This window comes from Capra hircus, chromosome 21, assembly GCF_001704415.2.
Source record: "Capra hircus breed San Clemente chromosome 21, ASM170441v1, whole genome shotgun sequence".
NCBI lineage: Eukaryota > Metazoa > Chordata > Mammalia > Artiodactyla > Bovidae > Capra > Capra hircus.
The window spans coordinates 33,087,530-33,216,422 of record NC_030828.1 but is presented as its reverse complement, the minus strand read 5'-3'; the positions used below and the strand labels follow the sequence as shown (position 1 = coordinate 33,216,422).

The following is a 128,893-nucleotide window of genomic DNA, read 5'->3' as shown; positions in this document are numbered from 1 at the left end:
AGCAGAAGTTAACACAACATTGTAAATCAACTATACTCCAATTAAAATTTAAAAAAAAAAGATAAAAACTTGAGGAAGAAAGCAATGCATTGGGAGTTCCCTGGCAGTCCAGTGGTTAAGATTCACCGCTTTCACTGCTGTGGCCTGGGTTCAGTCCCTGGTCAGGGAATTAAGATCCCTCAAGCCTTGCTCGGCTAAAAAGAAAAAAAAAAAACAAAAAGTGCTGGCTATATGGCACTTCAATCCCAGTCCCAAATTGTAAGGTACTGTACTTGTCTTTGCCTGCAGTACCTTAGATTGGCTACTGCAATATTGTATGTTTTCGCTGTTGTTTTCAAAAGCAATTATGATCATAATTTTGTGCCACTGCAAGCTACAAACTATTTATTATCCCATCTAAGCCTCATAACAGTGTTGTGAGGTGAGTATTTACCCCTATTTTATGGATGACGGAATAGACTCAAAGGACACTTGCCCAAGAATCACACAACTGATAAATATTAAGAATAGTGCTTAGATTTGAGCTCAGGTTTGTCTGACTGCAGAAATTTTCTTTCCCCACTCCCGGTAAAGGTAGACTTTGCCGGCTTCTCAGCAAATTCTGAACCGCCTGCTACCTTGAGGGCAGTTCTAAGTCCTTATTACTTGTATTAGCCGTTGTTTTGGTTGCGCTGGATCTTCATTGCTGTGTGTGGGCTTTCTCTAGTTGCGGTGAGCAGGGCCTATTCTGTATTGTGGTGCACAGGTTTCTCATTGTGGTGGGTTCTCTCGTGGAGCACAGGCTCTAGGGCACATGGGCTTCAGTAGTTGTGGCACCAGGGCTCAATGGGCTTTAGTTACCCAAGGTATGTGAAATCTTCCCAGACCAGGGATCGAACCTTTGTCCCCTGCACTGGCAGGCGGATTCCCATCCACTGTATCACCAGGGAAGTCCCTGTATTAGCTTTATTATTGCTGAATGATAATTTACCACAAACTAAGTTTAAAACAATACCCATTTATTATTTCTCATTTCTGTAGGTCAGTTATGCATTCATAGCATAACTGATTTTTCTTCTCAGGATCTTACAAGACTGAAATCAAGATGTCAGCCAGGTCTGCGGTCTCGCTTGAAGCTCAGAGTCCTCTTCCAGGCTTGTTTAGGTTGTTGGCAGAATTCAGTTTCTTGCAGTTGTAGGACCAAGTCCCTGTTTTTTTCTTGCTGTCAGCCAAGGATCACCCTCAGCTCCTAGAGGCCACCCTCAGGGCCTTACCACTTGGATCCTCTATAGGTCCCCTCACAGTACCACCATTTATTTCTTCAAACCAACAGGAAAGTGTCTCTGGCAGTTCAGTTCAGTTCAGTTCAGTTGCTCAGTCATGTCCGACTCTTTGCGACCCCATGAATCACAGCACGCCAGGCCTCCCTGTCCATCACCAACTCTCAGAGTTCACTCAGACTCACGTCCATCGAGTCCGTGATGCCATCCAGCCATCTCATCCTCGGTCGTCCCCTTCTCCTCCTGCCCCCAATCCCTCCCAGCATCAGAGTCTTTTCCAATGAGTCAACTCTTCGCATGAGGTGGCCAAAGGACTGGAGTTTCAGCTTTAGCATCATTCCCACAGCTGATCTCCTTCAGAATGGACTGGTTGGATCTCCTTGCAGTCCAAGGGACTCTCAAGAGTCTTCTCCAACACCACAGTTCAAAAGCATCAATTCTTCGGTGCTCAGCCTTCCTCACAGTCCAACTCTCACACCCATACATGACTACTGGAAAAACCATAGCCTTGACTAGACGGACCTTAGTTGGCAAAGTAATGTCTCTGCTTTTGAATATGCTATCTAGGTTGGTCATAACTTTTCTTCCAAGGAGTAGGCATCTTTTAATTTCATGGCTGCAATCACCATCTGCAGTGATTTTGGAGCCCCCCAAAAATAAAGTCTGACACGGTTTCCACTGTTTCCCCATCTATTTCCCATGAAGTGATGGGACCGGATGCCATGATCTTCATTTTCTGAATGTTGAGCTTTAAGCCAACTTTTCACTCTCCTCTCTCACTTTCATCAAGAGGCTTTTTAGTTCCTCTTCACTCTCTGCCATAAGGGTGGTGTCATCTGCATATCTGAGGTTATTGATATTTCTCCTGGCAATCTTGATTCCAGCTTGTGTTTCTTCCAGTCCAGCATTTCTCATGATGTACTCTGCATAGAAGTTAAATAAGCAGGGTGACAATATACAGCCTTGACGCACTCCTTTTCCTATTTGGAACCAGTCTGTTGTTCCATGTCCAGTTCTAACTGTTGCTTCCTGACCTGCATACAGATTTCTCAAGAGGCAGGTCAGGTGGTCTGGTATTCCCATCTCTTTCAGAATTTTCCACAGTTTATTGTGATCCATACAGTCTAAGGCTTTAGCATAGTCAATAAAGCAGAAATAGATGTTTTTCTGGAACTCTCTTGCTTTTTCAATGATCCAGCATATGTTGGCAATTTGATCTCTGGTTCCTCTGCCTTTTCTAAAACCAGCTTGAACATCTGGAAGTTCACAGTTCACGTATTGCTGAAGCCTGGCTTGGAGAATTTTGAACATTACTAGTGTGTGAGATGGGTACAATTGTGTGGTAGTTTGAGCTTTCTTTGGCATTGCCTTTCTTTGGGATTGGAATGAAAACTGACCTTTTCCAGTCCTGTGGCCACTGCTGAGTTTTCCAAATTTGCTGGCATATTGAATACAGCACTTTCACAGCATCATCCTTCAGGATTTGAAATAGCTCAACTGGAATTCCATCACCTCCACTAACTTTGTTCGTAGTGATGCTTTCTAAGGCCCACTTGGCTTCACATTCCAGGATGTCTGGCTCTAGATGAGTGATCACACCATCGTGATTATCTGGGTCATGAAGATCTTTTTTATACAGTTCTTCTGTGTATTCCTGCCACCTCTTCTTAATATCTTCTGCTTCTGTTAGGTCCATACCGTTTCTGTCCTTTATTGAGCCAATCTTTGCATGAAATGTTCCCTTGGTATCTCTAATTTTCTTGAAGAGATCTCTAGTCTTTCCCATTCTGTTGTTTTAGGCCTCATCTGATTAGGCTCCAGGCACATCCGGCATAATCTCTCTTTTGATTAACTCAAAGTAAATGGATTAGTACTAACCTTGGGAATGATATCCCATCACTTTCACAAATTCAGCTCTGTTTATACAAGGCATGTACACTAGGGGACATGAACCCTGGGGGCCATCTTTGAATTCAGCCTATTACCTCACTTAGGTCAGGAAGCCTCTGCTTATTCCCAAGTTCTTCTCCAGTTGTGCCCCTGCAGCCCATTCTGTCTACTTCCTCTGGGAAAGGTTTAGACCAGACATCTTGGTTCCTGCCCAGGGCTGTTAGGGTCTTTTGACTTTATCTTCAGCCCCGAAATCCTTTGCTATCCCAGTGGAGAAGCAGCAGTTGGACTTTGATGCCTCAGGGATGTCATCATTATCAGTTGATCAGCCTATCAGCTTCCTGCTGCAGCAGAGTCTTCCTCCTGAAAGAGTTGTGATGAGGCATTTCCTCTGATGTGTGCAGAGGGGAGGGATTATTGAGGAGCTTGTACGGACACAGACATTGTTCCATCATGTGACTTTCTCGTAAAGTGAAGTTCACATGCAAGAAAAGTTCTTATCTTCTCTGGTGGGAATTAAGCATGCTTTGGGGGAAAAAATGAATCCTGTCATTTCAAGGCTGGAAGTAGCTTGTGGCTCTTAGTCTGACTGATCCTATGTTGCTTCCATTTCCAAGTCCCCACTTGGGGACTTATAGTGATGGGAATCCCAACACTAGCCTGCTTCAGAAAAGGAGATGAATGTGAGAGGGCACCTGAGAGAATGACATTCTTGCTACTGTTAAATTACAGCTCTGCTGCAGGGCCTTAGGCAAGGTATTCCAATTTCCTGAACCACAGTTAACTCATCTATAGAATGATAATAATGATGGAACCTACTACTTTGTTATTGAGAAAATTATATAACATAGTACATGTAAAATACTATGTCCTGCCTGGACATACTTCAATAAATAGAACTCAATAAATGGTGAGCATTGCATTTTTCTGTTGTAAATTGTAGAAAGTTCTTTTTCCAGGGCATGGCAGGTTGTGCAACTAGGGACAAGGCATGGAGGTGGAGGGGATAAACACACCACATGGATCACCTGGGAATCAGGGAGAAAAGGTGGCAGGAGGAGGTAGCCTTCAAAGGTGATCCTGCTGGGGGCCACCATCCAATACAAGTGCGTGCATGCATGCTCAGTCACTTCAGTAGTGTCCAACTCTTGGCAACCCCATGGACTGCAGCCTTCCAGGCTCCTCTGTCCAAGGGATTCTCTGGAAAAGAACACTGGAGTGGATTGCATGCCCTTCTCCAGAGGTATCCTCCCAATCCAGGGATCGAACCCATGTCTCTTATGTCTCCTGGATTGGCAGGTGGGTTCTTTACCACTAGTGCCACCTAGGAAGCCCATTGAATATAGGTAGGAGAGCTCCAATAGTACTTTTTCATAATTAATTAATACTTATTATGCAATTTCCTAAGTTATTACTTTTATGATCATAACATCATTAAAGGATATAATTTTTGATTGAAATAAAATTTACAAACCAGAAAATTCATCCTTTTAAAGTCTATAATTCAGCATTCTTTTATTTGCTATGTTGTATAAACATTATCACTATCTAGTTCCAGAACATTTTCATCATCCCAAAGAGAAACTCCATACCCAATGGCAGTCACTCTTCATCCCCTGAACCCCACCAGCCCTAGGCAACTACAAATCTACTTTCTGTATTTATGGATTTGCTTCACTAGAAATTTCACATAAATATGAATATCCTTTGGGGTCTGGTTTCTTTCGCAGGACTTCCCTGGTAGCTCAGCTGGTGAAGAATCCGCCTGCAATGCAGGAGACCCCGGTTCAATTCCTGGATTAGGAAGATCCGCTGGAGAAGGGATAGGGTACCCGCTTCAGTATCCTAGGGCCTCGCTGGTGGCTCAGATGGTAAAGAATCTGCCTGCAATGCAGGAGACCTGGATTTGATCTCTGGATTGTGAAGATCCCCTGATACAGGAACAGCTACCCACTCCAGCATTCTTGCCTGGAGAATCACATGGACAGAGAGAGGAGCCTGGAGGGCTACAGTCCATGGGGTTGCAAAGAGCCAGGCAACTTTCTTGCACTTAGTATAATGTTTACAAGATTCATCCATGTTGTAATCAGTTCTTCATTTCTTTTTGCGGCAGTTATACTCCATTATATGGATATTCCACATTTTGTTTACTCATTCATCAGTTAATGGACATTTGAGTTTTTCCCACTTTTTTGCTATTATGAACAAGGCTTCTGTGAACATCTGCGGGCATGTTTTCATGTGGACACATGTGTTCCATTATTTCCATTATTATATCTAGTGATAATAAATGGGTCATAAGGTAAGTGTATGTTTAACTTTTTGAGGAACTGCCAAGCTGTCCCAGGGTAGCCTGCATCAACATTCCCATCAGCAATGTATGCAGGTTCCATGTTTTCTGCATCCTTATAATTTTTTTAAACAAAGAAAGCTGGGTTTTTGTAGTTGTCTGAACTGGACCTTACACCCGCAGTTTCCTGTCAAGAAACAGGGCCCAGGGCTGGGGTGCTTTGTGTTCTGAGTCCACTAGCTGCTCTCCTAAAGGTTTTTTCCTGTGATGGGGATTTAACTTTGGGTCTCTCTTAAGAATGAGTGTGCTGCTCCTTCTAAAAATTATCTCACTGACTAGTCAACCTTGATTAACCATCAAAATCACTCAAGGATCTTATTGAAATACCCATTTCCAGGTCTTTCCTGGGAGATTCTGACCCTCTTGTTTTGAAGTTCAACCCCAGCAATCTGTATTTTTAAAAAATTGTGGGGTAATTAACATATAACATGTAATCTACACATTTTTTTCAGTTGTAATGCAAGGTCTATTTTATTTAGAAATCAATCAGTTTATACCAATTAATTTATAACAGCAATCTATATTTTTGACAAGTGCCCTAGGTGATTCCGATGAGTAAAGATTGGGAAGGCTGGTATTATCCCCACAGCAATCTGGCCCATTTTGCAGATGAGAGAGCTGAGGCTCAGAGAAGAATAACTTGCTCTAGATCAGAATCAGCCTCATTTCCTGCAAAGCCTATCATCTGTTCGATATGACACTGTTCAATATGATCTGTTCACATTTGCTAGCAGAACTCTGAAAAGAGCCTCTCACCATGCAAGACTAGACCTTAGCAAACACCCCATATTCCTTTTCCCTATTCCTACTGAAGGTGGTAAGAATATTGTATTAGTTTCTTATGGCTGCTTTCATAAAGTACCACAGGCTGGATGATTTAAGACAGCAGAAATTTATTTTCTCACGGTTCTGGAAGCTAGGTTTCCAAAATCAGGATGTCTGCAGGACCATGCTGTCTCTGATGGCTCCAGGGAGGACCCCGTTCTATACCTTTTTCTTAGCTTCTGTTGTTCACTGGCAACCTTTGGCATTACTTGGCTTGCAGCTGCGTAACTCCAGTCTTTGCCTCCATCTTCACATGCTGTTCTTCCCTCTATGTGTCAGTCTGTATCTTCTCCTCTTCCTATAAGGACATATTGGATTAAGGACTCTTCCTATTTCAGTATGACCTCATCTTACATATTAATTACACCTGCAAAGATCCTGTTTCCAAATAAGGTCACATTTACAGGTACCAGGGGTTAAGGCTTCAAAATACCTTTTGGAGGGACACAATTCAACTCACAGCGTCTATGATAATCAACAGGAGTCAAAAACACCACCAGAATCCTCCAGTTAGGCATAAACATGGTGACCCTTAGCTTTTTCAAAAAGAAGATAGAACCCAAGGGTCCATATGGTGGGGATGGGGGAAGCTTTGGCCACTTTCTGGGGATGGACAGTTAAGGGCTTTGATGTGGTGTCAGAACAGTTCAGAAATCTCATTCAGCCAGTCCTTATTCACTCAACAGCTTATCAACTGCTCTCAGTGGGATTCCTGCATTCCAAGAGCTAGGCAGGGAGCAAGGCGGGCAGGATCCATTTAATCACAGCTTCTGGTTTGCTGGGGTGACTGACAACCAGAGGTTCACACTAATGAGGGCACAACTACAAACTAAGATAAACTCTGACAGGAAGAAACCCGATGTCACCAAGGAGACCTTCCTGTGACTGTATTTCGTCCTTCCCTTTCTTCAATTACCCTTTTCCCTGGGAAACCTGTAGGTATTTCAACATCTCAGTGAAACGGAGGGGACTAGAGCGTCCCTAGTGGCCAATATGGGCATAGCAGTGATCCAAACTAGAACAAATCGAGTGGGGGCTGGGAGATGAAGGGCGCTAGTAGGGGAGATGCACTGGCCAGGTGGGAGTGTGTCTCACCCAGGTCTTCCTTTAACTGTGCAGTGAACATGCTCTGGGAGATTCATGGGCAGTGGACAAGAGCTTTACAGCTTTTACCAATCTGAAGCTGTGGATCCCTCTAACTCACCCCTCTTTCCTCCCAAAATCCATCTATTGTTTTGTCCGTCCTGTGATGCCAGGAAGGCAGGGTAAGTTCTGGCCAAGCTAGGGTTAAGCCACAAAGAGCAACCCTCCTCTATCCTGGCTGTAATGGCAATGAAATCCTGCCTAGCCTGGGTAGCTCTCAAATCTGTCTCCATCTCTGGCCCCACTACCAGGGCTCCATCTCCTACCTCCCTGCAGTATAGCAAATGCAGTCAGGCCCCTTCCAATTCACCTTCCACCTACACTGGTGCCAGAAGGATCCTTCTCACACATCAATCAGACCAAGGTGAGACTTGCTTGGTGGTCCAGTGGCCAAGACTTCCACTCCCAATCAGGGGCCCCAAGTTCCAGCCCTGGTCAGGGAACTGGCTCCTACACACCACAACTAAAGATCTCACTCAAGTGCTGCAACTAAGGCCCAGTGCAGCCTAAATAAGTAAATGCTTTCTGCTGTGCTAAGTCGAATCAGTCGTGTCTGACTCTGCAACTCCATGGACTGTAGCCCATCAGGTTCCTCTGTCTATGGGATTCTCCAGGCAAGAATACCGGAGTGGGTTGCTGTGCCCTCCTCCAGGGGATCTTCCCAACCCAGGGACCAAACCAGAGTCTCTTATGCCTCCTGCACTGGCAGGCGGGTTCTTTACCACTAGTGCCACCTGGGAAGCCAAATAAGTAAAAAATATTTTTAAAAATAACAATGGAATATAATGAAAAGAAAACAGACCAATACCAAAAAAGACCAATGGAATATAATGAAAAGAAAAAAGACCAATACCAAAAAAGACCAATGGAATATAATGAAAAGAAAAGAGACCATTGCCTCCCCCGCTTTCTTCAGGGAGGCTCCTTGTGACCTGGCTCCCAGCTCCCACCTGGTATTCCAGTCCCACCTGCTTTGGCCGAGCTTTGTTCAGACACTTGTGGCTGCCTCAACACCAGATGCACCATCACCTCTCTGCCTGGAATTCCTTGTCTAGTCCCGTCCACTGGCTAACTCTGTCTGGTCACCGCTGAGCCAGCTCCATCAGTACCTCTGAGTGAATTAAGTGCCTCTTCTCAGAACTCCCTTCTCCCACTATTACTGCATTGTGCCATGACTTTCTTTTCCCTCTCCCCTAGACCGGGATATCCTTGCAGCAGAAACTGTGTCTGATAATACTGTGATTCTCCCCCCGACTTCCCACCCAACTCTGTGCTTAGACTGGAACCTGGCACAACAGTGAAGTCCCAGTTGGTGGTCCACTGCCCATTTAACCACATGCTCTGGCCTTAGATTATATATATTTATGTTCCCAAGTGGATTCTGACTGTGTGACCAGATAGTTTTGGGGGTGTGAGTCTTCACTGCCACCCCTAGCTGGAAGTGTCCCCAAAGGAGGGCCCAGAAAGCTCTTGGATAGAGGTCCTACTGGAAAGATGGTGTCTCACAGTGGGGCAGGGCACTCCCCACTCCCTCCCATTCTGCCACGAGTCAGTTCTTGAAGTGAGCTGTCTCTGAGGTGCTCCCGTGGCCACTCCCTGCCTTATTTCAGCGCTTCTCAGGTTCCCACCTCAGCCTTGGAGTTGAGGGTGGATAGGGGTATCTGTCACCTTTTGGGTCAACAGGGCGAGAAGATCTAGTAAAGCAGGGGTGGGGAGCTCATTCATGGATGCTGGGTTCCACTGGCACCCGTGAGCACCTATCAAAATCCTGGGAACTGAAGCTGCTGGGATGGAGTAAAGGTGCAGAAAAGACAGCCAGTTTCATAACCCACTTTCTAGCATGGGAGGCAGAAACGCAGTCCACCATGTGAGCAGGGTAACACTCTGAAGGTGGGGAAGGAACATGCCCCTCTCCTCTCCACACCACAGGGTGAGTTTCTAGGCTGAAAGGTGACTCACCTGACCCAAGACATCTTCAGTGAGAAAGCTTGCATTATCCTGGTGACCCAGCAATCAGGACTTTAGACACTAGTGATCTTGGAAAATTGACCCTCTTCCAGAACCAAGAGCAGTCTCTCCTAAGACTCTACCATGCAGGACCTCTTCTGTGTTGGATCATTTAGATTCAGATGCGGATGCCCAGTGCCAGCCCAGGGCAACCTTGTTGTCAGGACAGTTTACATTCTCTCCACACTTCCTGGGCTGCTCCTGAGTCAGACTCACACACCCCAATCCCTTGGCTCTCCCTAGGGACTCATCAAGAACAAGACATTAGGGAGAGCAGCCAGTGCCAGAGTCTCTTTGACAAGGCCCACCTATCCAAAGCTCAAGCAGAGCTGGGGGTGAGGGTGAACTCCCTGAAGAGCCCCTTCTATCAACTGCAGAAACCTACCTCTTGTTACCAGCAAAAGGATTTATTTCAGCTTTTAGCCTACAAAGTGACTTACATATTTCCCCATCTCCTCCTTTCCAAGGATGCTGTTAAGTTGCAAGGGGACAGGGTCTGCTGCTATGATCTTGGAGCTACATGCCCCTCCCCCTCATGTTTGCTAGAGTGCTTCCAGTACACAGCACTCCTTCCACCCTCCCACCTGACTTGGAGTTGGGCAGAAAGGCTTATAAGGCTGTTATCTCTCAACAAACAGCTGTGCAGGGCCAGAGGCAGCAGCTTATCAGGGAGCCTGCAGTGATTCACAGCCCAAGTCCCAGCTTCTCTGCTGAATAGTAATTTCCAGCAGTGGATTTGTGCTCAGTCTCTCCTCCCCCTCTCCCAAGGGTGTGCTGTCCTTTCTCAGAGAGAGCGAGCGAGCAGTGAAGGGTAGATTCTATCCATGGGGCTGGGGGGCTCTGGGCCAGCCGTCTGCTGTTTATTGGAAGGAGGCTGCAGGCTTAGGGAGCCCAGTTGGATCTGCCACCCTTGGCAGTGACCCCCAGGATAGTTCACTGATGCTTCCCTTCCTCCCCCTTCCAGAAAAGCAGTATGCTGCTCCCTTTCCCTTAGTGGTAACACATAAGGTGACCAAGGTCCCCTTCTGGCCACAAGCCCTGAAGCTACTGGAGCTAGCCAGGGAGGGCTGAGAAAGAGGGAGGAACCAGGCACTGGGTAAGGTGCTCCCAGCACCATTTCAAAGCTGTCCAGTTTCTGTGCCTGACCCATAAGACTCCAAAAGCTAAGGATTCCAGGCTGGAGGGGACTGAGACACAAGGGGGCAGACCAGAGCAGTCTCTACACAGGCAAGTGGTTAGGAAAAAACCCAGGGACAGAGCCATTTTTGTGTTTGTTTTATTGGAAGCAAGACTCCAGCTGTGGGGCTCAGGGGAGGCGGCATGGAGAGTTCTGTCCTGGGTCTCTCCCTCTGGGCCAGCATGGGGAAAGTGGGATGTTAAAAGAGCCTATGGAGATGCCCCTGCCACCATGATCTCAGGATGCTCCTTAAAAGCAGGGAAAGGAAAACTAGAAACTGTCCTGGGGTGAGGAGCAGAATAGCCCCTTACCCCTTGATACTCAAAATCCCCCGCCCTCAAGCAGTGGTTTCCAACCCTTTGCCCTCTGCTGACAATGGTGGGGTGGTTTCAAGAGCTCTCCTCAGCTTCCACCTTCCTAGCCCACTTCAAGAATCCTACATGAACCTTTAACCCTTGGGGTTAAAGGCTCAAGAATCCCATTGCCCACCATTCCCTCCCTGAAGAAGGTCCCCGTATGGTTCAGAAAAGCTGAAAGTGTCGTCAGGCAACACAGCTGGAGGAGCAACCCCACCACGAAGCTTCCCTGGGGTCCCCCCTTGCCGCCTTGGGGTCTATGCTGCCACGTTGTAGGTTCCAGAGTACCAAGGCGTGAAAGGCTAGAGATGCCTCTCAAGGTCGAAGCTCGGGGGTAGGATCCAGCTCGTCCAGGTGGCCCAGAGGCCGGAGTTCTCAGGCGGTCTGGTCCTCTTCAGCAGCACCTGGCTCGGGTTGTGACCTCTTCGCGGAGCTCTCTCCAGCAGCAGGTTCCCCTAGACTCCTCTTGGACGTCGGAGCAGTTGGCTGGGACGAGGGGCCGGGATGGGGGTTCGGCGGCTGGTACCCGGGTTGGCGCGGATCCAGGGCATCCTTGGAAAGTAGGATGGCGAGGCTGGGCACGTTCTTAAGTACACTGAGACTGGCGGCTGGCTCGCCAGGCTTCTGCCCGGGTGTGGGCTCCGGAGGGAGGCTCTGCCACAGCTCGCGCACGCTCTGGTAGCGCAGCCGCGTGACCTGATGCAGACCCGCCAGGCGGCGCTTAAGGATCTCGGCACACGTGACGGTTTTGGTGGTGGCTCGACCGCAGCCGCTGAAGACGATGGCGCGCGTGGCTGGCTGCGCCATGCTGGCAGTTGCGAAGGCCAGCAGGTTCCGGATCTTGCTGCCCTCCTTGACCCGCATATGCACGGCGCCCGGCGCCAGGTCGGCGAAGGGGCCTGAGCCCGGGCCGCCCTCCTTATCCCCGCTCCCCACCGGCGCCTCCTCGGAGCGCACCTTACGGAAGTTCTCCATGCGCCGTCGTTGCGGGGACGCGGGCTTCGCCATCGGGCCGCCTCAGCCCCGGGACTGCATGTCGGTGGGTCGCGTCCCGCAAGGGCCGGCAGGGGTAAGGGTGCGGGAGCGGCGTGGACGCTGGCTGGCCGATTGGGACGGTGCGATCCTAGCCTTCCACTTCTCTCCACTGGGCGCTGCTCTACTCGGCGATCTCGGCGCCCTGTGCTACGCGCCTTTAGCCGAGGCCCCGCCTCAGAGCCTGGGAGCCCCGCCCCTGCCGCCGGGCCCCGCCCCTTACCCAGCCCTGCCAGCTCGCGCCCCAGCCTCACCAGCAATTCGCCCGCATCCACTCTGGTCCTCTGATATCCGGGTTTGGGAGGTGCGCGCATCGCGGGATGCCATGGCAGTGCCAGGAGTGACCTGCCAGCTGAAGTTTCCCTATAATCACCATCAGCCCTCCCTGAGCCTAACTTCATAAACCTGCAACCTAAATAAAAACTGCGTTTGCTGGGCAAACTCAGCTTCAAGCCGGGTCCCCGAGCCCTTCCGCGGTTCAGCTGAAGGCCACCCACCCCTTGCCCGCTCCCAATGAGAGATTTCAAAGCGGCCTTCTGGGGACTGGGACCTCTTTCTCCCACTCCTAGAGGAAGGACACCCCCACCCCCACCCCGTCCCTTCCCTCCCGAGCCGCTCTTCTCGCCTGAAGGACAGCCTGCACGCTGTCAGCGGAGTGTAGTAGGCGCCATCTCCGCTCCGCGTCTGCCCTCGACGACTATGTCTCGGCATGGTCCTCGCAGGACAACCGGAGAACTGAGGTCTCAGCCTTGCCGCGCCTGACCGGAGCTGAAGGCTCCCAGACACCCCTGCTCTGCGAACTGAAGCTCTGGGCCAGGCTGTGCCCTGGGATGAATGGGACGAGAACAATGAGACCCCCTTCTCAAGAGTAGTTAAGCTCCCTCCATCCATGCCTGAAAGTCGAGTATTAGAACTGCATGCCCTAGAGTAAGCCAGATATTGTCCTCTGCTCACGTGGATCCCCTTTCTTCTCAGGTGGAATTTGTTGTTAGTCAACCGGGCCCCCTGGGACCCAGTGGGGTCCTTTTCAGAAAAGAGGCTGGGTAAAAGCAGGTTTTGAGGGAGAAGGGAGGTAGCTGGGAAACGGAAATCTCGGGGACAGTTACTGGGTGCCCCTCCCCTGGAACTCCGCGAGACTGAGGGAGTGGCCCGGGATCTCTTTCCAGGAGAGATGGACAGTGAAGGGAGAGATGAGATTGGGCTTTAAAGGATTGCTGATGAGAGAGAGCGGGTTTGTGAAGAAGCTGTATTCTTCCTAGAACTGCCCCAGGGCCTCGTCCTTCATCCTTCCACCCCTCGCGCGACACACAGAACTGAAGGTGGGCCAGACCTGATCCGGGTAGGGGTGACTACGATGGGGCGTGGCGGGGTGGAGCCCTGATAGCTGCGGCGGACAGGAAGCCCTTGAAGTGCTGGGATCATCCCAGTGCCTGGGAGAGCTGGTGCCGAGTCTTGAGACGGGGTTGCTGGGGTCCCCCTCCTCTCCTCCAGGCTGCTTTCGCCTTCTCAGTATCTCGTATCTCCTAGCGCTCGGCCCTGCTGTTTGGAACCCGGGACTGACTCCAATACGGCCCTTTGGGAGTGACTGGAGAGCAGGTGGACTTTTGAGCCCCAGTACATGAATGACCATCCTCTTCTAGGGATCTCCTGCTCGCACGCTGGGGAGAGAGGCTCTGGAGGGCGCTTTCGGCTCGGAATCTGTGTTTCTGGCCTGTCGCAGCTCCCGCGGCCCCATCCCCTGCCCCTCGAGGAACAGCCGTAGGAGTCGAAGGGCAGCAGTCTGGTGAAGACACAAGAATTTGCAGCACTTGGCGAGGCTCAGGGGTACTCAGGTTCTGTAAAATTGGGGCAGTTGTGGGCCTTAACGGGCATCAGTTTCGTTAGGCCTAAGAAGTCCCCAAACCGCTGGAATCTAAGTCCGAACCGGTTGGTTACGGAAGAAGAGAGCTCTCCATCCACGGGGGTATGTAAGCCTAGGCTGAAGGTTCACTTGGAGGGGATTAATCGGGGGTCTGCAGTTTGGAGGAAAGGGTCTGGGAGCTCCGCGTTTACGTCTGTTGAGGATGAGGCAGTTCTGCATTCGCGCGGGTTGGCCCTGGAAAGCCTCGCACCGCCATCCCCCTCCACTGCCGCCAGCTGGAGAAGACTCGGTTCACTTCGCTCCCCAATCGGTGAAGGGAGGCTGCGGAAACGGCCCGCGTCCCCTCCCGTCGCTCCCCTCCCCTTCTCCAGCTCCCTCTGCAGCACTTAAAATGTAAATGTACATCATGATTAGCCGCCGGGTCGCTAATTACCGCTGAAGCCATTCATTACCCTGTCAGCGCGCGTCGCAGCCCGCCGGCTGTGCTCTCCTGCCGGGCCGCGGAGTGGCAGGGCTTAGCGGGGAACGAGGACAGGGAGGGGAGCGGAAAGATTGAAAGCGGGGCGGGGAGGCGGGGGCACTGTAAACGAGGGTAGCGAGGTTGGCAGAGGGCAGCCAAGGGCGGGAGAGGGGCCTGTGCACTGGATGGCCAAGCGCGGGGGTGGGGCAGGGAGAGGCAGAGATGCATTAGACAGTTAGCAAGAGAGACGAAGGGGAAGGAGCAAGGATAGCAGAGGAGGGGCGCGCTGTGGGAGAGGAAACGCGGTGAGAAGCGAGGCCCAGGAAGGACACGCCGGGGGAGGCAGGGAGGAACGGGGGAGGGGGACAGGGGGACCCGGCAGACGCAGTTGGGAGGAGAGTAGAGGGCTCAACTCTTGGGAAGGTGCCTAAGTTGAGCATTTGTGGCGCACACTCCACGACAGAAACGTGGAAAAAGAGTCAAGACTTTCTGTTAAAAAAGCCTCACAGTAGGACCACAAGTGTTTTTTTTCAAGTGTGTGCATGTTTATAGATGTAAATGCATTTTAAAATTATTTTTATTTTTTTGTAGTGTGTGGTGTTTTCTAGTACACACACTCTGAAGCCTCCGTTTGTGCCTTCAGAATACAAAGTTTAAGCCTGGAGGCTTGGCACAGACTGTGTAATGAGGTCCTGACCTTGAAGTCTGAGCTTCATTAGCTTCTTTTTGCCTCTGTGTGACTTTGGGCCGTTAGACCCTGTGCCTTGGTTTTCTCAGCTGTAAAGTGGAACTAATACAGGAACCTGCCTCACAAAGCAGTTGTGAGGCACCTAACAGTCTTAGAACCTCGGCTGGTAAGTTCTCAGGAAATGTTGGCTGATGTTATTTTTCACATATTATTTGTGATTAAAATAAATTTAAAAAATTTATAAAGGGAGAGGGGAGGAAGAAAGGGAAAGAAATGGGCAAAGCCTTGGAAATAGCAGTTTTCCTAATATGTAGAGGATTAGTGAGTGGCAAAGCAGACTCTTTTCACCTTCCAAGGAGTTGGAGGGGTGACCAGGCTGGAGGCCAAGCCTTGCCAGTGCAGCTTCAGTCCCTCATCTGCAAGACCATTGTAGCAGTACACCTGCCTCTCATGGACAAGTTACTTCTTACCCAACCGTGGGAGGAAGAAAACCCCTGCTGCAGGGCAGATCTCTTCCTCCTCTGTCTCCAGTGGCAGAAAGAGGATGAGGTGCCCCTAAAACCCCTGGTCCTAGTCCCAGTCTGTTCAGGCAGGGGCTTGGGAGACGGGAACTAGAAAGTCAGAGCCAGAAGGAGGTCACATTTATCAGGCATCCACCACAGTGCCCAGCATTGGGCCAGGCACTCACATCTATTCCCTGATTTAATCTTTAAAATCTTCCTTTTTATCATTGTTTAACCGATGTGAAAACTGAGGCACAGAGAGATTAAGTATCCAGCCCAGTATATTTAATACCACAGCTAGAAAGCAGCAACCACAGGTATTTCAACACAGGTGTTCGATCTCACCTGTGCGCTGTGAGCATTAATCCCTCAGTCTTGTCTAACTCTTTGTGACCCCATGGACTGTAGTCCACCACATTTCTCTGTCCATGGGATTCTCCAGGCTAGAATACTGGAGTGAGTAGCCATTGACTTCTCCAGAGGATTTTCCCACCCAGGGATCAAACCCATGTCTCTTGCATTGCAGGCAGATTTTTTACTGTTTGAGCCAACTTCACCCGAGTATAAGAGAAAAGGAAACTTCCCAATGATTTGAGATCTCCAGCAAAGGTGTGAGTTGGTTTTGGACAAGAGAGGCAATTCCTACAATGGGGAAGAGGTGTCGATTATTTATTGCTGCATAAAAAGTCACCCCAAAACTCAGTAACTTAAAAACATTCATTATCTTACCCAGTTTCTTAGGGTTAGAAATCCAAGAGCAGCTTATAGGGGTGGTTCTAGCTCAGTGCCTCTCACGGGTCTAGAGCATCTGCTCTCAAACTTATTCACATTTTGGTCAGAGGCTTCAGTGATCTCACGACAAGCAGCTGGCTTCTCCTGAAGCTGAGCAAGGGAGGGGAAGATGGGACGGGGGCGGGAGCAGGGAGAGAAACGAGATAGACAGAGAAAGAGAGAGGGACAGAGAGAGACAGAGAGAGAGAGAGAGAGAGAGAGAGAAGACAAGCCGGAAGCCACAATGTCTTTTATGGCTCCACCTGTTCAGAAGGGGAATTTGGTTTAATTTCTTGAAGTGAGTAGTATCAAAGAATGTGTAGGCATTTCAAAACCACAGCAGAAGGGGTGTGTTTGGGAGGCAAATTCAAGAGAAGGAATCAGGACTCAATATATTGAAGACTTAGGTCGAAAGACTTTGGATCACAAGAGCTGGATTTATTTGTTTGTTGTTAAGTTGATGCATCATCCTAAAAGATGAGGCTATGGAAGTGCTGCACTCAATATGCCAGCAAATTTGGAAAACTCAGCAGTGGCCACAGGACTGGAAAAGGTCAGTTTTCATTCCAATCCCAAAGAAAGGCAATGCCAAAGAATGATCTAACTACCACACAGTTGCACTCATCTCACATGCTAGCAAAGTAATGCTCAAAATTCTCCAAGCCAGGTTTCAACAGTATGTGAACCGAGAACTTCCAGATGTTCAAGCTGGATTTAGAAAAGGCAGAGGAACCAAAGATCAAATTGCCAACATCTGATGGATCATAGAGAAAGTAAGAGAGTTCCAGAAAAACATCTACTTCTGCTTCATTGACTACACCAAAGCCGTTGATTGTGTGGATCACAACAAACTGTGGAAAATTCTTCAAGAGGTGGAAATACCAGACCACCTTCCCTGCCTCCAGAGAAATCTATATGCAGGTCAGGAAGCAACAGTTAGAACCAGACATGTAACAATGGACTGGTTCCAAATTGGGAAAGGAGTATGTCAAGGCTGTATATTGTTACCCTACTTGTTTAACTTACATGCAGAGTACATCATGAGAAATGCCAGGCTGGATGAAGCACAAGCTGGAATCAAGATTGGAGGGAGAAATATCAATAACCCCAGATATGCAGATGACACCACCCTTATGCCAGAAAGTGAAGAAGAACCTCTTGATGAAAGCGAAAGAGGAGAGTGAAAAAGTTGGCTTAAAGCTCAACATTCAGAAAACTAAGATCATGGCATCTGGTCCCATCAGTTCAGTTCAGTTCAGTTGCTGAGTCGTGTCCGACTCTCTGTGGCCCCATGAACTGCAGCACGCCAGGCCTCCCTGTCCATCACCAATTCCCAGAGTTCACTCAAACTCATGTCCATCGAGTCGGTGATGCCATTCAGCCATCTCATCCTCGGTCGTCCCCTTCTCCTCCTGCCCCTAATCCCTCCCAGCATCAGAGTCTTTTCCAATGAGTCAACTCTTTGCATGAGGTGCACAAGTGCTAGAGTTTCAGCTTTCCCATCAGTTCTTCCAAAGAACACCCAGGGCTGATCTCCTTTAGAATGGACTGGTTGGATCTCCTTGCAGTCCAAGGGACTCTCAAGATTCTTCTCCAACACCACAGTTCAAAAGCATCAGTTCTTCGGCACTCAGCCTTCTTCACAGTCCAACTCTCACATCCATACGTGACCACTGGAAAAACCATAGCCTTGACTAGACGGACCTTTGTTGGCAAAGCAATGTCTCTGCTTTTGAATATACTATTTAGGTTGGTCATAACTTTCCTTTCAAGGAGTAAGCGTCTTTTAATTTCATGGCTGCAATCACCATCTGCAGTGATTTTGGAGCCCACAAAAATAAAGTCTGACACTGTTTCCCCATCTATTTCCCATGAAGTGATGTGACCAGATGCCATGATCTTCGTTTTCTGAATGTTGAGCTTCAAGCCAACTTTTTCACTCTCCACTTTCACTTTCATCAAGAGGCTTTTTAGTTCCTCTTCACTTTCTGCCATAAGGGTGGTGTCATCTGCATATCTGAGGTTATTGATATTTCTCCCAGCAGTCTTCTTCCAGGCCAGTGTTTCTCATGATGTACTCTGCATGTAAGTTAAATAAGCAGGGAGACAATATACAGCCTTGATGTATTCCTTTTCCTATTTGGAACCAGTCTGTTGTTCCATGTCCAGTTCTAACTGTTGCTTCCTGACCTGCACACAGATTTCTCAAGAGGCAGGTCAGGAGGTCTGGTATTCCCACCTCTTGAAGAATTTTCCACAGTTTCTTGTGATCCACACAGTCAAAGGCTTTGGCATAGTCAATAAAGCAGAAATAGATGTTTTTCTGGAACTCTCTTGCTTTTTTGATGATCCAGTGGATGTTGGCAATTTGATCTCTGGTTCCTTTGCCTTTTCTAAAACCAGCTTGAACATCTGGAAGTTCACAGTTCATGTATTGCTGAAGCCTGGCTTGGAGAATTTTGAGCATTACTTTACTAGCATGTGAGATGAGTGCAATTGTGCAGTAGTTAGATCATTCTTTGGCATTGCCTTTCTTTAGGATTGAAATGAAAACTGACCTTTTCCAGTCCTGTGGCCACTGCTGAGTTTTCCAAATTTGCTGGCATATTGAGTGCAGGACTTCCACAGCATCATCTTCCAGGATTTGAAATAGCTCCATTGGCCCCATCACTTCGTGGGAAATAGATGGGGAAACAGACCATCTGTAAATATTTTCCTTATTTTCTTGGGCTCCAAAATCACTGCAGATGGTGACTGCATACATGAAATTAAAAGATGCTTGCTCCTTGAAAGAAAAGGTATGACCAACCTAGACAGTATATTAAAAAGCAGAGACATTACTTTGCCAACAAAGGTCTGTCTAGTCAAGGCTATGATTTTTCCAATAGTCATGTATGGATGTGAGAGCTGGACTATAAAGAAAGCTGAGCACCAAAGAATTGATGCTTTTGAACTGTGGTGTTGGAGAAGACTCTTGAGAGTCCCTTGGTCTGTAAGGAGATCCAACCAGGCCTTCCTAAAGGAAATCAGTCCTGAATTATTCATTGGAAGGACTGATGCTGAAGCTGAAACTCCATACTTTGGCCACCTGATGTGAAGAACTGACTCATTGGAAAACACCCTGATGCTGGGAAAAATTGAAGGCAGGAGATGGAGACAACAGAGGATGAGATGGTTAGATGGCATCACTGACTTGATGGACACGAGTTTGAGCAAGCTCCGGGAGTTGGTGATGGACAGGGAGGTCTGCCGTGCTGCAGTCCATGGGGTCGCAAAGAGTCAGACAGGACTGAGCAACTGAACTGAACTGAAATGGATGCAAGAGGGGCAACTTTTCTAAGTCTGTTTTCAAGTCTTTGGTCATGGATGTAAGAGCAGTCACCACTTTACAGTGCTCTCCTGGAGGCTGAGTAAGATTATGGCTGTCAGAGCTCTTTGTAAATTTAACACTGCTAGGCAATGATGCCTGGAGGTGAATGTAGCCTGGGAGAGAGCTCTGCTATATCAGAGTCCCTACCCAGGCCAGGTACCCTTCCCTTAGACTGCGTCCTAGGGCCTGGGGCAGTGCTCTGATTCTAGCTCCCATCTCTCTTTCCATCCTAGTCCAGCCTCCTTACCATGTTTCACCTTCATCATTGCTTTTTCCCTTGGGCCAGCCAGGATAAGACCCAGGAGTCCCAACACTGCAAAGTGTCCGCCTGCAGCTCACTCCTGCTGTGTTGGCTCTGATCCCATGGATAGGGAATAAAGGGTTTGCCTTGCAGATCCAGTGAGGGATTCCCTTGGAGACGAGAGCCATTAACCTTGCATGCAATTCACCTGCTTTTCTAGCCGAGAGGCTGAGTCATCTGAGTCCTGGGAGGGAGAGGCGAAAGGGGATATGTGGGACTTAGAATTATTGAAACCACTGGAGTTTCTTCTTTCTCTCTCCAGGAGTGGGTGCTACCACTAGTCGGTCCTCCACCTTCATTCCAGATTCCGTATAGCAAAAGCCACCTATCTGGGCAAAGTGAGGTTCCCAGGAGTTCTTGTCCCCAAAAGTCTTCCTAAGAGCCTGCTGGGATGCCTGAAACCCCCCATGACTGCTTCCACCTTTAGCTTAGTTTTGCCTTCTGAAAATAAGATTATACTCCTAATTTCAAAGTGGGGATTGATTAAAAAAAAATGAGTCAGGATATTTGAGAACCTTGGCATAGGAGGAAGGTATAGAGCTGATAAGGTTTGGCAATAGTTAGCAATTATAGCTGATGTTTACTTAGCCACTTACTAGGTGCCAGACACATATATTAACTCATTTCATACAACAGTGAAGCCACTAACCACTTCATAAGTGAGGTAGAGCCAGGTCAATCCTCAGTCTGGTTCTAGAGTCTGCTTTTTAAAAATAATTTAATTAATTAATTTTGGTTGCGCTGGGTCTTCATTGCAGCACGGGCTTTTCTCTAATTGTGGCGAGTGAGGACTCCTCTCTAGATGCAGTGTGAAGGCTTATCATGGTGGCATCTCTTGTCTCAGAGCACAGGCTCCAGGGCCTGGAGTCTTCAGTAGCTGCAGCGGGTGGGCTCAGGAGTTGCAGTTCCAGGCTCCAGAGCACAGATTCGATAGATGCTCCACAGCAGGCGGGATCTTCCTGGATCAGGGATCAAACCTGTGTCTCCTGCATTGGCAGGTGGTTTCCTTCCTACTGAGCCACCAGGAAAGCCCCCAGAGTCTGTTCTTAATCATGGAACTAGACCATCGGCAGGAGGAAGAGGAAGCAGGATGGAAAGGCCCCAGCTGTAGGCCTCCTCAGGCACCACAGTGAAGGTTCTGAAACTCCAGGGTAGAATTCTGCTCTGTCAGGTGCTTGCCTGGGATAGGGGTGAGAGTGGGGGCACCGGGGCCACTCTTTCTCCTCCCACTCAGACCTGGGGCACAGCTAGGGTGCTTGGTTTATGCTATCCCAGAATTTTAACTATCCTTCAGGGATGCACTGAGTTTCTCTATAGCTTACAAAATGCTTTTCTATCTAATAGCCAGGAGCAGCCAGTGGAGTGGTTAAGAGCATGGACTCTGGAGCCCAGCTCCCTGGGTTTGAATCTCAGCTCTGCGACTTGTGAGCTGTGCCCTTGGTCAAGCTATGGGAATCTCTTTGAGCCTCAGTTTCCTCTACTGTAAAATGGAATCTGTGAGAATGGTAATAGGACTTTTTGGAATTGTCTCTTCTTATCTCCCCTAGTACTTCCATGGGATCATCATCTCTCACTTTGCAGATATAGGCTAACTCTCTTCCCCAGAGACTCAGCTACTGAGCACTGAGGCTTGTAGGCAAACCTGGAGGGTGGGGTAAAAAAAAAAAAGAGAGAGAGAGAGGAAGGGCAGGATCAGCCCTCATGGGGTGGCCAGAGCTGCTGGGCCCCAGCTGTTTGTTGACAAGCAGGAATGCAGAGCCAGTGGTTTTGTTTTGCTTTTGTGTGATTGAACATTTTCTGCTTCATTTCAATGAAGAGTGTCTGTATCAGCTTTTCTGAATGTTGCATACATAGATTCCTTCCTCCATCACATCCTGTCGGAGTCAGGCTTATAATAAACAGTGTAATTTTGTTGCTGTAGAGGCCCCTAGGATTGGAACACAGGGGAGAAGCCAGAAAATAGTTTCTTCTTCCCTGGACTCTCTTCCTGGCAATTGTTTCTTCTCCACCTCCTGGTGGTGGAGAGAGTAGAAATAGCTTTTTCATATAATGCCCCTGTCTCCCCCAACCCCTAGCCTACTGGTCCAGAACAGAGCCCCAAATCAAGCTGGGTGAATTGGGGCTCATCCCAGTGCAGGAAACTGCTTGGTCAAATCCTGTTTATGTCCACAGGCTCTCCTGTCACCACCAGGTAATTAATTGTCTTCCTTTCTCTTGAGTAAAAGAGGCAGTTAGCCAAGTGTGCTTGCCCTCTATTGCTCTGAAGTAAATCACAGGGCGCCCTGTGCATACTGTCCCAGAAGATAAATTTTACATATTTCAACAAGGGTTAAGAGTATATTTTGTTTGCTGAATTCCTGGGAGAACTGTGTCTCTGCCCAGAAATCATGCATGCTGCTGCTACTGCTGCTAAGTCGCTTCAGTCATGTCTGACTCTGTGCAACCCCATAGACAGCAGCCCACCAGGCTCCCCTGTCCCTGGGATTCTCCAGGCAAAAACACTGGAGTGGGTTGCATGCTTGCTGATTAATGACCTGACCAGTGTACCTGCTTGGGGAAAGATAATAGTTGTGATTGGGTGTCACTGTCTCCCATCATTTCTGCCTCCAGGGAAGCCATGGTAACAGGCAGAGCTCCTCTCCTCCCTGAAGCAGTTGTCTTGTTGTACACACAGATCTTCACTCTGAAATATGGGCACCCCTTTCAGATTCTGCCCTAAAGTTCAAGTGAGCAACACAGGTCCAGTGTTTTCCAAAAACAGGCCCCAAATTTCATATTTTTATATGATAATCGGTATTTATTTATTTTCATTTTTTAAAAATTCTCTGGCTGTGCTGTGTGGCATGTGGTCTCTTAGTTCCCCGACCAGGGATTGGATGTGTGTCTCTTGTTTTGGAGGTGCAGAGTCTTAACCAATGGACCACCAGGGAAGGCCAGTTTAGGTTTTTAAATGCTGCCAAATGTTTCAGTTAACAGTTCACTTCAGTTGCTCAGTTCTGTCAGACTCTTTGTGACCGCATGGATTGCAGGCAGCACACCAGGCTTCCCTGTCTATCACCAACTCCTGGAGCTTGCTCAAACTCGTGTCCATCAAGTTAGTGATGCCATCTAACCATCTCATCCTCTGTTGTCTCCATCTCCTTCTGCCTTCAATTTTTCCCAGCATCAGGGTGTTTTCCAATGAGTCAGTTCTTCACATCAGGTGGCCAAAGTATGGAGTTTCAGCTTCAGCATCAGTCCTTCCAATGAATAATTCAGGACTGATTTCCTTTAGGGAGGCCTGGTTGGATCTCCTTACAGACCAAGGGACTCTCAAGAGTCTTCTCCAACACCACAGTTCAAAAGCATCAATTCTTTGGTGCTCAGCTTTCTTTATAGTCCAACTCTCACATCCATACATGACTGCTAGAAAAACCATAGCTTTGACTAGATGGACCTTTGTTGGCAAAGTAATGTCTCTGTTTAGGTTGGTGATACCTTTTCTTTCAAGGAGCAAGCATCTTTTAATTTCATGGCTGCAGTCACCATCTGCAGTGATCTTGAAGCCCAAGAAAATAATGTCTGCCACTGTTTCCATTGTTTCCTCATTTATTTGCCATGAAGTGATGGGACCAGATGCCATGATCTTCGTTTTCTGAATGTTGAGTTTTAAGCCAACTTTTTCACTCTCCTCTTTCACGTTCATCAAGAGGTTCTTCTTCACTTTCTGGCATAAGGGTGGTGTCATCTGCATATCTGAGGTTATTGATATTTCTCCCTGCAATCTTGATTCCAGCTTGTGCTTCATCCAGCCTGGCATTTCTCATGATGTACTCTGTGTATAAGTTAAATAAGCCAGGTGACAATATACAGCCTTGACATACTCCTTCCCCAATTTGGAACCAGTCCGTTGTTGCATGTCTGGTTCTAACTGTTGCTTCTTGACCTGCATATAGATTTCTCTGGAGGCAGGGAAGGTGGTCTGGTATTTCCACCTCTTGAAGAATTTTCCACAGTTTGTTGTAATCCACACAATCAACGGCTTTGGTGTAGTCAATGAAGCAGAAGTAGATGTTTTTCTGGAACTCTCTTACTTTCTCTATGATCCATCAGATGTTGGCAATTTGATCTTTGGTTCCTCTGCCTTTTCTAAATCCAGCTTGAACATCTGGAAGTTCTCGGTTCACATACTGTTGAAACCTGGCTTGGAGAATTTTGAGCATTACTTTGCTAGCATGTGAGATGAGTGCAACTGTGTGGTAGTTAGATCATTCTTTGGCATTGCCTTTCTTTGGGATTGGAATGAAAACTGACCTTTTCCAGTCCTGTGGCCACTGCTGAGTTTTCCAAATTTGCTGGCATATTGAGTGCAGCACTTTCACAGCATCATCTTTTAGGATTTGAAATAGGTCAGCTGGAATTAGCAGTTAATAGTTGCTTGTTAACAAATCGCCTTGAAGTTTAGTGGTTAAATTTAGCAGTGATTTATTGTTTCTAATACTTCTGTGTTTTGGCTGGGTGCAGCTGGCAGTTCTGCTCCATATGGCGTCAGCTGGGGTCACTCACTTGAAGGCATTCAGCGGGGCTGGATGCTTTCGCTCGCACGTCTGGTGCCTCAGATGGAATGGCTGGAATGGCTGGCGATGCTGGCTGGGTCTTTCCACATGGTCTCTACCCCAAGCTTATTTTTTGAGTGGCTTGATCCTAAAAAGGTGAAAATGGGGTCTTCAAAGACTCTTAGGGTATAGGCCCAGAAATTATACATTATTACTTCTTCTGAATTCAACTGGTCAAACCAAGAGGCATATCTAGCCCAGATTCAAGGTGCAGGAAAAGAAACTGGTGGAAAGTCTAGCATGTGTATACAGGCATGGGAGCCATCTCTCTGGCTGTGTACACATATCTGTATGCGTACATATAACTGATTCACTTTACAGCAGAAACCAATACAACCTTGTAAGCTTACTATACTCCATTAAAAACTAATTTCACACACACGTATCTGCAGGTCATAGTGGCCTGTAGATGTAACTTCTACTTGAAACTTTTAAGAAATTCACCTGGAAATCCTCCATGACCATGGGTCTTTTTATACTTGCTACTCCCAGCAAGGGGTGTATGAAGAGAAGGAGACTCGGGCTTTTTCTGGTGTTCCTGAGACCTTTGTTCATTGGAGGAAAAGAAGTCAGAAGCTAGGTACTGCCCATGTCTATAATTACTTCTTTCATATTAACCTCCTTTGGTACTACTTCCATCCATGAGCTTGAATCCCAAAGCTGCCCATTTATAACCTGGATGGAAGAAGACCAGATGATTGATGAGATTTCTTTTAATACTCTAGTGGGTGCATCAGCTTTAGCCTAAGAAATCATTGTAGGGTTTTAATCAGGCCTGTTCTGATTAGGCTGGGGGTTCCCAGGTGGTGCTAGTGGTAAAGAACCCGCCTGCCAGACAGGAGATGTAAGAGGCATGGGTTCGATCCCTGGGTGGGGAAGATCTCCTGAAGGAGGGCATGGCAACCCACTTCAGTATTCTGGCCTGGAGAATCCCATGGACAGAGGAGCCTGGTGGACTACAGTCCATAGTGTCACAGAGTTGGACATGACTGAAGCGACTTAGCATGCATGGACACACGCACATTTTGATTAGATTAGGACTTGGAAATGCTCACTTAGGATGCTAAGAGCCTTCTGTTCCAGTTACCAACTGACAAATTATCCACAATTGAGTTCTGTAAAGCAACAATTTATTATGCTCACAGATTCAGTAGGACAGGAATTTAGGCAGGGCACAGTGAGGATGGTTTGTCTCTTATTTACCATGTCTGTGGTTTCAGCTAGAAGACTTATATGAATGCTCGGGCTGGAATAATCTGAAAGCTTGTTTACTTGCATGTCTATTGGTTCTTTTGGTTGTTGTTGGTTCTTGCAGGCTGTCAAATGAAAGCTTCAGATTTCTATGTGGTCTTTCTGCCTGGGTTTGTTTGAGCTTCCTCACAGCATGAGGGCTGGATTCTAAGCTTAGCATCCAATGACAGAGAGAGCAATATGCTTTTTATGAACTTGGGTGTCATACAGGGTCACTTTTGCCACATTCTGTTTATCAAGGAAGTCACTAAGCCTTTTCCCAGGCTTGTGGGCAAAGGAAGTAGACTCCATTTCTACATGGGGAACAGCAAAGTTCTGGAAGAGTATGTTGGACTGGAAGTATCACTGTGGCTGTTTTTAGAGAATATAATCTTCTGTGGCCTTGAAGAGACATTAATTTGGTGAAATCACCATTACACCCAAAATCTGCTCTTCTGCCTCCTCTGACTTGTCTCTCCCTCTCACTCATTCCATTCAAGCCTCACCAGCTTCCTTGTGTGTGTGTGTTAGTCACTTAGTCGTGTCTGACTCCTTGTGACCCCATGGACTGTAGCCCACCAGGTTCCTCTGTCCATGGGATTCACCAGGCATGAACACTGGAGTGGATTGCCATTTTCTTCTCCAGGGCATCTTCCTAACCCAGGGATCAAACCCTGATCTCCTGCACTGCAGGCAGATTCTTTACCATCTGAGCTATAGGGAAGTTCACCAGCTTCCTTGCTTTCCCTCAGACACAATGAACACACTTCCATGTCAGGGCCTTTGTGCTTGCTGCTCCTTCTGCACGGAACTCTGTCCCTCTGATATCCCCTAGGTCTCTCCCTCTTATCCTTCAGTCCCTGCTCAAATGTCACCTCTGAGAGGCTTCCCTGACCATCCTAATAAAACAAACAAACAAGCCAACAAACACTAGTCCCCCTATTTCAATCTCTATTCCATTGTTTGGCTTTAATTTTTTTTTGATGGCATTTATTGCCTAACATAATTATATTTTTAGAATTGTCTATTACCTGTCTCCTCCCACTAGAATGCAGACTCTGAGAGGATAGGGACATTGTTTTATTCTCATCTGCATCTCTAGTACCCAGAACAGTATTTGATACTCAGATGGTGGTCAGTATTTGTAGAGTGATAGAGTTCTTTGGACATGAAAAAAGCAGCTCACTCCCAGGATATGGTCTAAAACAGTGGTTCCTATACTGTGATCCAGGCATCTTTGGAGGTCCTTGGATCTTGGTGGGAGATTGCCGGGAGGGAGGATCTGTGAGGTGGAACATGTTTGTAACACTACTGAGACATTATTTGCCTTTTTCATTCTTATTCTCTCATGAATATACAGTGGAATTTTCCAAAGATTGAATGGCATGATATTGCTGCAATTAAATGCAGAAGCAGACATGGGACTCCAGCTGCCTTCTATTTAGCCAGACACTAAAGAGGCCTGCAGAATTGCCAAACAATGCCCTCTGCTCTTCACCAAGTGGGGACTCAGTGAGAAAGCTGCTGTCTACAACGAGGAAGTGGGTCCGCACCAGAACGTGACCGTACTGGCACCCTGATCTCAGACTTCCCAGTCTCCAGAACTGTGAGAAGTAAATCTGTTGTTTAAGCCAAAACAAAACAAGTAATACACAATACCACCCTTCTCACTATTTTTTTAATGTGTGTTTTGGAAAATATAATTAACTTAAATAAAATTGTGTTTTTTTATGTTAACATGCAATTTATTTGCATTATCTTGAATGGATGAACACATAAATATTTTTAAATGTTTACGTTATAACAGTAAATATTGATAAATGATCCACATTTTCAAAGTTCTATGAGATTAATAATTTATAAGAATGTAAAGTGGTTCTGAGACTAAAATGTTCAAGAGGGTAGGAAGCAGAGAAGCGAAATTGTTTTCTGTATTGCAGAACTAGAGATTGTGGAGCTGATCAGCAGCAGTTCTACAGAGAAAGGAGGGTTGGGAGGAGGTAAGGGGTTTGGATTCAGGCAAGAGTTAATGTATGCAAAAGAGCTGAGCATCACAGTGACCCATGTACCCACGGAGTTTGAACAAGGCCAAGGCAACAGGGTCTGAGTTCAGGAATGACCAAAAGTATTCCGTGTACTATGTGCTTAGCTGTGTCCAACTCTTGCGACCCCATAGACTGTAGCCCACCAGGCTCCTCTGTCCATGGGATTCTCCAGGCAAGAATACTGGAGTGAGTTGCCATTTCCTTCTCCAAAAGTATTCTAGGGATAGTCACATATGATATTGACTGTTTATTGTTGGTCCAAAAGGTTTAATTTGTTTGGAGAAATACACATAAAATATTTTTGTTTTCATAGTCATTTACATACATAACAAAAGAATAAAGCAGCCAGATCTTTGAAATCAAAGAGTAAAACACTGGTTCAAATTAGCTTCAGTTTCTAAAATTAAAAACCAAGCAAGGAAAGTAATAATATATGTCTGATTATATAATGAGCAGCCATAAAATGGTCAGTTCACGAAAGGAAGGCTGACTTGATAACAAACTAGCTCACAAGAGACAGATGAATAAATCAGACACAAATTGTTGAGGATCTGGCAGTCACATCCTCTAATAATCACACTCATTGAAAATGCCCACGGGAGGCCGGGTAATGACCGCTGTTATAGTTGATGGGTCTTGAGTCAGAGAAAGGAGTTTGTCTTATGACTTATCTGATACATTTCCAACGAATACCTTTTCTGCTCACATTAGCCAGAGTTGGCTTCTTCAGTTGACAGCCAAGAGCCCTTGGTTGTCTTGCAATCTTCAAGATTGATCAAGGAATCAATGTTGACTGTTTGATCAAGGAATCTTCAACACGCAGGAGATATTTACTGCCTTGGGAGTGGCTAAATCACCCAGGAATACGAGTTTAACAATAGTTTAAGTGGACTATAGACAGAGGAGTAACAGTTTTGCTTTCTCTTTAGGGAGATGTTTGAAGGATAAATATAAGAAAGAAGTTGAGAGCACTGAAGAAAGAGGACAATTGATGGATTAAAATCCCTGAGGAGGGACTTCCTGGTGGTCCAGTGGTTTAAGACTCCAAGCTTCTATGGCAGGGCGCACCAGTTCGATTCTTGGCTGGGGAAAAGATCCTGCAAGCTGTGTAGAGTGGCAAAAAAAAAAAAAAAAAATCCCTGAGGCAATAAAAAGGGTGGAAATCAGAGTAAAGTTGGGGAGAGGGGTTGGCCTTAGCCCAGAGAGGATGGGGAGACATCTGTCTCAGTCCCTTAGTTTTGCTATAACAAAATACCACAGACTCAGAAGCTTATAAACAACAAAAATTTATTTCTCACTTTTCTGGAAGCTGGAGGTCCAAGGTCACACACAGTTGGGTGTGTGTGTGGGTCTTCTTCTGGGAGGCAGATGTTTATTGTATCCTTACAATGGTGGAAGGGACTAGGGAGCTCTTTGGGGGTCTCTTTCATAAGATCACTAATCCCTGGTTTCTTCCCCCAAACCTCACCTCCTAATAATATCACATCACGGATCAGGATTCAACATATCGATTTGAAGGGGGCCCCAATATTCAGCCTATAGCAGCATCTCTTCCTCTGGGAACAAGTAGGAAAGAGAAAAGGATAGAGGGGCATCTTAGTTAACTTATCCCCCTGAAAGAGTAGAGGTTAACTGCTGGGACTAAACAGAGTGGGCACTATTGGGAGGAATTATCCCCAGTAGTGGAGGAGGGCATGGCAACCCACTCGAGTATTCTTGCCTGGAGAATCCCCATGGACTGAGGAGCCTGGCAGGCTACAGTCCATAGGGATGCAAAGAGTCAGATGCCACTTAGCACTTAGCGACTTAGCATGCACATCCCCAACGGGCTTTGGCAGGTTCCACTTTCGAGGATATCAGCTGATAGGAGTTAATTGAGAGGAGACCTAGGAAAGAAAGAAACACTATTATTGATCATTCATTAATTCCAAATATGTATGGAGTTTCTGCTATGTGACAGACACTGATGCTGGTGCTGGGTATATGGCAATGAACAACACAAGAACTGTCTTGCTCAGTGGAGCTAGCATTCTAGTGAAATAAAAATAGCCCAGTAAATGTGGTCATCACCACCTCCATGGCACTGAGTCAGCAAATGAGCCAAACCCCATTGCGTCAGCACACAGAATGAAGCGCATGGCCCCCTGAGGCGCCTAGTTGACAGCAGGCCACTCTCTAGTGGGGAAGACAGTGCTGGTACCCTCCTCAGTATCCGTTCTCCCAGTCTTCCTTACTAATACAACCTTGGTTTTACTGGCAGATACAAGGTGACCAGTTAAAAAGCCAAAATGTGTCACATAGCCACTTCTGTGTGAAATAGGAGTGATTATGTGACAGATAGTGACTGCAGCCATGAAATTAAAAGATGCTTACTCCTTGCAAGAAAAGTTATGAGCCACCTAGATAGCATACTCAAAAGCAGAGACATTACTTTGCCGACTAAGGTCAAGGCTATGGTTTTTCCAGTAGTCATGTATGGATGCGAGTGTTGGACTGTGAAGAAGGCTGAGCACCGAAGAATTGATGCTTTTGAACTGCGGTGTTGGAGAAGACTCTTGAGAGTCCCTTGGACTGCAAGGAGATCCAACCAGTCCATTCTGAAGGAGATCAGCCGTGGGATTTCTTTGGAAGGAATGATGCTGAAGCTGAAACTCCAATACTTTGGCCACCTCATGCAAAGAGTTGGCTCATTGGAAAAGACTCTGATGCTGGGAGGGATTGGGGGCAGGAGGAGAAGGGGACGACCGAGGATGAGATGGCTGAATGGCATCACCGACTCGATGGACGTGGGTTTGAGTGAACTCTGGGAGATGGTGATGGACAGGGAAGCCTGGCGTGCTGTGATTTAGGGGGTCGCAAAGAGTCAGACACGACTGAGTGACTGAACTGAACTGAACTGAATGTGACAGTTTAGGACAAAGAGAGATAAATGGAAATTGTTGGGTACGGCTTTCTGGAAAGCTCATTAAATGGGCGTGCAGACTCAGCTGGCATGCCCTTTGCCCCGTGCCCTTCTACCTTTCAGCTGTCTGCAGTGCAACCATGATGGCTGAGGTTGGGGAGACATTGCAAAAGTCTGAAGAAATGGCCAAGAGATTTGCAGAGATTTCTACCCTGAATCTTTTTATTTTTATTTTTCCAAATTGAAGTATAGTTGATTTACAATACTGTGTTAATTTCTACTGTACAATCAAGTGACTCAGTTATACATATATGGGGCTTCCCTGTTGTCTCAGGTGGTAAAGAATCCACCTGCAATGCAGAAAACCTGGGTTTGATCTCTGGGTTGGGAAGATCCCCTGAAGAAGGGAATGGCTACCTAATCCAGTATACTTTGCTGGAAAATTCCACGAACAGAGGATCCTGGTGGCTATAATCCACGGGGTCACAAAAAATCAGACATGACTGAACAACTAACACTTACTTATACACATATACATTCTTTTTTTTTTTTTGGCCTTGCCGCTAGGTTTGTGGGATCTCAGTTATCTGATCAAGGATTGAACCTGGGCCATGGCAGTGAAAGCCTAGAATCCTAACCACTAGGCAACAGGGGAACTCCCTACACATTCTTTTTCAGGTTCTTCTTCATTATGGTTTGTTATGGGATATTGAATATAGTTCCCTGTGCTATACAGTAGGACCTTGTTACTTATCCATTCCATATATACTGGTTTGCAGCTGCTCATTCAAATTCCTAATCCATCCCTCATTCACCCCCTTGGCAACCACATGTCTGTTTTCTTTGTCTGTTGAGTCTGTTTCCGTTTCACAAATAAGTTCATCTGAGTCATATTTTGGATTCCACATATAAGTGATATCACATGATATTTGTCTTTCTCTTCCTCTTTTCTCTTTGGCTGTGCCCTGTGCTATGTGGGATCTTTGTTCCCTGACCAGGGATCGAGCCCATTCCCCCTGCAGTGAAAGCGTGGAGTTTTAACCACTGGACCGCCAGGGGAAGTCTCTGTCTTTCTCTTTCTGACTTACTTCACTTAGTATGATAGTCTCTAGGTGTCTCTGTGTTGCTGCAAATAGCATTCTTTTGTTCCTTTTTATGGCTGAGTAGTATTCCATTGTTTGGAGAAGGCAACGGCAACCCACTCCAGTACTCTTGCCTGGAAAATCCCAGGGACGGAGGAGCCTGGAAGGCTGCAGTCCATGGGGTCGCTGAAGGTCAGACACGACTGAGCGACTTCACTTTCACTTTTCACTTTCATGTGTTGAAGGAAATGGCAACCCACTGCAGTGTTCTTGCCTGGAGAATCCCAGGGACGGGGGAGCCTGGTGGGCTGCTGTCTCTGGGGTCGCACAGAGTCGGACACGACTGAAGCGACTTAGCAGCAGCAGCAGCATTCCATTGTATGTATGCACCACGTCTTCTTTATCCATTCATCTGTCTAGGGACATTTAGGTGGTTTTCATGTTTTAGCTATTGTGAATAGTGCTGCTGTGAACACAGGACAGCATGTATCTCTTTGAATTACAGTTTAGCTTATTTTGGATATGTCCCCAGGAGTGGGATTGCTGGATCACATGGCAACTCTATTTTTAGTTTTTTGAGGAACTTCCATACTGTTTTCCATAATGGCTGCACCAACTTACATTCCTACCACCAGACAGTGTGGGAGGATTCTCTTTTCTCCACACCTTCTCTAGCATTTGTTATTTGTAGACTTCTTAATGATGGTCATTCTGATCAGTGTGAAATGGTATCTCATTGTAGTTTTGATTTAAATTTCTCTAATAATTAATGATGTTGAGCAACTTTTCATTTGCCTATTGACCATCTCTGTTTTCATTGTTGTTGAGCCTAATGAGTTCTTTGCATATTTCGGAAATTAGGCCCTTGTCAGCCACTTTGTTGCAAATATTTCCCCCTATTCTATAGGTTGTTTTTCCTTTTTGTTTATGGTTTCCTTTGCTATACAAAAGCTAAGTTAGATTAGGTCCCATGTATTTATTTTTGGCTTTTATTTCTATTGCCTTGGAGGACTGATCTAAGAAAACATTGGTATGATTTATGTCAGAGAATACTTTGCTTGTGTTCTCTTCTAAGAATTTTATGGTGTCATGTCATATTTAAGTCTTTAAGCCATTTTCAGTTTATTTTTGTGTATGGTATGAAGGTGTGTTCTAACTTCATTGATATACATGCAGCTCTCCAGCTTTCCCAACACCATTTGATAAAGAGACTGTCTTTTCCCCAATGTATGTTCTTGTCTCTTTTATCTAAGATTAATTGACCATAGGTATGTGGGTTTATTTCTGGGTTCTCTATTCTGTTCCATTGATCCATATGTCTGTTTTTGTGCCAGTGCCATACAATTTCGATTATTGTAGCTTTGTAGTATTGTCTGAAATCTGGGAGGGTTATGCCTCCTACTTCATTTTTTTTTCACCCTCAGGATTGCTTTGGCAATTCTGGGCCTTTTATGGTTGGCCATAAATTTCAATATTTTTTGTCCTATTTCTGTGAAGAATATCATGGGTTATTTGATAGGGATCATATTAAATCTGTATATTGCTTTGAATAGTATGGCTGTTTTTAACAAAATTAACTCTTCCAATCCAAGAGCAATTAATTTCCTTTATTAATGTTTTGTAGTTCTCAGCCAAAATTCTTTTGCTTCCTTAGTCAGGTCTATTTCTAAGCACTTTTTTTTTTTTTGTGGGGGTGGGGTGTGGTTTTAAAAGGGATTGTCTTTTTGCATTCGTTTTCTGATATTTCATTATTAGTATAAAGAAATGCAACTGATTTCTATATGTTGATCTTGAATCCTGCTACCTTGCTAAATTCATTTATCAGTTCTAGTAGTTTTTCTGTGGAGTCGTTAGGGTTTTCTATACATATTATCATGTCATCTGCATATAAGGACAATTTTACCTCTTATCTTCCAATTTGGAATCACTTTATTTCTTTTTCTTGTCTGATAGCTATGACTAGACTCCCAATACAATGTTGAATAGAAGTGATGAGAGTAGGCATCCTTGTCTTATTTCAGATTTTAGTAGGAAGGCTTCTAGCTTTTCACCACTGAGTATTATATTGGCTATGGTTTTGTCACAAATAGCTTTTATTATGTTGAAATATGTTCCCTCTATACCCACTTTGTCTACCCTGAATCTTCAAGTCACTGAGCCAACTCAGTTGTTCCTAGATTTCTCATTCTGTAAGGAAAAGACCTATCTTGTTGCAATCCCTGTTATTTGAGTTTTCTGTTACATGCAGCCAAGCTAAGTCTATACATGATACACCAAGAATCATGTGCTTGTTACCTGTGGTGGCCGTGAGAATGACTTCTTACATCTTTGGTGACAGGGAGCACAATTGACCACGGGACCTAGCTGCTGCATTCTGAAACCCATCACTGCATTCGCGCCAGGGCCAAATTTCCCATGGGCTGCTCCTGGCTAATGAATGAGCACAGATGGGATATTAAGGCAGGCCCATTCCTTGAAGATAGATGGATAATGGGTGGTTTTGGCTGGAAAAATCTCCAGTAGTGTTGCTGAACTTTCCTTAGAACTGTACTGAAGTCTAGGATGCTTCCACCCAACTTCCTTCTTCCCTCTCTCTCTGCACTCCGGCTCAGACTTGTAGTGTGGTCTGATGTTTCTCCTAGACTCACCTGGCTCCCTCTTCATTTTCTCTAACAAATCACTCTGAAAGATTGTTATGTTGTAGCCACGTGTTCCGGGAAACAAACTCACTCAGAAGGATGATGCAGATAGTAGAGTGCCGTTTATTACACCAGCAGGCCCAAGGCAGAGTCTCCTCTTAGCCAAGGACCCCGACCAGCTTTTGTGAAAACCTTATATACCCTAAGTGTATGTGCCCAAACCCACCTCGCCAAATTCCCTGAAGCTAGTCTGAACAAAGGAAAAGAAAGATACAATCAAAGTTAACCTGTGATTCATATGCCTTAAGCCGAGGTAGTTAACAGTGGACAATTATGAATAGGCCTGTGGTCATACTCCAATAAGCATAATAGGATTTATGATTCTATTCAGTTACACATATAATTAGGGTATTCTTTTAGGCCATGGAGAGTCTAGGTATGAGCTCTGGGGCTCTTCCATCTGGAGGGTCTGATTTTCCAGGTGGTATGTTGTGTCCATAGATACTGGGCATAGAGCTCAAAGTCCACAGTCTGGCCCAAGATGGAGTCCTGCTTTCAAGATGGAGCCTGTTCTGTCTGTTTCCTCCTTCAGTTGCTGAACCATGAAAGACGGCAGGATTCTTGGCCTCTGGAGGAGAAGAATTCAATCAGGGGCCAGAGATGAGGCTCGATCGCTCAGAGCTTTTGTGTAATAAAGTTTTATCAAAGTATAAAAGAGATAGAGAAAGCTTCTGACAGAGACCTCAGAAGGGGGCAGAAAGAGTGCCCCCCTGCTAGTCTTTAGCCAGATAGTATATAGCTACCAGCAGTCTGCTAACTGGAGAAAGGAAATGTCTCAAACCTCAGAGAATAGCAGCAGGACCCTCACCCACAAAATGCATTGCGATAATAACATTGGCACAGGTGCGTCATCCCAGGCCATAAAACGATTGACATGAATCTTGACAAAAGGCATTTTATCTTACATTTCTTTTTTTTTTTTAACCGCAATGAAAAATAAAATTTAAAAAAAGCTTTCGATTTTGGCTCAGGGAAATCACTGTAAAAGATTTGCGAAACTATAAAAACTTGAGTCTTCACTCTCATTACTTTGCAAGTGTCCTAAAGCTCTTATCTGTGTTATAGAATGTGGAAGTCTAGACAATTTGTTATAGGTATGTTCTACAAGAAATGTAGAATTCCATTCAGCAGACTCATACTCAAAGAAAAAGCCTCAGCATTACATCAGAGGATTTTTTTTAGTGAACAACTTGACAAAATGATTGGGTGGGGCCTCCCAAGTGGCGCTAGTGGTAAGGAACCTGCTTGCCAGTGAAGGAGACATAAAAGACACAGGTTCAGTCCCTGGGTCAGGAAGATCTCCTGGAGAAGGGCACAGCAACCCACTTCAGTATTCTTGCCTGGAGAATCTCATGGACAGAGGAACCTGGCGGGCTACAGTCCATAGGGTCAGACATGACTGAAGCAACTTAGCTTGCTTTATATCAAAAGATTGGCAAGTTTAAGTTTTAACTTAAAACACATTTATACGTTTTAAGTTAAAACATGCATAAATACAAATCATTTTTTATGATACTTCTTTTAAACGGACTTTTTTTGTTGTTGTTGAACTGAGAAAGTCCTGGTTTCAGTTGCATCAGATAAGAGGGCTTCTACTGAAATAATGATAGTATATGTGAATTGCTTTATTGCGCAATAATTATATGCCCAGTGTAAAAGGCTTGAGTATAGCTTCAGCAGAATTATGAGCAGAGAGGAGGGAATATTTCAGGCATCATGAAGAGGCAGATAATCAAGGCTCTGGGAATAACGTCCTTCAAAATTGAAGGATCTGTTTGGTAGTGCTGAGAGGACTGGAAGAAGAGAAGGCTGTAGTTCAAGAGGCAAGAGGGGAGAATGAGATTCTTGGGCAAAATTGTTCCTGGTGATGGATGAAAAGTCCCATGGTGAGGCCATGGGAACAGGGTGGTGGCTGAAGGAGACACAAAGGTCACTGGAGTGAGGAGGTCAGCTATAGAGACAAGGCCAGGGTAGGTGGGTCATCCAATGAACTAGAAAGTCTTCTACACTGGCAGCAAGATTGGGCCTGGAGGAGAAATTAGGGGCCAGTGATGTGCTGGAAGCAGCTTGTACTGGCTCATGAGAGCCAAATGTTAAATTTTCAGTTTTATGATCTGGTTGTTAAACACAGCCATTATTAAAAATTTAATTATATTGCCTGTAATGAAGTCAACTATATTGAAACAAAGGTAATAAATATTTAAAACTAATCAGTTTTTAATAACTTTATGACATTTTACTGCTCATGTTCTTAAAATTATTTGTTTCTTATCTCTGTGTGGTGGAAATACTATACAATGGTGTGCTATGGTGCATCTTTGCTCAACTCTATCTCCAGTGACATCACATTGATAACTCAAAATCAGCCACGATGGAAATATTTACATCACAGGAATTTGAAATTCTACAGTTGCAGAGCTTGATTTATTGTTTTGTTGATTATTTGCACTCACTCATCAATTGCAGCTGTAGGTTGGCTGTAGATACACAATTTAAAGAAAAACCAAAGAAAGCATTCTGTGGGAATCAATTGGCTATATGAAATTTACAATGAGTACTGTATATTTTATTATGTGTTGTTTATGTCACATACATATCAGTAAAACATAATAAATATATGTGTATATTTATTAATATATTTCTCATAAAGAGCCAGTTGTTAACATTTAGCAAATGTACCTCTGAACTAAGGTCTCCTCTCCCTGAGCCTGGCACTGGGGTGATGGTGAGCAATTCGTATGGGGCTCTGCTCCTGCCCCACAGCCCCAGAACTCACAGGCTCATGAGGAGTCAAAACATCTAGGTAACAACACAGCACTGAGTGGCAGAGAGAGAAGCAGCAAAATGAGGTATCTAGTCTAGGCAGCCATCCAGAGGCATGAGACTCATGTGGGCACTCAAAGGACGAGTAGGAATCAGCCAGCCAGATGGACCACACGAGCTAAACCCAGTTGTTGACAGAAGAAATGAAGGACGGAAGGCAGGAAGTTGAGGGACGCAGGGCATGGTGCATCTGCCAGAGAGAAACCAGCAGGCTCTGGGGTGCTCCACCTGGCCTCGTGGTACCCAGAGGGTGGAGAAAGGGCAGCTTCTACTAGCGAGGGTCCTCTGGACCCCAGTCATTGAAAGAGTAGAATTTCTGGGCAAAGGGGTGGGGATGGGAGTCAGGTGAGGGGGAGAGAGGATGGACCAGCATGTGCAAAGGCAAAGAGGTAAGGGGAATCTGGATTCTTAGAGCTGCAGGCAGTGGTGGGTGCCAGCAGTGGTGGAGAGCCTCGGCAGGGTTCTCAGCAGGAGAGTGGTGCAGCTGAGATCCCTGCGACTGCTTGGAGGAGAATGGTTTGAGAGAGTGTCAGGTGGGGAAGCGGTAAAGAACGTAATGTCTTTGAGGAGACTATCGCAGAGGTGATGTAAGAGGGTAGTGGGTATGGGAAAGCAGAATTGATGGGACTTAATTTTCAGGGTCTGGCTTGGGTAACTGAGGTCTGACATAATCATTTTTTAAAGAGTACCCACCAATTATTGTGTAGAATAGTCTTCAAATTGGATTTGTCTGATGTTTTCCTTGTGATTAAATTGAGGCTATGCATTTTGGAGGTAAGAATATCGCAGTCAGTGAAGCATATCAGAAGGTACACAATGTCAGTGTGTCTTATCACTGATGATAGAGCCAGTTTTGGAGGCAGGATCACAGGAGGCACAAATAAAGGGGAAAATATCTGGGGTTCCAGCTTGGGATGGGACTGGAATGCAGAAGAGAATTCAGACCAGAGACAGAGCTCTGGGAGCCTAGGGCACTGAAGACATAGCAGAGGACTTTGCAGGGGGCGAGGTTGCCAGGGAATAAGGTATCAGGCTGAGGAGGGGGAAGGGAGACCATGGAGGTAAAAGCCAGGCTGGATTGCAATATATTAATATCTAGCTTTTCAGGCAGATGAGGACTGGAACGTGGCCTGTGGATTTGGGATCTAGGGACTCAGCCAGTGACCACAGCCAGCGCTTACCAGGCCAGGCCCAGGCTGGATTTGTGAAGAGTACTTTCTCTCTGGGCAGTTAGCTGACGCATGCTGGGAGGAGCACTCCTGTTCTAATTCAATGAGTGTGAGCAGTGGGTGTGCATATTCAGAGCTGCTGGCAAGGCTGCAAGGGGTGGTGGTGATGAAAATCAGCTGTGTATAGGCCAGCAGGCTACCCAACACCCAGCACTTTTAGCTGCCAGCAAAGCAACCTAGCTGATGGAGAATTAGCCCTAGAAGTGTTGGTGGATGCCAAGTGGAAGTGCAGCCGTGGCCGCCCCCAAGTGGTCTATTGGAGGCACTGCCTGTAGAAGAGAAGCAATGAGGGGTGGTCCTTGACCCGGGTTTCACATGTAGGCAAGAGGTTGGAGGTGTGGAATCATCTTTGTTCACCAGATTCAGGGTGCCTCTGGGATCCCTATTTTTTTTTTTTTAACACCAACAGTCCTTTCAGTTCAGTTCAGTTCAGTCACTCAGTCGTGTCCGACTCTTTACTGAGTTATATTCAGTAAGTTTTTAGTTTGGTAAGTTTTGGTACTTTTATATACCTTATAACTATCACAGGATAGACCTACAAGACCTTTTAGAAATAACACCCAAAAAAGATGTCCTTTACATTATTGGGGACTGGAATGCAAAAGTAGGAAGTCGAGAAACACCTGGAGTAACAGGCAAATTTGGCCTTGGAATGCAGAATGAAGCAGGGCAAAGACTAATAGAGTTTTGCCAAGAAAATTCACTGGTCATAGCAAACACCCTCTTCCAACAACACAAGAGGAGACTCTACACATGGACATCACTGGATGGTCAACACCGAAATCAGAGTGATTATATTCTTTGCAGCTAAAGATGGAGAAGCTCTATACAGTCAACAAAAACAAGACCAGGAGCTGACTGTGGCTCAAATCATGAACTCCTTATTGCCAAATTCAGGCTTAAATTGAAGAAAGTAGGGAAAACAGCTAGACCATTCAGGTATGACCTAAATCAAATCCCTTATGATTATACAGTGGAAGTGAGAAATAGATTTAAGGGACTAGATCTGATAGATAGAGTGCCTGATGAACTATGGACGGAGGTTCATTACATTGTACAAGAGACAGGGATCAAGACCATCCCCATGGAAAAGAAATGCAAAAAATCAAAATGGCTGTCTAAGGAGGCCTTATAAATAGCTGTGAAAAGAAGAGAAGCGAAAAGCAAAGGAGAAAAGGAAAGATACAAGCATCTGAATGCAGAGTTCCAAAGAATAGCAAGAAGAGATTAGAAAGCCTTCCTCAGCGATCAATGCAAAGAAATAGAGGAAAATAACAGGAAGGGAAAGTCTAGAGATCTCTTCAATTAGAGACACCAAGGGTGCCGGGGTCCAGCCCTGGTGGATCCAGGGTGATTCGAAGGTGGGGACAGAGTCGGTGTCCTTGGGAATAATTTATTTAATTACAGATAGAGAGGGATTAGAAAATTAGCAGAGAAAAAGAGGCTGAATAACTTGGTTTGCATGGAATACCATTCACCGCCTACGTAGGCCGTAGGCGTCTTCCCGTTCTCCTGAAGGAGAGGAGGCACTGAGGCCCCGCCTCGGTCCGATCTTAGAAGCCCAGGCAAAATTAGTAGGCTTGGTGGGTACCCATGCACCAGATGGGAATTCGGCCAGAAAATAGTAGGAGAGAAAAAGAGGCTGAATAACTTGGTTTACGTGGGATACCAATAAAATTCCAAGACAAGGAATTTGCACCATCTACGTTGGGCCACCGGTGCCACTTGAATATTGGAAGGTGCCCCTCCTTTGGCTCCTTCTTGCGTGGGCTTGAAAACTGGGGCAAGTAAGTAGACATGGCGAGCACCCATGCTCCAGATGGGAATTCAGCCAGAAAAACGGGGAGCAGGAAAGAACGACATGAGGGAATCAGTCTTTCTGGAAACTTATCCGATTTCTTTATTTTGGGGTTTGCTTATATACCTTTTGTTACACATAGGGATGAATACAGAGTCACGCGGGGGTCAGCAGTCCTGACCTTTATCAAAATCAGGTGCCTTACATAAAAAAAGATCTTAGTGGTTTTACATTATCTTCTGGCCATGAGGCCTGCTGACATTTTACGACCCTTTCTTTCTGATAATCAAAAAACTTATTTTTTCCAAGGGTGTTTTTTCCTTAAACCAGGCACCACCCTCCAAATAAAGTTGCTTCCTATAGGGTGAGGGTGTAGTGAGTTACAATCAAGAAAGGAATTTATTTAACCCAAGGTTAACATGATTAATCTTAAAGGTTAATACTTTTTTCTCCTATATGCTTAAAGGTTAATACTTATTTCTCCTATATGTTAGTTATATTCATTATAAGGGCAGGGAATATGGAGATTTAGCAGCAAACATCAGCCCAACAAATGAAAATCCTTTCCCCAATGTTCCCCTTAAGATCTATTTAGTCTTAAGATAGTGATAAAGTTACATTTTCACATAGCAAGGACACAGTGATTTATAACAAAGTACAGTGATCTATTACAAAAGAGAAAATTCATTAACTCAAAAAGTCTAGTATTGCTAACTTTAAAAACTACTATATTTCCTTTTCTATATTCCAAATACATTGATTAACATATTCCCAGGTGCCTAAGGATATGGAGGCCTGGCGGCAATCATTGACTCAACAATGAGAAAAGCCCTATGCTAATTAAGACTCTCAAAATACTCCAAAACTCTCTGTGCTAGTGGCAGGAGTATGGATAATCCTGTCACACAAGCTAGTCTGTCAGCAGAGAGGTTTGACCTGAGACACCCTTGTCACACCCAGGGCAGGGAATTAGCAGTATTTATTGGCACAACAAATGAAAAACCTTTCACCAATATAATTCCTAACCAACCCACTATACTGACAATTTCCCAAAAGAATTTGCCTCTTAGTTTAGTTGCTCAAGTCTAAAACATCTCATGCCTCTCAGGTTGGGAGGCTGTAAACAATCACATGTGGCTGGACGAACCTGGATAACCTTCAGAGGAGTCCGTAAGCTGAAACACTCTTGTCATGCCCCGGAATTTTTATTGACTTGGAGCTGTAAGCTAACTCCTTCTCCGAGAGAACCGGTGGGGAACAGCCCCCCATAGCATCAGAGGTGTAGGCGAGAGCATGAAACAGTAAAGTAGATAGACTCTGGTTTTGGGGGTAGCTGCTCGGGAACAGGGGGTTTCCTGAGGCTTGATCACGCCTTTGCGTATGCCAAGCCTCCTTCCTCATGACCTTTGCCAGGGGGGGAATTCTTCACGCTGGCCCCCAGCACAAGGGAACATTTCATGCAAAGACGGGCTCGATAAAGGACAGAAATGGTATGGACCTAACAGAAGCAGAAGATATTAAGAAGAAGTGGCAAGAATACACAGAAGAACTGTACAAAAAAGATCTTCACGACCAAGATAATCACGATGGTGTGATCACTCACCTAGAGCCAGATATCCTGGAATGTGAAGTCAAGTGGGCCTTAGAAAGCATCACTACGAACAAAGCTAGTGGAAGTGATGGAATTCCAGTTGAGCTATTTCAAATCCTGAAAGATGATGCTGTGGAAGTCCTGCACTCAATATGCCAGCAAATTTGGAAAACTCAGCAGTGGCCACAGGACTGGAAAAGGTCAGTTTTCATTCCAATGCCGAAGAAAGTCAGTGCCAAAGAATGCTCAAACTACCGCACAATTGCACTCATCTCACACGCTAGTAAAGTGATGCTCAAAATTCTGCAAGCCAGGCTTCGGCAGTATGTGAACCGTGAACTTCCAGATGTTCAAGCTGGTTTTAGAAAAGGCAGAGGAACCATAGATCAAATTGCCAACATCCGCTGGATCATGGAAAAAGCAAGAGAGTTCCAGAAAAACATCTATTTCTGCTTTATTGACTATGCCAAAACCTTTGACTGTGTGGATCACAAGAAACTGTGGAAAATTCTTCGAGAGATGGGAATACCAGAGCACCTGACCTGCCTCTTGAGAAACCTATAATCAGGTCAGGAAGCAACAGTTAGAACTGGACATGGAACAACAGACTGATTCCAAATAGGAAAAGGAGTACATCAAGGCTGTATATTGTCACCCTGCTTATTTAACTTCTATGCAGAATACATCATGAGAAACGCTGGACTGGAAGAAACACAAGCTGGAATCAAGATTGCTGGGAGAAACATCAATAACCTCAGATATGCAGATGACGCCACCCTTATGGCAGAAAGTGAAGAGGAACTAAAAAGCCTCTTGATGAAAGTGAAAGTGGAGAGTGAAAAAGTTGGCTTGAAGCTCAACATTCAGAAAACGAAGATCATGGCATCTGGTCGCATCACTTCATGGGAAATAGATGGGGAAACAGTGTCAGACTTTATTTTTCTGGGCTCCAAAATCACTGCAGATGGTGACTGCAGCCATGAAATTAAAAGACGCTTACTCCTTGGAAGAAAAGTTATGACCAACCTAGATAGCATATTGAAAAGCAGAGACATTACTTTGCCAACAAAGGTCCCTCTAGTCAAGGCTATGGTTTTTCCAGTAGTTATGTATGGATGTGAGAGTTGGACTGTGAAGAAAGCTGAGCACCGAAGAATTGATGCTTTTGAACTGTGGTGTTGGAGAAGACTCTTGAGAGTCCCTTGGACTGCAAGGAGATCCAACCAGTCCATTCTGAAGGAGATCAGCTGTGGGAATGATGCTAAAGCTGAAACTCCAGTCCTTTGGCCACCTCATGCGAAGAGTTGACTCATTGGAAAAGACTCTGATGCTGGGAGGGATTGGGGGCAGGAGGAGAAGGGGACGACAGAGGATGGATGGCATCACTGACTCAGTGGACGTGAGTTTGAGTGAACTCCCGGGAGTTGGTGATGGACAGGGAGGCCTGGTGTGCTGCGATTCATGGGGTCTCAAAGAGTCGGACCCGACTGAGCGACTGAACTGATAACTATCACCCCAAACGAAATCTAGAATATTTCCACCGCCCAGAATTTCTTTTGCATCCCTTTCCTGTCCGTCTACCCCCATCCCCAACCAGGAACCACTGTTCTGCTGTCACACTGATTTACCTGTTTTTGAACTTCCTATCAGTGGTATCATAGAGTATTTCTTTGCTTTTTCTTTTGGCTGCTTCCCCAGTATGCAGGATCTTAGTTTCTCCATTGAACCCGGGATAACTTCAGTGGAAGCGCTGAGTCCTAACCACTGGGCCACCAGGGAATGCCCCCTAGTATGTATTTTTTTGATCTGCCTTATTTTGCTCAACATAATGTTTTTGAGATTCACTCATGTTGTAGTTATTAATTGCTCATTCATTTGTATTTCTGATTCCATTGTTTGAACATACAGTCATTTATTTATACATTTTCTTGTTGATGGCTGCTTCCGGGTTTTAATTACGACAAATAAAGTTGCAATGAATTTGCAAGTCTCTTGTGAATATATGTTTTTATTTTTCTTGGGTATATACATAGGAGTAGAACTGATAGATTAAATGGTAACTCTCAGTTTAACTCCTTGAGAAACTGCCAAAATGTGTTCCAAAGCGGTACACCATTTACAGTCTTTCCAGCCATGAATAAAGGTTCCAGTTTCTCCCCATCCCTGTTGTACTTGTTATTATTTGCCTTTTTTATTATAGCCATTCTAGTGGGTGTGAAATGGTATCTCATGATGATTCTGACTTGCATTTCCCCAATGACTAATGATATTGAGCATGTTTTCAAGTGCTTATTGGCCATCTGTATATCTTCTCTGGAGAAATTTCTATTCAAATTCTTTTTATATTTCATAGCGGATTGTTTGTCTTTTTTATTATTGAGTTGTAAGAATCCTTCATATATTCTAGATGCAAGTCTCTTATCAGATATATGTTTCAAAAATAATTTTTCCCATTCTGTAGGTTGGTTTGGGACGGTTCCAGTCAGGCTGGGGAAAGAAGGCAAACGTGGAGAGTGAGGAGATGGGAAGGAGATGTCGAGAGGGGAGGCACTAGGGGAGACCTGGGGTGAATTCTCTGAGCCTCAGGTTCCCCACCTAGGTAGAGACTGGATGGGCTGGACTGCTCTGACATTGCCCTGGCTCTGCAGCAAGAATGTGTGTTGCTGTGTACTCAGTGCTGTGCCATCAGGCATATATCCTTACATTAAGTGTCAGGGACTTGGCATCTTGTAAGACCAGGAGCATGAGTGGGGTAGAGGGAGAAGAAGTCTCTTTCTTAAAAAAGGAGACTCCACTTTGCAAACTTCCACAGGACTAACTGGTGACCTTGGAAGCAGCATGATGTGTCCTTAAGAGCCAGTCAGGCTTGGATTCAGATCTTGGTTATAGCTGACACGACGACTAGTGCTCCTTTAGCCATTCCCGATAGCTTCCTATATCCTCATTCTAATATTCTTACTGTATATATATTTAAATGTAAATATAGGCTAAATATATATATATAGTTTAAATATAAATTTTTAGCAACACTGCACAGCATATGAGATCTTAGCTCCCCAACCAGGGATCGAACACACCCTCTTGCAATAGAAGTATGGCGCCTCACTCACTGGATCACCAGGGAAGTCCTTGTAGATTCTTTTATTCTTACAATATGTGAACTCCTGGGGTTTTCTGCTTAAAGGTTTTCTCTGCTCAGAAGGCACACAAGACACAGAAAAGTCTGAAAATTCAGGAGCAGCCCTCAACCCTAGTTTCCTCATTCTTTGGTAGTACAACAAAACAACACAATGGTATCCTTCACTGTGTCTTGGAGGTCCCCAGCAGAATCGAGACCCCCATTGTTCACTATAGCACCCTGAATTGAGTTCCTTTCATTTCTTTGTTTCTACTTCATCCACTCCTCTACTAGTGCTTTCTGAGATCGTCTTTCAAGGAGACAGTGTCTGCTTCTGGGGAAATCCAACCTAAAGATACTGGTTCTTCCACTTCTTAGATACAGCCATCCTATTTTCTTGGGCAGATCATCTTACCTCTCTGAAGCTCACTTTCCTTATCTACAAAATGAGGATAAAAGCATTTACTTCATAGGGTAGTCAGGAGGTTTAGCATCTCACTCAGGTATATTTAGAGCTCAGTAAATGCTAGTCCTCTTTTCTTCCCAGTTGTTTATTGTCCTGTAAACAGATTTTTCTCACAGAGATTGTTGGGTGGATATGCCTCATTAAGCCATAGTTGAGCAGGAATGATAAGCAGCCTGGAGCTGGTCCCATAGGTTACTGGATTACTATTCCCAGTCACTTCCTGCCTCTCTGCTGTTGGATTAAACATCCCCACTGTTTGTCACGTCTTGCATTCTCTAGAGCAGTGGTCCCCAACCTTTTTGGTACCAGGGACTGGTTTTGTTGGAGACAATTTTTCCATGGACTGGGATGGGGGATGGTTTGGGGATGATTCAAGCACATTACAATTAGTGTGCACTTTATTTGTATCTTTGTTACACTGTGAAGTAATTATACAGCTCACCATTATGCAGAATCTGTGGGAGCCATGAGCATATTTTCCTGAGCTCAGGTGGTAAGTCAAGTGATGGGGAGTGACTGTAAATGCAGATGAAGCTTAGCTGGCTCACCCAACACTCACCTCCTGTTGTGTAGCCTGGGGATTGAGGACCCCTGCTCTAGAGGGAGCAAGTCTCCCTGTTGCCCATGCTTTAGCCATAGGACATGCTTTGGTGAGTGGCATGTTAGCTGATGTGACATTTACTACATCTGAGAAGAAGCTTTAACTGTTATTGCATGGTTTGGCCCTGGCTCTTTTTTTTTAACTCCTGCCCTCTACCATCAGAAAGAGGTGTCCCCAGAGCCTGGCACTCATTAGACACTTACTGTGTACCAGGCATTGTCTCAACTGTTACTCTCACATCCATACATGTTATTAATAATTCATTTCATTCTCATAGGAACTCTAAGACATAGGTACTGTTATTATCATCCTTATTTTACATATTTGGAAAACTAAGATTCAGTAAGGGTGACTGCCTTGCACAAATGTACACAATTGGGAAGGGGGAGACAGTCTGCCTTCTAGGCCCATATTCTTAACCACTGCACTATGCTGTTTCTCACAGCTGATCAGAAAACGCTTGTCAAGTAAAAGTTTGTTTCAGTTTAGTTCAGTCACTTAGTCGTGTCCAACTCTGCGACCCTATGAATTGCAGCACGCCAGGCCTCCCTGTCCATCACCAACTGCCGGAGCTTACTCAAACTCATGTCCATTGAGTCAGTGATGCCATCCAACCATCTCATCCTCTGTTGTCCCCTTCTCCTCCTGCCCTCAATCTTTCCCAGCATCAGGGTCTTTCCCAATGAGTCAGTTCTTCATATCAGGTGGCCAAAGTATTGGAATTTCAGCTTCAACATCAGTCCTTCTAATGAATATTCAGGACTGATTTCCTTTAGGATAGACTGGTTGGATCTCCTTGCAGTCCAAGGGATTCTCAAGAGTCTTCTCCAACACCACAGTTCAAAAGCATAAATTCTTTGGCACTCAGCTTTCATGATAGTCCAACTCTCACATCCATACATGACCACAGGAAAACCAGTAGCTTTGACTAGACGGACCTTTGTTGGCAAAGTAATGTCTCTGCTATTTAATATGCTATCTAGGTTGGTCATAACTTTTCTTCTAAGGAGCAAATGTCTTTTAATTCCATGGCTGCAGTCACCATCTGCAGTGGTTTTGGAGCCCCCCAAAATTAAGTCTGACACTGTTTCCACTGTTTCCCCATCTATTTGCCATGAAGTGATGGGACCAGATGCCATGATCTTCGTTTTCTGAATGTTGAGTTTTAAGCCAACTTTTTCACTCTCCTCTTTCACTTTCATCAAGAGGCTCTTTGGTTCTTCACTTTCTGCCATAAGGGTGATGTCTTCTGCATATCTGAGGTTATTGATATTTTTCCCTGCAGTCTTGATTCCAGCTTGTGTGTCATCCAGCCCAGCGTTTCTCATAATGTACTCTGCATATAAGTTAAATAAGCAGTATACAGCCTTGATGTACTTCTTTCCCTATTTGGAACCAGTCTGTTGTTCCATGTCCAGTTCTAACTGTTGCTTCCTGACTGGCATACAGATTTTTCAAGAGGCAGGTCAGGTGGTCTGGTATTCCCATCTCTCGAAGAATTTTCCACGGTTTATTGTGATCCACACAGTCAAAGGTTTTGGCATAGTCAATAAAACAGAAATAGATGCTTTTCTGAAACTCTCTTGCTTTTTTGATGATCCAGCGGATGTTGGCAATTTGATCTACGGTTCCTCTGCCTTTTCTAAAACCAGCTTGAACATCTGGAAGTTCACGGTTCACGTATTGCTGAAGCCTGGCTTGGAGAATTTTGAGCATCACTTTACTAGCATGTGAGATGAGTGCAATTGTGCAGTAGTTTGAGCATTCTTTGGCATTGCCTTTCTTTGGGATTGGAATGAAAACTGACCTTTTCCAGTCCTGTGGCCACTGATGAGTTTTCCAAATTTGCATATTGAGTACAGCACTTTCACAGCATCATCTTTTAGGATTTGAAATAACTCAACTAGAATTCCATCACCTCCACTAGCTTTGTTCATAGTGATGCTTCCTAAGTTTGTTTAAATGATTGTAATTCATGAAACACTGTTTCCTTCTATTTACCCAGATTCTGAAGGTACAATCTACTGGGACAAGGATGGGCTTCTGATTTTGGACCTGGGCACTTTTCCTGCCTCAGTTGTTAGCCAAATAGGAGGACTTTCTAATTCTCTTGACTGGGGAAAGGTCATCTATGGCTATCATATAGGAAACCCAATAATTCTTCTGTAGGATCCACATGGATCACGTAATATCTCCTGTAAATTTCCCATGGATCCGAAATATCTCCACTGTAGATTTCAGCTCAAACTCAGACCCCTCTCCTGGAGGTTCATGTGAACCCATATATATTTCCTAAGGCCCACATGGACTCCCAACATCTCCTCTGTAGGAGTCATGCTTGATAACCTCCTCAGGGTCACATTCATCATTTCATTGGGTCCTCTCATAACTCTGTAAATCACTTAAAGCTTGTCTTATGGCAATATAGAGGGCAGTGATTATGACAGTGAACCAGGGACAGGTTCAAAAGCAGAATCTCCTTGTCTTGCTCTGTAGCCCATGACTCCTCTGTCCTGCATAGATTATGCGTCCTGCTCAATACTCCATAGCCTCTGAGGCTCCCTCCCTTTTCTTGCCTCTCCTGCACTAACTCCTGTCTGCCTTTCTTCACTCCCACCCCTTCTCTAACCCAGCTGTGGGAGTGAGGCCCCATTCCCAGCAGGCTGAGACCATACAATGGGGTCCTTATTCTGGGCAAAGAATCCCCACAGTGTCTCCCACCCACTGAGGCCCCCTTCTAGGCCCAGGATGGTGTGGGTGGAGGGCACCATAAAGGGCAGGAGCTATTTATTGGCTGGTAGGATAGAGGGTGGTCCTGATTGTAGATATCCCACAGGAGGTTTACATATGAAAACATCACTCACAATGAAAGCCTGTCTATCTTTCACTCCCAGCCTCATCTCTCCAAGTGGGTCTCTGGCAAATCTCATTGATTCTGGGCTTTATAACATTTACCCTAGTCTCTACTAACTTTAAGTGCTCATCTCTGTATATTAGCCTCTTTCTATTTTAAATCTGTATTTTAAATATTTATTTATTTGGCTGTACCAGGTCTTAGTCTCAGCATGGGGGAATCTAGTTACCTAACCAGGGATCAAGCCCGGGCCCCCTGCATTGGGAGAGCAGAGTCTTAACCACTGGACCACCAGGGAAACCCATAGTATCTTTCTTATTTCTTCTCTCTCCCTTTCTCTTTTTTGCTTTCTTTCTCTTTTCTGTTTTTTCTTTCTAAGCCTCTCCCTTTCTACTCTTCTATGTAGCTTATCTGTCCCTATTTCTTATCTCTTTCTCACTTCACCATCCTCTCTTCTTTATCTTTCCTTGTCTTTTTTCCCTCTCCAAATCTTAATCTCTCCATGACTCTGTCTTCATGTTTCTGTGCCTCTGTGTTCATGGCTCTCTTCTCTTGTCTTTCTATGTCGGTTTTTTGGATTTCTGTTTCCTTGTCTATGTCTCATTTCTGACTCTTTATGTTTCATCTTTAATCTTCCATCCTCTATCCCCTCTCTGTAATTTTGGCCCTGTAGATCCGAAGGACTTTCGTCAGTCTCCTGCTTATGAAGCTCCCTCTCCCTCTTCCTTTCTGGTACACCCAGAGGCTCCTGGAACTGGCATGGGAGGTTATTCTCCCAGTTTACAGATTTGGAAGCTGAGGCTCTGATTGTTGGTACCAGACTCCCATATCCGGATCTCTTCCTGCACGTTCTCGACTTGCTCCTGTCCGCGTAGTGCCTGCCCACAACCTGATCCGGCCCAGAGTCTGGAACTTAGCACCTCGGACAGCTCCTGCAAGGTGTAGGGGCGGCCAGGCCTTCCTTCTCGCGAGTGCAGGAGTCGCGGCCCAGTGGAAGCTCGGGAATCTCGCGAGAGCAGCTGCTGCAGGCCGAGGTGGCGCGGGCGCGCGAGGAACTGGCTCGAGGCGCGCGCGTGCGCGAGCTCGCGCGCGCACCCCGTCTCCAGCCCCGGAGCGGCTCGCGGCCGGCTGCGAGCCGCATCGCTGGGTGCAGCGCAGCGCGGTGGCCTTTCCGCAGCCGAACGACAGCGGCGGGTGAGTCCCGGGCCCAAGGGCCCAGAGAAGGGCTTTGCAGGGAGGTTGGGCGCAGGTGGAGGGAGGGTCACCCCATCTCCAGTCTTGTACCTGCTACGCTTCACCTTTGGATGCAGGGGGCAGGTCGAGCTGGAGAGGTGGAGTCGAGGTGACCTTCCCTGTTAGGGCGGGGGAAGAATGCTTCGGGTGCCCCAAGCTTCCCCCAGCCCTCACCATCCCCATTCCCGGCTCCCGCAGAGGGAACCCGGGTCTTGGATGACGTCAGACCCCTGGATTCTGGAACCTGGGCCTTGGGCCCACCTGGCGTTCCCAGCAAACAGTCCTCCTCCTGTGGCCCTCCTCCTGGCGCACGCGGCCGGGTGACTGTGGCCTCTTTGGGGGTCCTTCCTGACAAGAGGCGCCTGCAGGAGGAGCCGTTGTGTTCCCCAGCCAGCCCCCACCTATCCGAAGCGGCCGGCCTTTGGACCGCTGGTCTGAGCCGCCTCCGGTTTTCCGGATGAGTGCATTGGTTTGAGCCTGGGGTCCAACGGGGCTTCCGAGTGGTATGTGGAGGGCCCAGATGGAGCTCATTGTAACGCTGACAGGACTCGGTCATGAAGATGGAGGGAGATACTTGGGAACCCGTCTCGGTCCCTGCCTCTGGGAGCCCCCAGTCTAGAGGCTGGGGGAACCAAGTAGAGTCTTGGACAGAGAATTTGCCATCTCAGGCGGTTCAAACCAGTAATGCCCCAAATCCAGGATGAGGGGTTTAGGGAGGGCCAGGCAGACTTTCCTGTGGACACCAGGAGCACAAGGAGAAAGGGAGACAAGAGCCAGTGAACAAGAGTCTGCTCTTCCAGGAGGTGAGATTTGGATGACAAGAGAGGTAACAGAGAGCACTTCCGGGAATGGTCTGGACTAAGGCCTAGAGGGGGGAACCAAGCATAGCTGTTGGGAAGCCTGGCCCGTGATTCCAGCCGTGTGACTGACCCCCATGGAGTGGGGAAGTCTGGAAAATTTTATAGCCTATGCCCCACCTGTTCTGTCTTCAAGGGGCAGGCCTCTGAAAGAGGGGAATGGTTCTTGTGGGGAGATTTTGTTTGGGGCTGCACAGATCTTGCTAGTTGAGATATGATCTGGGTTTGGTGAGCCTGAATTGCTGAGAGAGGACTGACTGGTCACTGGGCCACAGAAAGAGGGTCTTCCTAGGTCTAGCAAAGCCATGGAGAGTTAGCAGGATCCTGGGAGAGGAGCTCTGGATAGGAACCTTGGGCTCTGTTCCTTTTTTAACTTTTTCTCTGGCTGGCTGGCCACCTTTGAACAAATTGATTCCCCTCTCTGGGCATTTCTTTGCCAGCACGTTTCTCTTGGGATAAAATAATAGGAATAAGTACTGACCTCCCTTGAGGAAGCTGCTTGTTCTAGTTTAGAGCTTCACTCTCAGTTTTTCTCCCTCTTCCTTTTCTCCCCTCTCCCTCTGCCTTCCTCTTCCTGTCCCTGCCCCCATCCCCCCAGCTGTTCCTCTGCAGGCTGCACTTCCCTTCCGTTCTTGCTGACAGTCTGGAGTTTCTGAGGTATGCTGGAAGAAGTGAGGTACAGCAGGGTTCTTGGAACTGTGGGGTTAGCCTGATTGTGGGGAGGGCATCCGTTGCTCCACTCCCACCCCTGGGCTTGGGAGGGCTACAGAAAGCTGAAGTCACAAGAATAGAAGGTTCCAAGCTCCTCTGCTTTGTGTCCACATCTTAAGCAACAACGTGATTGACTTGTTCTCTGTGCTCTGTTCTGTGCTGGGTCCCTCCTGGAAGCCCCGTCCATGATGGAACCAGGAAGAGATTGGATGAGAATGAGTGAGCATTCGTTGCCCAATAACTGGTTCAGAATATAAATAGTGGGAGGCACAGCAGGGATGTCTAGAAGGGCTTCCAGAAGAGGTGGGATATGAGAAAAATAGTAGGACTGAGAGGAATTGGCAGGGCTCTGGTTTAGGGTCACTGGAAGCAGACAGGATGGCTCGATATGATCGGCATGAAGCTGGGAAGCGGGTCAGTGTGTGGACGAGAAGCAGAAGGTGGTGGGTGGGAGCTTTGTAGCTGATTGACACAAGGCCTTGACTGCCAGGCACAAGATCAGTAGGGGCTACTGGAGAGTCATCACAGGACAGTGATAGCCATGCCGGAAGAGTAGTGTTTTCTGAGAAAGATTCAAGCCCTGATGCTGGGAAAGATTAAGGGCAGGAGGAGAAGGGGGCAACAGAGGATGAGATGGTTAGATGGCATCACCAACCCGGTAGACATGAGTCTGAGCGAACTCCAGGAGACAGTGAAGAACAGGGAAGCCTGGAGTGCTATAGTCCATGTGGTCACAAAGAGTCAGACACAACTTAGCAACTCAACAACTGGAGAGTCATCACAGTGTGAGCAATGCCAGGAGAGTAGTGTTTTCTGAGAAAGAGTCATAGTTCTGGGACATCAGGACTGGGGATATGGGATTGGGTGTGGGGTAAGGAGACCAGAGGTAGAGCTGGAGGGGGAAACTTCCATCTTAGCAGATAAGCTCTGGGTGGGCAGGAAGAAAATGACCATTTCTATGCCAAGCATGGGGCTCATGCTGGTGAGTAGGGAGCCCTGGAACAAACCACAGGTATCTGTCCTGATCTGAGGCCAGACTTGACTCCCTTCTTTTTTGGCGTGGACCTCACTCTTTTTACTGTGGGACCTTCTGTCCCCCCAACTTCACAGTTAGAAATGGAATAAATTATAGTCTGTCTTTAGAACAAACTTCAGTTAGTATTTGCTATCTTACTGATAACTAAGGAAATGTTCCCTTAGCCCTGCATCTTTAGGGGGATATGTAGCACTCCCAGTACCTCGCAACATTATGAAAGACTCTCAGTTGAGGAATGAATTGCTGCTTCTCTCCTTTTGCAGTTTAGGAGCTTTGGTTCGCAGAGGTCGGTCATTGCTGCTCCCCTCTCCCCCTGCCCAAGTATAAAGGCTAATCCGTGACAGAAGAGCAGAGAATCCTGGAACCTTCCATTCTTGTGACCTCAGCCTTCTGTAGCCCTCCCAAGCCTAAATTCTTTGGGCTAACAATCTACAAACAAGGCAACCTTGCCCTGTGCTCTGGCCCTGAGCGCTGGCTTTCCCACCGTCAGTACTTTGCTACACTGACTTCTCTGTAACACCTTTGGGAGACAGCCTGGGACCAGATGGGGGTCAGGTTGGAGCCAAGGTTACAGCCTCCTCCCTTGAGGCTCCTACAATCTAGCTGTTGCCCACTATCCTTTTGCCTCTCTTCTTTGTTCTCCTGGAGGACGTTAGTCTTGGACTGCAGTCTCCCATTGCATATCCCACTGTCTCATGTGAGGCGATGCCTCCTTCAGCTACTCCTTCTGCCGGCTACACTTGAGTCTGGTCATCGCTGGCATGTGGCCACCTCTGAAACCTGAAACCCCAGTATTGTTCTCTGACCACAGTCCAATTTCTGCTTTACCTGCCTTGGGACCTCAAGGAGACCTCAAGTTCTCTGACACTTTCATTTTCTCTATCTCATGAGCATGGCACCTACCATGTCCTTCCTGGACTCCATGGTCCTGGATTTTAACCGGCTCTTGCCCTCAGTGACCGTGCCATTGGCCCGTGTGTCCCACCCCAGAGCAGACCACTCCACCCCCCAGTCTCCTCAGTTCTGGATTCTACACTAAGAATGTGGAAAACTTCTGGTGGCCATCACATACCGGGATAGTCTCATTCTGCTTCCATGGAGGGTCTCCAGCCTCAGCTGTCCCTTCATCACTTCTCGGGACTGTCATCACTTTCCTCTTCCCGTCAGCTGCCCATCCTATTCCATGGGAAGAGTAGTCCGAACTTGGACCATTATCCCAAAGCCCCTTTACTCATGTAGAGGGTTAGTTGAGTGGTATGTGTAGAAGTTGGAACCATACCTGTGTTTCTCTATTTCTTGAATCCTAGGGCTCCTAGTCTAATTCACCCGTTCTGTGCTATGGATGCCGGCCCTTCCCGTCTCCTGAGATAGCGGTGTCTGTCAGCTCTTTCCCCCTCTACTGTATCTTTAGTACTCTGCTGTTTTTCCTTAACAATACTGTCTTCCCTGCTTATTAATGTGCTCAAGTCTCCTATCTGGAAATCTCACTGTATGTCTTCCTCTAGCTGCTGCTGTTTTAAACCTATGACTTTGTGAATAGTGATATAGAAAAGTGATGTAAGACTGTTGTAGACATTTTAGAAAATAAAGATAAAAGAAAGACAATAATATAATCTCACTATCAAGAGACGGTTATTAATCCTTTAATGTATGGTATTTCATTCTTGACACTAATATTCTCTGTGTTATATTAAAGTCTCAGCTGAGTTTTTTTAAAAATTAGTCTGCTAGACTTATCCCTCTTCCTCTCCTCGTATTGCCTCATTTCTTGGCAACTGCCTTCTGCCCCACCACTCCCTGAAGCTGTGACCTTCTAATTTCCAGAATCAGCCCATGTCACAACTGACTGCTCCGTGGCCAGGGACATTGTTGACCTGGTTGACCAGTCATTGAAAAGGTTGAAATAACCTGCATTCATTGACGTGAAACATTTTCATGAGATATTGTTGAGTGGAGAAAACCAGGTTATAAACTAGCATGTATAAAATGATCTCATTTTTGTCATATATGCTTGTGTGTGTGTGTGTGTGTGTTCAGTTGTGTCCAACTCTTTGCGACCTCATGAACTGTAGCCCACCAGGCTCTTCTGTCCATGGGATTTGACAGGCAAGAATACTAGAGTGGGTTGCCATTTCCTTCTCCACATATATGCTTATGTATACATAAAAACCAGAAATCTAAAGGTCAGACTGTTAAAGGGGTGACCTCTGAGAAGGTGGATTTTGGAAGAACTTGTATTTTCTCCTTTATGGACTTTGATTTTTTTTAACTTGCAGATATTTTTATGTATGTTGCTAAAAAGCAACATAATTTCACTTTATTTAAAAAAAAACTTTGAGGTTATAATTTTTTAAAAGAAGAATAGAATCCTTCAGTTGCTCCCAAGACTCAGAAGATAAAGCTCAAATTCTGCTCATGGCCTTTTAAGGCCAGGATGACTGGCCCCTCCCATCTCTTGGCCCTATTTTTGCCTTTTTTTCACTCCTTCCACTTTAGGCTTTATCTGTGCTCTGCTTCTTTCTGTGTCTTAATTTTGCCATGCCATAGTTCTGACCTTCCCTTTGCATATGTTTTTCTGGTTCGTTCTTTTCCTGGCCAACTCTTATTTGTCCTTCAGGATTCAGCTCTGATATCACCTCCTCTGTGAAGCCGTCCCTGGCTCCTCCAGGATGGACCAGGGAGTTGCTCCTCTGGGTTCCCACAGCTTTGTGTACTTGCTCTCCTGGAGCACTTCTCAGACTGTGTTATAATTGCCCATTGACTTAGTTACATCCTCTACTCTTACCTCCTCCCTTTAGACTCAAACTTCCTTCCCATATTGCAGAGAAAATTGAAGCCGTTATGTGGGACTCTCACTGTCCTTTCCAAGGCCTCAGACCTCCCCCATCTGCTTGCATCATGTTTTTCTTCCCACCTCCTTGCACTGGACTCCATGCTTCTCCCTGTTTCAAAGGCTTGCTCCATTAATTAACCTCTGTCTCTATTGTAATTGCAACTCTTCCCTGAAACTTCACATCTCAAGCTTATTACATCCTAAACAAACAACCCTGAGCCATAGTCCCTCCTTGAACCACTTGTCTCACCCAAGTATTACCCTATTTCTGTTCTCTAACAAGGCAGGCTTCTTCAAATTGTTGTCTATACCTGCTCTCAGCTTACATGTTCAACTATGAACATATAGTTTGGCTGCTACCACCCCCAAGCCCTCAGCCCAGCTCCTACCACCCCCAGAGTAGTCCTTGCTGGGGTCACAGGTGACTTCCTGTTGCTGAGCGTACTGAACAGTTTTCAGTCCAGCCCTTTTGATGCCGGACCTCTCAGTGGCAGCTGTCACGCCTGTCCACTCTCTACTCCTGGCTTTGGAGACTTCACACTCCCCTGGTTTTCCTCCTGCCTCATCAACTGCTCCTGTTCATTCTTTGCCAGCTCTTCTGCTTGAATTTTCTTTTCATATATATTTTTTTTAACAGGTAATACATTTACACGATTCATAATTCAAAAAGATGTCCTGAATTTCATCAATTCTAAAATAAACACTTTGATATTTCTGAAAACATTTTAATGTCTGTGTCTTTAAAATTTTGGCATCTTATCTTTATAAATTGGTGGGTTTTATTTTCTTTCTTTTGGTAAATAATATAATGATCTAAAAGTTGATGGTACCTTGGATTTGATGGTATAAAGACACATGGTAAATGGGATTTCCCTGGCCATCCAGTGGTTAAGACACCGTGCTTCCACTGCAGGGGGCACAGGTTTGATCCCTGGTCTGGAAGATCCTGCATGCATCATGGTGTGGCCAAAAATAGAAGAAGAAAAAAAAACAGATACATAGTAAAAATTATTCCTTCCATCTACTCCAAGTCTATGCAGTTTCTCTGTCCCCTAGGAACCACAATTATTTTTTTATTGATGTCCTACTAGAGATTCTTGATTCTTTGTGTATATATAGCCAAATGCAACTATATATTTATTCTTGACTTAAAATATTTATCTATTTTTATGAAGTGTAATTGACATATATTACTTTCAGGTGTACAGCATAATGATAATTTGTATATATTGTGAAATGATTGCCATAAGTTCTAACCACTGGATCGCCAGGAAATTTCCTGACATTTTTACAGAACAATTTGAAAGTAAGTAGCAGACAAGACATAATATTTCTAAATACTTCAGCATGTATCTTCTAAGAACCGAAGTATTATCCTATGTAACCACAACACTTAAGAAATTTAATAGTTACTTGCCTGGAAAATCCCATGGACAGAGGAGCCTGGTAGGCTGCAGTCCATGAGGTTGCTAAGAGTCGGACATGACTGAGCGATTTCACTTTCACTTTTCACTTTCATGCATTGGAGAAGGAAATGGCAACCCACTCTAGTGTTCTTGCCTGGAGAATCCCAGGGACAGGGGAGCCTGGTGGGCTGCCGTCTATGGGGTCACACAGAGTCAGACACGACTGAAGCGACTTAGCAGCAGCAGCAGGAACAGTGATATCTTCTATCCAGTCTGTATTCAAATTTCTCTACTCATCCTTTATAGCTATGATTTAAAAATCCAAGACCACTCATTACACTTGGTTGCAATCTCCTGCAAGTCTCCTCTCGGAGTCCCTCTACCAATTTCTATCTTTCATGACATTAACATTTATTTGGGAGAATTTCCCACAATCTGGACTTGTCAGATTCTTTTTTATAATAATTATTTTCAGATTAAACATTTTGGCAATAATACTACATAGGTGATGTTGTGTTCTTCTATGTGAATCACGTCAGGAAGCACAAAATGTCCTTTTGTCCCATAATCAGGCAAGTGTGAGAAGTTTGGTCACTTGGCCTGCCAGATCCTTTCATTATAGAAGTAACTTTTCTCTCTTGTGATTAATAAATAATGTGGTGGTGGTGTCGGGGGGCGATACTCAGACTGTGTGTCTCCCCTCTTCCCCAGCCGTCTTCCACCCAGCGGTTTAAGCAGCCATTGATAATCCTTGCCTGTGTGTGTCAGTTCTACATAGGGGTTACAAAATGAAGATTTTAAAAATTATATCATTCCTTCTGTCTTAGAACTTTTCCTTCCCATCTCCCTTTCTTTTGTGTGTTATAGTGAAGTTTCACATTCTTTTCTTTCAGTGTGTTATCATTCCTAACTGATATTATTCATATTTTTCCTTTTTATCTTGAAAACTTTAAAGTTGAAAGAATAAAACAAGGGACACTCATGTAACTTCCCTGAGATTCACCAGTTGTTAACATTTGCTTTGATTCTGTCTATGCTGCTGCTGCTAAGTCGCTTCAGTCGTGTCCAACTCTATGCAACCCCATAGACGGCAGCCCACCAGGCTCCCCCATCCCTGGGATTCTCCAGGCAAGAACACTGGAGTGGGTTGCCATTTCCTTCTCCAATGCATGAAAGTGAAAAGTGAAACTGAAGTCTCTCAGTCGTGTCCAACGCTTAGCGACCTCATGGACTGCAGCCCACCAGGCTCCTCCGTCCATGGGATTTTCCAGGCAAGAGTACTGGAGTGGGGTGCCATTGCCTTCTCCGGATTCTGTCTATATCTATTCATTATTCCTTATTTCTTAAGCTATTTGAAGATTCACGTATCACAATACTTTACCCCTAAGCACTGGAGCACATATTTTTTAAGAAAAGTAACATTTTCCTGCATAACCTCAAGAACACTATCACACCCAAGAAATGTTAACATAGACCCAAATAATATTATCTAGAGTCTCTATTCAAGTTTCCTGATATCCCATAGTTTCCCCCTTGAACCAGAATCCAATCAAGGTTTACACTCAGTTTTTGTTGCCATATAGCTTTAGACTCCATTAGGTTAGAGAATCCCGTATCTTTTTTCTTTTTTGTCTTGTAGGATGTTGGCATTAAAAAACCTTATTTATGTGTTCATGGCTGCGCTGGGTGCTCTTTGCTGCGTGCAGACCTTCTCCAGCTGAGCGGAGTGGGGGCTGCTCCTTGTTGTAGTGTTCCTCTTTGTCTTCCCCTGTGGCAGCGCGCAGGCTCTAGGCGCTCGGGTTTCAGTAGTTGTGGTGCGTGGGCTTAGTTACCCCGCAGATTGTGGGATCTTCCCAGACCAGGGGTCGAGCCCATATCCCATGCAATGGCAAATGGATTCTTAACCACAGGACCACCAGGGAAGTCCCGGATGTTGGCATTTTTTCAGTGTCCTGGCCAGTTTAGTTTATAGAATGCTCCGCAACTTGGATTTGACTGATTGTTTCTTTTGACTAGATTCAAGCTAAATATCTGGGGGCAGGAATACTACATAGGTGATGCTCTGCCCCTCCTGGTATATCACACTGGGAAGCCGTAATGTCTGTTTGTCCCATTATTGGTAAGTTTGAGTTTGATCACCTGGTGAAGATGGCGTCTGCCAACTTTCTTTGCAGTAAAAGTACCTGTTCTCCTTTGTAATTAGTAAGTCGTCTTTAAGACTCTGTGACTGTCTTCTTCCCCAACAATCTTTCACCTAGTGAAAGACTTAGCAGCCATTGCGGATCCTTGTGTGAATCAGCTATGACATTCATGATTGCAAAATTAGAAGATTTTCTAATTCTGTTACTCCTACATGTATAGCTAGCATTCTTCTGCAAAGAAGAGCTTGCTTTCTTACTTCCTCCCTCATTTAAAAAATGAGTGTCACTTTGGATTATTTTTCAAACTCAACATGTTATATTACTGTCATTATTTTTGATGCTCTGAATTCTCCCAAATTTGGCTGATTGGTTCAGTTCAGTTCAGTTCAGTCGCTCAGTCATGTCCAACTCTTTGCGACCCCATGAATTGCAGCACGCCAGGCCTCCCTGTCCATCACCATCTCCCAGAGTTCACTCAAACGCACATCCATCGAGTCAGTGATGCCATCCAGCCATCTCATCCTCTGTCATCCCCTTCTCCTCCTGCCCCCAATCCCTCCCAGCATCAGAGTCTGATTGGTAGCCCCTTCAAATTGGTGTCCTTTTGACATGTTCTAATTAATTGAATTCCTGCTTATTTCTGGCACCACAAGATGTTCTAGGCTGATGTTGTACTTCTTTGTCCTGGCTTGGGACCAACCACGTATTTTTAAAGACATGAGTTCACATTGATGCCTCCAATTTAAACCCAGCATCACAGGACTCTTTCTTATCTTTGCATATTCCATATTCTGTCTCCGTATCTAACACTGAGAACCCAGGTTCCAACAACACACACACATTCTGTCATATGTTCTCTGCTATGGTACATACGAAAAGTTTCAGTCACCACACTAATACCAACAGTAAACCTGCTAAGATTTTAGATTTCTTTCTAGTTGTTTTTGCTCTTGAGATAGATCCTTTTAAGAGAACACAGTACTGGGATCAAGCCGCTTGGCCAGTTCTTTTTCCTGTGTGATTGTGTTATCAATTTGCTGTATAGATAGCTTAATTTGTTTTTGTTTATTTCAATTTTAGTGGTTCTCTCCAATATATATATATATTTTGGCTGTATCGCCCAGAATGCAGGATCTTAGTTCCCTGTCCTGGGTTCCAGCTGAACCTGGGACCGAGGCAGTGGAAGCTCAGAGTCTTAACTACTGGGCCACCAGGAAAATCCCTGTGTTTATTTCAATTTTAGACTTTCATTTCTTTTGGGTGTAAGTTTTTGAATATGTAAGACATTGTATGTAAAAAAATATGTAAAAATATTTTCGCAGAGAAGTCTCACTACTCAGCCTAGCCCTTCCATCATATGGACGACCATTTCATTAGTTTCTTATTTATTCTTTCTGTATTTCTCTTGCAGAAACAAACTTATAAATGCATGTTCTTGTTTCTCCTTCTTTTATATAAAAAGTAGCATTCTAATTACAATAATTTGTACTCTGCTTTTTATTTTTATTTTTTGGCCACTTCTGGTGGCTCTGTCTGTTTCCTGGCATCTTAGTTTCCTGACCAGGGTTAAACCCATGCCCCCTACAGCAGAAGCGCCAAGTCCTAACCCCTGGGCTGCCAGAGAATTCCCTGCTTTTTCTACTTAACAGTATATACTGGAAATCATTCCATAGAAGTTCAGAGATACCGTCTTCTTCTTTTTTACAGCTACATGCTACTCTAGTGAATGATATACAACGTTCATTCGAACAGTTGCCTCCAACATTTTGCTACTGTAAAATAGCATCATCCCGAAAACATATATTAGTTGTTTCTTATTTGCGGGTAGATAACTAGAGTAGGATTCTGGGGACAAAAGCAAAAAGTACTTTTATTCTCCTCTCCCCTGCTTTATGTTTTTTTCAACATGAAAGGTAGCATAAACTATTCTACGCATTGCATTTTTTCAACTGCTTGTAATTGTGGCGCTCTTTCCATATCAGTATTTTTAGAAGTAACTGTGCCTGCATGCTCAGTCACTCAGTCATGTCCACCTCTTTGCGACCCCATGGACTGCAGCATGCTAAGCTCTGCTGTCCATGGAATTTTCCTGGCAAGAATACTGGAATGGGCTGCCATTTCCTCCTCCATGGAGAAACAGCCAGTACCATTTATTTAACCAGTCTGCTGTTGATAGACATGTCAATTGTTTCCAGTCTTTTGGTATTACAGTGTTACAATTAATGCAGCTGTGTAAAAGAACCATTTCATGCTTGTCTTTGTCATGTCTATCTTTTCCATTTGTGGTAGATGTTGTTAGGTTTTTACATCTGTATATGATTTCATATCACAGTTCAGTTCAGTTCAGTTCAGTCGGGTCCGACTCTTTGCGACCCCATGAATCGCAGTACGCCAGGCCTCCCTGTCCATCACCAACTCCCAGAGTTCACTCAGACTCACGTCCATCGAGTCAGTGATGCCATCCAGCCATCTCATCCTCTGTCGTCCCCTTCTCCTCCTGCCCCCAATCCCTCCAAGCATCAGAGTCTTTTCTAATGAGTCAACTCTTCGCATGAGATGGCCAAAGTACTGGAGTTTCAGCTTTAGCATCAGTCCTTCCAAAGAAATCCCAGGGTTGATCTGCTTCAGAATGGACTGGTTGGATCTCCTTGCAGTCCAAGGGACTCTCAAGAGTCTTCTCCAACACCACAGTTCAAACGCATCATTTCTTCGGTGCTCAGCCTTCTTCACAGTCCAACTCTCACGTCCATACATGACCACAGGAAAAACCATAGCCTTGACTAGACGGATCTTAGTCGGCAAAGTAATGTCTCTGCATATCACAAAGGGACCACAAAAGATTATGATGGCCTAAACTTCAATAGAGCCAGAGGAATTTGACTGGAACTCTAGAAAGGTTTGTTTTTCTTTTAAAGCAAACTCTTAATTGAAGTATAACAGGTAGAAAAGTGCACAAATTGTAACCGTATGCTTGAGCAATTTTTACAAAATCAACACCTCTGTGTCAGCAACACCCAGGTCCAGGAACCGACCTTGACCAGCACTCCTGATGCTTGTGTTCCCTTCACTCTCCTGACTCCTAACACCATAGATTCGTTTTGCCTGATTTAAACGTTATAGAAATCTCTGCCCACTTTTTTTTTCTTTTTACTATTTTTATTTATCTATTTATTTGGCTGCACCGAGTCTTAGTTGCAGCAGGCAGGGTCTTCAGTCTTCCTTGCAGTCTGTGGCATCTTTTAGAGAGAACTCTTAGTTGCGGCATGTGAGATCTAGTTCCTTGACCGGGGATCGAACCCAGGTACCCTGCATTGGGAGCGCGGAGCCTTAGCCACTGGGACCACCAGGCAAGTCCCTCTGCCCAAATTTTGATGCTGCATTGCCTTAGTGCTTGGCCATAGACCACTTCCTGCTTCTCAGTATATCTGTGTTTATCTATCAAAGTTACTGTCTGGTAACATGCTCTCATTTGCTTCCTTCACCTGCACTCACCAACCATTACCTGATGTCTGTCTCAGCACAGGCCTCCTGCGAAGCTCATGACCCAGATATTCCCAAAGCCTACAAGGCTTTGTCCTGTCTGGAGGTTCTCACAGCACCTCAGACTCTGTGTGTTCACGATGAAGCTTCTCTTCTTCCCTGGAGTCCTGTGGCTCTTCTCATGACGGGGCTCTCAGTAAACAGCCCACTGTTTGCTCAGTGGTGTAAGCTGGCAGAGAGTCTTCATGAGGGCCTCCCCTCCCCACACTCCAGAGCCACCTTGGAGCCCCTTCTAATTGGCCTCCTAAGTGCCTCAAGAATCCCACCCTGCCCACCTCCATTCCTGCTCCCTCTCCACGCACTCTCTGCTTTGGCCACAGTGGCCTTCTTTCCCTTATTCGGAAGCATGAAGCTCTTTCCACATCAGGATCTGTGCAAGAGGCTGCCCTGCCTCAGGCAACTCCTCTGTATTCTTCAGGTCTCCCCTTACGGCTTTCCTGACTCCCCAGACCAGATCACCTAATATATGCTCTGCATGGTTTCATAGCCATCCTTCTCTTTTATACTGTTCACGGCCGAGGTTATTGACTGTTTCATGCCTACGGCAGGGACCACTTCTTTACGCTCTCTCCCCAGTGCCTGGCAGATTATAAATGCTCAAGAAGTGAATGAATGACTGGAGACAAAGGCAGGGGGAGGGGAGCCCAGCCTGTGACTGAGGCCAGGCAGGGCTCTGCCGTGTTCAAGGTCAAGAATAGAATTTCCTCACGCTTTCTCTGTCACTTGACTTGCACCTGCTTGAGGTGGCCTCCCAGGTTCCTTTCCCACCCTCTCCTGGGATTTTCTGAAAATAGATTTTACACCTGGAGGTCAAGGGCAGGAGTCCTTGGAAGGGTAGAGCTGGTGGAATGGTGGTTCTGTGAGATGGGTCCTGCTCCAGGGAGTTTCCAGCCCAGCTGAGGCTGAAAGAAGTACTTGGCTGGGTGAGCCATGATCCTCACTCAACCTTCGCTGACTCTTCTTTCCTTTCAGTTCGAGACAAAGAAGCGTGGACAGGCCACTGGGCCAGCGGGTGCCATTATGTCAGGTAAAGGAAGGGTGGACCCACTGGGTAGGACATGACAGTGATGTAGGGTGGGTGGCCCTTTTCCTGGTCCACTTATACCCCTGGTCCATTTAAAAGAAGATCAGATTCTTTTGGTCCTCTTGCCCCTAGGTTTCCCCTGGTCCCCCACCGAGACTTGCTATCAAAGACCCTCACTGTCTAGCTGTCTGTCAGACCTCTGAACCTGGGGACCAGAGACAGCCCATCCTGACGCCCTGGCCCTCCTGTCCATCTGACCGATGAGTGACATGGGTAGCTCAGTCCCCATCCTTTCTGTCACCATCACTCTAATACTCTGAGACCTTTTCCTTCTGGTTTCTGGGTTGTCTGGTTTCCAAAGGCTCAGAACTGGAGAGACCTGTAGGGACCATCTAGTTTGATCCCCATCCCACTGGATAAACGGAGGTCTGGAGAGAACGGTGATGACTGAATCTTGCAGTGGAGGCTGGAACCCACATCTCCAGACTTACCATCCTGCTGCTTCTGCCCAGAACTACCCTTGACCCAGTGTCCACGCCTGATGGACGGTGTTTACTGTTTTTATTCTTCTGACAGTGGCGCTGCCTCAGGGCCACTTTGGAGAGCTGAGGCAGCAGGAGAGCTGCTGGGGATGGTGAAGTGGCCTGTGGCCACAGGGGCTGAGAGGGCAGCCCAGGCCACGGGGAGAGCGATCATATCAGGTCACTGGGGAGGGGAGTATTCAGGGTGAAACTGTGTAATGCGCCTCACCCGCAGAGAAAGTGAACAACTTCCCACCACTGCCCAAATTCATCCCGCTAAAGCCATGTTTCTACCAAGACTTCGAGGCCGATATCCCTCCTCAGCATCTCAGCATGACCAAGCGCCTCTACTACCTCTGGATGCGTGAGTGCTGTGGGGTGGGGGTGTTCCAGAACTGGGGAGCGGGGAGGGGGGTGCTGGCGGGTGCTGGGCACTGGGACGGGGTGCCCCCAGGCCCGGGTCCTTCAGCCTCACCTGCAGCGTCTATCCCTGCCTGGCTCCTGCAGGCTCCTCTCCTGGGCCGACTCCCCAGCTAGGCCTCAGTTTCCATCACCTCCCATCTAGCCTCTCCTCATGCCCCCATCACAGAGCAGCTGGGTGCGTGTGAGGGGTCTCTGCCTGCATTGCAATTCCTCATTTATCTTCTCATGGGAGTGTTTTTCCAGGGAACCTCTGGTGATTACCTCAGGAGTCTGGATTTGGAGAGGAATCCTCCCCTCAAAGCCTCGTTTTTCTTGCTTTCTCTGGAAGATTGCTCCAAAAGAATGTTCAGTTGGGATATAGTGGCCAGGCTGGGCTGGTCACTCCACTTCCCAAGCTGCAGCTTCCTCATTTGTAGGAAAAAGGCTACTGGCTCAGTGATCGCTGCGTTTCCATGTGGATGTGCGTTAAGAGCTCAAGTTCTCAGGTTCTAAGATTTTGAGGTTGAGAGTTTTAAAGGCTCCGGTTTCTGATGGTCTGTGATAGAATAATTACAACAAGGGTACTAGATCAAATGAGCTGGAGAGAGATGGGGCTGTGAAGAGAGATGTAAACCGATAGAAAAACAGGGTTAAAAAAACCCTAAAACTGAAAACAAAACAAAATAAAAACAGGTTAATGAGTGTTCCATGTAAAGAGCAAATAAAATCAGTGAGAACACCATGAATCCAGGAAATCTGGTGGTAATAAATAGGGATGAGGGAAACACAGCTGAAACTCACAGAAAGAAATGCTTACCCTCACTGTGAGGGGCCCTGCGAGGGGTGTACCTCTCATGTGACAGCATTGTCAGGCCAGACTTCGGGAGCGGTGGCCCTGGGCTCTGGGAACTCTGCCCCTGAGAAGATCTCATCCAGGAGCTGGATTTAAGGGCTATAAATATCTTCCTAAGTCCTTACTAGGTGCTGGCCAGATGCTTTGTTCCCAAGGAAATGTATATAACCCTTGAGATGCTTAAAGAGTTCTATTCAGAAGCCAAGACCATAGACGCCTGGCTGTTTGAAGCCAAGATTAGGCCTTCTTTCCTCTGTTTATTCAGCAAGTCTTTTTTTTTTTTTTAATTTATTTTATTTCTGGCTGTGCTGGATCTTCGCTGTGGCATGAGGGGTCTGCGGCATGCAGGGCTTTTTTTCCCCCGTTGGGGTGTAAGGACTTCTCGTTGTGGAGCACGGGCTCTAGAGAGCACGAGCTCAGTAGTTGCCCTGTAGCACATCGGATCTTAGTTCCCTGGCCAGGAATTGAACCTCCGTCCCTTGTGTTAGAAGGTGGAGTCTTAACCACTGGACCACCAGGGGCGTCCTTGTTCAGCAAGTCTTAGTGGAAAGGGCCTTGGGCTGACAACATTGGAGGAAGGGAGCTGGGTGTGTGTTAGTGCAAGCATCAGATGGGGAGACTTGAGGTCTCTGCTGGCTGTAACTCAGGAATACAGTGATTCACAGGTTTAGTTATAGAGTATGTAGGCATGGAAGAGAAGGAGCCTGGGTCTCACTCTTGGGGAACCTCTAGTTTGGTTGATGGGCTGGGATTTGTCCTTTGGGAAACATGAGAGCACCCAAGTTGTTAGGAGGTCAGAGGGATGGGAGATGAATAAGACTGCAGTAATGAAAGACTTCTTGGAGGAGGTGGCGTAATAGGATTAAAGAAAGGCTGAAATCCCAGCCTCTGCTGCCTGTCCTATATAAGTGTGGGGCAGATGGTATGACGACGTAAAGAGACGTTTCCTTTTCCTTTCCCCTTTTCATGCCCTACCTTGCAAGAGAAGATGGAAGATGGGTTTCCTGTGCCATGGGCTTGGTGATTACTGTGGGTCTGGGAAGGCCAGGGACTGAGGCTGTACTTATAAGAAGAGCATTTCTCCCAGGTTGAGGCTTTGGGGCTCTTCAACAGGACTTGCTAGGCTGAGACTCTGAGTTCCTGATCGGGGGAGACCGTTCTCTGGAGTTCTCAGATCCCCAGGAATGGGTGTGTGTGTTGGGGGTTGGTCTGAGCTCCCAGTTATCTTTCTTACAGTCTATAACCCCTCTGTGTGTGTATGTTATATGTGTATCTTATGTATCTCTGTGTGTGTATTGGCTGATGTGACTTGCGGGTACGCATCTGTATAAATGTGGTTTGCATGTGTGTTTGTGTATGTCTGTATCTTTCTGTGCTTGTGCTGTTTGCCTGTGTTTGATTGTGGGTCTGTGTTGAATTATGGGGGTGTATGTCTGTGTATGGGTGCTTGTGTATTTCCGCATGGGCCTTGGTGTTTGTGTGCGTGTCTGCTGTCTGTCTGGTGTCTGTTTACGTGCTCCTGGGTCTGCAGTGAATAGCGTCACGCTGGCTGTGAACCTGGTGGGCTGTCTCGCGTGGCTGATCGGAGGCGGGGGAGCCACCAACTTTGGCCTCGCCTTTCTCTGGCTCATCCTCTTCACACCCTGCTCCTACGTCTGCTGGTTTCGGCCCATTTACAAGGCCTTCAAGTAAGTGATGGGTGCTGAACCCAGCTCCTAACCCTGTATCTTTGCCCATCTCCCCTGTCTCTTATCTACATATTTTTCTCACTTTTTTTTTTTTTTTTTTTTGCTGTCCCCCAAGCTCACTTTCCCTTTATCCTCAGCTCAGACTGCCAGGTAGGATTTAGGCTTCCTGGGAACTCTCAGCCAGAATGAGAAGGCTGGGAGTCAGAGCCTCCCTCTTAGGTCCTTCCTTCTTCACTCTACCCTTGGGTGGGACAACATAGAGACCAGACTTGTTCTTGTTTTCCATTCCCCAGCTGAATGATAAATTTTGCCAGTGGGGCTACCTGTCATGGTTTAGCTGCCCATCCCAGTACCCATGGGGCTGGCTAACTTGGTGCCAACTAGACCATCTACCCACATGCCAATGGGACAAGCCATCCATGTGCCACTGACACTGTTTACGTGCTAACAAGGGCATCCGACTCTGTGCCAAAGCGACTACCCATCCATGTATCAGTAGGGCTAACTGTCTTAGTGCCACTGGGTGTCTGCCTTGTGTCAAGTGGGATTTTCAATCTTTGTGCCAATGGATTATCCCTCTCAGTGCCAATTGGGCCTCTAATATTAATGTTTGCCAATTGGATCCATCCATTTATGTGCCAATTAGGTTATAATCTTGGAGCCGGTCATGTATCCATTATTGTGCCAACAGCACTTTCTATCTTGTGGGGCCTCTACTCATGTACCACTGGAGCCTCCTGTCTTGGTGCCAGTAGGGTTGTCCAACCCTTTGACATGGGTTGTTTATTCCTGCCACAACATCTATTTCTGTGCCAGCCGGCCATGTACCACTGAGTGGTCCATTCATGAGGAGATCTTTCCCTGTGCAATGTGGCACACACAGGTCTAACGCATGGAAACTTACAAAGATCCATGGGTAAATGCTCTCCCATTTTGACCCCTTAACTAAGATCCCCTGTGTACTCACTCACACTTGGAAGGACTTGAAAGTCTGAAAGGCAGGGAAGCCATGTCCCTCTACCCAGGTGACGGGAGCCATCTCCTCTGTTGCAGGACTGACAGCTCCTTTAGCTTCATGGCGTTCTTCTTCACCTTCATGGCCCAGCTGGTCATCAGCATCATCCAGGCTGTGGGCATCCCAGGCTGGGGTGTCTGGTAAGAGACCGGGGTGTCTGGGACTGACCCAGGGCTAGCCGGGTGGCAACTGGGGTGTGTCCTTTGCTTACTTCTGTGGGCTAAGCTGCCTGGCCTGTGGGAACACCATGAGTTATTGCAAGTGTGAAGGGATTCAGGATAACTTAGTAGATACAGCATAGCATCAGAGGAGAATAAGACAGTGGTTTTTAGGGGTGATGAGAGATATCAAGCATCATGAGATAACCCAAGAGAAGGAAGCCTTATGTTCTGAGAAGCTTGTTTCCTGAGCCAAGGGTTCTTCCTAAACCACTGACACAGGCCCTGTCCATCCATTGATATGCTCTCTCTCTGTGACAATGAGAAGGTCCCTTACTCTAGTGGGGCGGCTCCTGGGTACCCATCACTGTGCCAAGCAGCCCCACAGCTGGCCTGTCTCTGCAGCGGCTGGATTGCCACCATCTCCTTCTTCGGGACAAACGTTGGCTCAGCAGTGGTGATGCTCGTCCCCACTGTCCTGTTCACGGTCATGGCCGTCTTTTCCTTCATTGCCCTCAGCATGGTATGTGGACGCCTCGAGAGCTACAGAGTGGTGTTGGGAGGGACCGTGGTCTGTAACAACCCTTCTCCCAAGTTACAGAAAGCCCCAGTGGTCTTCCCAGGGACTCACTCTGGGATGGCTCAATGGACTTTGCTCCCAGTGCACAGGGCACGGGTCGGAGGGGGGACTGGCTTCTACGGTGACTTACCTTTGGCTCCCACGTCTTTTCTGGACGGGCTGCCTCTTCTCCTTGATTAACCCTTCCTTGTGCTCCTCCTCCTACAGGTCCATAAATTCTACCGGGGCAGCGGGGGGAGTTTCAGCAAAGCTCAGGAGGAGTGGACCACGGGAGCGTGGAAGAACCCGCACGTGCAGCAGGCGGCCCAGAATGCAGCCATGGGGGCAGCGCAGGGCGCTGTGAATCAGCCGCAGACTCAGTATTCTGCCACCCCCAGCTACACATACTCCAATGAGATGTGAACCAGCCAAGCCGACCGGGAGCTGGCTGGGGGCCGGTGGGATGGGGGCTCAAACCACGGGGTCTATTGTGGTGACCAAGCAGGGTTCCCCTTCCCTTTTTCTCCTCCCGCACTTTGTACAAAGAATCAGAGTTATATATATATATGTATGTATGTATATGTACCGCCCCTCCCCCGCACCCTTTGACTCTGCTCTCAGCACCGTGAGAGCTGTGCGCTGCACTCGGGGCTGCCCCGTGCAGCGGTAGTTGTGTCTGTGTCCCCTTGTGAATAGTGTGCAGTGGAGGTCTCTGTTGTGGTGCTAGATGTACGTTTAGAACTAAACCAGCCCTCCACCCTCCCATCAGGCTGCTCCGTCTGACCTCGGCCCTGGCACCCCTCATGGGGCAGTGGAGGCATAGCAGAGAGCCTGGCCCCCTCCCAAGGTTATAAGCTGAAACTTTCCAGTTTTGGGCTTCCTGGGAAGCAGCAGTATTTAGCACTCCTGGGGATGTTGGTGGGGAGGGTGGAGACCTGCAGGGAATCTTCCCTTGCTCCTTTGGATCTGGGTCTCTGCCCTCCCCTCCCACCTCCCACCTCCCACCACCTTCTCCTCCATTTCTCTCTTCCTGCTGTCTCTCCTCCTGCTTCCTGTGGTCTCTTCGCCTCCCCAGGGCTCCTCTCTTCCCCATGTGGCATTTCTTCGTCTTCCTCCAGGCTGAGGGTCCCACTTATATCTGCTCCTGAGACTGAAGCCCATTCTCAGATCCGGGAAGCAGACAGAGGACAGGGGAGCTGAGCCTGAGCCCTGATGTGGGAGGACACACAGCCAGAGACGTGGAGCCCTCCTGGGTACCTGACCCGAAGGGGATGGAAATGTAAGGCAGGGTCCTTTCTTCCCTGCCTTGCCTTCTCCTCCTTTACTTCCCAGAGCCCCCTCGAGCCCCTCTGCCTGTGTCCCTCCCCACACTCGCAGCTGCTGTGGCCTGATTCTCCTGCCCTACCCCTACTGTGTGCTAGGTGATGTCTGCCATCTACAGGGGCAGATTGCACTGCTTTCCCTGAAGAGCTGGGTGGTGTCTGGGCAGTTTTCAGGTGTAAAGGTGCAGCTGTATGCTTGCTAAGTCGCTTCAGTTGTGACCGACTCTTTGCGACCTTATGGACTGTAGCCCACCAGGCTCCTCTGTCCATGGGATTCTCCAGGCAAGAATACTGGAGTGGGTAGCCATTTCCTACTCCAGGGCATCTTCCTGACTCAGGTCTCCTGCATTGGCAGGCGGGTTCTTTACCACTAGCGCCACCTGGGAAGCCCAAAGGTGCAGCTGGAACAAAGGATCTGTAAATAATTACTGGTCTCCGAGTGATGTCTGATTGACCCAAGCCCACTGGGCAGGTGCTGGGTGTCTCTGAATGACCACTGGATTCCTGGGAGCAATAGCTGTTCTGTTTGGGTCTGATAGAAGGGATAGGCTCAGAGGACTGGTCCTGGAGGGATGAGTCTTCTCAGAAGAGAAGGTAGGCAGGACCAACTGAGAGGGGATCATGCATCCTCCCTGCCCCGATCCCCCGCCCCCCACGCAGCTTGCTCTTGGGCATAGGGCAGTTCTGGGCACTTGAACTCAAGGTCTAGGAATAAGCGCGGGCCAAACCCTATGAGCAGACACAATAGCTGGAATGTGGTTTCAGGTTAGAGGGTGGGAGGGGAGGTTCTCTGGCTCCTGGTTTTTTTTTTTATCATATTGAGATTACTTGCTCCCCTCTGTCTACTGGGCTTGATTCTTGGCCCTTCCTCACCCCCATTAGAACTCCCCCTTTCCTTTCCAGGACAGTGATAAAGGCCTGTGGGCCTGTTGTGTCCCAGGCATTGTGAGAATGTTGTTGGTAGAGGTCCTGGCTCTCTCGGAGGCCTGAAGAGGGGTGGGTTCTTACCCATGGAGCAGCTGCCCATTTCTCACTCATCGCCCCCACCTCCCACCTGGGCAATTTGGCTTGAAAAAACAAACTCCACCTGGCCACTCTGGGTGGCTCCAGCTTAGAACCCAGCACCTGGTTTTCCAAGTGCTATCTGAGCTTTGAGCTCCAGGTACTTCATTTTCCTATAAGGGGAACCAGGGCCTCTGGGAAGTTACCTTCCTAATGGCCCCTTAGGCTCGGGCCAGAGCGTGATTGACTCTCCTCTACCACTTTCTCTTTGGAAAGCAGTTGTCACAGCCCCTAGTACCCGAAAAGAGACCCCAGGTCTAGGTTCTCCCCTTCCCTCTCTCCCTGCCCAGACCTCTGGCTCCCTCTCCCTCTCTCTCTTTGGTGACTCCAGGAGGCCTGTGGTCTCACTGCCAGCACAGCATCCTTGACCTGTTGGATGCTCCTTCCCGTCAGCTTCCTGTCCTACCCGCCTTTGCTCTTTCCTGGCTCAGGCCTGTATGGCCACGCCCTGGCTCTGCCCTTTGGAAGACCTGCTATACCCGCGTGTGGCCCAGCTTGTCCAGGCCCTGGGATGCTGCGTCTCCAGGCATCTATGCACTTTCCTGGGGAGGGAACCGAACCAGAAGTGGAGGCTGGGCACAGGTTCATCTCTGCTGGATGGTCTGGCTTGAGGGTGGGGTGCAGGAAGGCTGAGGTCAGTTCTGGGAATCCTCAGGTCTTTGGCCAGTGACCTGCTTTTGCATTTTGCTGGTGCCCACTGCCCCTCCTTGTTTCTGGGAAACACAGACCATTCTCCACCTGGCAGTTGAGCTGCCTGAGCCAGCGTGTCTGTCTGTGGAAACTGAGTGAACCGTAATAAAGGGGAACATTTGGCCCTCTGTGTCCTGCTGTGTCTTGTGTCTTCATGAGGGCCTGTGTGGAGCCTCGCCATGGGCTGTGGGGCATGGAAGTAGGGTGGGTCCATGGGCCTGTCGCCTGTCATTCCCAGAGTTCAAAAGTCACACACTTCTGTGTAGTTCTTTCTCTGAGGCAGCCTTGAAATTGCTACAGAGTCCTTCTGCCTGTTAGGAGTTCTGAGTTTCCTGAGGAAGAGCTGAGTTCACATGCTGCAGCTAAAGATCCCCCATGCTGCAACTAAAAGATTCCTCATGCAGCATTTAAGGCCTGGCACAGCCAAAAAAAAAACAAAAAAAAAACAAAAAACATAGAAGATAGGCTCAGTAAAAGTATTAAGTACTGCAGTGATAAGCAGTGTGGGTGGGGCTGGGGGGATGAAGAGGTCAGACAACTGGCAGGCCCAGATGAACACAGGAAATACCAAGAACTTGGGAACCGGTGTTCTCGGTGGGATTCCCCGAGTAGACTACAGTTCCTGGAAGGCTGAGAAGTTGACTACAACTCCCAGAAGGCTACGCGGTCGCGGAGGCAGCCTCCGACAGCCGTAAAGTTGCGTGTCAGTCAGAATCAGCGGGAGGGGCGACCGGGATACCGCGATGTTTGGGGCTGCTCCGAGACGCGCCTGGCGCGGGTGAGGAGGCTGGGGGAACCGAGGAGGCAGGTGTCTTGTGGTGGGGCAAGCAGGAGGCTGGGGAAGCTTCGTTGGCGACTTTGACCCCTTTGTGTGACCTCAGTTTCCGTGTATGTGGGTGCGTGTGTCCATGTGTGTCCTTCCTCTCCTATTGGTGCCCAAGAATCTTTGTTCGCCGCTGCGGGTCTGCAGCTGTGTGTGTGTATGCGTGTGTCCGCTGCCGATCTCCAGTTTTCTCTGTGTGTGTGTGTGTGTGTGTGTGTAGCAGTGTGTGTGTGTGTGTGTGTAGCAGTGTGTGTGTGTGTAGCAGTGTGTGTGTGTGTGTGTGTAGCAGTGTGTGTGTGTGTGTGTAGCAGTGTGTGTGTGTGTAGCAGTGTGTGTGTAGGGGCTGTGGAGCCTATGGGTCCGGAGCGCTATGGACCTGTTCCCAGCTCCATCCTGAAGTAGGGCATTTATTTTTTAAAATTAATTTATTTTTAATTGAAGGATAATTTCTTTACGATATTGTGTTGGTTTCTGCCAAACAGCAGCATGAATCAGCTATAGGTATACTATGAAGTGGTGCATTTCTGTATGTGCCCTCCCATCCCTGCGTTATGCTCTTCTGCAGTTGCCTAGGGCCCTTTAATCTAGTTTAAAAGGTGGCCCTTTAATCTAGTTTTATAAAAGGTAGCCCTATCGGTTACCCACGTTTACCTCTTACCTTAAAGAAACAAACAAACAAAACCCGAGCCTACTTTCAAAAAGGAAAGGGGATGGCCCAAGGCACAAACCATTTTACAAGTTGATACAACAGAAAAAGGAAAGCCCTGGGATATTTCACTTATCCCCTGGCACTCTAAAAGTGCTGAATGACATTAAAAAGTGAGAGTGAGGCCAAGTTTTGTCAGAGAAGAACTTCAGTGCTGCACTTTGAAGTATGGGAGGCCAGTGCCAGGTAATAGGCAGGAGAGATTCCCAAGTTGGGGAAGTGATGGTTACCTTGGAGCAGAAGTTGTCCTCATCTCTCCTAGTGGCTGAGAGGTAGCAGTTCCCAGTCACTCCCTTGTTAGTAGCCTCCACGTGTGAATGTAATATTAATGTGTGAGTGCTAATCCGCTTCAGTCCTGTTAGACTCTGTGCAACCCTATGGACCAGGCTTCTCTGTCCATGGGATTCTCCAGGCAAGAATACTGGAGTAGGTTGCCATGCCCTCCTCCAGGGGATCTGCCCCACCCAGGAATTGAACTTGCATGTCTCACGTCTCCTGCAAGGGCAGGTGGGTTCTTTACCACTAGTACCACCTGGGAAGCCTGAATGTAACATGTCCCCAACTTGTGGCCTTGAGGAAGGATGCCTAACGGGATTCCAGGAGCTGCAGAATCAAGCCTGCCTGCTTCTGGTTTGAGAGAAGAGCAGTCTTAGCAGAATGTCAAGACCTTAAGTTCTACCTGAAGAGTTCTTGCCTTTCCTTGAAGGAAGGGATTTAAAGTGCTCCTGCGGCTATGCCACTGCTTTTAGTGACTGGGTTTGGGGGAAGAGTGCCACTACCGGGAGCTGCAGGTGTTACTTGGGCAGAGTTGTATTGACTGGTGGCAGATAAGGGAAGAGCATAATCTTGGGGCCAGGGGTGAGGAACTTTGACTTCAGGCCAGAGAGTCCTGGGTTCCCTGCCTACTCACCCAAATTCAGTTCTTTTTTCTGGGCCCCAGCTCCTGTTTGTGGTTGTGCTGGCCTGAAACCGCAGTCTGGATTTTTTTTAAAGCCCTGGTTCTGCCCTGGCTCCACACTTGCCCGTATTCTGATTGGCAAGCATTCCGGAAACTTTTACTTAACTCTGGCCTAATTAAACTCTTTGAAAAGGAGACTTACACGTCACAAGGCTGCCACAAGTTGCGGCTCTTTATCTGTCTGGCCTTGTCTTTCTCAAAGGACAGAGAAGCTTGTCATTTTTCTGGCTGTGGCTGCATGCATGTTGCTGCCTGTATGGCTGGCACCCCGGGAGCCTGAGGCTCAGTAATCACAGCTTTCAGCCCTTTGGCCTTTCTGCTTACCAGCTGTTTCTGCTGCTCAAGAGTTCCTGTGAGTCCAGCAGAGCTCAGGAAGATGAGGTGCTGTCTACAGCTACCTTTGAGAGTAAACATAGAGAACTCCTGCCAACTGTTGCCCTCAATGGGACTGGCAGTTTGAGCTGATTTGACCTTGCTTTCAGATGTTGGTTAAATCATCTACTCTCTAAAGTACATATCGCCCCTCCCTCTTCTTTTCTAGAAGGATATTTAGGGTTTGGTCCTTAACAAAGATTGCTCAGCAGGCTAAGTATTAATAGGAAATCTTGGGCTGTACCACCTGCTGTGGGGAAGCAGTTGAAGTCACCAGCATGAATTCCTGCCCCAGATTTAACTGGTTGCTTTCAGTAACCTGTTCCTTAGGAATTATATCAGTCTGATGTGGTGGTGCTGGTGCTGGTGGTTTAGTCGCTAAGTCATGTCCGACTCTTGCAATCCCATGGACTGTAGCCTGCCAAGCTCCTCTGTCCATGAGATTTTGTCCATTTTCCTTCTCCAGGTAGTCTTCCTGACCCAGGGATTGAACCTGCTTCCTGCATTGCAGGCAGTCTTCTGTATTGCAGGCAGATTCTTTACTGTTGAGCCACCAGGAGATTTTAAATTCAGTTTCTGATTTTGCAGGAATCTCTCTTTTCCTAGGCCTGGTTGTATGCTAGGGTCAAGGGTCAAGGTTTGGGATTTGGCAGGTGGGTTTTTCTGGAGAGTTGAGAATGTGCCTCCTGGATGCTGATTAGCACACAGATTACTTCTGGGAAGAGGCTGGCTGATAGGCCCTCTAGCCTTGTCAGCTGCCAACACGGCTCTCCAGGCCTTAGAGTAGACTCAATTCTGCTGTGGGCAAACATGGCCCTGGCTGAGGCTCTGATGTAGAGCAGAGATTGAGATTGCTGACAAATGGAACTTTGGGGGGATGTCTTGTTCTACGAAGCTGGCCTGTGCTTAACCTCTGTTGAGAAGGGTCTGGGCCCCTGGGAGACCCTTCCAGATAAGAGTGATATAATCGACCCAAACATGGTCCTCAGCTCATATGGGTATGTGTCTGAGTCTTAAAGGTAAAAAATGGGCAAGGGGGCCCTAAGGAGCCAAGGGACCTGCGGAGTAAACAGGGAGCCCTTAAGGGTTGCAGTCAGATAAGTAGCCATTGAGTGACTCACTGGACTTCTTCCTCGGGGTCTGCCTTGGTGTCCCTTCCCCTTGTTGATTCTACCCTTTTTGAGTACATGTCCCGGGATACAGAGAGCGCCGCTTACCTCTTGTCTTTCACGCATTGACTCAGAAGGTTGCTGACGGGAGGAGCTTCAGAGATCACCTGGTCCTATCTTTGCGTTATTCGATGAAGAGACGTGCAGGGAGGGAGTGACCCTGAGCCAAGGTTACGCAGCGGGTCAAGAGCACATGGACAGGGCCCAGGGCTCCTTATTCACAGGCCAGGCGTCTGTTCTCTGCCCAGCTCTGCTTCAGAGGGTACAGGTGATTATCCATTCAGCAGATGTTCAGGACTTACCACAGGCCTGATACCTGCCTAGTGGTTGGTGTTTAAACCAGGTCAGACATTCAGGGAGCTTGCTGGTGGTGGTGGTCGTGGGAAAGTGGTGACGGAAAGGCAAGGAAACTGATGTCCAAATGGAATCAGTGATCACTGAAAGGTCCATCCCACAGAAGGACCCATCTCAAATGATTTCAGGTGTGACTTCTGTCTTCTCAGTCCATGCACAGATTCCCTGAGGCAGCAACTGTGTCTTCCAAAATTCTTTTGCCTGGTGTGATCACCCTTGGTGATTGTTGCTGATGGAATGAGTATGTTTTGCTGGTGCAGCCTGCCAGAGTGTAGGATTCGATGCATCCATCAGCCATATAATCATAAACAATCACTTCTAACAACATCTGGGGACTAGAGGGAGAAACCAAGCAGCTAATCTCATGGGGTGGCCTTTATCCTTTTTATGCTGTCTCTTCTTGGCCGTGGAATTGTAGGGTGGTGCCTAATCCACAGGGAAAGGGACAGAGAGGCACATCCCTCCCTGGAGCACCCAAACCCCTTTGTTGCCCAGGGGTCCACCCCATAGGCACCCCTGGAACCTGCCCTGCCAGTCTTCAGTCAGCCTAGCCCAAGGCAGCGGCTCCTTCTTCGTCTGCCCCCTCTAGTCTCTTCACCACCAAGGTGCCCTCCAGACTTCTTACCAGCACTGGCACCGTCTTTCTAAAATGAAAATCCACCGTGGCCCTCACTGCCCTTGACACTTAGTCCTTGACCTGATTTTGTCAGGAGTCCCTGACCTCCTGCCTACCCCACTGCCCCCTCGTCACACTTTGACCTCACTGCTAAGCTACTCTTTGTTCCCCAAACCTGCCACCCTCCTTCAGGCCTCTTCACTTTTGCAAGATTGCTCTTCTGGTGAAGTTTTCTTCTCTGAAAAACTTCCTCGTACTACAGGACTCAACCTGAATGTTACTTGATTCAACCTGAATGTTACTTTTTTTTTTTAGGTTTCTGACTGCTTGGCACTGACCATATTACAGTGTGACAGACTGATGTGGGGTAGGGGCGTCTGGCCTCATCAAACTGCTCCCAGAAGCTGGGATTATTGACCCCTGGGGAGCGCCAGCATCTGACCTGGCATCTAACACAGGGTGTTCAGTACATTTTGGTTGAATGTATGAATGAAGCAGGTGCCCTGTTCTGCTTTTAGATCCTAAATCCTGACAGAGCTTTATGGAGCCCAATTCTGGCAGGCTCCCAGGACTCGAAGCCACTGGACCCCACATGGAACCAAGGGCCACATGTTCAGCTGCTGCACCCTTGAGAAGACAGTTCCGTGTTCTCGTGGGAGTCACTGGGAGTGTTGCAGCCCTGAAGTTGCCTCTTCTGGTGTCAAAGCTTTTGGACATTCCTGATGTGAGTATCCTTACAAGACAGCCTCTGACATTAGAGAGCTGGTGCGCTGGGGCCAGCCCATTTTTGTGCAGTACACAGGGTTTTCTTTTTCTTAAATCATGGTGTTTGTGAAAGTCCTCTGTGTGCATTGATATGTGGGGGACACAGCAGACAGAGATGAGTGGGACGGTATAACCAGGAACTAGATTAGATAGACACAGAGTGAATGGAGACTGGGAAAGGAACACTGGTGAATGGAGGATTCGGCTTCCCAAACACTGACCTTCCGTTCCCGAGGTCCTGGTGTGGAAAAGGGCTAGCTGGAGAAGTGTGGCAAGTTTTCAGCGCCCCCTGGTGGCTGTGGGCTCCCCGCTTTCACTCCATCCTGGACATTTCTGCCCCGTCCTCCTTCCTTGTTGGACACTGTGGCTGTCCTGTCAGTCCAAATGCACTGGAACCTTAGCGACTCCTTGTTGCCTGCAGCTCTGGTTTCAAACTCTGCTCCTTTAGGTGCCCAGAGATGCCCAAAGACCACGACGGCGTGCCAGAGGTAGTGGGCTTAGCCCTTTGCCTTTGGTCAGGTCACCTCATCGTTGATCAGTTTTATGTATGGGGTTCCCGGAGAAGGCAATGGCACCCCACTCCAGTACTCTTGCCTGGAAAATCCCATGGATGGAGGAGCCTGGTGGGCTGCAGTCCATGGGGTCGTTAAGAGTCGGACACGACTGAGCGACTTCACTTTCACTTTTCACTTTCATGCACTGGAGAAGGAAATGGCAACCCACTCCAGTGTTCTTGCCTGGAGAATCCCAGGGACGGGGGAGCCTGGTGGGCTGCCGTCTCTGGGGTCGCACAGAGTCGGACACGACTGAAGCGACTTAGCAGCAGCATGGGGTTCCAGGGCAGATTCTTTTGTGGGAAAAGTTGAAGGCTTTAAAAACTGTGAAAGCCAACAAGTGATAACCCTACTTCTTCATATATCCTAGGCCCTTTGTTGGTCTGTTCCTTCTAGCAGCCCCTGATGGCCTTTCCTTTGGGCCAGCCCCTTCAAGGCTGTGCCACCCTCCCTACTCTTCCTTACCCTTTCAGTTTCTTCACAAACACTTCACATAAAAGCCTTCCTAGCCTGCCTCAGCCCATGTGGTTTTGTTCACTTGATGTATTAAAGAAAGACCAGAAGTGGGATTTTATTCAGGAAAACTATTGTGATAAGGGAAATTAGATCTCAGTATAGAATTGGGTTTAATTATGAATACAGCAAGGAAAAGTGAAGCTTTGTAGCCAAGGAGTGGTGTGTATGTGTGTGTATGTATGTATGTAAAATTAAGAAGAAACATCAGGCTAAGGGAGATTTTAGCATACTGTCCTGGCTGATTCTCTCTGAAGGCAGCCCAGGTGATCACACATCGTCTAGGGAGTGTTGGGGAATGAGGAGCCTGGTGAGATATCCAGACTGATCACATAGCGAGGGTGTGAGATTCTGGCTAGTGAACCAGTGTAGCAGCAGGAATCATGCTCAGGAGGATGAAGCCTGGGGACAGGCCTAGTTGCAAAGTGGCTCAAAAGAGACTGACTAATGTTTGGTTAAGAAGAGAATCTTGACCAAGCTGGGGAACCACACATGAGCTTTGACACAATTTGTGATGCTAGTTTCGTGGGATGTTGAACAAAGCTAGTGGAGGTGATGGAATTCCAGTTGAGCTATTTCAGATCCTGAAAGATGATGCTGTGGAAGTCCTGCACTCAATATACCAGCAAATTTGGAAAACTCAGCAGTGGCCACAGGACTGGAAAAGGTCAGTTTTCATTCCAATCCCAAAGAAAGGCAATGCCAAAGAATGCTCCAACTACCACGCAGTTGTACTCATCTCACACGCTAGTAAAGTGATGCTCAAAATTCTGCAAACTAGGCTTCAGCAGTACCTGAACTGTGAACTTCCAGATGTTCAAGCTGGTTCTAGAAAAGGCAGAGGAACCAGAGATCAAATTGCCAACATCTGCTGGATCATGGAAAAAGCAAGAGAGTTCCAGAAAAACATCTATTTCTCCTTTATTGACTATGCCAAAGCCTTTGACTGTGTGGATCACAATAAACTGTGGAAAATTCTTCGAGAGATGGGAATACCAGACCACCTGACCTGCCTCTTGAGAAAGTTGCATGCAGGTCAGGAAGCAACAGTTAGAACTGGACATGGAACAACAGACTGGTTCCAAATAGGAAAAGGAGTACGTCGAGGTTGTATATTGTCACTCTGCTTATTTAACTTATATGCAGAGTACATCATGAGAAACGCTGGACTGGAAGAAGCACAAGCTGGAATCAAGATTGCTGGGAGAAATATCAATAACCTCAGATATGCAGATGACACCACCCTTATGGCAGAAAGTGAAGAGGAACTAAAAAGGCTCTTGATGAAAGTGAAAGAGGAGAGTGAAAAAGTTGGCTTAAAGCTCAACATTCAGAAAACGAAGATCATGGCATCTGGTCCCATCACTTCATGGCAAATAGATGAGGAAACAGTGGAAACAGTGTCAGACTTTATTTTTCTGGGCTCCAAAATCACTGCAGATGGTGATTTCAGCCATGAAATTAAAAGACGCTTACTCCTTGGAAGGAAAGTTATGACCAACCTAGATAGCATATTCAAAAGCAGAGACGTTACTTTGCCAACAAAGGTCCATCTAGTCAAGGCTATGGTTTTTCCTGTGGTTATGTATGGATGTGAGATTTGGACTGTGAAGAAGGCTGAGCGCCAAAAATTGATGCTTTTGAACTGTGGTGTTGGAGAAGACTCTTGAGAGTCCCTTGGACTGCAAGGAGATTAAACCAGTTCATTCTAAAGGAGATCAGCTGTGGGTGTTCTTTGGAAGGAATGATGCTAAAGCTGAAACTCCAGTACTTTGGCCACCTCATGCGAAGAGTTGACTCACTGGAAAAGACTCTGATGCTGGGAGGGATTGGGGGCAGGAGAAAAAGGGGACGACAGAGGATGAGATGGCTGGATGGCATCACGGACTCGATGGATGTGAGTTTGAGTGAACTCTGGGAGTTGGTGATGGACAGGGAGGCCTGGCGTGCTGCAGTTCACGGGGTCGCAGAGAGTTGGACACGACTGAGTGACTGAACTGAACTGAACTGAAACTGCTAGGGCGCAGAGTGTGCTTTTTCCTTGCTTATGTCTGCTCAGCACTTAAGTCAGAGTGACACAGGTGGGTGTACCCGAAGCGTCCAGCAGGGGGCAGTGCTCACTTGCAGATGACCATATCGTGACTCACAGGCAGGGGCGGGAAACCTTTTTTTTTTTTTTTTAAACTTTCCACAAACTTATACCCAGAAAGTCACCCCCTTACCTCACCCTCCAGGCAGCCAGGGATGCCAGTCAGGCCAGAAGAGGGGAGGGTGTCGTGGCTGCTCTGAGGCTGGGCAGTGGTGCTGGTGGGGCAGGAACCACTTTGGCCTGCCCCCTCCTCGTGTGCCCAGAACCCTCAGTAGGAGCTGGCCAGTGAGAACCTTGAGGGCGGGAGGCAGCCTCTGCCGCTGCCCTCTGGGGAGGGAGGGAGCCATGCAGTTCCCTTTTCCCATAGCCCCAGAGCAAGTGAATTTCCGGCCTGGGGCCGGATGGGGGCAGGGAGTCCTATCCCAGGAAACAGATGGGCAGCCTCAGAGCAGAGGGAAATGGCAGCTCTACCGCTTCCTGCCATCCCACTGGGCCAGCATTTAGCCGGGTGTGAGGAGAGGGTTGCCTGGAGCAGGGAGGCTCTCCAGCCGGCCCCCGGCCTTTTAGTCTAGCCTCTGTTGCCGACAGGCCACATCTGGAACGGGACTTGGCGCCCCCTCTCCAGCTGGAGTTGAAGCTGAACAACTCCAGAAGGGCAGTGATCTAGCAGGGAGGACTCCCGGAATTAGCCTCTGGGGGCCTGCCTTTGTCATTTTAAAATAAAGATGAGGACTGTCACCCATTCCCTCAGGCTGCCGTCAAGGCTCGGGGAGGGGGGCAGAGCTGAAACAACTTGTCGTCTTGCGCCAATGCCTAGGCACAGCTCCTGGCACACGGAAGCACTTAACGGTGTGTGTTTCCTGCCCTTCACCCTCTCCCCTCCTCGTCGTGTCCTTTAGGGCAGCCACTTGTGTGGGGTGCTGGGGTTGCTGAGGCAGCCCACGTGAGAGGAGCCGGGGAGCCATGTCTCTCTGCTGCTGTGGGGGGGCCCGCGGCCCTCCCTTCCTGTGGGTAGACATCTCCTAGAGTGGCCCAGTGGGTAACCCTCGGGGGATCCCTGCTTGCCTTCCCTCCCTCGCCCCCACCCTGCCCCCTGCTCCCTGATGGAACTGATCTCCCCAGTGCCCTCCTTCTGAGTCACCCCCCAGGAGTAGTCTTTGTGCCTTGGAACAGTCCTCCTCAACTCTTTGCCTAAGTCATGTGTTCACATGCTTTCCTGAGCTCCCTGGGGATCCCTAGATTTTGACCAGCAAACAGCTAGCAAAAGCAGCTGGGCTGTGGGCGGCAAGGAACTGGGTGATTCTACAGACCTGGCTCACAACTGCTGATTCATCAGTGTGTTCAGACTTCCCAGGAGGACCACTGACCTGGAGCCAGACCAGGGAGACTGAGGGATTGAGGGGTAGGAAGGAATTTGGATTGCTGCCTCACACACCAGCCATCATCCAGAGTGGCCACCTGCAGAGAAGCCTTGGAGCCTGTATGAGAGGTGGGAGGAGTTGGATGTGGTGGGGCTGGCCAGCCCTCCCTCGAGAGAGGCTGCTGCGCAGAGAGGATTTCTCACGCTGGGACTCTGGGCAGGTCAGATCTTTTTTATGGCCTCAGTTTTCTTATCCCTGCAGTAAAGTGGGGGCTGGATAATCAACTGATTGATTTCTAAGGCCTCTCCTGGCGTCAGGGCTAGGAGATTCTAGATGTGAAGGCAAAAAAAGCCTAGGACCCAAAGACAGCCTGAGAGAAGGTCCTGGGATGTAGGGGCTGTGGCTGTTTTGCATTCTGTAATTGTCCTGTAATTGAGCAGTCAGCTCAGTCAGTTTGTGCCCTTTGGTTGACACCCTCCTCACTGTGGAGAAGACAGACACCTCTGTCTGCTTTTGCTGGGCAGGTGTCAGCAGGGCTGAAAGCCAGAAGAGGATTTCTGAAAGTGGGGAAAATCTCCCACCCAGGAAGTTGGCAGACCTTTGGCTTAGAGAACGTTGAGTTTCCAGAATGCCTGTCAGGACGTTCAGGACTGTTAAGAAGTGAGGGAGGAGGGCCTGCATATGTGCAGAATGAAATCTTTTCTGGTTTTCTGGAGGACTGTTGGGCAATATCTGGAGAAACCAAAAATGGTCACAGGCCTTGATTCACCCATAGGATTGAACCCTGTAGGGGTACGGAAGCTCACTAAATGCACAAGCATGTTCATTTTAGCACCGTTTATAATTTTAAAATGGAAACAAACCAAATATCCAGCAGTAGAACTGTGGGCCAGTTATGGTTCAACCTCTTGATGGAATCCAAGGCAGCCATTTAGGAGCCTGGGTGGATCTCATGTGCTGCTATGGGGCAGTCCTCAGGATACAGGTGAAATGAACAAGGTGCTGAGGTTAGCAAAGTGTGGCCCGTTGGCCACAGTCTTGTGGTCTGTTTTTGTATGGCCTGTAAACCATACAAATATAAACTATTTACCTTTTAAAATGGTTGAAAAAAATCAAAAGAAAAATATTTTGTGACACATAAAATTATATAAAATTTTATTTCAGCGTCCGTAACATTTTATTGGGACACATCCATACCCATTCATTTAAGTATTGCCTATGACCATCACTTCATGGCAAATAGAAGGGGAAAAATGGAAGCAGTGACAGATTTTATTTTCTTGGGCTCCAGTATCACTGCAGATGGTGACTGCAGCCATGAAATTAAGACGCTTGTTCACTCTGACAAACCTAGACAGCATATTAAAAAGCAGAGACATCATTTTGCCAACAAACGTCCATATAGTCAGAGCTATGGTTTTTCCAGTAGTCATGTATGGATTTGAGAGTTGGACCATGAAAGCTTGATGCTTTCAAATTGTGATGCTGGAGGAGACTCTTGAGAGTCCCTTGGATTGCAAGGAGATCAAACCAGTCAATCCTAAAGGAAATCAGTGCTGAATATTCATTAGGAGGACTGATGCTGAAGCCGAAGCTTTGATACTTTGGCTGTTGTGAAGAGTCTACTCATTTGCAAAAGACCCTGATGATGGGAAAGATTGAAGGCCAAAGGAGAAGGGGGCAGCAGAGGATGAGATGGTTAGATAGCATCACCGATTCAGTGAACATGAATTTGAGCAAACCCTGGGAGATAGTGGAGTACAGAGGAGCCTGGTGGGTTACAGTCTGTGGGGTCACAGAGTCAGACACAACTTAGACCAACAGCAACAACTAAATGCTACAGGCTTGCTACTACAGAGTAGAGTAGTTGTAACAAAGCCTAAAATAGTATCTGGCCCTTTATAGAAAAATTTTACCCACTGCTGGCATATAGTATTCCTTTTGTGTGTTGACATGTCTAGGTTAACTGGTTGGGATTTTCCCTCTGGAGGTGGTTACCCTTGTGGCTAGATGGGGGCAGGATGAGAGACTTGGATTTTACGTCTTTCTGTTCTATTTTGATTTTCTAAGCTCTGTGTGTACTTACTTTAGTTTTTAAAGTCAGTGGAGCTTTTGCTGGGGATATCATGGAGTGTTTTTTGTGATTTTATGCTTTTTTTTTTTAAATACTTCTCATTGAGGAAAGGAGAGCAGAAGAAACATGGCCTGGTTTGAGGTTTTCCTTTCTTTCCAGGCAGGGACCACCTGCCTGCTCTGTGGTCCTGCTGTGGAAACTGGTTCAGCTGTTGCACTCTGAGGCACTTATTTGGGCTTCCGCTGGCTTGGCTGGCCCCATCCTTCTCTGGCCTGCTCCCCCGGGGAGTGAGTTCTACAGGCCACAGAGGCAGCCAGCCCTGGGCTCCTGCACCAGGGTCCTTCTCTGATACTCCAGAATAGCGTCCCGAGGGAGAGCCTCTGCAGTTGGCTGCTCTAGCTTCATTCTTGAGAAGTCTCTTTAGTCAGGGAAGTGCGCAGAGGGAGTGAGTGCCTTCCAGGTGGCACTAGTGGTAACCTGCCTGCCAGTGCAGGAAGCCTAAGAGACACAGGTTCGATCCCTGGGTCAGGAAGGTCCCCTGGAGGAAGGCACGGCAACCCACTCCAGTATTCTTGCCTGGAGAATCCCATGGACAGGAACCTGGCGGGCTGCAGTCCACAGCGTTGCAAAGAGTCCGACGTGAGTGAAGTGACTTAGCATGCACGCACAGAGAGACTGGCAGCCTGGTCCTACTTGAATGGCAGGAAGGGCCGTGTGCCGAGAATAGCAGCTCCCCCAGAGGCCAGTTTGGAGGCAGAAGAGAGAATGGCAGGGCCTGGTGGGAAAGGGTAAGGGTCACAAGAAGGTTAGGATGGTATAGTGAGCTGGAGGGGCTCTCAGAGGCCCTGTGGTCCAGATGGCTCATGGCTCAGGAGGGAAACCAGGCCAGAGAGAAAGCATTCGCCTGAGATCCCCCAGCCAGTGGGCTGGCAGAACTGGGCTCAAGACCAGGTTTCTTGACAACCATCAGCAAGCGGACTCGAGAGCTCAGATTACGGGCATTCTCTACTCCACCTAACCACAGCCGTGAGGATGAGAATCCCCAGGCAGGTGTGAACTCCTGCCTGGTCCATCTTGCTTTGTAGTCAGGGGTCATGTATCACCTACCCACTTGATAGACAGACACCTAAGCCCCTACCAGCTCTGGCTGCCATGTGTGTAGTGGGCTCAGTAAATGTCTGTCAAGTGGAGAGATATTGTGAGCCACTGGGACACCCACTCAGCCAACCGGAACTCCCTCGGGGATTTGTTAATGAGGCTTCCTCCTCCATAGCTTCCCCCCAACCCCGTGTGCTGACTGCACCCAGAGCCCTTTTGTCTACAGCATACCCGCCACCCCCACACTCAGGGTCATGCCAGCTGCTTGGCTGGCCCCTCAGCCCCAGGCACTGCCAGTGTCAACACTGGGAGGCCCAGTGTCACGGTCTTCTGCTGCGAGACAGCCAGAGGACTAAGCCACCAGAGCTCTGGACTCCTCGCCTTGTGCCAGGTCAGGTCATGGCTGGTGCTTCCTCGGAGAGTCCTTGTCAGTCTGCTGTGGAGCCATAGTCGCATGCCCTGTAGGAACCCCTGCTCTTTTCTAACCACTCAGCTAGGGGTTCCAGCTGGGGCTCTTCTCTACTTGTATATACCAGAGCTGTGGTATATAATACAGTAGCCACTAGCTGCATTCAAATTTAAATTATTGAAATAAAACCAGAAGTTCTGTTCTCCTTGTCACACCAACCACACCTCACGTGTTCAGTAGCCATGTGTGGCTGGAGGCCGCCATGCTGGACAGCACAGATGTGACGTGTTTTCTTCGCTGCAGAGAATTTTGTTAGCTGATTTCTATAGAGTGGTGGTTCTCCATCGGGGAAGTTTTGCCTCCCAGGGAACCCTGGACAATGTCATTTTTGATTGTTACACTTGAGGAAGGGTGCATCTAGCTCATGGTTGTAATGAGTAGAGGCCAGAGATGAGAGCGGAGGTGGACATTCAAGCCATGGGATTAATCTCATCTGTGGCTGTGAAAATGCTTTTCAACAGGTCCCTTTGATACCTGCTCCAGAAGGAGCCTGGGCCAGGCCAGGGACCTAACCGTAGAAATAGAGGAATTGCCCCAAATTCTGTTTCCCATTTCCCCTCCCTGACTCCCCAGGACCCCCAGATGGGATTGCTGATGTGTTTTCAACAGAGAAAGAACGCCAGACTTTCCAACTAGTTTCAGGAAGGAATCTCCATAAATACTAAGCAAAATGTAGGCAGCTTATACTATAGGGCCTGGCCATGCCTTGGTCACATCACACAGAGGCTCAGGTTAAAAATATTAAGACAGAAACTGTTGGCAGGGCTGTCACCAGGGGGCCAAGCACAGAGCTGCCTTTCAGGAGCTCTGAAGTGTGTGAGAAACTGTTTTAATGTCCAACCTTGCTTCTCTTTGGACCCAGAAGGGTGTAAGAGGAAGCCAAGGAGGGTTCCTGTCCTCAGGAGTTTTCTGCTCTGCCAAGGCTCCTTAGCATTTGCTGAGGGAAAGGTCAGGGTGAATGAATAGTCCAAGTTATTTAGTATCTCAGAAGGTAACATGACATGCCTTTTTTGTGAAGAAAAAAAAAAGTGTATGGAAACCCAGGGCCTAGCTCTTGGCTCCCAGAACCTTTTTACAGAGTGAATGAAAAGGAAAGAACAAAGCCCATGGGACTGAAGAATCATATCAAGTGACATCCCTCTAAAACCAGAAAAACTAGCCTGGGCCTGCCAGACAACACTGGGGTCAGGGTCACTGCCAAGGAGACGTGGCTGCTTTATAGGGGTCAAGGGAGGGCCATTGGGAATGATGGCTCATCACATACTCTTCACATAACTCTGTATAAAGACATTGACCCCAAGAAGCTCCCTAACAATGACTGTGTAACCTGGGAGGGTGGCCAGAGAGACTAGAGAGGAGCTTAAGGGAAAGATCTCGAGTAGCAGCAGTGGACCAGGGTGGGAGGCCTGCCTGGACCCCTGGTTGGAACTCCCCCAGGAGCCGGGGGAGACGGTGAAGGGCATGTAGAGGGAAGGGAAGGGTAGAGCTGACAGGGAGGAGGGAGCCCCTAACAGGGCCATCACCAAACTGGGGATGTTTCTGAAGGCTGGCCATAGGCACAGTCCTCACTTTGAGAACTGGCAGACGAGAGCCTGGGGAGACCAGGGCAACTAGCTCTTCAGGAAGCAGCTTTTCAAATTTCAGAATAGAGAGAATGAATTGGGGTGATCTTAAGGGGCAAACTGTCCAGGATAGTCAGGAAGTTCTTAGAAATAAAAGAAAGTAATCCCTTAAGGAAAAGAAGGCAGTGACCAGAAGCTGATATAGCTACCAGGGAAGCTCTCTGTTGAAGGAAATGGGAAAGCAGTTAATTGGGAAGGAGGACATAATAACCAAAGATGAAGCAAGAATATGGTCCAGAAGTCACCAGAGTGACCTGAAGCTTGCAGTGAAAACTCAGAATGACGGAAATGACTGATGCACATATTTGGAAAAAAACAATGAAACAAACGCCCGGTCCCAGAGGCCAGTGGTATAACCTGGGGTAGGGTGGGGGATTCTTGAGTCCTAACTTTGTTTCCAGTTTTTTCTTTTGAACTTGAAAAAGAATAAATGGTGGTAGAAGAGACTTGACCCAGTTTTGGTGATTCATCTCCTGAATTGGGCAAGTTTTGTCCTGGTGTGCTGAGGTTGTGGTTGGTGACCTACAGGTCCTACTTGGAAAAGTTCGTTCTCTTCTTTTTAAAATTTAATTTATTTTATTATTTTTGGCTGGTCTGGGTCTTGGTTGCTGCACGTGAACTTTTCTCCAGTTGAGGTAAGCAGGGGCCACTTTCTCATGCAGGGTGCAGTTCTCATTGCCTTGGCCTCTCTCTCTTTTTTATTTATTTTTTGCCGTGGCTTCTCTGTGGAGCAGAGGCTTTAGGCGCACCAGCTTGAGTAGTGGCAGCACGTGAGCTCAGTAGTTGTGGTGCAGGGGCTTCGTTGCTCCAAGGTATGCGGAATCTTCCTGGACCGGGAGCAAACCCATGTCCCCTGCATTGGCAGGCAGATTCTTGTCCACTGCACCTCCAGGGAAGCCCAGGGTTCATTCTTGATTCTGTCCCACGCCAAGCCCCATATGGACCTTGGGGAAGGCCTCTGCTCTTGACCTTGTTCTTTTCGTGATTTGGATTTGTGTCTTGGGACTATTGACGGTGGTACTGGCAGAGAACAGGCCGAGGGGAACAGGTTTGAGATTTTAGCTCTTCACTGACTGAGCAAAAACAGTGGGCCAGCTCTGGGAAGGTGGAATCCACCAGGGAAGTATAAGGGACTTCTTTTGGGAAAGTAACAGTGCAGGTAGAGTTTGGGGCTTGTGGTTTAGCAGCAACATGGGGGAGAAGAACTCCTGAGGTTTTGCTGATTGCAAACACTGTATACGTCAATTCAGGAGGATGTGGCTTCCAGAGCTGGTGTGGGCTCAGCCTCCTCTGACCAACCCTCGGTGGGGGCCGGGAAGTGAGACTCCAGGTTCCTTGAGCCTAACCACGTGCCACCTTCTCAGAGCCCCGTGGGCAGAACAGATGGTTCCAGCCTGAGAGTTCTTCAGTTTGGGGAAATCTAATTTTATTTCTTTTGTAATTTTCACCCCTCTGATTTTACTGATCTCCCCTTCAGTAACTCATTAGTCAGATTTTGGACCTCTTAAGTTGGTCTTCTGATTTTCTCTCTCTTTTTTTTTTAATACTATTATCCATCTCTTTATGTTCTACTTTTTGAAAAATTTCTTCTAAACTTACGTTGAATTTTTTCTTTGACTATTTGTACTTTTAATTTCCAAGAGTTCTTTTTTGTTCACTGAATGTTCATTAAAAAAAAAAAAGAGCATCTGGTCCTGTCTGATCTGATCTGTTAATGCCTCTTTCCATTTCCATATATTATGTGTTAACATATCTTAACTGCTGGGTTTTTCTTTTTGTCCTCTTCTCTTTGTTCTGGGTCTTCATACCTTTAAAAAAAATCCTTGCTTTTATTTCAGTGGGCTTTTTGACAGGAAACAGTTTAATCCACTTTATCTAATTGCATGTTTATTCTTTTAAGCCTTATATATCTTTTTAAGTGTGTCTTTTAAGACATTTTGATGTGATTGATGGATTTTAAAACATCCAATATAAGAGTCTGAATCTTGATTAGGGAGTTTAGCCAATTATATAATTACTATAATTGCTATTCTGTTAGGACTTACTTATTCCATCTTATTTAATGCTTTCTACTTATCATGTATTCTCACTGCTTTTTTGTTTCTTTTCCTTTCCCGTTCCTTTATTGTGTAGGTTGAATTTTCTTCTGCTGGTTTGAAAGTTATATATTCTTCTTGTGGTTCCTTCTCACTTATTTGGCCCCATACCTTACCTCATCACTGTCTTGGGTCTTAAGAGTCTCAGCACCATCCTGCCTTTTTCTGTTCTCTTCACCTGTGCTGGTCCTGTGACATCTTCAGGGCTGGATTCTGTGGGCGACAGCAGCCCTTTTCCTTTACAACCTTGCTCGGAACTGGACCAGGCTCCTTCAGGGCTCTCCTGGAAGGGACCCCGCTGCTCAGCAGGAGCAGGAGGTTCTATGCACGTTTGGGGGCTGCTAGGTTCCCAGGAGGGAGCAGGAGGGTGGGCGAATCTGCGAGCTCTGCTGCACGGCTGGGAGCCCCAGACCTTCTGAAGCTCTTCCACAGCCTGCCTCTGAGACTTCTGCTCCCTGCTTCCAGCTTCACTCTCAGATGCTGTGCAGAGCGGTGTCCCACAACCCACAGAAGGTGGGAAACAAATGAGGAGAGGGAGCCTTGGCAAGATGATAGGGAGTGGCAGGGACTAGGTGGAGAAGGCACGGGCATAGCCCATCCAAGAAAGCAGCCATTGCTCAGCACCACCAACTCAACTCAAGCAACAGCGTGGCCCCCACAGTGCCAGAGCTTTTGAGAGAAACCAGAACATTGGATTTTCTATGTGAAACCTCCCATAACATCTTACAGAAGAACTCGAACGAACTTTTGGGCAAACCTAATATTTTTTGGCTTAAAAATGTTTATAACCCCCATGTAGGCCTCATGGAGAAGACTCTTGAGAATCCCTTTGATTGCAGGGGGATCAAATCAGTCAATCCTAAAGGAAATCAACCCTGAATATTCACTGGAAGGACTGATGCTAAAGCTCCAATACTTTGGGCACCTGATGTGAACAGCTGGCTCATTGGAAAAACCTGATGCTGGGAGAGATGGAGGGCAGGAGGAGAAGGGGCAGCAGAGGGTGAGATGGTTGGGCAGCAGCACTGACTCAGTAGACATGAACTCGAGCAAACTCCAGGAAACAGTGGAGGACAGGGAAGCCTGGAGTGCTGCAGTTCATGACTTAGCGACTGAATAGCAACATCAAGACAGTATAGCACCTCTGGCCCAGACACTGTCCCCAGTGATCCCCCTGGTTAGTTCTGTCCTTGTTACGCTTGACTTTTTCCCCTCCTGGATAAATGTCCCCCAAAGATGTAATTTCCTACCCCCCTCCCCTCTTAGCCACCTCTTCTGGGCCCCTTTCCTCTGTCTGCTTGTTAGTCTGGCACCTCAGTTTACCAGTCATGGAAATGGGTCTGGTGTCGTTCACACTGTCATGTGCTATTTCTGTTCTGTTAGCCATCCCCCTTGTTTGCGTTATTAATTTATCTACTAAATGAATAACTCGAGGGTAACCATCACTCTTGCCCCGTGAGTATCGGGCACTAGGGTTTGGTTTTCCTGGAGCCTGTCTGCAGCAAGAGCCCATGAAGCCTGTTCCTAGAAGTCCTGGGAGGGACTCTACTTGCCTGCTCGCTGGGCTGTGGCTGCAGACACCACGTGCAGGGCCCGGCTCCCTAGTGCCTTGGCCTGCAGAGGGCAGACCTGTGGTGTAGCCCAGAGCTCAGGACCCGGGAGCCTCCTGGGGGGGCCCCCTCCTGCCTGCCCTGGTCTGTCCCTGCCCGAGTGGCTGGAGCCTACAGCTTTATATATGCTGGGCAGTTGTGTGACTCATTCCTCGGCAGCCCCTCCAATGGGGAAGTGAAACGGCTGCACCTGGAGAGGCTTGACCTTTGGGTGACAGCGGAAGTAACTGTGCAAACGCAGGGCTCACTGCCTCCGAGGGAGAAGCCCTCTCCGCAGCGAGGCTGTGAAGAAAGCTCTCACCTGGCCTGGCCTGGCCCCATGTGGCCTCTAGGCTGGGGGCTCTGCTAACAGTTTCTCTTTCCTTCTCCCCCCCAACCCCGCCCCAACACTTCTCTTGGTGACAGCTGGAAGTAGCCGTGGTCACAACTGAGAGAGCCAAACATTTTTACAGCCCCCGGGATGTTCCTGTCACCCTCTACAGCGACGCTGATGAATGGGAGGTCAGTGCTGGGCCCCTGGGCTGGGTTCCCTCATGTCTGTATCAACGGGACAAGACAGTCCTCCCTGCAGCCTATGGTCCTGGCGGCCGGAGCAGACAGGCTAGGCTCAAGTCCGCGGTCAGGGCCCCTGGGCAGAGGCGATGAGGAAAACATCTGTCTAGCTTCTGGCCTGCAGGAGGCCCGCAGTCTCCTCCCACCCCAGGCAGAGCTCAGCATTGGCCCCGTGCCTGGGGTTGAGTGTCCTTGTACTTATCTGGGCTGATGAAACCACAGAGGAGCCCTGTTCCCACCACCCTCATCCACGTGGCTCCCAGCGTCAGGGCCGCCGGGAACGCCTCACTTCCCACGGCTGCCGGGCTCCCCTGCTGCTCTCCCGCGCTGGGGCAGGCTCTGGTCGATTCACCAGACGTCAAGTGTGGGCCCCACAGGGGTGCCCTGCCAGGCATTTTTAAACATTCTCAGCCTAGAACATTTCTGGCTGGCCCGTCTCCCCCACCCCGCCCCCTCCATTTCTCACCGCCCAAAGCCTTTCCACTGGCTTGGACAACCCAAGCATCCGCCTCAAGCAGACAGGCCAGGACTTCCCTGCCAGATGTCAGTCCTCTTGAAAACCAAACCATAAAGGGAATAGCTCAGAGAGACAAGGGGCGTTTGTTTCCTCAGGCCTGGTTTCTCTCAGGCCGTTGGTGTCGCAGCCAGGGTTCACCAGCGTAGCTGCCAAAGGGGTGGCAGTGAACTGGGGTAGGGGGCATTCGGGTGGTCTCCCTTGGGTTCCTGACTCACTGCCCCAGGTCTGTGTTGGCCCTCAAACCGCTCCAGCCCCTCCTCCCTCCACTCTGAGAGTGGCCGGCCCAGTGACCCCACTTCCTTCACCCTGCCAGATGTGGAAGTGCCGATCCGACCCAGTTCTCCACATTGACCTGAGGAGGTGGGCAGACCTCATGCTGGTGGCGCCCCTCGATGCCAACACTCTGGGGAAGGTGGCCAGTGGCATCTGTGACAACTTGCTTGTGAGTGACTCGCCGGGCCTGCCTCCCTCCTGGGGCCATGCTCACCATGGGCTGCTGTTGCTACTGCTACTACTAAGTCGCTTCAGTCATGTCCGACTCTGTGCGACTCCAGAGACGGCAGCCCACTAGGCTCCCCCATCCCTGGGATTCTCCAGGCAAGAACACTGGAGTGGGTAGCTGCAGGCTTCTTCTGGACAGTCTTCTCACCTGGGAATCCCTGTATGGTGGGCTGGTTTGCTCAGAACACAGTCCCCTGGACCGCCCTCCACTTGGCCTACTTGTGCTCTGGCAGGTGGCCAGATGGCCTGGGTCCCAGTGGGCAGACTTGACTTGCGAGTGCCCTCTGAGGTGTCCACCCCTCAGGCGCCTGGGTGCTCATGCCCATGGGCTGCCCTCCACATGCTTTCCCGCTGGCCTCCCTGCCCAGCTCTGTTGCCGGTCCCCCTTAGCTCTGCCTTCCCACTAGGACCTGCCTATCATGGGGGCAAACAGATAAGAGTGTTTACCTCCTCATGCATCTCCCAGGCACACTTATCTCTCCTGTACTTTTAACCACAAAGCTGAGAGGTAGTTTCCCTGAAATTGTGGAAATTAAAGGGGAAGAAAGGGGACAGGGCAAGAGGCTTGAGGTGGAGGAGAGGAAGAGAAGTCCAGGTGTAGAGTGGGGATCATCTTCGGCCTGAAGGACCTCCAGGGAGCTGCTGTCCTTAAGGAGCCTTTGTTTACATGAACATCCTGGGAAGACTGGGTGTGTTCCCTATCCTTCCCACCTCTTTCGTATCACCCCCCTTCCCTCATTCTTCCAGCTTTTTTACCTGCCAGGGACCAGGCCCTATGTGGACAGACACACAGGACACAGGGAGCTGACAGTCTGGAAGGAGAGGGTTTTTGGCCTATGCTCTGGTATGTGGTATGTCAGTCCTTTGACAATGGAATCACCATGTTGCACAGTATCGGGCATACAGTAGGCATTCAGTAAAGGCTTATTACATGTATGAGGTAATCAGTAATTTTACTTCCGCTAACAGCAGAAGGTTTTCAGAGTTTAATATGCTGAAATGACTAACTAAGCTGGGTCGAGGTTTTGGGGGCTTAGATAGGGGGTTAGTCTCTTTGCTTGTTGATGGGTGCTTAATGTGCTTCTCAAAGAAGCTGCTAGTGATTTAAGCATCATTTGAATTAGAGCACAGGTGGTCAGAAGAAGAGCAAGACACAGATCGTGTGGCAGGAACAGGGGTGGGGGAGTGCAGAGGGTGGGCGGGCTTGGGCCGTGTTGTCAAGAATGCCTCCAGGTGGGGCTGGTACCTGGTTGACAGGATATCAGAACGGGTCAGGCTCCTGGTCACTTTCATCTAAGTGCCTCAGCACTGTGTGTAACCAGCACCATCTCACCAAATGTCCAGGCTTTCCTCAGCCAGCTGATGTGACAAGGCACGCTGACCTCTAGGAGCTAAGCCCTGCCCTGGGCCAGCTCCCTGAGAACTCCTTGCTCACTCCCAAAAGCTCTGCTTTCCTCTTTTCTTCAGAGCTGCCAGCGCTCCCTGGAATCTTTGGCGTTCCCCTCTACTGAGTTGGCTGAGCGGTAGAATATGTTCCCAAGACCAGGCCTGAGGCCCTTTGCCTCAAAGGTTTCACTTGAAGGTGCAAGTATTTCAAAGAACCGCAAATCCTACAAAGTATAAGCTGTTGTCATCATGGTCTGTGGCTCTGTTCTCTCTCGAAAGATGTTTTTTCCTTATATTCTCCCAAAGGAGCTTGCCCTGCTTCCTCTCTCCTCCAAACCTTCTCCCTGAAATTGGGGTGCACACTGTCTAGATCTTGGGGTGCACTGGAGCCGTGTGCTAAGTATGAACCTATGTTCCCAGTCTCTGGGCCCTGGGCCTGGGTGACGTGAATCTCTGTCTATCCTCTGGCTGACTCAGGCTCTGGCCCTTCTTTGTGCTAAATAACCAAGCAGATCCAGAAAGAGGAGATAACTTCCCTGGGTCACCTGTCTAGCTGGCAGCTGGTCTCCTATCCCAGATCCAGGCCTTCTCTTAGCCCAAGCGGATTCCCAGGGGCAGCCTGAGGTGCTACATACAGCATTGGCCAGACAGAAATGACCGTGGGAACTGATGCCTCCTTTCAGTCTTCCTGCTGCCAGAAGGTTCCTGCTGGAGCTGTGGTTTGTCCGGGAAGCGCTGAGCTTCGTGATGAGATGGGAAAAGCTGGAGACGTATGGAGCACAGAGGGGTTGAGTTTCTGCTCTGGTGGGCGTGCTTTGCTTTGAGGGCATTTAGAAACTCCAGCCCTGCCACCACCCACCTCACACGGAGTCAGGGGACTCTTCTAGGTATGCTCATGGCTTCTGCAGAAGCAGCAGGTGGCACGGGGCCAAGAGGAAGTGTGGACTGAAACTGTCCACTCACAGCCGGGTTGCCCCACCGCAAGGACTTGGTGGGGAGACAAGCGCTGTGTCTGAGATGACGTGAGCAGCCAGGGTCTGAAGCTGTGTGCTGACCTGCTTCCTTCCTGTCGCAGGAGAGGCCAGGGGCCCTGAGGAGGGCAGGCATTTTCCCTGGCCCATCCGTGGCATTGTTCTCTAGACTCCCCCTCTTTTCCCAGACAGGCTCCCCTTCAGGGAAGGAGTGTGCCCACCACTGGCTCCCTGAGGGGCCCACAGCCCAGGCAGAGGTGCCTAGAGCTGTCAGAGCCCAGGGGAGTGCACTGCTGTGGGCCCCTGAGCTTATTTCCCTCCAAGGCAGCCCCTGGCCCAGGGAGCCTGTCTGTAATAATAACAGGACCTACTATTTCTGGAGCCTGTATCTGTGCCAGGCCTGTGCAAAGAGCTTTATAAGCATTCTCACCCTCCATCTGCACGACCACCCAGGGAGAGGGCTTTTGCAGAGAGGAACCTCAGACTTCTGTCATGAAAGGACTTGTTCAAGTTCTCATGGCTAGTCACAGCAGAGAGCACAGCAAGATTTGAACCCAAGTCCGTGTGATTGCAAAGCTCACAGCACTGAAGACTCCGTCCGTGAGCTGGTCTGTCCTTTTCATAGCTGCTCAGGTAGTGACTTGGAGGGGCCTGGCAGCGGGAGGTAGTGAAACCGCACGAGGCAGTGGAGGACTTGGGCGCTGTGCAGAGCTTCCCCCAGATCACTGGGTGTCACCCTGGGTAGCAGCTCACCTCCTAGAAGTGCAGCTTCCCCTCAGTGACGTGGGACAGCAGCTTCTTTACAGGGTCACAGGGCGGGCTCATGAGATAGCACGTGGGAGAGGGTCTGGTCCCGTGGAACCTGTTCTCATGGCCACGCTTTAGTTGGCCTCAAGAAGAGCTAGTGTGGGGTAGACGGGCCCACCTGCCTGGCAGCCTGGTCCTCAGCTTTGCAAGAGCCACTGCGAGGTATAGCTGGCTGTAGGGAAGACAGATGCTTGGGCACCAGGAGCCCTTTCTACACAGAAGTGGAGGTATGCTTGGAGGTGGCTGGGCCATGGCCAGCGTTAGTGGAGCAGCTCCTGTATGTTTGGCCCTATGTCAGAGCCTAGGGGGAGGTGGGAGGGACCCAGAGACACATCCTCAAAGTAACGAGACAGCAGACAGTGGCCCCCAGTCACTCCAGGCCCACAGCTGGCTGTAGCCTGGAAGCAGTGGGTAACAGTTGGGAAGTCTGGGGAGGGGTGGCAGGCAGAGCAGCAGGCACGCCCACCCTTCTTCACAGACCTGTGTCATCCGGGCCTGGGACCGCAGCAAACCCCTGCTCTTCTGCCCGGCAATGAACACCGCCATGTGGGAGCACCCCATCACCGAACAGCAGGTGGGCCAGCTCAAGGCCTTTGGCTACATCGAGATCCCCTGTGTGGCCAAGAAGCTGGTCTGTGGAGACCAAGGTGGGTGTCCGGCCAGGCTCACAGCTCATTCCCACAGCCTCATATCCCAGCCCGTTGTGACCTCCAGCTCAGCTCTCTCACCTGGGAAATGGAAGTGGTAATTCCTCCCTCTTGGAGTTGTTCGGTAATGTGCCCAGTATCCTCCCTGGCGTGCAGCCCACACAGTTCAAGGTGGTTGCTGTAACCATTCCTGGGGCCTGTCCTGGGGGTGGGGTGTCTCTGATGGGACTCAACGGATCTGGCTCAGGCCTGGTCCTGGCCTTCTCAGGCACTGGGCTCTGGGTGGCACACTCAGGGGGCGCTGGGCAGGGGTGAGTGGAGGATGGTCCCCTGCCCGTCTGCAGGGCCACAGAAGAACTCTGCTCCCTAGGTCTGGGGGCCATGGCTGAGGTGGGCACCATTGTGGACAAAGTGAAAGAAGTCCTGTCCCAGCACGGCAGCTCCCAGCGGAGTTGAACCCAGGATTTCTGTCACCCGCGTCCCTCTGAACTCAGGAGGTGTTTTCAGGCCAAGTCAGTGAAGAAAGTAGACTTTGCCAAAATGTGGTGAGACTTCTGCTTCCACCAAGTAGTGGTCTGGCCTGGGCCTGCTGTGGAGCCTCCCAAGGGCCATGACCTGCCCCAGGTCAAAGTAGGCCAAAGGCCCAGGTCCCAGCTTCTTCCAACCAGGAGACACCCGCTTTCCCGAGCTCCTCCCCGCCTTTTCCTAGGATGGGCGCAGCAAGCCAGAGGACAAGCTACGGAAAGTGCCTGTGCTCTGGGAACGGGACCCAGGAGTGACCGAGAAACCTTGATCCATCGTCATGCCCGGGACCTGCTTTTAGAAGGAGCGACTTAAAGACACCACAGCGTCAACTGGAGACCCCGGGCCTGTGGAGCTTCAGCTCCTCAGTGAGCACAGGGAAGCCTGTGAGTTGGCCAGACCTTGAGATTTCCCACAGACCATGCTGTGAGATTGGGGTAACAGAGAATAAAGAAAAGTGACCTTCTGAGAGACTGTCCTTCCTTTGTAGCCTGTCTGTGGTTTTAGAGGTCAGAGGCTAGGGAAGGGTCTAGGCTGGCAACTGACCAGCACTCCTTAGTCCTTGCATCATATGGTGGTTTGGGGCAAAGGACTCTGAAGCCAGACAGCCTCTCGTTCCAATCCCAGCTCTGCTGCGTGCTAGCAGTGGGACCTTGGCTTGGGGCTCAACCTTTCTGACCCTCACTTTCCTCATCTTGTATTATCCTAGCCTCATGGAATTGTTGAGAGGACTTAATAAGATATTGTGTATAAAATGCCCACCCTACTGTCTCTCCCCCTGGAGGAGGGCATGGCAACCCACTCTAGTATTCTTGCCTGGAGAGTCCTCTGGACAGAGGAGCCTAGCGGGCTATAGTCCATGGAGCTGCAAAGAGTTGGACCTGACTAAAGCGACTAATACTTTCACTGCCTCTCACATAGTAAATGTCAAATAAAATGGAAGTTAAAACTAGATATGTATTCATACCAGTGAGCTTTTCTAACGTTTACTGAAACGGACTGTGTCATTTTGGGAAAAACAAAATTGTGGACCGCAAGCATATGTGCACTTTATGTAAGTGACAGGCATACAGCCAGCAGGGTTGGACCCTGCCCTGAAACCCAGGCCCCTTGCTTCCTGGTGTCGTCCTCATGAGCTTTGCTGTGCCTGAGATGGGGCCTCGGTGTCTGTGCCTGCCTCCGCAGCAGCATACTCCAGAGATAACAAGCTCTGCCCCAGGAGTCCTCTGCTAACCTGCCTTTGACCCACTGCTGTCGGGTGGCTGCGTGGGGAGGAGCTTGTTTGACTGGAGCTGAAGTTGGGGCTGGCTTCTGGCCCTCTTGCCTTCCAGGCTGGTGTGAGTGGCTACCCCCCCTGCATGCCCTCAGACCACTGAAGGGTAGAAATGCCTTGGAAGGGCCCCAAGTTGGACCATAAAGAAGGCTGAGCACCAAAAAATTGATGCTTTCAAAATGTGATATTGGAGAAGACTCTTGAGAGTCCCTTGGACTGTAAGGAGATCAAACCAGTCAATCCTAAAGGAAATCAACCATGAATATTCATTGAAAGGACTGATATTGAAGCTGAAGCTCCAATACTTTGACTGCCTGATTCGAAGAACCAACTCATTGGAAAAGACCCTGATGGTGGGAAAGATTGCGGGCAGGAGGAGAAGGGGATGACAGAGGATGAAGTGGTTGAATGGCACCACTGACTCAATGGACATGAGTTTGAGCAAGCTCCGGGAGAATCTGGGAGATGGCAGACAGGGAAGCCTGGTGTGCTGCAGCCAGTGGGGTCGCAAAGAGTCATACACAGTTGAGCGACTGAACAACAGGAGGCCTGCTGGTGGTAACCAAGGCTGCCTCCAGCAGCCTCCAAGAGCCTTTATCTCTGTAGCACTTGACCAAGTGATCCTTTGGGATAAAATTGCCTTAGGGCACTAAAGAAAAGAACCAACTTCTTTTGCTGGGTTGGGGGTCAGGTATGGAGAGGCTCTGGATAACTGAAATCCAGAGGCAGTCCCAAAGCTCTGTTTAAGTGGATTCCAACTTCCTTCTATCCACATCACCCTTCCTTTTCCTCAGCAGTCTCCTAATGAATGGCGAGACTTCCAGTTTTAAAAAAATCTTTTTGTCTGCGCTGCATACAGCATGTGGAATCTTAGTTTGCCAACCAGGGATGGAACCCATGCCCCCTGCGTCGGAAGCTTGGAGTCTTAAGCACTGGACCACGAAGGACATCCCCTGAGACTTCCAGTTTTAGCAGAAAGTGCTGCAGAATGCTTGCTGTGTGTAGGGAGGACAGTTGCTCAGGAAACCTGCTACAAGATGCCTGTTTTAAAATGTCGCAGGAGTAGAGAAGTTCGTAGGCCTGTCTGACTGCTCAGAGCAGGACTGAGCCTTGTCGACTAGAAGGGAAGATGTCCCAGGGATGTGGACCAGCTGGGAGTCCACCACTCCATCGTGGCAGTCCTGCATTCTGAAGGAATAAGGATCTGGATGAATGGGCAGGGGCTGGAGAGCCCACCTGTTCCCTGAGCCACGCTGGAGCAGAGGAGGGGGCAGTTAGGGCCCTGGCTGCATTTACCCCATCTGCCAGCGGGATGCTGAGATGGGAGTGACAACCACCGCCTTCCCCAGGAAAAAGCTCTTGAAGTTGTCATCATCTTGGGTAGGCATGTTTCTCAGAGAAAGTGCTAGCTTCGCTGATGATTTTTATAGAATTCTGGAAGCTTGGCAGAATTGAACGTTTGGTCTGAAACTCTCGCTGTTGTTTGGAGTCTCTCTAGGCTGCCATGGCTGCTGCTGGGCAAGAGGCGGAAGCCTCTGAGGCCGTGCCTTCACTCTGGACTGACTCCAGCTCATCCTCCACACGGTTGATGTGTCCCCCTGCCACCTCCCCCTGACCTCCAGGCAGTATCTTCTTGGCCCTCTGTGATCTGGCCCCTGTCTACTTCCTAGCTCCGCCCCTACCACACACCAGCCCTGCCGGACTCCCTGTCTCCTTGCCAGACTGGACAACCTTGGCTGAGCCTGTTGCTTCTTGCCTTTGCATATACTTCTCCACTTTTACTGGAAGACCATTCTTCTCCTGGCTGCTTCCCACACACCTCCAGATTTACCTGGATGCCACTGCCTTTGGAAAGCCTTGCCTGGCCAACTCAGGCAGGATCAGGCGGTCCTAGCCCAGGTTCCCCTTGTGCCCCGTCTTATTTATTATACTATGGAATTGCAGTAGTCAGTCTGTGTCTCCCTGAAACTGGGATCTCCTGGAAGGCAGGAGTTGTCCTGTTCCTCACAAAACCTGGCAAGTCATTCCAAGCTTTTTGTACAGGCAGAATTTTTAGAAGCTGTGTGTTGGGGGCTGGAGGGGATGAAGGAGGGGCTGTCTTGCTCCTTTGGCACCCAACCTAGGAGCCATAAAAGCAAAAACTGATAAATTTGACTACAGAAAAACAGTTCGACCTAGCAGTAGCCCAAAGGCAAGGTTCCCAGGTTTCACAGTGTAAGGAATACGCCTGCCAATGTAGGAGACACAAGAGACTGGGTTCAATCCCTGGGTTGGGAAGATCTACAAAGAGGTTATATTAATTTACACTCCTACCAGCAAAGTATGAGCGTGCCATTTCCTCACCTTCACCAACCTAGTAAGTTGAAAACCCTCATTTCAGTTAGAAATCCCCTACCTTTCCAGAAGCACGGGTGTGGCCGAGGCCTTCAGCTCAGCCTGGCTTCCCTGACTTAGCCTCTGGCTTCCTCCCCGACTCCAGCTTCTCAAGTCTCCAGTCTGTCCTGCATGTTGCATGCAGCAGATCTTTACTACACTCCATGCCCACCATGAGGCTGCCCTGATATACAGCTCCTGACCCCGCAGCATGCAGAGTCCAGGACCCTACCCAAGTACCCGCAGCAGCACGTGGCAGCGTGCCTCCACCCTCTGCATCTGTTCTCACTACGCTGGCCCTCCAGGGAGCACCAGCCTGAGTGCCACTCCCTCCAAAAGGCATCGCCTGGCTTCTTCTCAATTCTGAAAACTCCCATTTCAGTGTGACATTTTGTCTGAACAAGTCTATTATGGAAGCATTGCATGTGGCAGTAAAGGACTGGAAACACTCTCGCCGTCTAACAACTAAAGTTTGGTTGATGTGGTCCAGTGGTTAAGAACCTGCCTTACAATGCAGGGGACGTGGTTATCGATCCCTGGTCAGGGAACTGAGGTCCCACATGCCGTGGAGCAACTGAGGCCAGAGTGCTCCAGCTACTGAGCCCACGCGCCCCAAGAGAGTCCAGGTACCGCGAGATGCCTGCGTGAGGCAGCAAAGATCCTGCGTGCTGCAGCTAAGACCTGACACTGCCAAACACACAAACATTTTTAAAAGGTTGGTTGGTTAAATAAATCAGGGTCATCCTTGCACTGGAACATGACACAGCCACAGTGAGGAAGCTCTCTAGGTTTGACCTGGGAAGATGTCTGAGATACATTATTAAACAAAATGCAAGATGGAGAACAATATGTATTGCACGTTAGCTTGTGTATTAAAAGAGCGAAAATGAGGATCTGTTTGCTAGAATACCCATTGAAAAACAAGAATTCAGTCCATTGTTTGCCTCTTGGCAGGGGAGCTGAGTGGTTGAGAAACAAAGGTAGGCAGCTGACTTAAGTTTTGAGCCAGATGAATATATTATCCACCACGAAAGCCATAAATACATATATTTTTAAAAGGGTTTCCTCTGCCCTTTATCCAGAAGTTCTTAAAAATGACTTGATAGGGAATTGATGCAAAAGACTTGGCAGGGGTTATCTGGAGATTTCCATCAAGGCCTTTGGAGTAGAAATGGTCTGTTTTTCTTGTCATGAGCTAATAATAGAGGAAAATGACTTCTGAGTATCCCTGGGTGCTCCTTATAAGTTTTTGAGGTCCCTGATCTCAAAGAGCTAACGGTCTTATGGGAAGAAGACTCAAGGCTTTAAAACAGTTAAAACAATCAAGTGATGGAGAAAATAAAAAGTGAAACTGTGTGACATAGACTCTAAGTGCCGTGATTCAGAACTGAGAAGCAGCCAGGCGATGCCTTTTGGAGGGAGTGGCACTCAGGCTGGTGCTCCCTGGAGGGCCAGCGTAGTGAGAACAGATGCAGAGGGTGGAGACACGCTGCCACGTGCTGATGCAGGTACCTGGGTGGGGTCCTGGACTCTGCGTGCTGGGGGTCAGGAGCTGTACATCAGGGCAGCCTGCTGGTGAGCATGGAGTATGATAAAGATCTGCTGCGTGGAACATGCAGGACAGACTGGAGACTTGAGAAGCTGGAGTCGGGGAGGAAGCCAGAGGCTAAGTCAGGGAAGCCAGGCTGAGCTGAAGGCCTCGGCCACACCCATGGTTCTGGAAAGGGGGCATGCAAAAGAGTTTTTTCCTTCATGATGTGAAGGAAAATCAGTAAGACTGAAGTGTTGGCTTCCCTTGTAGCTCAGTTGGTAAAGAATCTGCCTGCAATGCAGGAGAGCTGGGTTCAATTTCTGGGTCGGGAAGATCCCCTGGAGAAGGAAATGGCGACCCACTCCAGTATTCTTGCCTGGAGAATCCCATGGACTGAGAAGCCTGGTAGGCTATAGGCCATGGTGTCGCAAGAGTCGGACACGACTGAGCAACTCCACCACCACCACAGAAAGTGTTAAAACCACAGTCCTTGTGGCAAGTAGGGGGAAGGAGAACTTAATGGCACTTGGGCACGTGGTGGTGCAAGACTTGTTAACGGTTCCCAGTCCCACCCACTAAAAAGAATTTTGCTCTGGGACTTCCCTGGTGACCCAGTGGTTAAGAGTCCTCCTTTCAACACAGGGGATGCTGGTTCGATCCTTGATGGAGGAACCAAGGTCTCACACGCTGCAGGGCAACTAAGCCTGCGCACCTCAATGAGAGAACCCACACGCCGCAACCACTGAGCCCTGAGCCCGCACGCTCTAGAGCCCCTGCTTTGCAACAGGAGAAGCCAGCACGTCACAACTAGAGAAAGCCTGCTCGCCCCAATGAAGACCCAGCCCCAGACCAGCTTATCACAGTGTTTTCGCTCAGGATTGTTCAGCCTGCCCTCATGGTTCCTGAGCATTTTGTGGTGTAGAATTTGGGAAAAAACGGATTGAGATATAGAACTGAGGAGGTGGGAGGAAAGAGGAAGGAATCTTACGTTTTGGGTTGGTCCCAGAGTCTCCTTTACTGTGACAAATTCTGGTAATGGGTAAAGGGAGAAAAAAGGAAAGCGTGGAGCAGAGACTTGGGGAACTTCATCCTAAAGAGCTGAGAGGTGCCGAGTGGAGGGAGAGCCGCAGAGCCATGCAGGCTGGCCAGAAGTTGGGCTACAGTTTGGGAACTGACTTAATAGAGTTTCCGAACTGCTAAGAGGTGCAAGGAGGTGGGAGTGGGGAGTAAAAGGATTTTTGAGGAAGGTTGCTGAGGATTGTGAGTTTGACAGACTTTAATGTTCTTCAAGAAACTCAAGTAAAGATTGGGTTTATTTATATTGAAGTATAGTTGATTTACAATATTGGTTTCAGGGATACAACACAGTCAGTATTTTTATAGATTATATGCCATTTAAAGTTATTATGTAAAATGACTATATTCTCTGTGCTGTACAATATATCCTTGTGGCTTATTTATTTTATACATTGTGGTTCCCTGATAGCTCAGTTGATAAAGAATCCACCTGCAGTGCAGGAGACCCCAGTTTGATTCCTGGGTCGGGAAGATCTGCTGGAGAAGGGATAGGCTACCCACTTCAGGATTCTTGGGCTTCCCTTGTGACTCAGCTAGTAAAGAATCTGCCTCCAATGAGGGAGGCCTGAGTTTGATCCCTGGGTTGGGAAGATCCCCTGGAGAAGGGAAAGGCTACCCACTACCGTATTCTGGCCTGGAGAATTCCATGGACTGTATAGTTCATGGGGTCTTAAAGAGTTGGACACGGCTTAGCAACTTTCACTATAGTTTTGAAACAGGAGGGAAGGGAGCAGGGCACAACTTTTAAAAGGATAACGTAGCTCAAGGATACGATATAAACTGATTAAAACCAAATAGGTCCAAGGTGCTGGAAGCTCAACTTCCACTAGACCTTGAGCCTCAGTATAAGCTCATTGTAACACATCAGCATGCTACATGACACAGCTACAGGGGCCATGACAGTTCTAAGGCCAACCACAAAGGTCAAAAGTAGGCAATGGCCCAACTCCTGGAAGCTCCTACCCCTTCCCCAAAATAGCGCAAGTATTCCTCCCACTCATTAGCCTATAAAATTACCCACCCCTGTAAAAACTGACTACCCTATATCCTGGCGCTGCTCTCACCTGAGATGGCCCACACTCTGTAGAGTGTGTTTCTCTCTAAATACTTCTTACCTATCACTTTGTCTCTCACTGAATCCTTTCTGTGATGAGACATCATGAATTTCATTAAGTCCTGAGACCAGGAGCAATCTCAGTTAAAAGACCATGAAGCCAAGTCCCAATCTGAGTTACAGTTTCAGTTTGCACCTCCTCTTCCCCTATCCCTATCTTTTCCGTCCCCACTTTCCTCTCCCCACTGGAAATCACTAGAATCCTAGGTCTTTTAAATTTCTTTGCCAGTGTGTGCTTCTCTGGTGTGTTGGCATTGCAGGACTGAGCCATATGAAGCCATGGATTATATCTGGGTTATGTGTATGCGTTTTGTGGTCCTTATAGTGCTGAGAGTTTCACTGAACTCTAAACACAAAGCCTCATAATAGAATCAACTAGTATATTTAATTCCATTTTATAGATGGGAAAGTGAAGGTCACCCAGCCAGTTTCTTTCTGCCCTGACGCTGCTGGCAAATAGACTGCTGCTGCTGCAGAACAAACCTTCCATCCTCGTTAGCATTACCTCCCTGGGACCTGTGGAAACACCTCCTCCGCCACACACCACCACCACCACCAGATACCTTTTTTCAGTCCCAATTTAGCAGCTGCTTCTTCACATTTCCCATCCTGCAGCTTCCCTCGTGCATACACTGTGGTTTCTTGGGCAGCACGAAAATCCAAAATGTCACGCAACTGCCTCTGAACAAAGAGCCCTAGAGTCAGCTCCCAGTGACTGACAGCTTGTTTACACCAAGAGCTTCCTGGTAGAACCAAATATTCCATAATATTCGAGGCAGGCTTGGTGCTGCCTGGGGCAAGGCAAGGGGAAGGAGCAGGCCAGGAGAGCTGCTAGCTGTCTAATAGCAAAAGAATGCCAGCAGTATCACAGTAGGCAGCTGTGAGGGCAAGGCCCAGATGGGAGATGAGAACTTCCGGCCTTTGGAGGACAGCTGCTAATCCAGGTGTGATCTAGGAGCATGTCAGTTACTTGCTGTAACAGGCTGGCCTCATGGCAGCTTTATCTGCTACAATGACATGGTTACTGTTTGCCTGCTGGCCCAGATAGCAGGTCACTGGGACTGGAGGCCCCGCAGACTCCTTTTGGAGCCTCTGGATTCCTGGAAAAGGGTGGGGGAGAGTTCAAAGGTGCCTTCTGTTTGTGTGGGCAAGGTAGATGAGGGCTGAAGGGTTTCCGGCTATAGTGATTGGCTTGGAAGCCGCCCACAGAAACACATGGATGCACGCAGGAAGGAGAGGCTAGAATGCTCCTTAGGGCCTGCAGGGAGCTTGGGGTTGGAGGTGAAGATCATTTCTTATTTTGGGGAGAGATCAGGGCTTGGGGGCTCATATGTCACTGGGAGCTTCTGAAATCCACTCTCTTTGGTAGTGGAGAAGTTGAGCTCTGGAGCCCCACAGTTGGGGGAGGAGAGGAAGCTGGCATGATGGGAACCAGGGAGGGAAGGCCATGGTAGGGTGCTCCTGTTTATCTAGCACCTGACCTGTGCCAGATACATGCTTTACTTTAGTTCAGTTCAGTTCAGTCACTCAGTCGTGTCCGACTCTTTGCGACCCCATGAACTGTAGCATGCCAGGCCTCCCTGTCCATCACCAACTCCCGGAGTTCCCTCAGACTCATGTCCATCGAATCCGTGATGCCATCCAGCCATCTCATCCTCTGTCGTCCCCTTTTCCTTCTGCCCCCAATCCCTCCCAGCAGCAGAGTCTTTTCCAATGAGTCAACTCTTCCTATGAGGTGGCCAAAGTACTGGAGTTTCAGCTTTAGCATCGTTCCTTCCAAAGAACACCCAGGGCTGATCTCCTTTAGAATAGACTGGTTGGATCTCCTTGCAGTCCAAGGGACTCTCAAGAGTCTTCTCCAACACCACAGTTTAAAAGCATCAATTCTTTGGCATTCAGCTTTCTTCACAGTCCAACGCTCACACCCATACATGACCACTGGAAAAACCATAGCCTTGACTAGATGGACCTTTGTTGGCAAAGTAACGTCTCTGCTTTTGAATATGCTATCTAGGTTGGTCATAACTTTCCTTCCAAGGAGTAAGCGTCTTTTAATTTCATGGCTGCAATCACCATCTGCAGTGATTTTGGAGCCCCCCAAAATAAAGTCTGACACTGTTTCCACTGTTTCCCCATCTATTTGCCATGAAGTGATGGGACCAGATGCCATGATCTTTGTTTTCTGAATGTTGAGCTTTAAGCCAACTTTTTCACTCTCCTCTTTCACTCTCATCGAGAGACTTTTTAGCTCCTCTTCAATTTCTGCCATAAGGGTAGTGTCATCTGCATATCTGAGATTATTGATATTTCTCCCAGCAATCTTGATTCCAGCTTGTGCTTCTTCCAGCCCAGCATTTCTCATGATGTACTCTGCATAGAAGTTAAATAAGCAGGGTGACAATATACAGCCTTGACGTACTCCTTTTCCTATTTGAAACCAGTCTGTTGTTCCATGTCCAGTTCTAAATGTTGCTTCTTGACCTGCATACAGGTCAAGTTCAGGTTTCTCAAGAGGCAGGTCAGGTGGCCTGGTATTCCCATCTCTCTCAGAATTTTCCACAGTTTATTGTGATCCACACAGTCAAAGGCTTTGGCATAGTCAATAAAGCAGAAATAGATGTTTTTCTGGAACTCTTTTGCTTTTTCGATGATCCAGCGGATGCTGGCAATTTGATCTCTGGTTCCTCTGCCTTTTCTAAAACCAGCTTGAACATCTGGAAGTTCACGGTTCATGTATTGCTGAAGCCTGGCTTGGAGAATTTTGAGCATTACTTTACTAGCGTGTGAGGTGAGTGCAGTTGTGTGGTAGTTTTAGCTCTCTTTGCTTACCATATCTCATTTCATCCTCTAAGCAGCCTTCAAGATAGGCATTGCTATCCCCATTAAAAATAATAATAACCTGAAGCTCAGAGAGAAGGAAATAAAAATCCTCCCAACTGCATACCAAGCCATGGCTTCTTAGAAGGGAAAGGAGAAAGTGTTATGAAGCTGCTCAGATAGCCTGGACCTGAGCTGGGAATGGAGAGAGGCGCAAGTAGGCTGACCATGAATCTTGTTGTTGAAGGCGGGCTCTTCTGAGAGTGAAAAGGGGCAGTAAATATGCCAGGACAATAGGCATCAAGTGGGACTGTCCTGGGAAAACCAGGATGCGTGGCCTCCCTACCACAGAGCACCCGAGGGAAGCACTGTTCAGAATCCATGCCCTGTGAAATCACAGCTACCTTTTAGGATGTAATCCTCATAGCAATCCCTAAGGGACAGTGTATTATCCCATTTGACAGATGAACAGACTGAGGCTCAAAAGCATCACTTCACTTTCTCAAGGTCCCACATCTTTTAAGTGGGGAAGATCTGGCTGGCTACAAGTCCTGGTTCTTGCTGTGAGTCATGCTGCCTCCCAGGCTCAGGGCTTTGGAGGAAGACCAGAGAAAGAGACCAACTGGAGAAGCAGAGGGAAAGGGCTTGAGTCTCGGAGTGTGACAGACCACGTGACAGCCTCTGTGTGGCCTCTTCCAGGACGTCACGTGCGCAGTGGCTGAGGACGATGGGGTGCTGGGGCAGGGTGGAGGCCCCAGAGGCTTCTGCAGCCTGCCCTGATCTTCCTGCACCTCCAGGGGGCAGTGGCCAAAGCCGGAATTTCTAGGAAAAAAAAAAATCATTGTGTTGCCGCATGTCTATGACTGGTGAACAGGAACACTGAGAAATTGAATGGTAGGTATCCTGGAGTCAGGACTGTCCCCTCTGGTCTATCGACCCCTTTTCCTTCCAGCTCAGTCCCTCTGGGGCTCCTGGAGAGACTGTGGGGGTTTGGGATGCAGGAATACTCTAGGTCAGGGGCAGAAAACCTGCAAGGTCACGCACATGTGGAGGGTTTGTGAGCCTTGGGGTTAGTTCCTGCTCTGTTTCCCAGTCAGCCTGATGTTGCAGGAACGGATCAGCAGCCATAACACAGACAACGGAGGGCCTGGTCCAAACTTCAGATGACTTTGCAGGCTCCTTAACTCATTGCATCGCAGGTGGATGGGCAGGGAATTGGACATGCCAGTCAGAACACACCACCCGTGTGCTCTCAGACCTGGGCTGGCAGGGCTGATAAGGAAAGAGAAGTCCCTGCCCTACGGGATGACGAGTCAGCCTGGGGTACTTCCCTCAAGTACAGTAGCCTGTGGCCTCTGCAAGTTAATGTTGCATAATCAAGGGCTGATCATGTTTCTTCATTCATAAATCTCTTTAAAAAATTAATAGACTTCATTTTTTAGAGCGGTTTTATGTTTACAGGGAAAGTGAGTGGAAAGTGCAGAGAGTTTCGATACACCTTCCTCTCCTACATGCACAACCTCCCCATATTCATTCATTTCTCAAATTCTGTGTTCCACATACTGTCCTAGACCAAGGCCCAGCCCTATCATCAGGAACAGGGAGGGAGGAAGGGATGGAGGGAAGTAGGCCTAGGGTGCCAAGGGAGCCCAGCAGAACAGTCCACCCAGCAGGGGTGGTCTGAGGAGTGAGGAAGGACCTCAGAGGAAGTTCCCAAAGTGTTAGCCTCTCAGTTGTGTCTGACTCTGCAACACCATGGACTGTGTAGCCTACCAGGCTTCTCTGTCCATGGGATTGTCCAGGCAAGAATGCTGGAGCGGGTTGCCATGCCCTCCTCCAGGGGATCTTCTCAAACCCAGGAATTGAACCTGCATTGCAGGCAGATTCTTTACCATCTGAACCACCTGGGAAACCCAGAGGAGATTCCACCTGGGCTGAATTCTAAGGGTGTGGGCATTAGCAAAGAGTAGGGATGGCAGGATTGGGGTGCAGTGTGTACAGAGGCCTGGGGCCAGAAGGCACACTTGACCCAGATTCGGTAAAGCCCAAAGCTAACCGGTTTAGTCTGAGGAGGAAGGGTCCAAGTAGGCCAGAGTCGGTGGGAGGGGCTTACCAATGTGGGTGGGGCCAGCACTGGCCTTGAAATAGTTAGAAATTTCAGGTACTGGATTATGCAATTTGTGGCTTTAAATGTGTCCTGAAGATGCTTCAGGGGCTTTCACTGTTGCCTCAAGTACCAGCCCCTTGAGAACAGGATGGGTTTTTCTGGTGGCCCGCGGCTAACGCCTGCTTCGCTTCCGCCCAGATACAGCCTTGACCAATAGTCTCACATCTCGCAAGGAAGCAGAGAAAGCCCACCTGGCAAAAGTCAGGGGCCCGGAGGGACTTCTCGGATCATGTCAGGCTTTCTCCATTTATTCACCCCTGGTGGTAGTTCCAAGGGAAGAGGGGTACGAGGGAAAGGAAGCCTTTCCTAACAGAGCAGGCTGCCCAAGGCGCAGGGAGAGCAAGGACCTGGACCCCTGTGTGCAGCATTCAAGAGGCGGCGCCTGAGCCCCCTGGGAGCGGCAGCTACCAGGACCGGATCAGGGGAGGAGGCCCCGTGCAGCCGAGCCTCTGAGCCTTGCTCACTTGGTTAGAAAGCGCAGACAGTAAAGTATGCCCTTTCCCTGTGACTCTGAAACTAGACCAGACCGGAGAATTCCCAAGGGAATCCTGCAGTAAGAGCCAAACCTCTTCCCCACTGCCACGGCTCTGCCTGCAGCCAAGGAGCCCCCTCATGATGAGAACCTGCCTGTCAGCGGTCTTGGGCCGTGAACATGCCCCTCTTGCCAGCTTCCAGGTGAGGAGACTCACCTGTGCTGAGCCCTGTGTGCCGGGCCCTTTGCACACATGACTTGCACTTCATCCGTCATCCTGTGAGGTGCGCACTGCTACCATCCCCGGCTTAGTGGTGAGTAAACTGAAGCTGGGGGAGGTGAACACTGGTGGTAGTGGGTAGAAGGGAATAACGTGAGCAGAGGCCCAACGGGACAGGGCCTGGGGCCAACAGCAGTTGGCTGTGGGAAACCAAGGCACATGCTTGTGAAATGAGAACTTTCTCCCTTATGAGCTGAAGTGAACATACAACAAGACACTTGGCTTCCCCCAAAGTTTGGGCTGAATTAATAGTGGCATGGCATGCAGGTCAAAGGAGGAGATTGTTCCTCCTCCTTGCTGAGACTGTACCCGAAGGGCTAGGATCCTTTCAGGGCCCCCCCTGCCTAACAGCCATGGACGAGCCCATGCACTGTACCAGACTGGATGGACAGGGAGGAGCAGCCTGGAGACCCATATATCCTAGGCCTCTGAGGAATCTCCCAGAGGCAGAGTTCAACCCCATAGAGGGAAAAACATCCTGGAACTTAGGAATTGTAAAAATGGAATGAAAAATGTAAGGTAGTGAGCCCCTTATGCTGGGAGCAGATGCTGGAGGACCAGAAATGCAGAGAGGGCTCCTGCCTAGCCTGACGGGTGGTCTAGATTCAGCCCTCACATTGACGGAGCACTTCGTGTCCACCTTTCCACCACACAAGTCCCGCAAACACAGGGTTTTAGGCCACACAGATGATGAGGCTGCCCCTGCCTAGCCTGGGCTGGGCTCTAGGTTTCTTCTGCGGTCCTGCTTAGACTTCTTCGGGGAAACCAGGCATTGGAAATAGTGGAGGTCTCGGACCTGTGAACTGGCCGCTGCTGGACTACCTGAGGTCACCTTTTTCAGAAAGCTGAATATTTTCTAGTGCCCTGGACCTCTCAGCTTCCCATCATGGAGTCCTCTCCCAGTCAGAACCTAGGAGAAGACAGCAAACCACTGCCCTCCATCGCCATCACCTGTGTGGACACCAGGGCTTCCCGGAGTACCCTGATCTCCCTAGAGCGAGGGCTTCCCTGGCTGTCACACCTCACAACGCTCACTCTTGACCCCCTCTGTCTCTGACATTCTGTAGTCCCCAGACTTTGCCCTTTTTCTTGACCAGGGCTCCAGCCCACGTCCACTGCAGCTTCCCACTGCCATCCACCTGCCTCCAGACCTGGCCCTGTTAATGGTTCTCTCACCTGTCTTCTACTCTGCACTTGGCTTGTCTAGTCTCTGCTGAGTTTGAGGGGCTAGGGCCAGTCACGATTTTTTTAATTGAATTAGAGCATATAATATGCGACCCAGATCAAGCTGGAGAACACTTTCAGGTCCATCTGTTTAAAATGGCTCGATCCCCTAGACTCCCACAGCTTTATTATTGGACACTTGGCAGCTGTTGCCTTTTATTCCAGCTAGCTGCAGGAGGGGGAAGCATTCTGGGAGCTGTTTGTTTTTCTCCCTGCCTGACCTAGCACAGTGTGAGGCCCATTGGAGGTGCCCCTTGAGGCCCATTAGATGGAGGGGTGTCGAGTTTCCCAGGTGTGTCTTAGAGTATGCGCTCAGTTGCCCCCTCAGAAATGCGGGAGAGGTGACAGGTGAACAATGGGGTCATGGGAGTGCAAGAAAAGCCCTGAGCACCGAATGTGCTGGTTCTGCTCAGGTGACCGGCCACCCCGGTGTGCTGTGTGTAGGCCTGGAGGCACACATTCCCAGCAGAAGGTTCAGGTGTGGAGAACTCCCTGTGTGGAATGCCCTTTCTAGGGGGCACTGGCTACAGCATGGGGCTGGCCAAGCTCTCATCCTGGGCCCTGGGACTTCAGGCTTGAGCACCCACCATGGCAGGATCAGATAGCTGAAGGAAGAGGGCCAGACCCAGCCCCGGGGAGCCTTTGAAGTCAGATGCCTGGTGCAGAATGTTCTGCGGAAGGCGAGAACACACAGATTCTCAGGTGGAGGCCAAGACCCCCGCTGCTGGCCTAAGGGAGCCGATCCCTGTCTCCTCCTGCTTCAAGGCCTTGGGAGACGGTGCCCTCCAGGAAACAGAGCATGGCCTGGGCTTGAGCAGCAAAATGGGCGCAGCAGGAAGGAGTTGGAGGGAAGTGGGAGGCACGGTAATGTGGGGATGGGGTGTGGTACATGAAGTTCAACAGCTGTCCTGAAAAACCGTGTCTCCAGTCTATTGGAAGACTTGAAGACTCACTCCCTCTTTGCTCTCGGCAGAGAGGAACCTCTTCTCTGAGGTCTTCTTCTCTGAGGTCCAGATGCCGGTTGTCACTGAGGGTCTTCCTCTTGGGTGGGTTCTGAGTCCCTCAAATTATCCTGTTCCTGTCTTCTCTATCTTTTTGATTGTAGTAAATATTTAGGGGTCTCACCCAAGGCTTGGGGACACTGGGTGAATCTGATTTTACATCATATCCGTTAACTCAAGGCTCAGAATCTGATTTTACATCATATCTGTTAACTCCCAGGTCCATCTGTCACCAAAATTTGCTTTAAGGCAGCATGGTGGCAATGTCTTATTATGAGGATGGGCTGTCCTCCATGGTCAGTAGAGGCATGATCACAAGCATATGCTGTTAATAGGGAAGGAGAGAGAAGGAAGAGAAGTGCATACCAATGGTCAGTGTAGATGATAAGGATTGAGGTGTCTTAGATCAGCCTCTGGATGGGGGAGGCTGGGATGTGAACATTTCCTGAGGACCTCTGGTGTGCCAAGCACTTGTGTATGATCAGCAGGTATATTATTATCTTTATTTTACTAAAAAGGAAGATAATGCATGGAGGATTTACCCAATCAGAGTAAAAGATGTGGAGATGGGTTTTGAGCCAGGTGTGGCCACCTCCATGGTTGGCCCTCTTTCTTCTCCGTGGAAAGTGATCTCCAGTTGCTATGAGTATGCTTTCAGGATTGGGATGGCAGCCGCCAAATAGAGAGCTAGTTTTCAGACAGTTGAGGGAAGTCTTTAACATGTAAGAGAGGCCAAAGCAACAGAAAAGGGGAATGGCTTAGATTTGATTTGATGGCACCAATGTACAGAGAGGTTGAGGTTTTGCTAACAGTAAGAAGAGTTAGAGCCCTGCTTTCTCTCTCCCCTCCCAGGTCACTGGGAAAGAAGCTCCACTCTAGGCAGCTGCAGTCAAGAACACAGGGCTCTCTCTATCCCCAGTGCCCAGCTGAGAAGTACAGGATCTCCCTGGGAGTGGCAGGCCACCAGCATGTCACAGCTCCCTCACCTCTGTGTTGAGGTGTATTCCAGGTAAGAGTAGCTGAGAAGCCTGTGGCCTTTTTCCTCAACCCATTTCCAACTCACGGTGGAATGTCTACCCTAGTCGTGGGAGCCAGAGGATACTGAGGCCTTCACTCTCTCACTTATAGGGTGGAGGTTGCATTCTAGGAGAGGCTAGTTTAAAAGACCAAAGGCTACTGCCCCAACCCAGCATCCTTATAAAGCAGGGATATCACTCCAAGACAGCAGTTTCAGAGCAGTGGTACAGATGTTTCATACAAACAGAGGAAGTCCATAAAAAGTCTGATGCTCTCCTCAAGGGAACTGGCTTTATTTGCACAGAGTGGGGGGAAATTCAAGCATGTCGGTGCTCTCAAAACAATGGAGATATTGGTGATAAGCAATTAAGTCTGGTAGTGCTTTGAGAAAAGCTAGCTAAAAATTAGACCAACTAGAAGTTTGTAGAGAGAAGCAAAGAGCTAATTGAGAAAAACCCTCCTGAGATCAGAACAAACTTCAGAGACTAGCCTCAAATACTACTCCAGTCACCAAAAACTTGGCCTTTCTGTACACTGATGCCAAATCCAATCTGGGAGAAAATTTTGAAGTAGAAAAGGATAACTTTATTACTTTACCAGGCAAAGGAGGACACACCAAGCTTCTGCCTTGAAAAACTGTGTCCCAGCCTGTGAGGATTTGATGAAGGATTTTATAACAGTGATTCAAAAGTGGGATTTCTGGCAAGAGTAGGGTGAGTGTAGGGCCTGTACTCCTTTAATCCCATCTCAAGTGGTCAGGTCTAATCTTAAAGAGCCTCTAATCTGGCTTCAGGTGGTTTTGTTGGCTTCTCCTCCCTTGATTAGCAACTGTACAAATTTGCCCTTTGGAACTCAGAGAAGGTCATGAAGGCTGGAGTCTTGCCTACAAGAAACGAGGGACGGAAATTCCTCCTTGCCTGGGAGCCCCACAGGGCCTTACTCTGTTTCACTCCTGCAAAGAGACTTCATTTCTTTGGATCAGACTGTAGAAGCTTCCAGAAAATGACACCAGATCTTATACAAAGGATCAGGAATCAGGTCGGCATCAGATCTCTTAATAGCAATATTCGAAGCCAGAAGTCCGCAAGGCAATGCCTTGAAGATGCTGAAGGAAAATTATTTTCAACTGAGAATTATATACCCATCCAAGGTATCAGTACAGTGTGAGAAGAGAAGGTAGATATTTTCAGATAGACAAGGTTTGAAAAACTTTATCTCACATGCAAACTTCCTCAGGAAGCTACTGGAGGATGTGCTGCAGCTCACAGAAGGGCATAAACCAAGAAAGAAGAAATAAGGAGCCACTACTGAGAATATGGAGGCAAGAAGAATGGAAATTTCTCCGAGTGGGAAAGGGTCCCAAGCAATCCAGAGAGGATGTCTGTGTGGGTTTCCCTCCCTACCTCGTCCAACTCCCACACTGGCCTTTGTAAATAAACGGTGTGGTCTTTGTTGTGAAGAAAAAGAAGATGGAATAGAATGCAGGAAAAACAGAGATCATTAAGGGAAGAAGCACAGGATGACCGCAGTGGGGCTGATCTAGAGCTATTAGTTCAGATGGAGGCAGGAGAACCAGGGGCTCCGGGAGGGGTGTCTCAGAGTTAAAAAAAATAAGGAATGATAGTGAAAATGTGTATCGAGAATCATTTTACAGGAGTTTTGCAGGGTGTGGGATGTGTCAAAAAAAAAGCAAATGAAAAAACGAGTCAACAATTCTGAAGAAGGAAAGTTTACAAAGCAAGGAAGGGTGTTTATGAAGAAAGGAAAAAAAAGGTATGAAGAAAGGAAAGGACAGCATATTACTTGGCTTAGCAGCGAGCACTATTTACTGATTGAAAATGTAACCAAGAAATGTAGTGTTATGATATCAAAAGGAGAGGAAAGAGCGTAAGTGAATCTCATCTGTCAGGAGAGGAATGCCGAAAGGCGGTATGTAAACTGGACTTCTCTGAGATAGAAATAATAGCAATAAGTGCTTTATTTTGTTGTTGTTTTTCAGTTGCTCAGTAATGTCTGACTCTCTGTGACCGCATGGACTGTGGAATGCCAGGTTTCCCTGTCCTTCACCATCTCCCGGAGCTTGCTCAAACTCATGTCCGTTGAGTCAGTGATGCCATCCAACCATCTCATCCTCGGTCATCTCCTTCTCCTCCTGCCTTCAGTCTTTCCCAGCATCAGGGTTCTTTCCAATGAGTCAGTTCTTTGCATCAGGCAGCCAAAGTATTGGAGCTTCAGCCTCAGCATCTGTCCCTCCAATGGATATTCAGGATTGATTTCCTATAGGATTGACCGGTTTCATCTCCTTGCAGAGATTTTTGTCTTCTGATTTTTGTCTTCTAAATGACTGAATGAATTGAAGTGGTCATTTCGAAAGAGCAGGATGGAGTGACATAGGAGAGTGCTGTCTTTGTTCTAACACTTTAGCACAGTTTGACTCTGCAAACATTTTTTGCACATGAGTTTGGGAAGATAAAAATTAACTGAAAGACAGATGAAAAGAAACCATGATAACAGTAAGGGCCTTCCCTTTTGAGATGCTCCCATCCTCTGAATTCTTTTAAAACAGCAATTGGGGAACTTCCCTGGTGGTCCAGTGGTTAAGAATCTGCCTTCCAATGCAGGGAACTTGGTTCAATCCCCAGTCGGGGAAGTAAGCTCACACATCACAACTACTGAGCCCTCGTGCTGGAGAGCCTGCATGCTGCAAGGAAAGATCCCACATGCCACAGCTGCAACTAGGGCCCGATACAGCCAAATTAAAAAAAAAAAAAAAGATTCCTAATCTATGCAAAGAAAAAAACTGAGCAAACAACCCCACCCATCTTTTCAGCCATCTCATAAAGTTCATTCTCACCCTGCAAGGCAGATATTGATAAGGGTTCTTGTGAGGGTCAAAAGGGATAGTGTTTTGTAAAGCATGAAGTTGGCATATGGTTTAGATCGTGGTTATCAGGCAGGACAGAAATAAATATCCCCATGTGGTACACAGGAAAGCAGAGACCCTCCCTTCCACCCCAGACTTCCCACAACTTACCTGGCTCTGAGCCCTACCTGGAGGGAGATTAATGTGAGGGCCCTTGATGTCATCAAGGCTCAGTTCTCATCCTGGCGGTGCTCTGAGCACTGACCCTGGTCATAGACTGATCCCTGGTGCTGGTTGCAGGCTGAGCCCCCACTGCTTGCCACGAACTCCCTTAGTAATGCTCACAACCAGACCTAAGCTGGTCTTGGCTGAGAAGAATGGATGACTGGGCTCCATTCCTCTCCAGTGCTGTCTCAGGGGCAGGGTTGGTGCAGCTGCAGCCTGGCTAAACTCTCTGGCATGGTTTCCCTTCATCCTGGACTGGATTCAAAGCCACTGCCTGTGCCCAGTCCATTTCTGTCCCCTCCCACTGGTCCTCCTTGTGGGGGATGGTGGGGCCCATGGTACACTCTGAGCAGAGATTGTCTGTGATGAGTCATCCTTGTTCATAACAAAGGAGTCTGGCATGAACAGCACTTTTTCTGCCTTCTCTGCTGCAACGGAATAACGTCCCAAATCCACGTGTTCAAGTACAGCCTTGAACTGGCTGTTTCCCACCCTGGACTCTTCAATCCAATCCATTACCAGGGAAGCATTTCTCCAACATGATTTCCAAGAGTTCCCAGAACATTGGCTTGTTGTAGCTGCTTCTCTGCACATAGTGACTGGCACCTCCTCTGAGTATCCTGTACAGTCAGATGGGAACCAAGGCTGACTTCAAACCCTCTCATCTCTTATCAGTCCCAGGAGAGGTGAAAGGTCAGGAAAGGGGCAGTGGCAGATGCTGGGCCTGGGAAAGTTGGAGGGTGGGTAGGGAGACAAAGGGGATGGGTGGGGGGCAGGCACAGGATCATGGTTTTGATAAACTTGATTTACTACTGGGTCACAAATGTCAGGGCAGTCAGGAAGCTGAAAGACTTCCTCTCCTGCCCCTGTGTCAGACAGATGGAAAAATGAGGTCCCTGAAAAAGAAATGTTCCCAAGATCCCACAATGACTTGAGATCAGAATGGTGGATTATTTATGCTGAGGATCAGCCTCGGGCAGAATGGCACAGATTCCACAGCCCCTAAAGCCAGAATAGGACTCTTGAGGAAGGCCCTGGGGGAGATGGAGGAAAGGCTCCAGGGAAGAAAGATCTTCCTGATTATCTGAATTATCAGCTCTGGGACCTCTGGTTGGAGGGCACATAGGGTCACAGTTTCTCATCACCAGATGCGTGGCAAGATGCAGGCTGGACTGTACGGTGAGAATGTGCCCACAGCGAGAGGAGCTTGCTTGCTCTCTTGGCCATGTTTCTCGTTGTGGGACTGGAACCAAGTTGTGTTCCTCACAATCCTAGGGTTCCTTTGCTTGACCTAAGGGTCTGCTCTCTTTCTGAGCCCTCAAGATCCAGAACAGCTCCCGTGAGCAGCCCCAGAGCTCTGCAGCTGCCTCTGGATGGCCACAAGACCCTGGAGACAGAAGAGGCACCTGGACCCACAGTTAGAGTATGTATTTGAGGAAGAAAGTTGGAAGAGGGCCACCTTGGGGGGGTCTTTCTTACAGGAACAGATTAGGTCAGAGAAAATCATGGTAGGTAGGTGTCCCTCCTCCAAACTGTTAGGTAGGTAGAATAGGGAAAAGGAGTCCAAAATGGCGGTGGCTAAAAAATAAGGAAGGTCAAAGGAAGGTCCGAGGACCAGAGTGAAGACTTCAGGCAGAACAGACAGCACTCCTGGCTGAGCACAATTTGCACAGGGCGGGCCCGGGGGGAGGGAAACATATAAAAGGAGGAGCCAAAGCTCGCTCTCTCTCTCTTTCTCTCCTGTCTGCGTGCGCTCTTTCTCTCTCTGTCCCCCTCTCTCTTCCTCCCCAACACATTCTCTCCCTCTCTCTCTCCATCTCTCCCTCCCCCATGCACTCCTCCACTCTCTTCTCTTCAAGTCTTTGGGTTGGCATACCCTCACACTTCTAGGATGGATTCTCCTGCTATCTTCTAAATAAAATAGAGCTGTAACACTGATTTGCCTAAAAGCTATAACACGGTTTGTCCGAGACCCGAGAGCTGTGACGTGCCGAGGGCTCTAATGTCCGTTGCTCCAAATCTTTGTTCTGACAAGACAAAGAACCAAGGAACATACACTCGCCTGACAAAACCAAGGGTCTGCACTGCAGCTTTCAGGTGGTGAGAGGCACTTCGGCTCTTGCCTCAGTGCTGTTAGCCAGGGCCTCCCAGATCCTCTCTGCCTGTGCCCCGAAGCCTGTTTCAGGGCCTCTGCTGGCTGCGTCCCCCTGGGGCTGTCCTTCCTGCACTTTGGTTGCGTACTTGTCTCTGCCACTGGGCTGGCAGCTCTTTGAAAGTCAAGTATTGCAGGGTGGGTTCTCCAGGAAGCAGACTGTGGCTCAAAGTGTAGCATGCTGGATGTTCTTCAGGGAGAGCTCTGGAGACTGATGAGTGTAGAAGGGAGGGGGAAGAGGCAGCACTGGGCAGAGGGAGAAGCTGAGCTGTACTGCAGGCCCCACCCAGCCTGGGCTCCTCACTGGGAGCTTGGCATGGAACGGCCCCTCACAGTCCCATACTGAGCTGAAATAGCTGGGCCTCTGCACCCCAGCTAGATTAGTCTTTGGAAACAGATCACTCAGAGAAGGGCATGGCCCAGGGTAAAGCAAGTATCTGCAGCTGAAGCGATCCCTGGATGGGCTGACAGCTACAGTCCTCCTGCCCTGGCCCCCAGACACCAAGTCCTTCCCTGAAGGGAAATGTGGGCATCACATCTCAGCGTCTACTCTCCTGTGTCCTTGTGGACTTTTGAGGAATGCCAGCTGAAGGAATGAATTAATTAATTTGAAAGAAGACCCTAAAATATTTTGGCCTTATTCTCCCCATCTATGAAATGGGTATATCTTTGACACTCGTGCTATAGAAGGCAAAGCTCTTCATAAACTCCACATCTCATGGGAGTCTTCAGCCTCCCTTCTGTTCTCTTTCCTTTACACCCTAAGGTTGGGTCTAGGGCCCTGAGGGGTGGAGTGGGTAGTGGAGGGTAGGTGGAGTGGGCTTGGCAGTTTGTGGTTGCTGTTTTAGGAGAAACCACAGCTGCCTCTGGTTCAGGGCAGTCAGTGAGGCCCAAGGAAGGGGAGGTTCATATGCAGGGCAGGCCTTGGGCACTGAGTCACCACCCAGAGGAAAACCACAGCTTCAAGAGCCCCAAGGCCCAAGGAAGGGTAGCAGATGAGTTGGGCGAGTGCCAGGTCTCAGGAGTGGGGCTTTGGACAGCCTCCTTATTTCTAGGGCCGGCCCTGTTCCAGCTTGCAGGGAAGCACCTACCGTATGCCATGATAAAGGCAGGCTGAGTCACACATTTCTGTGAAACAGGACAGACCAAGAAGAGAGTGACCCTGAAAAAGAACCATTCCTCTCCGGTCTCCAGCTCCCCACTCTCTGCAGAAGTGGGGGCAATTCTTGAATTCGAGAAAATTCTTCTAAGATATCTGAAGATTCATAGACTTCAACTTTGCTTATATATAAATTTACCATCATCTTTAGGCTTCCCAAGTGGCTCAGTGGTTAAGAATCTGCCTGTCAATTCAGGAGCTGCAGGAGACTTGAGTTCAATCCCTGGGTTGGGAAGATCTCCTGGAAAAGGAAATGGCAACCCACTCCTGGCAACCCACTTGCCTGGAAAATCCCATGGACAGAGGAGCCTGGCGGGCTATAGTCTATGGAGTTGCAAAGAGTCGGACACGACTGAGCAACTGGGCGTGCATGCACCATCATCACTGTAGTCTAGAGAGGCTGCTTCACGTTGCATTCATCTACAGATAGCTCAGAAACTGTGAAATGGCTGGTTTTTTCTCTTTCTTCTTTGTAGGAAAATGAAATATTCTGAACTCTCATCTTGTGTGATGAAAGCTAAAACAAACAAATGAACAAAGATAATGTTTCCAGACCAACTTGTTTATACCTTCTTGAAAGATATCCAATGCTTCGGACAGAGCCATAAGAAAACTCGAAGGTGGTAGAATAGCAATGATTCATATCACCATTGAATTGCCCAGGCAATTCCATCATTCTCTTGTTTTCTTATTACTTTAGTCTCTGTTTTTAAAAAGCATGGTTGAGAATAATTAATGAGTGATGGTGAAAAGTAGTTCCTAAGAGGGTGAAATAGCAAAATATTTTAAGATCTAGGATATATTTTGAATTTACAAAGGATCTAATGGATCAATACAGTAATTGATATATTTTGGACTTATAAAGAATCCAGTGGATCGTTTTGGTAAAGGTCTGTCTAGTCAAGGCTGTGGTTTTCCCAGTGGTCATGTATGGATGTGAGAGTTGGACTATAAAGAAAGCTGAGCACCGAAGAATTGATGCTTTTGAACTGTGGTGTTGGAGAAGACTCTTGAGAGTCCCTTGGACTGCAAGGAGATCCAACCAGTCCATTCTGAAGGAGATCAACCCTGGGATTTCTTTGGAAGGAATGATGCTAAAGCTGAAACTCCAGTACTTTGGCCACCTCATGTGAAGAGTTGACTCATTGGAAAAGACTCTGATGCTGGGAGAGATTGGGGGCAGGAGGAGAAGGGGATGACAGAGGATGAGATGGCTGGATGGCATCACGGACTCGATGGACGTGAGTCTGAGTGAGCTCCAAGAGTTGGTGATGGACAGGGAGGCCTGGTGTGCTGTGATTCCTGGGGTCACAAAGAGTTGGACACAACTGAGCGACTGAACTGAACTGAAGAGAGAACAAGCTTTATTCTATTAAAAAATAATTTAAATCTCTCTTTGGTTTTTGGAAGACCCCTGTAGTCATCAAATAATCAATCCTTATTAATAGTTAAAGCTGCTCAGAAAGGGAGCTTAAAAATTAAAATTCAGTCTAAATGACCTTGGTAGTATACTAAGAGTTAAAATAAAATTCCCCAAGGAGAATTTAGCTGGAGGTCCACTTTTCCCTATACCCAAATAGGGAGGAATAAGCAGAGACTATGAATTTGACATAAAATGAGACCCTATGCAAATGACAAATGACATGCAAAAAGATGCAAATAAATGAAGACAGTAGGGAGGGCCCTAGTGCCCTGGGTAGACATGGAATACTGGCTTCCTCTGGTTGGATGGCAGTTCTAAGAAAGCTGCCCCATCCTCCTCCTAGGTTCTCCCACATGGCCCCTCTGGCTGAGAAACTTAGGCCCAAAGACTATTCTTGCTGCCCTGTTCCCTCTTCCAGTCATTTGCAGAGACCCCTGTGGTCCATTGGAGCCACTTTCTTGCCACTCTACTCTCCCTGCTATGTGGGCCCTGGGGCTGGAGTCTGGTGCTGGGTTCAGGGCACTACGGAGTCAGGACAACAGGGCATGGCGGATAATTCTATGGCACCTCCTGATCCTTCAAGGTCTGTCCACTTCTCTTACACAGCCCCTATCCTCACCCCCATGCCATATGTTCAACTTTTCTCTTCATCACAGCAGTGTAAACAACAATAGTTTGCAGGGACTGGGCATCAGGCAAAACAGGGCTATGATCTTCGACAGATGGAGGACACACAAAGCGAACCCCATGTTTAACCAACTTTCTTCCTGAGGCCATTTTCCAAACTGAGATGCAGCGAACTAGACCAAATAGGAGGTGACATCTCAAACAAAGGTTTTAAAATAAGTAAGGATAATATGTTGAAGAGAATAGAGCAAAAGATGGACCAAATGGGTGAAAAGCTTGAGTATTTAAAGAGAAAACTTGAATCTATAAGAATGAAAAATATTGGTGTTTTAGACTGCAAAATATCTGAAATTAAGAACTCACTGAATGGGTTTAACAGGACACTGTATACAGAGAAGACAAGATTAGTGACCAATCAATAGATATTATCTGGATTGAAGCACAGAGCGACAAGGAATTGAGGAATAAACAGAGCTGAGCATAAGAGATAGTAGGACATGCTCAAATATTTGAATAGATAATGACTGAGAATTTTCTAAATATGATGAAAGGCATCAAGCCACAGATTCATGAATATCAGTGACGACTGAGACACTGCCATTTTTGTTGCTCAGAAGTGGAGTGAGAGGCTGAGAGTGGGAGACACTATCTGCTTCCATCCTTCGCAATCTGGTGTATCAGGCGAAGCAGGCCGAGCAGGCTGAGCAATGCGATGGAATGGTGAAATCAATGAAGAAAGTAGCAGGGGCGGATGCGGAGTTGACAGTTGAAGGAAGAAACCTCCTATCTGTGCATATAAAAACTGTGATCAGAAGTAGAAGAGCTTCCTGGAGAATAACCCGCAACAAAGAAGAAAACAAGGGAGGAGAAGACAAGCTAAAAATGATTTGGGAATATCGGCAAATGGTTGAGACCGAGCTACAGTTAATCCGTTGTGACATTCTGGGTGTACTGGATGAACACCTCATTCCAGCCCCTAACACTGACTGAGCCCAAGCTTTTCTATGATAAAATGAAAAGGGACTAGCACAGGTATCTGGCTGAATTTGCTGTAAGAAATGACAGGAAGGAGGCTGTGGAGAACAGCTTGATGGCTTATAAAGCTGCTGGTGCTGTTGCCGTGACAGAACTTCCATCGACACGTCCCATTCACTTAGGCCTTGCTCTCAATTTTTGCATATTCTACTATGAAATTCCTAATTCCCCTGAGCATACCTGCAGGTTGACAAAAGCAGCTTTTAATGAGGCAGTTGCAGAACTGAGCACACTGAGTGAGGAAAGCTGTAAGGACTCTCCACCTATCACACAGTTGTTAGTGATGATCTGACACTATGGACTTCAGACATGCAGGGTGATGGTGAAGAGCGGAATAAAGAAGCACTGCAGGATGTGGAAGATGATAATCGGTGACACATAAAAGCCAACATGAGAAACCATCTCTGACTACCCCAGACATTCCCATCCTACCCATCTTGGAAATTCCCCCATTGTTACTGAGAACCACCAAACCTGACTTTTACGTATGGCCTCAGACTTGAGTTCCTGCCCTGTTGGTTTTTTGTTGTTGTTGTTGTTAATGGTTTTCTAAAGTTCTTAAAGGCAAGAGTGAGTTTCTGTGGATTTTACTGGTCCCAGCTTTTAGGATCTTTAAGAGCACTAACAGAAGTGCAGAGAGGCTTTTTCAGCATTACTGCATTGTCTCTTGCAGACGCCGCAAGATCACCATTAGCAATGGAAATTACATTCAAAAGCTGTTAGAATTTTGTGTGATGCAAGCATCTAAGAGAAAGGTTAATCACACGACTGAGGTGTATGTGGTATCATTTTCCCTTTTTCTAATTCTTTGAATTTTAAACCAATTAATTGGATCTTAGCTAGAGGTGGTTAAAGGTTGTCTGGGGAGTTTTTTGCAATGGTTTTGCTATTTAAAAGTGTTTCAGACTCTGTTGAAATGTTGAAAAGTATGATGCTGGTAACAGTTTAACAATTGTGGCTGCTCATTCTTGCCTCTTTTTATTCTTCCTCTGAAGCAGGTTAGCATTGAAGGTGTTATGGAAAAGCCAGCATGCATGTTCAATTCTTTGTTTCTTCTCCCACTGGACCCCAGCCCTTCCCTCCTTTGCTCCCTCAGCCTCTTTATTCAGTATGTCTAACTTGAAACTAATTTATACTACTGCATATATGACTTGAGCCATAGATACAGAATCTGTATTGTTCTTACTGAAACACAGCATGGATTAACATTAAACTGAAATAAAAGAAACCTAAATAAAACAAACCTAAATTTGAATAAAACAAAGCTAAACTTGAATAAAACAAACTCCAAATATTATAAGTATAAAGAAAACTATACTTGGCCCATCAAAAATCTTAAAAGCAACCATATTTTTAAAAATTAATTTGTTTTTGGCTACACTGGGTCCTCACTGAGGCGCATTAGCTCTTTGTTAAAGTGATCATATTTTTAAAGAGACAGAGTTAGTAACCAGTTAACAGTACAGTTGATGGCTAACTATGGAAGCCAGAAGACAATGCAATTATATCTTTAAAGTGCTAAAGAAGAAACCCTACCAATCTAGAATTCTATGCCCAGAAAAAATATCCTTCAGAAATGAAGGGAAAATAAATGTGTTCAAAATTTTGTCAAGTGGACAAAAATTCAAAGAAATTGGTTTGTCACTAGTACACATTGGCAATACAGGAAATTTTTATGGGAATTCAGGATGAAGGAAAATGACCCCTGAGTGAACTGCAGGAAGGAATAAAGGTGTAGCAAAAGATTAAAATGTACATAATTATAAATGAATATTTACTAAAATAACAATAGGGAATTCCTTGGCAGTCCCATAGTTAGGACTCCATATTCTCACTTGCCAAGGGCCAAGGTTCAATCCCTGGTCAGAGAACTAAGATTCCACAGTCACATGGTCAATAAATTAACTAATTAATTAAAAAAAAAAACAACTTAAAGCTAACAATATTATAAAATTTTTTTGAAGTTTTTATTGGAGCTGATTTACTTTGTTGTGCAGCAGAAATGAACACAACATTGTAAAGCAGTTAATCTCTACCCCCTGTTCTACTGCTCTAGGGCATCACGGAGCACCAAGCCAAGCTCTCTGTGCTGTACAGCAGCTTCCCACTAGCTACCTATTTTACATATGGCAGTGCATGTATCTCATAAGGTGTTTAACATAAAAGTAAATCCACGTCAGTATATAAAAATACAAATATATTTAAATATATAAATAAAATTATACACACACACATACACACACGGGCTTCCCTGGTGGTTCAGATCGAAAAGAATCTGCCTGCAATGCAGGAGACCTGGGTTCAATCCCTGGGTTGAGACGATCCCCTGGAGAAGGGAATGGTTACCTACTCCAGTATTCTGGCCTGGAGAATTCCATGGACAGAGGAGCCTGGCAGGCTAGAGATCGATGGGATCTCAAAGAGTTAGACATGACTGAGTGACTTTTACAACACACCCTAAACTTAGAGGCTTCCCTTGTGTCTGAAATGGTAAAGTCTAATGTTCTCTGTCAGATTTTATTAGTGGTGGCAGGTGAGTGGCACATGACGATGTGATAAATGATATTAATTAGTTTTAACTTAATTCAAGGTGCTATGGGCTTGAAGAGTATGGGCTCTGCAGACAGGTCTGGGCTTGAATTTCATCTCTGTGATTCTGACTTCTTTGGAGCCTGAGCGTCCTCATCCATAAAATGGATTGTGTAGAATAAGTGAAACGATATATGTGATGTGCTCAGCACAATGCCTGGCCCATGTGTGTGTACATGCTAAGTTGCTTCAGTCATGTCTGACTCTTTATGACCCCATGGACTATAGCCTGCCAGCCTCCTCTGTCCATGGAGATTCTTCAGGCAAGAATGCTGGAGTGGATTGTCATGCCCTCCTCCAGGGGATCTTCCCAACCCAGGGGTCTAACCTGAGTTTCTGACATCTCCTGTATTAGCAGGCAGGTTTTTTACCACTAGCGCCACCTGGGAAGCCCTGCCTGGCACACGTGAAAGTGAAGTTGCTCAGTTGTGTCCGACTCTTTGCAACCCATGGACTGTAGCCTACCAGGCTCCTCCCTCCATGGGATTCTCCAGGCAAGAGTACTGGAGTGGGTTGCCACTTCCTTCTCCAGGGGATCTTCCTGACCCAGGGATCGAACCCGGGTCTCCCGCATTCCAGGCAGACGCTTTACCCTCTGAGCCACCAGAGAAGTACCACAGATGGTAGATGGTTATTTCTGAGCACCTCAGCTATGTTATAAATATTCTAAGTAAAGAGACCATGTTTCTATTTTGTTGTGGTTAGGTTTTTCTTTTTTTAAAATTCTTTGAATTCTGGAATATTTTAATTGAAGGATAATTGCTTTACAGAATTTTGTTGTTCTGTAACATAATCAGCCATATGGCTGATTCATGTTGAGGTTTGACAAAAAACAACAAAATTCTGTAAAGCAATTATCCATCAATTAAAACATAAATTTTAAAAAGAAAAAAAGGCTATACCATAGATAACATATTTACAGTTTAAATAATAATAATATAATTAATACCAAGATACTTATTTCACAACTAGAAAATAAAACACATCCAATTCCTTGGAGCCTTTTGTGTCTTTTCCCAAATCATATCTCCTCTCACCACTTCAGAGGTTGCCACTATCCTGAATAGTATAGTGTAAGTAGAGGTCTTATGGGGGGCAGCACACCCACTCCTCCCAGCCGGGGAGGTCTAGTGGAAGCCAGAAACTCTCATGCCCTCCCAGCAATAACAGATAATACCCCCGACTCCAGAGTCAGTGGAGGCTGTTATGAACTGAATTGTGCCACCCCCATTCATAAGCTGAAGCTGTAACCCTTGATAAGACAATGTTTGGAGATAGGGCTGTTAGGGGGGTAATGAAGGTTAAGGTCATAAAGGTGACGTCCTAGTCCAATAGATGTTCTTATAAGAAGAGGAAGAGACACCTGGGATGTAAACGCAGAGAAAAGGCCATGGGAGGAAGGAGTGAGTAGATGGCCAGCTGCAAGCCAAGGAGAGAGTTCTCACCAGAAATCAAACTCCAACACCTTGATCTTGGACTTTCCAATCTCCAGAATGTGAGACAATAAATTTCTGTTGTTTAAGACACCCAGTCTGTGGTGTTTTGCTATGGGAGCCTGAGCTGACTACTATGGAGGCAGAGTGGGGAACCTGGATGTCTAACCCTGCCTTGCCTTAATGAGGTAGCACCTCCCCTCCTCTGCTGGACCAGTGTTAGAGGAAACCAGCTAAAACCAAAAGTTTAAATAAGATCCAGAGTCTCACAATATAATAGCCAAAGCACCCAGGTTTTAGTAGAAAATTACTTGTGACACCAATAGCCAAGAAGATCTCACACTGAAGGAAAAAAAAAATATTAATAGATACCACACTCAAGATTCCAGTGATGTTATCTGATTAAGATTTAAAAGCAGGCATCATACAATGCTTTAGTAAGCGACTGTGAGCACATCTGAAACAAGCAGAAAAAGAGAAAATCTCAGCAAAGAAATATACAAAGAAGAACCAAATGGATATTTTAGAACTGAAAAATTCAACAACCAAAATAAAAAACTTGGTAGATGTGTTCAGTAGCAAAATGGAAGGGGATAGAAGAAAGAATCCACGAAGCTGCCCAATCTGGACAACAGAGAGAAAATAAACTGGAAAAAAAAAGAGTGAAAAGAACCCCAGAGACCCAGGGGACTATATAAAAAGAGCTAATATTCATGTCATTGGCATCTAAGAAGGAGAGAACATGTAGGACAGGATCTATTGTGACAGTCATCCTTAGAAAATATAGTCCATGTTGCACAGAGCTGTAGTCGCTGTAGTCTTCTGTTTCATTTCAATATTCTATTGTGTGACTGAACCATAAGCTTTTATTCATTCTACTGTAAAGGACATTTGGGTTGTTGCCATGTTTATTGCTATTTTAAACAGTGCTTCTGGGAATATTCTGTTCATGTCTCCAGGAGTGGAATTGCTGGGTCAAAGGGTATGTGAATGTTCACCTTCACAAATAATGTAAAATTCTTCTTCAAAGTGAGTGTACTAATATCTAGTCCCACAGTGGTGTACTAGTTCCATTTTGCCAACATTTTGTCAGTCTTTAAAAATGTTTCCAAACCAGTGGGCATGAAATGGTAATTTGTGGTTTTATTTGCATTTCCTTTTCTACTAACAAGGCCAAGTGTATTTTCATAAATTTAACAGGCCATTTGTGTTTTCTGTGAAATGCTTGTTTGTGTTTTTGAAACTTTTTCTATTGAATCATTTGTCTTTCTAATTGATTTATAGGATCTGGCTACTAATCTTTTTTGGCTTTATGTAAAAATATTCCATTAGGACTTGATTGGAAAAGTAATAAAGCTGTACATCAATTTGTACAATACTGTACAACTTTACAGTATTGAAACTTTCTTATCCGTGAACATGGTGTTACTCCGTTTGGTTTTCTTATTGCCTTTCAAAAAGGTCCTTTAGTTTTCTTCATAAATTTTTTGAACATCTTTTGTTAGATTTATTTTCAATGACCTTATATTTTTCATTGCTACTGTAAATCTTTAATTGTATTTTCTGGCTTTATTGCTGATGTTTATAAATTCATTAGACATATTTATTGCAAAGTGAATTGATATATTTTCCCAGGCTGTCAATTGACTTTTCATTTTGTAAATAGTGCATTTTGAAGATCACTGATTTTAAGCAATTATTTATGTACCTCAGTGTGGTTTCCTTCATATTTCTTCTATTTGGAGTTCATTGAGTGTTTTTGTAGCTATTGGTAATTTTCATCAAATTTGAATTCCTCAAATGTTTGTCTCT

General features: G+C 47.6%; 3 protein-coding genes and 1 pseudogene across 9 annotated transcripts; 3 read left to right on the top strand and 1 right to left on the bottom strand.

Annotated features, from left to right (window-relative positions):
* RPP25 (ribonuclease P/MRP subunit p25) lies at positions 10,745 to 12,197 on the bottom strand. Its single transcript, XM_005709564.3, has one exon. It carries the CDS (start codon positions 12,013 to 12,015, stop codon positions 11,383 to 11,385), a length of 633 nt encoding a protein of 210 aa, XP_005709621.3. The 5' UTR covers positions 12,016 to 12,197; the 3' UTR covers positions 10,745 to 11,382.
* Positions 50,097 to 72,208, top strand: SCAMP5 (secretory carrier membrane protein 5). 2 transcript variants are annotated; one of them, XM_018066375.1, is made up of 8 exons: positions 50,140 to 50,220; positions 51,715 to 51,773; positions 63,756 to 63,810; positions 64,564 to 64,692; positions 67,115 to 67,271; positions 68,325 to 68,426; positions 68,850 to 68,967; positions 69,232 to 72,208. In XM_018066375.1, the coding sequence occupies exons 3-8, from the start codon at positions 63,804 to 63,806 to the stop codon at positions 69,424 to 69,426; spliced, it is 708 nt and encodes a 235-aa protein (XP_017921864.1). In that variant the 5' UTR covers positions 50,140 to 50,220; positions 51,715 to 51,773; positions 63,756 to 63,803; the 3' UTR covers positions 69,427 to 72,208. The 2 variants fall into 2 exon arrangements, with proteins under 2 accessions (XP_017921865.1, XP_017921864.1); XM_018066376.1 differs by lacking the exon at positions 51,715 to 51,773 and having other exon boundaries at positions 50,097 to 50,220; positions 69,232 to 72,201.
* On the top strand, positions 72,785 to 98,181 carry PPCDC (phosphopantothenoylcysteine decarboxylase). 6 transcript variants are annotated; one of them, XM_013973045.2, is made up of 7 exons: positions 72,785 to 72,855; positions 77,594 to 77,799; positions 91,732 to 91,827; positions 92,709 to 92,837; positions 93,644 to 93,740; positions 96,539 to 96,707; positions 97,078 to 98,181. In XM_013973045.2, exons 2-7 carry the CDS (start codon positions 77,617 to 77,619, stop codon positions 97,094 to 97,096), a joined length of 693 nt encoding a protein of 230 aa, XP_013828499.2. In that variant the 5' UTR covers positions 72,785 to 72,855; positions 77,594 to 77,616; the 3' UTR covers positions 97,097 to 98,181. The 6 variants fall into 6 exon arrangements, with proteins under 6 accessions (XP_013828499.2, XP_017921861.1, XP_017921863.1 ...); XM_013973044.2 differs by having other exon boundaries at positions 72,791 to 72,881; XM_013973047.2 differs by lacking the exon at positions 72,785 to 72,855 and adding an exon at positions 72,887 to 72,965.
* LOC102168490 lies at positions 112,813 to 123,819 on the top strand (annotated as a pseudogene).

What these genes read in the sequence shown, in the direction of transcription:
- SCAMP5 (XM_018066375.1), top strand. An exon ending in CCTCTACTACCTCTGGATGC is followed by an intron (nt 64,693 to 67,114) that starts GTGAGTGCTGTG and finishes CTGGGTCTGCAG; the next exon opens with TGAATAGCGTCACGCTGGCT. An exon ending in ATCCCAGGCTGGGGTGTCTG is followed by an intron (nt 68,427 to 68,849) that starts GTAAGAGACCGG and finishes CTGTCTCTGCAG; the next exon opens with CGGCTGGATTGCCACCATCT.
- PPCDC (XM_013973045.2), top strand. Translation starts at nt 77,617, where the DNA reads ATGGAGCCCAATTCTGGCAGGCTCCCAGGACTCGAAGCCACTGGACCC. An exon ending in GCGACGCTGATGAATGGGAG is followed by an intron (nt 91,828 to 92,708) that starts GTCAGTGCTGGG and finishes TCACCCTGCCAG; the next exon opens with ATGTGGAAGTGCCGATCCGA. An exon ending in GCATCTGTGACAACTTGCTT is followed by an intron (nt 92,838 to 93,643) that starts GTGAGTGACTCG and finishes TCATTCTTCCAG; the next exon opens with CTTTTTTACCTGCCAGGGAC.
- RPP25 (XM_005709564.3), bottom strand. Translation starts at nt 12,015, where the DNA reads ATGGCGAAGCCCGCGTCCCCGCAACGACGGCGCATGGAGAACTTCCGT.